The sequence below is a fragment of the Ornithorhynchus anatinus genome, chromosome 17 (genome assembly GCF_004115215.2).
Source record: "Ornithorhynchus anatinus isolate Pmale09 chromosome 17, mOrnAna1.pri.v4, whole genome shotgun sequence".
NCBI lineage: Eukaryota > Metazoa > Chordata > Mammalia > Monotremata > Ornithorhynchidae > Ornithorhynchus > Ornithorhynchus anatinus.
The window spans coordinates 37,812,721-37,955,804 of record NC_041744.1 but is presented as its reverse complement, the minus strand read 5'-3'; the positions used below and the strand labels follow the sequence as shown (position 1 = coordinate 37,955,804).

Sequence of the window (143,084 nt, the reverse complement as noted above, 5' to 3'; positions counted from 1 at the left end):
CTTGGTCCCCTTCTATTCTCCATCTACACTCACTCCCTTGGTGAACTCATTCACTCCCATAGCTTCAACTCTCATCTCTATGCAGATGATATCCAAATCTATATCTCCTCCCCTGTTCTCTGTCCCTCCCTCCAGGCTCGCATCTCCTCCTGCCTTCAGGACATCACTACTTGGATGTTCTCCCGCCACCTAAAATTCAACATGCTCGAGACCGAGTTCCTCATCTTCCCTCCCAAACCCTGTCCTTTCCCTGACTTTCCCATCACTTTGGATGGATTAAAAGTCTCACAAGCCCACAACCTTGGTGTCATCCTTGACTTCGCTTTCTCATTCACCCCTCATATCCAATCCCTCATCAAAGCCTGTCGGTCTCACCTTCATAACACTGCCAGGATACTCCCTTTTCCTCTCCATCCAAACCGCTACCACGTTAGTACAATCACTCATCCTATCCCGACTGGATTACTGCATCAGCATCCTTTCTGACCTCCCAATCTCCTGTTTCTCCCGATTTATCTTGGGTCACTGGATGGGAGCCAGAGCAATTTGAAGAGACAGTTGCAGGAGCCCCCTGCCCATCCCCAGGGTTCTGCCTTTGTAGAAGTTCGGGGGGGAGTTCAGATTCTGAGCTGGGGGTAGTGAAGGCCAGGCTGTGGACGTGGGGGGCTTCAGGAAGAAATCTGGCTAGGGGGTTGGGAGGTCTGTGCCCAGATTATCTTTCTATAGAAACATTCTGGGCATGTCACCCATCTCTTCAAAAATCTCCAGTGGTTGCCTATCAACCTCCATATCAAGCAAAAACTCTTCATTATTGACTTCAAAACTCTCCATCACCTTGCCCCCTCCTACCTCACCTCTCTTCTCTCCTTCTACATCCCAGCCCTCCCACTCTGTTCCTCTGGTGCTAACCTTCTCACTGTGCCTCATTCTTGCCTTTCCCGCCATCTACCCCTGCTCTGGAACGCCCTTCCTCCTCAAATCCGCCAAACAATCACACTTGCTCCTTTCTAAGCCCTATGGAAGACTCACCTCTTCCAGTGAATGAATGAATGAAGGCTTCCATGGTGCACGTGGCCCAGGGAGCAGGACTAGCCTCCAGGCACTGCCACTGTGGGTCCTGGATCCCTGCTGGGTTCCTGAGTCACTAGATGAGAGCCAGAGCAATATGAAGAGACAGTTGCAGCAGCCCTCTTCCCATCCCCAAGGTTCTGCCTTTGTAGAGATTGTGGTGGGGGGTGGTTCGGATTCTGAGCTGGGGGTAGTGAAGGCCAGGCTGTAGACGGGGGGGCCTTCAGGGAGAAATCTTGCTGGGGGTTGAGAGGTCTGTCCGACAAGGGGCCCCTGACACTTCAGAGTGTGGATCCGGGGCACTGGGCCCCTAGGAGGGTAGGATGGGCCAACCTGGGGAGTGTCTGTGCCCGTTTCAGACCCCTCACCACCCCTCTGGGCTCCGGCTCTGCAAAACTCCTTACCCTTGTTTTAAGACATTCAATCAGCTCTCCCTGTCCTACCTAACCCCACTCATTTCCTACTACTTCCCAGCCCACCCACTTTGCTCTTCTTAATGTCAACTGTACCTCAGTTTCATCTGTCTCACCAATCACTTTTTCCCCATGTCCTTCCTCTGCTCTGGAACTTCCTCCTCCTTCATATTCAACTGCCCACTGCTCTCCTCATCTTCAAAACTTTTCCATGACTCCTCCCAGAGGCTTTCTCTGACTAATCCCTCATTAACCCACCATATTCCCCTCCCTTTTGCATCACCTATGCATTTGGGTCTATATCCCATGTACCTTAAGCATTTTGATATTAACTCTGCCCCTAGCACTCATAGCCTTATGCTGAACAATTGCCCCATCTGTAATTTATTCTAATGCCTGTCTCCCCCTCTAGACTGTAAATACCTTTGGCAGGGCTTATGTATACCAACTCTACAGTATTGTAGTCTCCAATGTGCTTAGTACATTTCTCTGCATACCGTAAGTGCTCAATAAATACTACTGATGGATTGATTGCAGGGGGAAGAGAGGAGTGGGGGAAGGGAGCTATGAAAAACGAGGGTGAGGGGACTTGCCTCGTGATGGCAAATCTGCCTTCATACCCCTTGGTGAGGGTGGTCCTGGCCCTCTGATGGCTTCAAAGTCCCAGACATTCCCTCACCATGAGAGGCAGTGAGGGAGAGTGGCTGAAGCCTCTGTCGCTGTCCTACTGGATGGCCACGTTCAGGATTTCACCTTGAGGGCCTCATTGTCCTCCTCTTGAGCCTACCCAAGGAGAAACACTTTCCCAGAGACCTGCAGGAGTGGAGCATGGCTTTTCAGCCACAGAACTCCTGAAGACAGATATAAGAAATATAGTCTGCAAGTCTACCCTGGAAGGGCTACTGGTTTTCAAAAATGGTTCCGGAAAAATGACTAGGACGATGGTCGAAAATGTGACTGTAAGCAGTGAATCAACACAAGCAACAGAGCAGTTGCCAAGTGGCTGTGTGTGCATATATGCATAATCAAGATGCCGTGGGGTGCATAGAAACCTTCAATGCCCAGTTTTTTAGGTTTTTCTGAACCATATTTTATTATGTGAAATTATGCCATTAGATCAATTTGACAGCCAGAAATTCTTTTCCCAGTGTTTGTGAAATTCTTCCTCAGCAGTTGGCAACTCTGGGGAGCAGGAAAGAGCAGAAGGGGACCAAGATGGCAGCCCCATGCTTCAGTGGAGGAGCAGGGGAGTGCCAGCTGCTCTTGCCTCCTTCTCCCCCCTTTTTCCTGTGTGCCACCCACCTGCATCAAGGAGTAGTGGCATCGAGGTGAACCAGTCAGGCCAGGAAGCGAAGGAGGTGATGTGGGCAGGGGACCAGAGCAGCTCCTGTGCCAAGCTCCAGGCACCACTCACGCTGATAGAGGCCGCCGATGGGTGAAGCAGGAAATCCTGAGAGACGAGGAGAGGTCAGTTCTGGGAGCTGTGAACACCAATCAGAGGCCTCGAGGCCCCTGCCTGGCCTTGAGGAAAGATCATAGAGTGGGAGGCTGGGGTCCTGGGTTCTAATCCCAGCTCTACCAATTGTCTGCAGTGTGGGTAGGTTTGACCTAGGGCAAGTCACTTAACTTCTCTGGGACTCTTTTTCTTTATCTGTAAAATGGGGATAAGATTTCTGTTCTCTTTCGCTTTTAGACTGTGAGTCCCATGTGGGCTAGGAACTGTTATCTGATTTACTTATATTGGATTTACCCCAGATATTAATATTATTATTATTATCATTGTTACTGTATTTGTTAAGCTCTTCCTATGTGTCAAACACTGTTCTAAGCACTAGGTTAGATAGTCCCACATTGGGCTCCCAGTCTAAGTAGGAGGAAGAACAGGTATAGAATCCCCATTTTACCTATGAGGAAGCTGAGGCACAGAGAAGTGACTTGTCCAAGGTCACAGCAGACAAGTGAAGGAGCAGGGATTACAAACTAGGTCCTTCTGACTCCCAGGTCCAGGCTCTTTTCACCAGGCTACACTCTTTTTGATATGGGACAAAAACTCCCTCCTGGGTGAATTTGGGTGGGGCATCTCTGGGCAGAGTAGAAGCAGGAACCTGGGTCCATGGGTATTAATGGCGACCCGCCTCGCTCAGTGGAGGTCCCCAACTTCAGGAAGGGCCGGATACATTCAGGGGGTAAAGTACAGGGGGTCAGGGCTAAAAGGGGGCCCCTGAACACCCCACGGTGCAATCCCAGGTGTCCAAGAGGCTACCGCCCTCCAACCCATCTCCTTGCCAAAAGTCATCCTCAGGCACCACAGGACAGAGCACGCTTACCCCCAATTACTCTCCTCCCTTCTCTCCCCGCCCCCCACAACTAGTTCCATGCCAGGGAAACACAACCCCCAGCCATACAGGGAGCCAAAATGCCAATAGTCTCGTTAACAATACCTAAAAGTGCCACCCTGTCAATAAAAAAGTGCTAATTGAAGGGGCTACTAGCAGTTGTTAATTGGAACCTTGTTTGAACTATCAGTCCCTGCCAGCCTGGTAGGGAGAGAGGTTCTGGGGAGATCCCTTTTGGGTCAGGGAGCAGAATTCATAGTCACAGTCTTCTCCGCTAAACCAAGGAGATGTGATGTCCTTATAAGGTATCTTCCCCTGGGGACCATGAATCATCTGGCTCTTTGCAAAGGCCCACTCCAACGTGTCACTTTCTCTGGCTGTTTTGCAAAAAACGTTTGCCAACACTTGGTCTAGGGAGTCTGAGAATTACTGGTATGATCCCTCTGCAGGGATTCCTACAGGCTGCTGCTGCTGGCTCCTTGTCATGGCATGACCCAAGCCCCGTGGAAGCAGTCCTCTCGCCTCTGTCTCCACTTTTCAGATCTCGCAGCTGACAATACAGGCAAGATTTGGTTGTGATGAGGAGGCTGCCTTTGCGCTTTGGCCCCCAAAGGTCCCCTGGAGGTTATGCCCTCCCGGATGACTCGGAGAAGATGAGCCATCATCATCATCATCATCATCATCATCACAGTATTTGTTAAGAGCTTATATGTTTCAAGCACTGGGGTAGATACCAGGTCAGACACAGTCCCTATCCTTTGTAGAATTTTCTCCATTGGGTAACTGCTTCGGGACAAGGTTGCCCAAGTCACCTGCAGATGGGTCCGCTGCTGCTGAAAGCACAGGGACAACCAGGCTTTCATCAGAGCAGCTGCCAACAGGGCGATAATTTATGGACACCCTGGAAAAATCAGCTCAAAGTGAGCTGAAAATGCCCTTGTCTGTAAAGCCCATAAAGATATTTCCATACTATGGCATTCGACTGCCCTGGAAGTAGCTTCTCACTTCAGAGATAAAATTTATAAGTGATTAGCAACCTTGTAAAGTCACTTTGTTCCTGCCACCATGGAGAGGGAGAAAAGTAAGAGAGACTGTCTGTTTGCAGCTACCCTCGATTAAGAAGTAGTTAGGTGGAATAGAAGAGTCTGCTGTTACTGTTCTACCACAGTTTTACAAAAAATAATGCTCTCATTTCGAACATTTATGTCTTTTTAATGGTATTTGTTAACTGCTTACTCTGTGCCAGGCACTGTACTAAGTGTTGGGGTAGGTACAAGATAATCAGGATGGACCCAGTCTTTGTCCCACATGGGGCTCACAGTCTTTAACCCCATTTTGTACAGGAGGTAACTGAGGCATAGAGAAGTTAAGTGACTTTTCCAAGCCAGCACACAGCTGACGAGGATTCTAATCCTCATGCTCCTCAAGCACACATTCATCATCAAAAATGCAATTCATCATCGAGCACTTACTATATTCAGAGCACTGTACACAGCGCTTGGGAGGGTACAAGTCCAGTCCAGTTCATGTCCAGGTATTATACAAGTGCCCATGAGACATCTGCCATCAACCTTCAAGTCAATCCGAGGCCTCTGGGACATTTAATAATGTTGGTATTTGTTAAGCGCTTACTATGTGCCGAGCACTGTTCTAAGCGCTGGGGTAGACACAGGGGAATCAGGTTGTCCCACGTGGGGCTCACAGTCTTCATCCCCATTTTACAGATGAGGTAACTGAGGCACCGAGAAGTGAAGTGACTTGCCCACAGTCACACAGCTGGCAAGTGGCCGAGCCGGTATTCGAACCCATGACCTCTGACTCCAAAGCCCGTGCTCTTTCCACTGAGCCACGCTGCTTCTCTCCTCAGGACCTTTCTTGAAAAAAAAATTATTACTTTGGAAAATCTTTAGCCCAAAGCATATTCTAAGTTGTCAGGTCTGGGGAACTAAATAGTTCTGGAGAGAACCTTAAGTGAGCTCTAGGTCCCCAGGGTCCTGGTTCCAGAAACTATTTTGGCTAAATCTAAAAGAAATGGCAGGACTGGACTGACTGAAGTTTTTAAGGTAGAGTTTGTTGAACTCTTACTTTGTGGCAAGCAGTGTTCTAAGCACTGGGGTAGACATCAAATAATTAGGTCAGGGTAGATGCAGGTTAGCCCAACTCGCAGTTAAAGAAATGACTGAAACTTCGTAAGATGTTTTAAAACACAAACCCTGGACACATTATGGCAGGCACTAGAGGTGCAAAAATAAGGTACTTACAGCCATTTAAACTTTTTTTATATACCTCAGCCCAGATTAAACTCTTAGGATCTTCCTCTCCGCCTCCCCCCCCCCCCCCGCCCCCGCTGAAACAATTGGGTTTTGGAAACTGCAAACCCTATTGGAGGTAAATAGGCTGCTCACACTTCAACAGCTACTGGTTTCGAGGGTACTCAATATCTACTACTAATTGAGACTTTTTGTTTCCACACTAAGGAGGTGGTGCGAATCCCCAGGACTTTGCCATTTAGCGGGGTCTTTATGGTGAGCCAGACCACACTGCAGCCCACGTTTCCCCCAGAGAAAATCCACAGATGGGATTGCAGTTAAAAACTTCCACTTTGAAAGCCCAATTCGAAAAAAGCCACAGCAGAATGGCAGAGTTCTAGCAGTGATACAGCCGTTGTAGCAGTGATACAGCCCTCATCCTGGAGTCCGGCCCCCAGTTTTCAGAGATCAGGAAAAAAAATGGCCATTCATAGCCAATCACTGGATTGGCTTGAGACTTGGGATGATGTGCCTTGGAGATTCAAATTTAGAAAAGGAAATGTAGAAAGGGTGCTCATGAATTTCTTACCCCCAGTTCCTCTCCTTCTATCAATGTTTGCTACCAGGCTTATTCCAGTGAGATTTATAAAGCCAGAAATAAGGAGACCCCCTTTCTCTGCTCCTTTCCTTCCCTAAAGGAGCGGGGTCAACAGCCAAGATAGACTTTGGTGTAGGAGAAATAAGGAATGTGTATTTTGACATTACTAGAAAATTTCTCAGTAGGGTAAAAATCTCTGCTGGTCCTTTTTGAAATAGGTGCTGGCCAATGGAACGATTTCATCCTTCCATGTCTGCTACAGAATGTTACAATGAAAGTGAGCATAGAGAAGAGAGAGTGAAATGGCAGTGGAGATAACATCCTCTCTGCTCCCAGCTGAGTAGTAAATAGCCTGTTTGTTGTTTACTTCTAATGACCATCCCATCCTCTCCAGAAGATCACCTATGCCTAACTACTTCTATTTCTTGTGACATCTTAATTTTCTTTTTAGTTCCTCAAAAACCGAACTATAAGGTTGGGGAAGCAGCATGGCACAGTGGATAGAGCATGGGCCTGGGAGTCAGAAGGTCATGGGTTCTAATGCCAACTCCACCATTTGTCTGCTGTGTGACCTTAAGCAAGTCACTTCACTTGTCTGTTCCTCAGTTACCTCATCTGTAAAATGGGGAATAAGACTGTGAGCCCTATGTGGGACAGAGACTGTGTACAGCCTGATTTGCTTGTCTCCACCCCAGTGCTTAGTACAGTGTCTGGAACATAGTAAGTTCTTAAAAATACCATTGTTAGTATTATTATTATTATTATTATCATTATTTTGGGATACACCAAAAACTGTGGGTGTTTTGGAGGAGAGTGGTCATCAGTAGCAACAACATTCTGGTGATTTTCTGATTCTTCAAGGCTACCAGATCTAATAGGCAGTTTGCCACCATGCTCCCAAGACCTAAGAAGACCTCTAAAAAGATAAGCAGAAATAGGAAGCAGGATAGCCTAGGAGAAAGAGCACAGGCGTGGAAGTCGGGAGACCTGGGTTCTAAACCCCTTTCTGCAACTTGCCTGCTGTGCTTAACTTCTCCTTGCTTCCATTTCCTCATGTGTAAAATGGGGATTCAAAACCTGTTTTCCCTTCTTCTTAGATTGGGAACTCCATGTGGGAAAGAGACCATCTCTCCAACCTGATTGTCTTGTATCTATGCAATGCTTGGTTAATGATGTTTATTGTTAATCAGTTAATGATATTTATTGAGTGCTACATGCAGAGTACTATATTAGTACTGTACGACTGAATGAATGAATCGTCATTTGGGAGAGAACTATACGAGTTGGTCAACGTGTCCCTCGCCCACAAGGAGCTTATAGTCATACTTAACAAATATTATTATTATTATTATTGCTGTCGTTATTATTAAAAAGGAAGGGCTGGGCAACTGCTGGCAGCAGCAAAGGAACAGTGGTGATTGTCTTTGAGGTCACTAAATTGTGGACAGCAAAGGCAGGACGAAGGAGTAAGAATAGCTGAGGACTACCTTAAAGAAGAACGGGACAATATTATCTTCAACAGTGAGGACAGGAGAATGACTATAGAGGAGAACCCAAGCATGGCAAAAAGAAGCAGTTGAATAGACCGTTGAGCTCCTCTAGGGCAGGGAGTGTGTCTACAAACATTACTGTATCCTTCTGAGCCCTTAAAACCATACTCTGTGCTCAGGAAGTACCAAACAACTACCGCTAATTGATAAGGGGAAAATCCCAACCCCAAAGAGGGGACATAAAGAAGATCCTTGATCACCTAGCAAAATTCAACAGGATGGTGGGGGGAGTGAAATCATACCAGCCTCCTCCATGTGTGACCCATGCCCTGAAACCCCCAGGAGACAAGGTCAGAGATGAAGAAGCCCACCCCAAGGGCAGACCAGGAAGGAACATGGAATGCTCCAGTGGGCAAAGGGGGATTGTGATAGTGGGATCTTTGCTCTGTGCAACTATACCAGTGTGGTAGCTTTGCACTTCCTTGTTTGTGTGGGCTCATTTTCGGAGCGGAAATTACACTGAGGCAGGAGGGTTGAGGCTTCCGTGAGGGGAGTTCTCTTACAGCGGCCCAGAGACGTTGTTGGCGGGGCGGTAACCGTCAGCAGCAACACTCTGGTGCTTTTCAGCTTCTCCAGGGCAACCAGATATGACAAGGCAGTTTGCAACCATAGAGACCTAAAAATAAAGGCCTTAAGGAGATCTGTCATCTCCTAAGGGAGGGAAGGCAGATTAGAGTTTAAAGAATTGGTAGTGGGGCATGATGGGGTCCTGCATCCCTACTTCGAATCCAAATCTGATGAATGGACAGCTACCGGGAAAGTCACCTACTATCTGGCTCCCCTTTGCATCATCAGTCCATTATGCTGTCCAGACTGACAGATGAATAAAATAAAATACCCACCCACATGGGTTTGGAGGTGGAAGAGGCAAAGAACATGGGAAAAGGGGGAGTTGCAGCCACTGGCAAAACAAAAGAATAAGCAGTAAAATTATGTGGTGTGAGGTGATTATAATTAATTATAATTTTGGTATTTATTAAGCACTTACTATGTGTCAAGCCCAGTACCAAGCACCGGAGTAGATACAAGGTAACCTGGACCCACATGGGGCTCGATCTGAGTAGAAGGGAGGATTAACTGGAAACATAATGCTAGCACATACATACAAGGGGATGCTACTAGAGCAAACGCAGGAGAGAAATTAGGAGAAAAGTCATCTCTAGCTCCTCCCTCGAGGCCTTGACTGGACATAGATCATGGCCCAGAATATACCATTAAAGGGATGTCCAGAGGAGGGATGGAAGAAGATGAGCTGGCATGATGGCAGAGGACCCTCTGGAAGATGAGGAGGAACAGGCAGGTCCAAGATGGACATCTAGCAGGAGGAATCACATCTCTCACATTGGCTCCTTTGAAATTGAAGACCATGTACTGAATCGTGGACCAAGAACAGGGGCGGTAGGAGACTGGCCAGCTCTGGGGGCAAGAGAGGCCTCCAGTGGTTCAAAAGGAAACAAATTTCTGAGAGCAGGGGATGGCGGGAGGGAGACTGGTCAGCTCCGGGGCTCATTTTTATCATCTTCCCCCTGAAGCTGGACCTGGGGCAGTTTGGGGGCCAATAACATGTACTGGCAGCAGAGAAAGGATGGGGAGACCATTTCAAGCTGGCCCTATCCGAAATGGATTTAGCTTTGGGCCTGGTCCACATACTTTGGTCTTCTTGAATCTTTCAAGAGTTACCAGCCCCAGGGCTCTTGAACAAACTCAGGCACCTTTCTGGGCCAGTAAAATTGAATATTCCCTTTGTACAGCCACAGCTCTTTCTGAGTCCACAGAATGAAAGGGGCCAAGCTGCTTGGCTTGCCTGACCTCAACCTGGCCTGTACTGCAAGGATCCAGCCACTTCTTTATTTTATATTTCCTAAGCGCTTAGTGCAGAACATTGCTCTAAGTGGGTGCTTAATAAATACAGATACTAACACTAGTAGTTCATGCATCTCCAGACACCCTCGAATGTCCTATCTGGCCCCTTTAAACTCTAGGCTAGAATAAATGTTCCCAAGGAGAGAGCGGGGAGGTGTGAGGCACAGGGTTCAGTCAAATATTAGTCCCCACCCACCACACTCTCATTAGAGGTGGTGGAACCCCATCATGGGATTTCTGGTTTGGTATAAGGACTCTTCTTGACCAAGTAGAGCCAAAATCCCCCCAGAAGGTCGCAGGAACTGACTTCCCCACCATTGTCTTGGCATGTATGAGAGTTATCCATATAAAGGTTGTTTTGTTCCAGACTATAATAACATGCCTACTTTTGCTTCATCCATATCATCATCATCAATGGCATTTATGGAGTGCTTACTGTGTGCCAATCCCTGTGCTTGGGAGAATACAAAGAGTTGGTAGACTTGTTCCCTGCCCACAAGGAGCTTACAGCCTAGAAGATCATCCGCCATTGCCTTATTTCACCTCCCCATCCACCTCCAGCCATCTCTTCTTTATACTGCCCAATAGTAATGTTCCCTACATTAAACAACAAATAGAATTTCATTTTTCTTAAAAAGTCTTTTAAATTCTAGTCAGTGTGAAATATTCCAACAAGGAATAGGAAAGATGAAGTCACTTTTTAGGTTCTGGGAGTTAGGGGACACTGCCTAACAAAATATTTTTCCAATTCTTGTGTTACTTCTTTAGCCAAACTAATTTTAAACCTGAAAATTGGCATTGTTGTCCACTGGGTACTCTGGGGACTGACGGAAACAAAACATATGCTTTTTAGGGTGTAAAAATGAAATATGTTACTTTTAATATGTAAAATATTGCTACACAAAATTTCATTATTAGATGGTTTGCTTTTTTAAAAAAACTTATTCATAAAACACCCACTTTCACCACAGTCCATCACACCCTCACATCTTTGAGCACCCACAGGGTCTTGTCCTCCCTCCTCTCCCCTGGACAGGTCTTCCTTTTCCAAAAGTGGGTTTTGGAGCTCTCCATCCAGTGACACTCCACGACTGTGGGCCAGCTGCAGAGATCTCCTTGCTTTCTCTCAGTTGAAGTGACCAAAATGAGGCCAGTAGACAGGGGTGATTGAATTTTGGTCTTTTTCAAGAACCTGCATTTTTACATTAGTGGAGCCCTGTCCTGGTGTGAACTGAAGCAACTCTGAAAAAGGAGATGAGTGGGCTTTTCAGTCAAATGATGTGCTCTATCCCGAAGAGGAGCTTCATCAATAGGGTTAACATTTGGAAAAATGAAGGATTAGACAACTGCCAAATTTCATTTTGTTTGGAAAAGTTCCTTGCTCCTTCATTTTTCAATTTAATGCCCTCACAAATGCACCTAACTCTTTGCAAAAGGTAAAGTTTGATGGTTCTGGGGACCTCTGTTTTCTGCCTACTAGAGGTTGGCACTTCAGCATTTCTGAATAAGGTCCAGCCCTCAGGCTTCCACTTGGATCCCAAGAGGTCACTTTGTGAAACAACAGCTAAAATATCTGCAGGATTTCTATTTCTCTGCCAATGAAGACCTGACAACTAAGTGGTTACATAATCAGGAATTTTGGACTCTGAAGGACAAATCAATGACCTCAAAATATACAGATATATATATATATATATATATATATATATATATATATGTTTGACTGCATATATGTATGTATGTACATGTATATACATATATCAATCAATGGTATTTACTGAGTGCTTACTTTTTTTAATGGTATTTGTAAGCATTTACTGAGTGTCAAGCACTAAGTGCTGGGGTAGATATGAATCAATCAGGTTGGACATACTCCCACATGGGGCTCACAGTTTAACTATGAGGGAGAACAAGTATTGAGTCCCCATTTTACAGGCAAAGAAACTGTGGCACAGAGAAGTGAAGTGATTTGCCCGAGGTCACACAGCAAGTAGGTGGGCCGTGCTGGGATTAGAGCCCAGGACCTCTGACTCTCAGGCTTAGGCTTTTTCTACTGGGCCACACTACTTCCCTGTAAGCAGAGCACTTTAGTAAGCACTTGGGAAAGTACAATGTAACAGAGTTGGTAGATATGATGATCCTTGTCCACAAGGAGCTTGCAGTTGACAAGGAGAGGGAGACATTCAAATCTATTAGGTAGAGAAGAATGAGTAAAGTATTAATTTTTTAATACAGAGGAATTGTGCTGGGTTGCGTACCAAAGTGCTTAAGGGTAATAATAACAGTGGTACTTGTTAAATGCTTACAATGTGCCAGACACTGTATTAAGCACTGGGGTGGATACAAGCAAATCAAGTTGGACACAGTCCCTGTCCCACATGCGGCTCAGAGTCTCAATTCCCAATTTACAGATGAGGTAACTGAGGCACAGAGAAGTGAAATGACTTTTCCCAAGATCACCCAGCAGAAAAGTGGCACAACTGGGACTAATACCCAAGTCCTCCTGACTCCCAGGCCTGTGTTCTATCCACTAGACCATGCTCCTCTTTGTTAGGAAAACACTCAAACTAATTAATCAATCATATTTACTGAGTTCTTATTGAGTGCAAAACACTGCACCAAGCACTTGAGAGAGGCCAGTATAACAAGAGTTGATAGACACGTTTCCTGCCCAGTGAGCTTACAGTCTAGATTTACAGTCTAAACTGTGATTATGGTGATCACCAAGGCTAGACCTGCCTTTTTCTCTTGATATTAGTTAGCAGTGAACTACTCCTGCTGTCTACCAGAACTGCATTACTATCTACCTGCACATCAAGGGTTTGAGGGAAACCTAGGGGGCAGATATTGCTGAGTTTAAGCAGCAGACAGTCCCAGAAGAAGGACCAAGGTGTGATGTCTACCAGCAATGCCAGTGACTGCCAAATGTGAGAGAATTTATTCACTCCCTAACCAGGCTGGAAATCAGCTTTCACCAGGTATGGGAGGTCTGGCAAAATGATTTTGGAGAAGTAGTCTTGCCCCTCCATGTCAAAAGAGAAGGGCGTGAGAAAAAATGCTAAACTCCCTGCTTGAGGTGATTAGCTAGAAAGTACACTGTGGCCACACATTCTGCCACAAGGGATCCCCTATCTGGAGGGACTGATGGGCACTAGGATGGATTTGAGGACAAACTTGATAATTGAGGGTAGCAAATCCCCCAGAGAGTTACACAGAAGCCATGGGAAGTGGTTCAGATTCCCCGGAAAATAGGGTTGAGATGGGGCCAAGGCCTACTTATGATCTAAAGGAGGACAAAGGCTGTTAATGGAAGTCTTCAGAGACCCAGTATAGATATATACCAGGCCACAGAACAAAAGACTGGACTTGGGGCTCTCTACCTATGGCCAGGGAGTCTGGTAAATTTTCCCCCATCATTTTAAAGGCACCAAGGGTGAGGCCGATATGTGGAAGCTTTGTTTCCAGAGCCTCGTGGATTGGGGTTGGGGGAGGAAAGGCAGGCAACCTCTTCAGAAGGAGGCTGTGTGTACTGAGGGGAGAGCGGGTGCCCAAAAGCAGTGTTCCTTTCCCCACCCATCCTTGGAGAAAGAGAGGTGCACGGACAGGGCCACTGATTTGGACTCTGGAAGGCTGAGGGGACCTAAAGCTTCTAGGCATGTTCCTGGACAACTACAGTAGTCATCAACTAATCAGTGATATTTTTGGAGCGCTTAGAATACAATACAACCGAGCTGTTAGACACCATCCCTGCCCACAAGGAGCTTACAGTCTAGGGGATCTGTCTTCAGGACAGACCAGTGTCAGAACCCAAGCCGAACCACCCAAGATGGTCTGGATGATGTGGAAGTAAGACCTGACCCAAGACATCAGAACTGATAGATCCAGGGCAATGACTCAGCTCCTGTGGTCCTTTGGGTCCCTACCAGCTGGGAGAGCCACCAGGGAAAAACACAGCAAAACTAAAGGATCTGGTTCTCCACCCAAGACATCACAAGGAAATAACCTCCAGGAGGTCATGTACTCATCGGTACAAAGCCCCTAAAAAGGACATCCCTCATAGATCAGCATAAATGGGCAGAGCGCGTTTATGGAAAAGATTTCTTTCCAGAAAATTTATACATTTATACATTGGGCAAATGTAGCTTGAAGCACTATGTGAGCAGGAGCTGAACTGCAAAATGTTTTGGATATAAACAATGTGGATGAAACATCTGTCACCAAAGACAGAAGTTAAGCTTCTGATGAAACAGGTATGTCTATATGTCTATAGATATAGAGATATATAGATATATATATAGATATATAGATATAAATATATATATATACGTAGAAAAACTGTGTTAAGATTAAGAACCTTGGTTGTTTGTGAACCACCCCAGATTTCAATTCACAACAATTCCTTTCATCAGGGGCTGCAGGCTGGGGCCTCAAAGGGACTTCTCAAGCCCCCGAGGATGCAACCCCCTGTCTCGTAGGCTGTTTCTCATGCTGCCATCCCCGCCAAGCACAGCTGGATGGGATAAGGTGCCCACTCTCTTGCAATGAAATGTTCTTCCTGACCTACTGCCAGGGACCAGATGCAGGAGGCCTGTGGGAACCACGGCCCCAGGCAACCCAACTCAGAAGATTCTGGGATCGGCAACGCTAAGCTGGGAAGGAGAAGGAGCAGGTGAAGCTGCAAGGAGAGAAGCCAGGGCTGAGGGACTCCCCTCTTCCTCCTTCACTTGTTCTTTCCTCTTCTTCCCCTGCCCCCTGGCTGGGAGAGTCGAGTCCCAGACCAAACCACGCTACCATGAAGAGTCCCATCCAGCACCACTAGCCAGGAGCCAGGAACATTCATTCGGGGTGAGAGGTTGCGATTCACAGGTGTCCCCATAGTGGGAGGCCCTGAGCAATCAGGTCCCTTCTCATCAGGCTGGGTGTGGAGGGGTGCCCAAATGGCGGGGTGAAAGGAGTTCAACCTGATCTCCAAATCAAAGGTTGCTTATGATTTTCAATGAAGGAGGTGGCAGGGAGAACAAAAGACATGAGCAGTGGGAACACTGTGGGAAAATTGCTTCGAGCCAGCTCAGGCTAAAAACTGTGTTCGTTCTGAAGAGGAATAGGGCAATGCCCACAGAAGACACCAACTCGGACCAAACATCTCTTATACCCTGATGTGCTTTCAGAACCAGGAAAAGGAGTGCAGACTGGGGCATCTGAACTGGGGAATGTCAGAGGACAGTGGAGCTAAGGTGTGAAGGAGAGGGGTAAAGCAATAAGAACTGAGCTATTCATTAATCAGATCAGACATACTCTCTGCCCCAAGCAAGGCTCACAGTCTAACGGTGGGGGAGGGAGAAGAGATTCATCCGTTTTACAGATGAAGAATCTGAGGCACAGAGAAGTCAAGCGACTTGCCCGATTCCACATAGCAGGCAAGTGACAGAGTCAGGATTAGAAAACTGGTCTGCTGACTCCCAGACCACTCTTTCTGTTAAGCCAAGCTGCTTCTATAGCTTCCCAGGCTGTTGTGTCTGGGTGTAGAAAAGGGGCTTTTTGCAAATATCACAAGCAGTCTGTGATACGATATAAGTGTAGATCAAAATACCACTTTAGTTTTGAGTGCGACACTGAGTGTGGGGAGACTAGAGGGGCATTAGCACAGACTGCAGTAACCCAATATGAGGCCATCTCTATGGGAAGATGGAGTATGGGGTATGAGGAGGGCCCACACACAATTCACAGAAAACACCAGAGAAGGGGGGCCAACTCCTCTATTACCCACCTTCTCTGGTGCCAGTTCCCACAGGGTAACCGAAAAATGAGTCCCTTCTCTAAAACAGATAAGAGTCATTTCTCTGAAGCAGATAACACACTTTGGTTACTGTGTTACCTCGCATTCGACAGAAACCGAAAAATATTTCACAATATCAGATTGGAAGATTATATATCTTTGGCTGAGGAAGACTGAACTTTCTCTTCTGGTGACAACTCGGGAATTTTAAAATGTATTACTAAAAAAACCATGTTTGTGAACCAAATAATTGATGAAACAGTTCCCACATAAAAACACCAGAGTTGGGCTTCTAGTTGCACCAGAATAGCAGATTATTCTTTTGTATTTACTTTGTTATTCATTAGTGAATCATTAATAAATGCCCTCATTGGTGAACCACTGAAAGTTTCATTATACAAATCTGTTTGCCGGGACAGAGGCCAGGAAAAGCCCATGCCAATTCGTCTTGATGACAAAAGCAAAAATGATCAGGAAAATACAAATGTTTCAAATATGTAAAAATTAATCATCATCTAGACATAACCATGACTGGGAATGAAATATTCGGTAAAAGGAGACTTGAAAAATATGTCTGGGAAGGTTTTGTTTAATTTTGTGGTATTTGTTAAGCACTTACTATGTGCCAGAAACTACTAAAAGGCCGGGGTTGATACGTGAATCTGATAATCAGGTAGGACACAGTTCCTACCCCATATAAGGTCACAGTCTTAATTGGACAGGACAGTTGTAAAACTCCCTCTCTGTAGAAATTTCAGGGCTGTGAGTCCCTGATCAATGAAAATATTCTTTTCATAGGTACAGTAACAGAGTAATTTCACCAAACCAAGAAATGAAAGCACTTCTGGAATTTGTGAATTTCTGAGAAGACGAATGAAGGTGTTCTAAATGCAGGGTCAAGAATGAGACCCTACACATGGTTTTATATTTAACTACGCACCATTGAAGTTCAATAATAGTTCAGGAGAAGTTACATAAAATAACAGCAGAGAAATGAAAAGTAACAGTGTTTCAAAATCAACACTGCAAGGTAGCAATTTAAAATCAAGTGGCTCAACCTTATCTATTGAACGCTGTGTACAGGCCATTGTACTAAGCGCTTGGGAGAATGTAACAGTTGGTGAAACACTGTCATTCCCTACCTATAATGAGCTTACAGTCTAAGGATGCCCCAAGTTTTTGAACGGAGGGCTGGTCTGCCAAAATCCTCACACTTCGGTGTCACTGTTGAAAACCGTTAGCTAGAATCAGTTTAGCATTGTTTTATTTCTTACAAACAAGGCTTTCCTGCCTGAAAGAAGCTGGAATCAGTTTAGCATTGCTTTATTTCTTATGACAAGGCTTTCTTGCCGGAAAGAAACTTACAATCTAAGAAGAAAATTCAATCTATCAAAACCCAACATTAATAGTGAATTTTGCGGACAAACCAAAAGTAGATCTAACATCTAAGAAACCTAGTCAATACACAATTTTTTCTTCTGATACACAAGACTGAAAGACCTTACTTTTTTTTTAATAATGATAAAGCCCTATATATTTGTGAACCTCTGGGGCTTTCATTTGATGATGTTGTGCCAGACAGAGCCCAGTTCAAGCTCTGCTGGTTCCTAGACACCTGAGAGGCCACACCAATTGCCTTCTTGATTCCAAAGGCAAAAATGATGGAGGGGATTTGCAAAAGTTTCCGAGCCTAAGAATTCACTGCCATGTAAACACGTCTGATCCTGGGAAAACAGAGTTGCCTTCAGTTCCAGTACGATACTGCTATTGGTGAGACTGTGCCCAGAAGTGTGAGCACTCAGTGTTGAAAACACTAATTATAAAAAGACCAGGAAGGTAATAAACGAATGGAGAGCCGCAACGCACTGCGGCTGAAGAGGTAGAGTTTCCGTGCTGCTCGCCGTTCAGGTGAGGCTGATCTGAGTCCAACGGTCATAACTGCTTCAGCCAGTCTTCCAATCCCAGCGTTCTAAAGATTGGGAGCACCACCATTGGGGGGGGGGGGGGGGCCCGGACACCAGGGCATGATGTCCTTTCCCTTAGGCCATGCTGATTCCTCCTTTTGATGATAGTTTGCCTGAACCCTTTTATAAAGGAAGCTTCCCCCTTAGGTGATTGTAGGTTTGACAAGATATCATCAAGAGGAGGAATTAACTTTCAGAAAATGATTTCATACACCATCATCACATCCCTCATACAGTGCCCTTTCCAGGAATAACAGCAGTTTCACCAGAGCTGAACAATGTTACTCAGATCTGGTTGTCACCCTGCCCGATAATGAGGGCAATCAGGGTCACCCACCTGAGCTGTGCTGGCTGTGGATGAGGCCCGTGGGGGCTGAGGGAGAAGCGGAGTGTTCCCGCTTGCTTGGGTTGCCGATGAGAGGCGTGAGCCCTCAGTGTCAGGTCAGGAGCCAAGGTGGGTGCATGCACTATGAGAAGCACTCTGAATGCCATGGCAGGAGTCGGGGAGGAACCCTGGTGCTGGGACGCAGGAGGGAGAGAGGGCCTGTGCAGAGATCTGAGGCTGCCACAGGGCTGGCGTCCCCCTCTCCCCCACCTCCTCAGAAATTAGAGCTCTGATCCCAGTTCACCCCCTTCTCCCAAGTTGGTTAATGGTTGGTGGCTAGTAGCTGGCTCGTGGTTGGTCAGTGCTTGGCTAGCTGGTTGGCTGGGGCTCTCTAGTGGTTGGTGGTTTGCTGGCTCTCTGGCTGGCTTGCTGGCCGGAGGTTCACTGCTGACTTGGTGTTGGCTAGCTGGTGTCTGGCTGGCTGTCTGGCAAACTTGCTGGCTGGGAACTCGGTTGACTCTCTGACTGGCTTGCTGTCTGGCTGGTGGCTAGCTAGCTGGTTGGCTGACTGGCTGGCTTGCTGGCTAGTTGGTGGTAGCTAGCAGGTTGGCTGACTCTCTAGCTGGCTTGCTGGCTGACTGACTGACTGACTAAGGCTTCACAGGTTGGCTGATTGATTGCCTGGCTGGTGCCCTCTAGACAGTATTTGCCCTCTAGACAGTAAGGGAACATGTCTTCCTAATCTGTTGTATCATAATCTCCCAATTGCTTAATAAATAATAATAGTAATGGTATTTGTTAAGTGCTTACTATGTGCCAAGCACTGTTCTAAGCCCTGGAGGGAGATACAAGGTAATCAGATTGTCCCACAAGGGGGTCACAGTCTTAATCCCCATTTTACAGATGAGGTAACTGAGGCACAGGGAAGTTAAGTGACTTGCCTCAGCAGACAAGTGGCAGAGCAGGTATTAGAACCCACGACCTCTGACTCCCAAGCCCAAGCTCTTTCCATTGTGCCATGCTGCTTCTCTAATACAGTGCTTTGCACACAGCAAGCTCTCAATAAATATGATTGATTGATTGATTGATTGATTGATTGATTAGCAGGCTGACTGGAAGCTAACCGATGGTTTGCTGGCTGGTGGCTGGCCCTCTGACTGGCTTGCAGGTTGGTGGCTGGCTGGCTCTCTGGCTGCCTTGCTGACTGAGGGTTTGCTGGCCGACTGGTGGCTGGTGTCTGGCAGTCAGTTGACTCTCTGGCTAGCTTACTGGTTGGCTGGCTAGTTGGCTGGCTGACTGACAGTGTTGGCAGGCTGACCGGTTGACTGCCTGGCTGGTGCCCTCTAGACTAAGTTTGTTGTGGGCACGGAATATTCTACCGATTCTATTGTACTTTATAGAGCACGGATCTGGGAGTCAGAAGGTGGTGGGTTCTAATCCCTGCTCTGCACTTGCCTGCTGTGTGACCTTGGGCAAGTCACTTCTTCTAGATTGTGATCCAGTTGTTGGTAGAGATTGTCTCTATTTGTTACTGAATTGTACTTTCCAAACGCTTAGTACAGTGCTCTGCACACAGCGCTCAAAAAATATGATTGAATGAACTTCACTTCCCTGTGTCTCAGCTCCCTCAATTGCAAAATGGGGATTAAAACTGTGAGGCTCCATGTGGGACAGGGACTGTGTCCAACCTAATTTGCTTGTGTCCACTCCAGCGTTTAGTATAGTGCCTGGCACACAGTAAGCACTTAACAACTACCAGAATTATTACTCTTCCAAGTGCTTAACATAGTGCTCTACACATAGTGAGCTCTCAATAAATACCACTGATTGATTTATTGACTGGAAGGCTGACTAGCTGCTAACCGGTGGCTTGCTGGCTGGTGGCTGGCAGGTGGTTAGCTGGCTGGCAACTAGTTGCTGGCAGCTGGCTGGCCGGCTAATGGCTGACTTGTGAGTGGCTGTTGACCGCCTGGTGACTGACTGGCTGGCTGGGTAGTGACCGGTGGTTGGATGACTGCCTGCTGGCTGACTGGTTCCTGGCTGGCTAGCTGGTTGGCTGACTGATGGTTGGCTCTTCGGTTGGCTGGTGGCTGCCATGTGGCTGCCAGGTGGCTGACTGGCTGGCTAGTAGATGGTAGCTGGATGGCTTATCTGTCCCACTCTGGGCTTCCACAACCTCCTCCCCTGCTCTCTTTCCCATACATCCACCCCTCACAAATCTGTCCTTTTCCCACCCAGAGACCGCCATTCTTTTGACCCCCCTCCTGTATTCTGCAGCCAACCCACCAAATGAAGTAGAAGCCATCCTTTCTCATTGGGTCACCATACCCAAACTACCTTCTCCTGACACACAAATCAACACACTCAACATCACCCTCTCCACTTAACTGAACTCCCTCTCCCCTGTCTCTCTACCAGTCTTGTAACACTAACCCGCAACCCTGGATCATCTCCACAGTACTCTTCATCTGCTCCTGTGCCTGAGCTGCGGAGCACTGTTAGAGAAAATCCAGACATCTCTGATTTTGTCCACCTTAAATTTGTTCTTGTCTACTTCAATTCAGCCCTCTCTATTGTCCAACAATAATACTTCTCCTTCCTAATTCACTCCCATACTCACTGCCCTTGCTAACTGTTCCAGATATTTAACTCCCTCCTCAAACCTCCTGTTCCCCCGGCACCATCTCTTCCCCCTAATGACCTGGCCACATACTTCATCAACAAAATTGAAACCCTCAGGTGTGATCTCCCTAAAATCTTCCTGCTCTTCTCCAATTGCCCCCTTTCCTCCTCCACTCTCTTTGACTCTCCCTATATTCCCTACAATAACTCGAGATGAAATGTCTCATCTCCTCTCTCAATCTACCCCCTCCAAAATCAGAAGGGATTTCTGACCCCATCCCTTCATACCTTTCTGAAGCATTTGTCCCATCCCTTCTTTCCTCCTTGATTGCTGTCTTCAACTGTACACTCTCCAACGACTTCTTCCCCAGTGCTTTCAAACATGCTTATGTATCCCCTATCCTTAAAAAGCCCTTCCTTGATTCCACAGCTCCCTCCAGTTTTTGCCCCATCTCCCTCCTGATTTCCCTCCAGACTCCTTAAGAGTTGTTTACACCTGCTATCTCCATTTCCTAACCTCCAGTTCTCTCCTAGATCCCCTCCAAACTGTTTTCTACCCCCTTCACTCCACAGAAACAGACTCTTTAGCAGCCTTTTGGCCACCGACCGCCGACTTCAGCGGCTTATTGGCCGCCGACCGCCGACTCATCCACGCCGAGACCACCCCCCTCTCCCGGGAAGCTGAGCCTTGTCATCGCCCGGACCCTTGGAGCCATTACCACGTGGGCCCGGGATCTCTGCTCCCCTGGGGCTGAATCGACCACCACATGGACTCGGGAGCTCTCCTCCCAAGCGGTGGTTCCTTGGGCTGCCTGCCCCCCGTTTCCAGGCTAGCTCTTTAGCAGCCTTTTGGCCACCGACCGCCGACCACCGACTCATCCACGCCGAGACCACCCCCTTCTCCCGGAAAGCTGAGCCTTGTCATCGCCCGGAGCCCTGGAGCCATTACCACGTGGGCCCGGGATCTCTGCTCCCCTGGGGGTGAGTCTCAGACTGCCGGGCCCCCTCTTCCCAGCCGAATCGACCACCACATGGACTCTGGAGCTCTCCTCCCAGGCGGTGGTTCCTTGGGCTGCCTGCCCCCCATTTCCAGACTAGCTCTTTAGCAGCCTTTTGGCCACCGACCGCCGACTTTAGCGGCTTTTTGGCCGCCGACCGCCGACTCATCCACGCCGAGACCACCCCCCTCTCCCGGGAAGCTGAGCCTTGTCATCGCCCGGAGCCCTGGAGCCATTACCACGTGGGCCCGGGATCTCTGCTCCCCTGGGGGTGAGTCTCAGACTGCCGGGCCCCCTCTTCCCAGCCGAATCGACCACCACATGGACTCTGGAGCTCTCCTCCCAGGCGGTGGTTCCTTGGGCTGCCTGCCCCCCCATTTCCAGACTAGCTCTTTAGCAGCCTTTTGGCCACCGACCGCCGACTTTAGCGGCTTTTTGGCCGCCGACCGCCGACTCATCCACGCCGAGACCACCCCCCTCTCCCGGGAAGCTGAGCCTTGTCATCGCCCGGACCCTTAGAGCCATTACCTCGTGGGCTCGGGATCTCTGCTTCCCTGAGGCGCAGCCTCGGCCCGCCCGGCCCTGATTCCCGACAAGCCCCCGTTTCGCCTGCCGCTCGCCGACTCATCTGCGCTTCCTCCGCCTCCACCGGGGAGCTGAGCCTCCGACTGCCCGGACCCGCGCCCGCCTCAGCCTTTCGCAACCTGGACATCCGCACCCCCGCTCGGGAACTCCGACACTAAGGATCTTCGCCCCCACAGACCCCCAGCCACCAGCTTCCAGTCCACCCCCCCCCCCCTCCCGCTCGGGCCCGGGGACATTGCGCTCCCCTTCTCGATCCTGGGGACATTGTGCTCCCCTTCTCGGTCCCAAGGACATTGTGTCCTCGGGGGACATTGTGTCCCCCTGCTCGGGCCCGGGGACATTGTGCTCCCCAACCACTCCGCCCGAGGCGGCCATTTTGTGAAGCCCCCACTCTGCCTGAGGCGGCTATGTTGGGAAGGCCTCACTCCCTCTTCCCTCTTGAGGTGATTCATCTCTCCCGCCCCCGCCCCAGGCGACGGCGTCCTTGTTCTCACCATGTTATCTTACCTTAGCCGCCTCCTACGGCCGGCCGCCACCCACCCCGGACAACCTCAGGGCCCCCGCGCCGCCACAGGGTTATTTGGTCATGAGCTCTGGGACTCTCTCGGCCGCTGGCCGCTTGACTTTGAGTCTGATCGGGTAGGGTCGGCTCGTCCCCCGACCCTGGTCATCGCCTGCTTATTAACACTATTGTAGTGTGCCTTACTGTAGCACGTTGCTATATTAGCGATCTCGCTTGTTATTGTTTATTGTCGTCAGACTTTGAATCTGATCAGGTCGCCCCTTAATCGAGTCTACCCCCGACCTTGGTCATCGCCCCTTTTATTAACACGACTATATTGTATTATACTGTGTCATGTTGCTATATTAGCACTACCGTATTGTATCATACTGTATCATGTTGCTATATTACCGATTTCGTTTATTACTGTTTATTGTTGTCAGTGCTGCCACCCACCTCTCTGGCCTCGCCATGTCCCTCCTCCCCCCCCCCGCCCCTTCCTATCCTCCCCTTCCCCTTCCCCTCTCTCGCTCAGCTCTTTCCCGCTCTCTCCTCTGTCTCCTCCCCCCCTCCCCTCTCCCGCCCTAGAACCCCACTTTACCAGCGCTACCCCTCTTCCCCCTCGCCCTACTCTTCCCCCCACCAAACCCCCTCTTCACCCCCTCCCCCCTTCTCTCTCCCCCACCCATGCCCCATCCCAGTCCTCTTGTCCCACCGCTACCCCTCATCCCCCTCTCCCCGTCCAGGGCCCCGCCACCTCCTTCCCATCCAAACCCTCCCCTCCCCCCGCCCTTCCCCCCTCCCCCCCTTGCACCCACAGCTACTTTCAAGTGTGGCCTCTGGAACCCCCGCTCTATTACAGGTAAGCTACCTTTCATCCATGACCTTTTCCTCTCTCGCTCTCTCCTCCTCCTCGCCCTTTCGGAAACGTGGCTCTCTCCCGAAGACACGGTCTCCGCCGCCGCTGTCTCCAGCGGAGGCCTCTCCTTCTCCCACTCCCCCAGACTCACCGGTAAGGGAGGAGGCGTCGGCTTCCTCCTCTCGCCCCGTTGCCGCTTCCGCACTATCCCTCCTCCCCCCCCCTCCTTCCCCTCCTTCGAAGCCCATATCATTCGCCTCTACCACCCCCTCCAGTTACTTGTCGCCGTCATCTACCGCCCTCCCGGTCCCACCTCCGACTTCTTCAACCACCTTGACCCCTTTCTCACCTTCCTTCTCTCCTTCTCTCTGCCCACTCTGATCCTCGGAGACTTCAACTTCCATACGGATGTACCCGACGACTCCTCTGCCGCCCGCCTGCTATCCCTCCTCGACTCTGCCGAACTCCTCCTCCACCATACCGCGCCCACTCACCGACTCGGTCACACCCTCGATCTCATCATCCCCTACCGCTGCACTATCTCCTCCCTCACCGACTCTGAAATCCCTCTCTCTGACCATAACCTTCTCACCTGCCTCATCTCTCACACTCCCTCCCCCTGCAAATCTTCACTACTGCCCCACAGAGACCTCCGCTCTCCGATCCCATCCGTCTTTCCAAAAGCATCTCTCCTCACCTTGCCGCCCTGTCCTCTCTTTCCAATCTCGATGATCAGGTCTCTGCTCTCAACTCCACCCTCTCTACTCATCTCGACTCTCTCGCCCCCCTTTCCCTCCGCCGCTCTCACTCCACTCACCCACAGCCCTGGATCACCTCCTCCGTCCACCTCCTACGCCCCTATGCTCGAGCTGCTGAGCGCTGCTGGCGAAAGTCCAAGCACCAAGCCGACCTCACACACTTCAAATTTATCCTTTCCTGCCTTAACTCTGCCCTCTCCTCCGCCAGGCAAAACGTCTTCTCCTCCCTGATCGACACCCATGCCCGTCACCCCCGCCGATTGTTCCAGACCTTTAACTCTCTCCTTAGGCCCCCTGTTCCTCCCCCTCCCCCATCTCTCAGCCCCAATGATCTGGCCACCTATTTCCTCACGAAAATCAACACGATCAGGTCTGAGCTCCTCAAAGTCACCCCTCCGTCTCTCCCCTCCCCCCCACCAACCCCCTCCCCTACTTTCCCATCCTTCCCTGCAGTATCCTCAGAGGAGATCTCCTCCCTCCTCGCAAGTGCCACCCCCTCCACCTGCGCCTCGGACCCCATTCCCTCTCACCTTCTTAAAACCATCGCCCCTGCCCTCCTCCCTTCCTTAACTTCTATTTTAACCACTCAATCTCCAAGGGCTCCTTCCCCTCTGCCTTCAAACATGCCCACGTCTCCCCCATCCTAAAAAAACGCGCTCTTGACCCCACTTCCCCCTCCAGTTATCGCCCTATCTCCCTACTACCCTTCCTTTCCAAAATCCTAGAACGAGTCGTCTACAATCGCTGCTTAGAATTCCTTAACTCCCATTCTCTCCTAGACCCCCTCCAATCTGGCTTCCGTCCCCTCCACTCTACCGAGACTGCTCTCTCTAAGGTCACCCGTGACCTCCTTCTTACCAAATCCAATGGCTCCTACTCCATTCTAATCCTCCTTGACCTCTCTGCTGCCTTTGACACTGTCGACCATCCCCTCCTCCTCCATACTTTATCTCACCTTGGCTTCACGGACTCTGTCCTCTCCTGGCTCTCCTCTCACCTCTCTGGCCGGTCATTCTCGGTCTCCTTCGCTGGAGCCTCCTTCCCCCTCCCATCCTTTAACTGTTGGAGTTCCTCAAGGGTCAGTTCTTGGCCCTCTTCTGTTCTCCATTTACACTCACTCCCTCGGTGAACTCATTCGCTCTCACGGCTTTGACTACCATCTCTACGCAGATGACACGCAGATCTACATCTCCGCCCCTGTCCTCTCCCCCTCCCTTCGGGCTCGCATCTCCTCCTGCCTCCGGGACGTCTCCACCTGGATGTCGGCCCGCCACCTAAAACTCAACATGAGCGAGACTGAGCTCCTCATCTTCCCTCCCAAACCCGGTCCTCTCCCAGACTTCTCTATCACCGTGGATGGCACGACCATCCTTCCCGTCTCTCGGGCCCGCAATCTCGGTGTCATCCTTGACTCGTCTCTCTCGTTCACCCTACACATCCTATCCGTTACCGAGACCTGCCGGCTTCACCTCTACAATATCGCCAAGATCCGCCCTTTCCTCTCCACCCAAACGGCTACCTTACTGTTACGGGCTCTCGTTATATCCCGGCTAGACTACTGTGTCAGCCTTCTCTCTGACCTCCCTTCCTCCTCTCTCGCCCCGCTCCAGTCTATTCTTCACTCCGCTGCCCGGCTCATCTTCCTGCAGAAACAATCTGGGCATGTCACTCCCCTTCTTAAACAACTCCAGTGGTTGCCTATCAACCTCCGCTCCATACAAAAACTCCTCACTCTAGGCTTCAAGGCTCTCCATCACCTTGCCCCTTCCTACCTCTCCTCCCTTCTCTCTTTCTACCACCCGCCCCGCACGCTCCGCTCCTCCGCCGCCCACCTCCTCACCGTCCCTCGGTCTCGCCTATCCCGCCGTCGACCCCTGGGTCACGTCCTCCCGCGGTCCTGGAACGCCCTCCCTCCTCACCTCCACCAAACTGATTCTCTTCCCCTCTTCAAAACCCTACTTAAAACTCACCTCCTCCAAGAGGCGTTCCCAGACTGAGCTCCTCTTCTCCCTCTACTCCCTCTGCCATCCCCCCTTTACCTCTCCGCAGCTTAACCCTCTTTTTCCCCTTTTCCCTCTGCTCCTCCACCTCTCCCTTCCCATCCCCATGGCACTGTACTCGTCCGCTCAACTGTATACATTTTCGTTACCCTATTTATTTTGTTAATGAATTGTACATCGCCTTGATTCTATTTAGTTGCCATTGTTTTTACGAGATGTTCTTCCCCTTGACTCAGTTTATCGCCATTGTTCTTGTCTGTCCGTCTCCCCCGATTAGACTGTAAGCCCGTCAAACGACAGGGACTGTCTCTATCTGTTGCCGACTTGTTCATCCCAAGCGCTTAGTACAGTGCTCTGCACATAGTAAGCGCTCAATAAATACTATTGAATGAATGAATGAAAGGTAACAAACGACCTTTTCACCAAATCTGAGGGCCTTTACTCTACCCTAATCCTCCTAGACCTATCAGCCGCTTTTAATAGTGTAGGCCACGCCCTTCCCCTTGGAACTATATCCAACCTTGGGTTCACTGACACGATCTTCTCTTGGATCTCCTCCTATATCTCTGACCACTCCTTCTCAGTCTCTTTTGCTGGCTCCTTCTCTGCCTACCACCGTCTGCAACAGGCAACAGGGCTCTTTCAAGGCTCAGTTCTAGCTCCCCTTCTATTCTCCCTCTACATCCACTCATTCATTCATTCATTCATTCATTCATTCATGCAATCATATTTATTGAACTCTAATGGTGTGCAAAGCACTGCTTGGGAGAGTACAGTATAACAATAATAAGACACATTATTAGGCCCACAAAAAGCTCACAGTATAGAGGAGGAGACAGACATTAAAATTAACAAATAAATTACAAATATATACATAAGTGTTGTGGGACAGGGAGGGGGGATGAGTAAAGGGAGCAAGCAGGGCGACACAGAAGGGAGTGGAAGAATAGGAAAGGAGAACTTAGTCAGGGAAAGCCTCTTGGAGGAAATATGCTTTCAATAACACTTTGAAGCAGGGAAGGATTATTGTCCATTAGATATGAGGAGAGAGGGCATTCTAGGTCAGAGGCAGAACATGGGTGAGAGGTCAGCAGTGAGATAGATGAGATTGAGATACAGTGATGAGGTTAGCATTAGAGGAGTGAAGTGTGCAGGCTGGGTTGTAGAAGGAGAGTAACGAGGTGAGGTAGGAAGGGACAAGTTGATTGAGTGCTTTAAATCCAGTGGTGAGGAGTTTTTGTTTGATGGGTGGGCAACCACTGGGGTTTCTTGAGGAGTGGAGAAACTTGGTCTGAAGGTTTTTGTAGAACAATGATCTGATCAGCAGAGGGAAATATGGACTGAATTTCAAGGGAAGTTTTAAAGAGATCATGCCTGATAGTGTCAATTTTCTTAATAAAGTGGTTGTCCAGATCATTACGGGCAAGGGACAGTGGAGGCGGGAGGACAGGGATTTGAGGGCTGTACTGAGGAAGAGAGAATATGTGGACACAGTCCCTGTCCCACATGGGGCTCACAGATTGAGATTAGTTAGGCCCTGTTCCTTTTTCAGTAAATGAGTCTTGTGAAGTAAGCATCTCCTCTCTCGTGGTTGCACCTGGAGAGTTTCCAATACTCTACCAGTCTTGACTATGGGAGGGAGAGTCATCATATTCTCTCCATTCCTAGCTTGGGCAGTGGCTAGCGAGTGGCAGGCAACCCGCTAACAGTCAAAACTCCCCTTTATTGGGCAGCAGCAGCATGGGAGAGAGTCGAGGGCGGAGTTTACTGCAAGGAAGGAAGAACCACTTCCATATTTTTACCAAGAAAATTCTCTAGATACACTACCAGAACGATTGCAGATGGAGGTGGGTCTTTCTGGGAGAGATGTGTCCTTGGCATTGCTATTGGTAGGAGACGACTTGACGGCATAAGGCAAGAAGTAAGCGTTGCTTGCAACCTGACAATATAATAGCAGCAATAGTAATAATGGTGATGGTAAGAGTAGTGAGAATACCCCAGTGGGAATTAGGTCTCCTGGCTTTTGGGGGTCTTGCAGTCTCAGAGTGTAAATGGAAAGAAGAAACTGGAAACAGACATATCAGGAATGATAAGACATTAAAATATAATACAGGCAAATTCACAAAATCAAAACAAAAATTAGGAGGGTGCTATGGCTAGAGGAGAACAAGACAGACTCTTAGCCCCAGCATCCTCTACAGTAGCCACCAGTCTTACTGAGGTTTTGCGGAAGCCTTCTGTGGTGGCAGGCAGGACTGGATGTAGACTCCTCGATGGCACAGAGAAGAGCCGGGGCCGGTTCACGGGAATGCCGTGTGGCTGTCTGACTGGCTGGGGTTAGAGAGGGAGGTGCCACGAATGTGCTTTTATCCCCAGCCTGGCGAGCACTGAACATCCTGGGAACAGAGATCCTTGGTGGCAGGAGGGAAGGCAGCAGCTACCATGGATGCCTTTTTTGTTTTATCTTAGTAGTAATATAATTTAGTAAGGGCTTACTGAGTTCAGATCACTATACTAAGAGCTGGGAAAGAATTAGACAAGAATTAGGTGGGAATTAGACATGATCCTGGCCCTGAATCTAAAAATAAAAAGGGGGAGAGGGGACTGGTAACAGAGGCATAGAGAGAGATAAAACATAAAACAACATAAAGACAATAACAAAGCTCTCCCCAGAATGGTGGAAAGCGGGGTAGGATGGAGTGCTGAGGAGGAGAGGTCGTGCAGGATTCTGGTGAGGCAGGGTGGCAGACCAGTAAAGGAGGACACAGAGGATCCTCCCAGAGGAACTGCCATGTGGGGAAGCAGGTACTGGGAGGACACTGGTGGAAGAGAGATTGGAGATTAATCAGGGAAGGCCTTTTACAGACACCAGAAACTGTTCACCTGTGAATTTAAAGAGTGTTTTGTTGAATGGAGATAAATTATGCAGCTCCACATTAAGATTATTTTGCACAAGTAAGGCAAGATAAAATTAAGATACTTCATTCATTCAATCATATTTATTGAGGGCTTACTGGGTGGAGAGCACTGTACTAAACGCTTGGGAGAGTAAAATATAAGAACAAACAGGCCCATTGTCTACCCACAGCGAGCTTGGAAGCAGCATAGCCTAGAGGCGAAAAGCATAGGTCCGGGAGTCAGAGGACCTGGGTTCTAATCCCAGTTCCACCATTTGTCTGCTGGGTGACCTTGGGCAAGTCACTTAACTTCTCTGGGCCTCAGTTATCTCAACTGTAAAATGGGGGTTAACAATGTGAACCCTATGTGGGACATGGACTGCTTCCAACCTGATTAGCTTGTATCCTCCCCAGTGCATGGTACTGTGCCTGGCACATAGTAAGCACTTAAAAAATATCATAAAAAAAAACAATGTGGCATTGTAGACCCAGTGTGACAGCTCAGCTGGGGTTCCATGAGAGGGCAGCAGAGAACTAGGCCTTTTTACTGTTCTTGACCTTTGGCAGTTTTATGTAAGTTTTTCCGGGGGTGGCGGAAAGCCGGGGAGCCCCAGCTTAAATCCTTATGGATGAATTTGAGGCCCAGCAGCGAGGTGCAGGAGATGTGCAGGGGATGGTTTGGGGAGGATCAAAGTCAGGGGTGAAAAGGAAGTTGAACGGTCCAGGACGGGCACTGGAAAAGGAGGAAGTACAAGTGTCCCTGCTCCAGCTTGAATCATCTCAAAGGAGGCATTGTTTGAGAGGGCGTTTCGGGGACATGATTGGGATGAACCACCTTTCTAGGTCACAGCATTGTCATGGGGCCGACCATCGCTCACTGGCCATAGAGTGGACATGGCCTCGAGGTGACCCCAGTCTTGCCCAAGGCCACTGCATGTGGCCTGGCCCACAGTTTGTGCTCTCTGGCCCTATGAGGGGATTTTGGTGGCAACTCCTTTATATCCCTGGGCGCCATCCCCTGTTCCTGTCACCTTGATCAGCACTCATATACACTCACATATGCTCGTACACTTACATGAATGTCTTTATTCTCCACCAGTAGATTTTAGTGTCTGTCCTGTCCACTAGCTTGCAAACGCCTCAAAAATAGGGATTGATTGATTGCACTGCCAGCTCTGCCCTCCAGCATTTGATGATGGAATAATTTTATTAATGATGGCATTTGTTAAGCACATTTTATGTGCCAAGCAATGTACTAAGTGCTGGGGTAGATACAAGATAATCCAGTTTAGACACAATCCCTGACCCACATGGGACTCATATTCTAAGGAGGAAGGAGAACAGGTACTGAACCCCATTTTACAGATGAGGAAACTGAGGCACCACAAAGTGAAATGACTTCCCCAAGGTCACAACAGCAGACAACTGATGAAGCTGGGATTAGAACCCAGGCCCTCTGACTCCCAGGCCTGGGATCTTTCCCCTAGACCACGTTATTTCTCAATTACAATTTATTGAGCATCCACTTGGGGCAGTCACTATACTAGAAGCTTGGGAAACACAGAATAGAGAAGTGACACATTTCCTGCTCATAAAGTGTCTCTCTTGCCCACCTAACCAGAAAGGCAGGGTGGCCTAGTGGAAAGTGCACAGGACTGGGAGTCAAAGGATGGGTTCTAATCCCCACTCTTCCACCTACTTGCTGTGTGACCATGGGCTAATCATTTAACTTCTCTCTGGATCAGTTTCCTCCCCTGTAAAATGGGAATTAAATATCTGCTCTCCCTTCCCCTTAGATTGTAAGACCCCTGTGGGACTTAAAATGTGTGAACTAGATATATTGTATCTACCCTAGTACATGGCCCATAGCAAGCACTTAACAAATATCCCAGTTACTAATTGACTGATCCAGGGTGAAAACACACATTTAATTCATTCTCTTGGAAACTGGGGAGGAAGGCGGAGGAGGAGGGGACACATTTTGGCAACCTCCTCTACTCCAATTCCTTGTTGAGGCAAGGGAACATGTCTACCAACTCTTGTACTGTCTACCATCGTGTATACCAACTCTCCTAGGCATCTAGTACAATGCTCTGAACACAGTGAGTGCTCAATAAATATCACTGATGATGATTTCCCTTTTTCCTTTGGGAGATCTGCCAGTTTTTGACTACCATCAGTCACTCAGTCAACTGTATTTACTGAGCACTTACTCTCAGCAGAGCACTGTACTAAGCGCTTGGGAGAGTATAATTTAACACTATAATAGACACATTCCCTGCCCACAAAGAACTCACAGTCTAGAGGAGAAGACTCCTCCATCAGATTGTAAGCTCCTTGAGGGTAGGGATCTCATCTCCAAGGGCCTAGCCCAGTGCTCTGCACCCAGGGCTCTGCACCCAAGGCTCTGTTCAGCCAGTACTGGCTAGGTTGGTGATGCTAATTTTCACTTTCATTTTTTTTTTTTGTTGGTATTTATTAAGCGCTTACTATGTGCCGAGCACTGTTCTAAGCGCTGGGGTAGACACAGGGGAATCGGGTTGTCCCACGTGGGGCTCACAGTCTTAATCCCCATTTTACAGATGAGGGAACTGAGGTACAGAGAAGTTAAGTGACTTGCCCACAGTCACACAGCCGACAAGTGGCAGAGCTGGGATTCGAACTCATGAGCCCTGACTCCAAAGCCCGTGCTCTTTCCACTGAGCCACGCTGCTTAATTCATATCACAGGATGGGCTGACATTTGCTGAAGAAACACATACAACCTACATTTCTTTAGACATGCCTATGGATGAGTGAAAGGAGCCTGGGAAACAGGGAAGACTTATACCTGGGGAAAGTTTTTCAGATACATGGCAGGGCTGAGGTTGATCTTCCTTGGGGCCCAAAGGAAAGCTCCATTAAAATCAAAATGGTTGCATATTTCAACTTCATTTTAGATTAAAGAAGAAAAGTTTAGTGACTCCAAGTTGGGTTCCAAGCAGAATTCTTATTCAAAGCCTAAGATCATCTTTAAACACAAAACTTTCAACCTTCAACAGATGACTTCCCATTTCAAGTGCTCTGAGTCAAGCTCGTCCAGGCGGCGGGGCCCTTTTTAAATAAAAGCCTTAAAAGGAAATGTTCATTGGGAGCTTTTTAAAAACTATTAGGAAAACACAATGTACAACAGCAGGAAAAGAGCATTTGGCAGTTGCTTGACACTTGGGCCAGTCACCAAACTGGGCGGGCAGAAGCCGGGCCTTGGGAGCAAGCAGAAATTCCCACCCTCGCTTCCCATCCCTGCCCTCCACATCACCAGTCTCCTGACTGACTCTCTGGGAAACCATCCTGGGCCTTACCTGACACATTCCTGGTGCTGCCTAGACTCCTCTGCTTTCTAGAGACATGCTAGAAAGCATTTTGCCCTTTTTATTTTGAGATTGTGAGCCTCCCGAAGGACAGGAACTGGGTTCCCAGTGCGTAGTACAGTAGGTTCCACAATAGATTGGTGCCTTTTGCCCTATGACAGATTGATCAGGTGAACTCCCTCAAGATGATCCGATAAATGAGAAGTTTATATTGTCTCCTGGGCGATCACCTTCATAGGTTATTCATTCAATAGTATTTATTGAGCGCTTACTATGTGCAGAGCACTGTACTAAGCGCTTGGAATGAACAAGTCGGCAACAGATAGAGACAGTCCCTGCCGTTTGACGGGCTTACAGAGTTGCCAGCCTTGTGACAAGGCATAGCTTCAGGGAAAAGGGAGGTGAGACTTTTCATGACCCTGCTCCTCCCCATCCCTCACCAGCCTCCCACTCCCTCTGCTCAGATGCCCGGACTCAGATCAGACAGGGGCCGAGGACCCCAGGAAAGATGGAGTCTGGGGCTTGTGTGAGCCCAGCTGCCACCCTCCTGAAGTTGCCCCTCCATCATTCCTTCATTCAGTCATATTTATTGAGAGCTTACTGGGTGCAGAACACTGTATTCATTCATTCAATAGTATTTATTGAGCGCTTACTATGTGCAGAGCACTGTACTAAGCGCTTGGAATGTACAAATCGGCAACAGATGGAGACAGTCCCTGTCCATTGACGGGCTTACAGTCTAATCAACGCAGGTCTTCGGACTCCTGGGCCTGTGCTCTTTCACTAGGCAGTGCTGCTTCTCTAAACAGGCACATTAGCCTTTATTTCCTCTCCCTGGGGCTTTGGAGAGGACTCACTAAACTTAGAGGGTTTAAACAAAAGTTACCCCAAAACAATGATGGTAAATACTTTTTCTACCCAGGTGCTGTGTAAAATAACCAAAATGTCAGTTTACGCTGAGGGAAAAAAGCCTATCTCAAAAGAGTGACTCTACTGCCCCTAACTTTTCACAAAACACATTTGAGTGGACAGGACTATGTATAACATGGTATTTTTTAATTTCAGTTTCCCCAAAATACCTTTTCACTGCCAAGGAACTATACTAAATGACTGGCACTTTACACACACACACACACACACACACACACATACATATTCGCCCCACCCCACCATAAGAAATTGGCAAGGAATGTGTCTGTTTATTGCTGTATTATATTCATTCATTCATTCATTCAATAGCATTTATTGAGCATTTAGTATGTGCAGAGCACTGTACTAAGCGCTTGGAATGTTGGTATTTGTCAAGCACTTACCATGTGCAGAGCACTAAGCGTTGGGGTAGATACAGGGCAACCAGGTCATCCCACGTGAGGCTCACAGTCTCAATCCCCACTCTACAGATGAGGCAACTGAGGCCCAGAGAAGTCAAATGACTTGCCCTCAGTCACACAGCCAACAACCGGCGGAGCAGGGATTCAAACCCATGACCTTTGACTCCCAAGTCCGGGCTCTTTCCACTGAGTCTCTCCCAAGCAGTGCTCTGCACACAGTAAGTACTCAGTAAATGTGATTGAGTGAATGGTGCACCTATCTGACTTTTGTTTTCAAAGATTATGTTACTGACACAGATTTTTAGCCACTTAAATGTTGATCTGGAAATGACCACGGTATGACTGATAATCTATTCCACACTCTGAGCAGGTAAAGAGTTTGGTCACTGCACTGGTGTCTTTGGCTAGTCTTATTTTTCTATTTGTTTTAGAAGTGCAAATTAAAACTTATCAAGCCCAGACTCTGGTGAACCTCTGAGTGTGGCGTGGCAGGGAATGTTTGGAGCATCACTTCTACTCTCTTCCCCACAGACTGTGAGCCTGTCATTGGGCAGGGATTGTCTCTACCTGTTGCCGAATTGTACATTCCAAGCATGTAGTACAGTGCTCTGCACATAGTAAGCACTCAATAAATACTATTGAATGAATTAGGAGTGAACAATGCAAGCCTAAATACGATTACTAGATAGCTGGAGTGACCTCAAATATCACTAAGGAATCAATCAACAAAGATCTGGACTGCCTTTGTGCAAAGATATAATAGTATCATAATAAGACTAAGTCAGTCAGCAGTCAATCATGCTTATTGAGCACTTACTGAGTGCACAGCACTATACTAAGCACTTGGAAGAGTACAATATAACAATATACCAGACAAATTCCCTGCCTGCTACGAAATTACAGTCTAGAGGAACGAATACACAGGTGGGAATTAGACATGATCCCTATCTCTTGAGGGATAGTTGTTTGAGGTTTACATCCTAATTCCTGATTCTCTAGCGAAAATAAAAATAATTGTGGTATTTTCCAAGTGTACTAAGCACTTGGAAAATACAATTCAGCAACAGAGACAATCCTTACCCAACAACGGGTTTTCAACTGATTCAGCCAAGGAACGGACAGGCAGAATCTCATATCTACCCCAGTGATTAGTAGAGTGCTTGGCACAGACTAAGTGCTTAACAAACAAATTATTATTATTATAACTCTCGAGGATCCACAGTGACTGAGCTTTGTTTTCCTTTTTGTGTATGTATTTGTTAAGCGCTTACCAGGCACAGTACTAAACTCTGGGGTAGATACAAACTAATCAGGTTGGACACAGTCCTTATCCCACATGGGGCTCACAGTCTCAATCCCCACTTTACAGATGAGGCAAATGAGGTCTAGAGAAGTGAAGTGATTTGCTCAAGGTCACAGAGCAGATAAGTGGCAGTCAGGATTAGAACCCTTGGCCCATGCTCTATCCACAAGTTCACACTGCTTGTCTTTTCTTCTTGGTTTCTCCTCTCTATTCCAACCAGAGAATGGCATAGATGTCAAAAATGTCAAAATTGTGGACCTGTGGGGGTGCTTACTGAGCCAGAAGAAAAATTGTCCTGCAATAGGGGGCTGTGAAAATCACCTCGTAGCACTGGAAAAGAATTGATGGTGAGGTGAGTGGAGGAAGGGTAAGGAAGAGGATTTAAGAATACTTAAAATATGCTCTTATTCCATTTTCAGATACGTAGGGAGCCACCCCCCTTTAGACTATGTTTTTCATATCTCTCTGAATCTAGAGTCAGTTAATCCTTAGTTTTTATTGCGGTGCCACTATGTGATGAATAACATCCAGGCACTGGAGAAAACGGCCGTGCATTGTATCACCCCATTTAACCAGTATGAATTAAAGTATTCCTTTTTTTTTTCAGATATGTTCATTATTTTGACCATGCACTCTCACGTCTGAACTTGATTTCTATTTTAAGCCAGCTCCGGCTTTTACAAATAGATCAATTTGTGCTAAAATGGAAAGAAAAAAACCCATCCAAATGCCTTTATTTTAACAGAAAAGTTGTCTTTGATAAACCTTACTTTAATCATCAGTACTGAGGATCAGAACAAAGAGTTGAAAACAAAATTTTAAGAATTCTTTTTGCATTGATGATTTGACCTGATTTTAATCTTTCAATATGTTGAGACAATAAACAACTCCAGGCATCTTCAGTTGTGTTATCAAGCTACAAGCTTGTGGTGAGCAGGGAATGTGTCTACCAGCACTATTTTTGCATTCTCCCAAAGCTTTGAACAGTGGTCTGCACAGAGTAAGTGTTCAGTAAATACGATTGATTGATTGATTGATTGACTGAGGAAACTGAGGCCCAAAGAAGTTAAGTGACTTGTTCCTTGCTCATTATACCCTCATTATACCCCAGCTAGCACCCCCACCCCATCACACTTTCCCAAGCACTTAGTGCAGTGCTCTGCACCTAGTAAATGCTCATTAAATACCATCAATTTATTCACTGAGCTGATTGGCCACTGACTTTAAAAAATAGTGGGAAAGTTATAAAACTTTCAGCAGGCAGCTGGAGGGAACCAGATGACATGGCACAGGTTGCAGGCATGGGGGGAAAGAAAGCAACGTCCCCTCTTCTCCTGCCAACATCCTCTCTCATTCAGGTGTGTTTTTTTCCCCTAGTCACCTCTCCCCGCTCTTCCCATCCCCACTTGAGACCTCCCCTGCCCATCCCAGAACTCTCATTCCAAAATATGTGAGTTTGTGAATGTTGGCAAAAGGCGGTGCTGAATGAAGGTAACAGTGTAGAACTTGTGAAAAGTTTTGGGGGGAGTACTGAATGTACCATCTAGGAAAAATCAATTAATCCATCAATTGTATTTAATGAATACAATGAATGTGGGCAGAGCACTGTACCTAACGCTTGGGAGGGTACATTTTAATAGATGATAGACACATTCCCTGGACACAGTGAGTTTATAGATTAGAGGGAGAGACAGACATTAATATAAATAAATAAATTACAGATCTGTATATAAGAGCTGTGGGGCTAAGGGAGATGTGAATAAAGGGTACAGATCCAAGTGCAGGAAAAATCCCTGAGGAGCAGCCAGCAGTTTGAGAGCTTTTCTCTGAAGCAAAAAATAATAGTTCTCTATCTTCCCACCTCCTCCCTAGAGTCACACCTCAAAAATGACTGGCCATCAAGCACCCACTGGCTTTTTAATCTGTCCCAGACTGATCAGTCACATTCCCAGTAGGAAAGGCTTCTATTGTCCAAATGTATAGGAAATGCCTATGAGCTCATTTCTCTTCCCAACATCCATCCCTCTGAAGGAGGTATGAGCTTTTGTGTGGAGGAGAAAACTGGGGTCCACAGTGGTTAAGTGATTTCCCCAAAGTCTTCCAACATATCAATCATCAATCAATCGTATTTATTGAGCACTTATTGTGTGCAGGCTGCTTGGGAGAGTACAGAGGTGGTAGACCCATTCCCTGCCCACAGTGAGTTTACAGTCTAGATGGGGAGACAGATATTAATATAAATAATTATATTAAATTACAGATATCCTAGTACAAGGATGATGCAGAGGGAGAAGAGGAAATGTGGGCTTAGTCGAGGAAGGCCTCTTTCAGGAGATGTGCTTTTAATGAGACTTTGAAGGTGGGGAGAATGATCGTTTGTCAGATATGAAGAGGGAGGGATTTCCAGGCCAGAGGCAGCATGTGGGCATGGGTCAATGGTGAGATAGATAATAAAATCATACTAATAATAATGGTATTTGTTAAGTGCTTACTATGTGCCAAGCACTGTTCTAAGCTCTGGAGGGGGATACAAGGTAATCAGGTTGTCCCACACAGGGCTCACAGACTTAATCCCCATTTTACAGATGAGGTACTGAGGCACAGGGAGTAAAGTAACTTGCCCAAAGACACACAGCTGATAAGTGGTGGAGCTGGGATTAGAACCCATGACCTCTGACTCCCAATCCCGAGCTCTTTCCACTAAGGCACGCTGCTTCGAGGTACGATGAGTAGATTTAAGAGTGAAGTGTGCAGGCTAAGTTGTAGCAGGAAATCAGGGAGATAAGGTAGGAGGCAAGGTGATTGAGTGCTCTAAAGGCATTGGCAAGGAATTTCTGACTGATGTGGAGGTAGATGGAGACACATGGGAGGTTCTTGAGGAGTGGGGAAACATGGACTGGATAGTTTTGTAGAAAAATGTTCCAAGCAGCAGAGTGAAGTATGGACTAGAGTGGGGAGAGACAGGAGATGGGGAGGTCAGCAAGGAGGCTGATGCAGTAATAATAATAATAATAATAATGATCATTATGATATTTGTTAAGTGCTTAAAATATGTGCCAAACACTGTACTAAGCACTGGAATAGATAAATAACTATACAAATCTCCCCCTCTAGACTGTAAGCTTGTTGTGGGCAGGGAATTTGTTGTTTATTGTTGTATTGTACTCTTCTAAATGCTTACAACAGTGCTCAGCATACAGTAAGTGCTCAATGAATACAAATGAATGAATTAATGAATGAATACAAGCTAATCAGGCTGGATGCAGTCTATATCCCTCATGAGGCTCACCATCTTAATACCCAATTTACAGAGAACTGAGGCACAGAGAAGCTAAGCAACTTCCTCAAGGCCATACAGCAGATAAGTGATGGGGCTGAGTTTAGAAACCTGATCCTCTGACTCCAGGCTAATGCTCTTTCCACTAGGGCACGTAATCAAGGTGGGATAGGACAAGGGCCTGGATTAACATGGAAGCAGTTTGGATGGAGAGGAAAGAGAAGATTTTAGCCATGTTGAAGTTGGAGCCAAATGGATTTGGTGACAGGTTAAATATGTGGGTTCATTCATTCATTCAATCATATTTATTAATAATAATAATGTTGGTATTTGTTAAGAGCTTACTATGTGCCGAGCACTGTTCTAAGCGTGGGGGTAGATACAGGGTAATCAGGTTGTCCCACGTGAGGATCACAGTTAATCCCCATTTTACAGATGAGGTAACTGAAGCACAGAGAAGTGAAGTGACTTGCTGACAAGTGGCAGAGCGGGATTCGAACTCATGACCCCTGACTCCCAAGCCCATGCTCTTTCCACTGAGCCACGCTAAGCACTTATTGCGTGCAGAGCACTGTGCTAAGCACTTAGGAAAGTATAATCCAACAATAAAGAGAGACAATCCCTGCCCACAATGAGCTCACAGTCTAGAGAGGGGGTAATAATAATAATTGTGGTATTCATTAAGCATTATGTGCCAGGTACTGTTCAAAGTGCTGCAGTGTATACAAGCAAATAGAGTTGACTACAGTCCCTCCCTGTCTCATATGGGGCTCACAGTCTCAATCGCCATTTCATTCATGAGGTAACTTGAGCCACAGAGAAGTGAAGTGACTTACCTAAGGGTCACAAAGCAGACAAGTGGCAGAGCCAGGATTAGAACCCATGACTTTCTGACTCCCAGGCTCATGCTCTATCCACTAAGCCACGCTTGAGCTTGTGAGACAGGGAAAATGGTGGTGCTGTCTACAGAGATGGGATAGTCAGAAGAAGAACAGAGTTTGGGTGGGAAGATTAGGAGTTCTGTTTGGGTCTTAAGTTTGAAGTGGGAGTGGGACATCCAAGCAAAGATGCCCTGAAGGGAGGTGGAAATACAAGACTGCAGAGAAGGAGAAAGATCGGATGGAAATGTAGATTTGGGAATCATCCGTATAGAGATAGTAGCTGAAGCCATGGGAGCAAATGAGTTCTTTGAGGGAATGGGTGTAGACGGAGAACAGAAGGGGACCCAGAACTGAACGCTGAGGGACTCCCACAGTTAGGGGTTGGTAGGCAGAGAGGAGACCAAGAGAGAGACTGAAAGTAAGCTGCTAGAGAGATAGGAGGAGAACCAGGAGAAGACAGTGTCAGGGAAGCCATGTTTAGATAATGTTTTCAGGAGAAGGGTGAGGTCTAAATTGTTGAAGGCAGCTGAGAGGTCAAGGAGGATTAGGATGTAGTAGAGGCCATTGGATTTGGCAAGAAGGAGGTAACTGACCTTTGAGAGGGCAGTTTTGGTGGAGTGAAGGGGATGGAAGCCAGATGGGAGGGGATCATGGAAAGATTGGAGGAGCGGTGTGGAAGAGGAATGGTAGGAGGGAGATGAACAAGGCAGAGTTCTAGTCAATTTGCAGTTTCACTCAGACCTGAGTGGAAGGCATTTCTCTTTCTCAGTTACATTTTGGAGCTATTTGTGCAAGCAGGAAGGACGACCTCTTGGTTTTTCGTTCTAGTGGAGTGTTGTGATGGCCAAATGCATTCCAGAGAAGCCCACAGGCATCCTTAATAGATTTATTAAAATCCCATCTCCTCTGAAAAGCCTTTCCCTACTAAGCCCTCTTTTCCCCTACTCCCTCTCCTTTCTGCCTCTCTGGATCTGTACCCTTTAACCATTTGATATTCACCCCACCCTCAACCCCACAGCTCTTATGTATATGTCCTTCATTTATTTTAATGTCTGTCTCCCATTCTAGACTGTAACCTCTTTGTAGGCAGAGAACGTCTATTAATCAATCAATCAGTCATTTATTGAGCTCTTACTGTGTGCAGAGCACTGTACTAAGCACTTGGGAGAGTACAATATAAAAAAGTCTGTAGACATGCTCCCTGCTCACTCGAAGCTTACAGTCTGGAGGGGAAGAAAGACATTTTAAAAAATTACAGATGAGAATTGTGGGGCTGAGAGTGGTGAATAAAGGGTAGAGATCCAAGTGGAAGGGCAATACAGAAGGAAGAGGGAATAAGGGAATGAGGACTTCGTCATGGAAGGCCTCTTGGAGGAGATGTGATTTTAATAAGGCTTTAAAGATGGGGAAAGTGGTGGTCTGTCAGATATGAAGGGGAAGGGAGTTCCAGGCCAGCGGCAGAATGTGCTTACCAACTCTGTTATACTGGACTCGCCCAAGTACTTAATTCAATACTCTGCATGCAGTAACTGTTCAATAAATACCACTGGTTGATTGATGGGCAGATTTTCAGAGGGGTAGGCCTGAATCTGCTGTCCTGTTTCCTTAAATTTACCAGCTCTGCTGGTTTTTATCCTGTTTTGTTAATAATGTTGGTATTTGTTAAGCGCTTACTATGTGCCGAGCACTGTTCTAAGCGCAGGGTAGACACAGGGGAATCAGGTTGTCCCACGTGGGGCTCACAGTCTTAATCCCCATTTTACAGATGAGGTAACTGAGGCACCGAGAAGTTAAGTGATTTGCCCAAAGTCACACAGCTGACAAGTGGCCGAGCCGGGATTCAAACCCATGACCCCTGACTCCAAAGCCCGGGCTCTTTCCACTGAGCCACGCTGCTTGGGGAAGTACCATGGCCTAGTGGTAAGACTACGGGCCTATGAGTCCAGAGACCTGGCTTCTAATTCCAGCCTTGCCTCTTGCCTGCTGTGTGACTTGTGACTTTGGGCAAGGTACTTTTCTCTGAGCCTCAGTTTTTTCATTCATAAAAGGGGATTTAATAACGGTAAGCTCCTCTAGAGCCTCCCTAGACTGTAAGCTCATTACAGACTAAGAATGTGTCTGCTAATTCTGTACTGTACTCGCCCACGCAGTTAGTACAATGCTCTGCACATAGTAAGCACTCGATAAATATCATTGATTGATTGAACTGTTTTCCCTCCTATTTTGTCTGTAATTAGTGTGTGGAACATGGACAGGGTCTGATCTGATTATCTTCGATCTAGCACAGCGCTGGGCCGATGGAGACCTTAACAATACCATAACTATAATCATTGTTTTATTGGGTTGGAAGCAAGGTTGAGATCGCAACCACAACGGGATCCCCGGAGATCTTTTCAATGTTTTTCGAACAGCTGCCCGGTTTGCCGAGGTGGGCAGATTCAGTCACCTTCCCCTCCTAGCCCCCTGATCTTACAACTGGGTTGGCTCAAGCCTACAAGATCAGTGAACTGGATGGATGGAGACAGCCAGGGGCAAAGTAGAGGCCTCCAAAACCCTGCAGTGGGACTGACAGATCAAGCAAGAAAAAGCATGGTATAGTGGACAAATCATGGGCCTGGGAGTCAGAAAGTCATGGGTTCTAGTCCCACTCCTCCACTTGTCTGCTGTGTGACCTTGGGCAAATCATTTAACCTCTCTGGACTTCAGTTATTTCATCTTTAAACTGCCAGTTGAGACTGTGAGCCCCATGTGGGTCAAGGGATTGTGCCCAACCCCATTTGCTTGTGTCCATCCCAGCACTTTGTACAATACCTTTTCATTCATTCACTCATTCAATAGTATTTATTGAGCGCTATGTGCAGAGCACTGTACTAAGCGCTTGGAATGAACAAGTCGGCAACAGATAGAGACAGTCCCTGCCGTTTGACGGGCTTACAGTCTAATCGGGGGAGACAGACAGACGAGAACAATGGCAATAAATAGAGTCAAGGGGAAGAACATCTCGTAAAAACAATGACAACTAAATAGAATCAAGGCAATGTACAAGTCATTAACAAAATAAATAGGGTAATGGAAATATATACAGTTGAGCGGACGAGTACAGGGCTGTGGGGATGGGAAGGGAGAGGTGGAGGAGCAGAGGGAAAGGGGAAAAAAGAGGGTTTAGCTGCGGAGAGGTGAAGGGGGGATGGCAGAGGGAGTAGAGGGAGAAGAGGAGCTCAGTCTTGGAAGGCCTCTTGGAGGAAGTGAGTTTTAAGTAGGGTTTTGAAGAGGGGAAGAGAATCAGTTTGGCGGAGGTGAGGAGGGAGGGCGTTCCAGGACCGCGGGAGGACGTGGCCCAGGGGTCGACGGCGGGATAGGCGAGACCGAGGGACGGTGAGGAGGTGGGCGGCGGAGGAGCGGAGCGTGCGGGGCGGGTGGTAGAAAGAGAGAAGGGAGGAGAGGTAGGAAGGGGCAAGGTGATGGAGAGCCTTGAAGCCTAGAGTGAGGAGTTTTTGTATGGAGCAGAGGTTGATAGGCAACCACTGGAGTTGTTTAAGAAGGGGAGTGACATGCCCAGATCGTTTCTGCAGGAAGATGAGCTGGGCAGCCGAGTGAAGAATAGACTGGAGCGGGGCGAGAGAGGAGGAAAGGAGGTCAGAGAGAAGGCTGACACAGTAGTCTAGCCGGGATATAACGAGAGCCCGTAACAGTAAGGTAGCCGTTTGGGTGGAGAGGAAAGGGCGGATCTTGGCAATATTGTAGAGGTGAAACCGGCAGGTCTCAGTAACGGATAGGATGTGTGGGGTGAACGAGAGAGACAAGTCAAGGATGACACCGAGATTGCGGGCCCGAGAGACGGGAAGGATGGTCGTGCCATCCACGGTGATAGAGAAGTCTGGGAGAGGACCGGGTTCGGGAGGGAAGATGAGGAGCTCAGTCTTGCTCATGTTGAGTTTTAGGTGGCGGGCCGACATCCAGGTGGAGACGTCCCGGAGGCAGGAGGAGATGCGAGCCTGAAGGGAGGGGGAGAGGACAGGGGCGGAGATGTAGATCTGCGTGTCATCTGCGTAGAGATGGTAGTCAAAGCCGTGAGAGTGAATGAGTTCACCGAGGGAGTGAGTGTAAATGGAGAACAGAAGAGGGCCAAGAACTGACCCTTGAGGAACTCCAACAGTTAAAGGATGGGAGGGGGAGGAGGTGCCAGCGAAGGAGACCGAGAATGACCGGCCAGAGAGGTAAGAGGAGAACCAGGAGAGGACAAAGTCCGTAAAGCCAAGGTGAGATAAGGTATGGAGGAGGAAGGGATGGTCGACAGTGTCAAAGGCAGCAGAGAGGTCAAGGAGGATTAGAATGGAGTAGGAGCCATGGGATTTGGCAAGAAGGAGGTCACGGGTGACCTTAGAGAGAGCAGTCTCGGTAGAGTGGAGGGGACGGAAGCCAGATTGGAGGGGGTCTAGGAGAGAATGGGAGTTAAGGAATTCTAAGCAGCGATTGTAGACGACTCGTTCTAGGATTTTGGAAAGGAAGGGTAGTAGGGAGATAGGACGATAAATGGAGGGGGAAGTGGGGTCAAGAGCGGGTTTTTTTAGGATGGGGGAGATGTGGGCATGTTTGAAGGCAGCAGGGAAGGAGCCATTGGAGATTGAGTGGTTAAAAATGTAAGTTAAGGAAGGGAGGAGGGCAGGGGCGATGGTTTTAATAAGGTGAGAGGGAATGGGGTCCGAGGCGCAGGTTGGGGGGGGGGTGGCACTTGCGAGGAGGGAGGAGATCTCCTCTGAGGATACTGCAGGGAAGGATGGGAAAGTAGGGGAGAGGGTTGGTGGGGGGAGGGGAGAGGCGGAGGGGTGACTTTGGGGAGCTCAGACCTGATCGTGTTGATTTTCGTGAGGAAATAGGTGGCCAGATCATTGGGGGTGAGAGATGGGGGAGGGGGAGGAACAGGGGGCCTAAGGAGAGAGTTAAAGGTCCGGAACAATCGGCGGGGGTGACGGGTATGGGTGTCGATGAGGGAGGAGAAGACGTTTTGCCTGGCGGAGGAGAGGGCAGAGTTAAGGCAGGAAAGGATAAATTTGAAGTGTGTGAGGTCGGCTCGGTGCTTGGACTTTCGCCAGCAGCACTCGGCAGCTCGAGCATAGGAGCGTAGGAGGCGGACAGAGGAGGCGATCCAGGGCTGTGGGTTAGTGGAGCGAGAGCGGCGGAGGGAAAGGGGGGCGAGAGAGTCGAGATGAGTAGAGAGGGTGGAGTTGAGAGCGGAGACCTGATCGTCGAGAGTGGGAAGTGAGGACAGGGCGGCAAGGTGAGGAGAGATGTTTTTGGAAAGACAGATGGGATCGAGAGAGCGGAGGTCTCTGTGGGGCAGTAGCAAAGATTTGCAGGGGGAGGGAGTGTGAGAGATGAGGCAGGTGAGAAGGTTATGGTCAGAGAGAGGGATTTCAGAGTCGGTGAGGGAGGAGATAGTGCAGCGGTAGGAGATGACGAGATCGAGGGTGTGACCGAGTCGGTGAGTGGGCGCGGTATGGTGGAGGAGGAGGTCAGCAGAGTCGAGGAGGGATAGCGGGCGGGCGGCAGAGGAGTCGTCGGGTACATCCATATGGATGTTGAAGTCTCCGAGGATCAGAGTGGGCAGAGAGAAGGAGAGAAGGAAGGTGAGAAAGGGGTCAAGGTGGTTGAAGAAGTCGGAGGTGGGACCGGGAGGGCGGTAGATGATGGCGACAAGTAACTGGAGGGGGTGGTAGAGGCGAATGATATGGGCTTCGAAGGAGGGGAAGGAGAGGGAGGGGGGAGGAGGGATAGTGCAGAAGCGGCAACGGGGCGAGAGGAGGAAGCCGACGCCTCCTCCCTTACCGGTGAGTCTGGGGGAGTGGGAGAAGGAGAGGCCTCCGCCGGAGAGAGCGGCGGCGGAGACCGTGTCTTCGGGAGAGAGCCACGTTTCCGAAAGGGCGAGGAGGAGGAGAGAGCGAGAGAGGAAAAGGTCATGGATGAAAGGTAGCTTACCTGTAATAGAGCGGGGGTTCCAGAGGCCACACTTGAAAGTAGCTGTGGGTGCAAGGGGGGGAGGGGGGGAAGGGCGGGGGGAGGGGAGGGTTTGGATGGGAAGGAGGTGGCGGGGCCCTGGACGGGGAGAGGGGGATGAGGGGTAGCGGTGGGACAAGAGGACTGGGATGGGGCATGGGTGGGGGAGAGAGAAGGGGGGAGGGGGTGAAGAGGGGGTTTGGTGGGGGGAAGAGTAGGGTGAGGGGGAAGAGGGGTAGCGCTGGTAAAGTGGGGTTCTAGGGCGGGAGAGGGGAGGGGGGGAGGAGACAGAGGAGAGAGCGGGAAAGAGCTGAGCGAGAGAGGGGAAGGGGAAGGGGAGGATAGGAAGGGGCGGGGGGCGGGGGGAGGAGGGACATGGCGAGGCCAGAGAGGTGGGTGGCAGCACTGACAACAATAAACAGTAATAAACGAAATCGGTAATATAGCAACATGATACAGTATGATACAATACGGTAGTGCTAATATAGCAACATGACACAGTATGATACAATATAGTCGTGTTAATAAAAGGGGCGATGACCAGGGTCGGGGGTAGACTCGATTAAGGGGCGACCTGATCAAACTCAAAGTCTGACGACAATAAACAATAACAAGTGAAATCACTAATATAGCAACATGGTACAGTAAGACACAATACAATAGTGTTAATAAGCAGGCGATGACCAGGGTCGGGGGACGAGCCGACCCTACCCGATCAGACTCAAAGTCAAGCGGCCAGCGGCCCAGAGAGTCCCAAATGTCCCTGTGGCGGCGGGGGGGGGGGGGGGGGGGGGGGCCTGAGGTTGTCCGGGATGGGTTGCGGCCGTAGGCAGCAGCTAAGGTAAGGTAACATGGTGAGAACAAGGACATCGTCGCCCGGGGCGGGGGCGGGGGAGATGAATCACCTCAAGGGGAAGAGGGAGTGAGGCCTTCCCAAAATGGCCACCTCAGGCAGAGTGGGGGCTTCCCAAAATGGCCGCCTCGGGCGGAGTAGGGGAGCGGTTGGGAAGCGCAATGTCCCCGGGCCCGAGCAGGGGACACAATGTCCCCAGAGGACACAATGTCCTTGGGGCCAAACAGGGGAGCACAATGTCCCCAGGATCGAGAAGGGGAGCGCAATGTCCCTGGGCCCGAGCGGGGTGGGGGGGGGTGGAATGGGAGCTGGTGGCTGGGGGTCTGTGGAGGCGAAGATCCTTAGTGTCGGGGTTCCCGAGCGGGGGTGCGGAGGTCCAGGTTGCAAAAGGCTACCTGGAACATGGTGAGTGCTTAACAAATACTTTATTATTATTACTATTATTATTATTAAAAAACAGGTTGGCAGAGGGAAGAGATCCAGGATATCCTGACTGCCACCAAGCTAAGGACTTTTATTCATCATTAAAGCTCTCTGGTGCTGTGCATGTTATTCCTACCACTGCTGAGGAAGGCTGATGCATCCACCCTCGTGGGAGACAGGGAGGGAGAGTCCCGAGCATACGATCCTGCCTTCCCCTTGAGTGTAGAGACCTCCAAACCATATCATCTCCACATCAAACAGAAACTCCTCACCACTGACTCTAAAGTATTCAATCCACCCGTCCCCTCCTACCTCACCTTACTGATCTCCTACTACAGCCCAGCATGCCCGCTCTGCTCCTCTAGTGCCAGCTTAGTCACTGGGCCCCGATCTCATCTAACTCGCTGCCGATCCCTTTCTCAGGTCCCTCCTCTGGCCTGGAACTCCCTCTCCCTCCATATACACCAGATTTCCACTCTCTCCACCTTCAAGACCTTATTAAGTTCACATCTCCTGTAATAGGCCTTCTCCGATAAAGTCCTCTTTTCCGGCTCTCTCTCCATTCTGTGTCATCTATGCACTGAGATCTGTGATCTTTGGGCATTTGATAATCACTCCATCCTCAACCCCACACCACACATATCTATAAATTATGTATTATAAATTATTTATATTAATGTTTCTCTTCCCCTCTAGACTATAAGCTCGCCGTGGACAGGGAACATGTCTATCAACTATGTTGTATTTCCCAAGTGTAGCCTAGTGGAGAGAGCATGGACCTGGGAGTCAGAAGGGCCTGGGGCCTAATCCCAGCTCTGCCATTTGTCTGCTGTGGAACCTTAGGCAAGTCACTTCTCTGTGACTCCGTAACCTCATTTGTGAAAAGGGGATTAAGAGTGTGAGCCCCATGTGGGACATGGACTGTGTCCAACCTGAATAACTTGTATTTATCCATGCACTCAGTACAGGGCCTGGCACATAGTAAGAGCTTAATACCATAAAGAAATGCTTAGTAAAATGCTCTGCAAACAGTAAGTGCTCAATAGATTCCAGTGATTGATAGAAAGTCAGCCACAATGTGGCCCGTGGCCTCAACCCTGACCTCTGCCCAAGTAACCTCTACAAGCCCATGTCTTGAAAAACAGAAGAACATCCAAAGCTCACGGAATTCTTGCAGAAATCTCTAAACAGTTCTCAGCTGTCTGCATGGGCTTTGCTCAACATATGATTATTAACAATAATAATAATTGTTGTATTCGTTAAGTGCTTATTATGTGCTGAGTGCTGGCGTAGGAGACTAATAAACAAATTTAGCTTCCCGAGAAATTCCCCAAGATTCTTGGGCTGATCCACAGTGGGAGGACTGGATGAGTTGGAGTCGAATTAATTCTGATTGCCCCTTCTCCCAGCTCTGCTCTAGGATACTCATTCATTCATTCAATAGTATTTACTGAGTGCTTACTAAGTGCAAAGCACTGTACTAAGCACTTGGAATGTACAGTTTGGCAAGAGATAGAGACACTCCCTACCCAATGACGGCTTACAGTCTAATCGGGGGAGACAGACGGACAAAAACAAGACAACATCATCATGATAAATAGAATCAAGGGGATGTACACCTCATTAACAAAATAAATAGTGTAATAAGCCTGGACCTGTCCAACATAATCCATGCCACCATGCTGGCAGAAGCAATGGGAGATCTGCAGGCTTCTGATCAATTAATCAATCATCAATCAAATTTACTGAACACTTACTCCTTGGAAGAGAACGATATGACAGAGTTGGTAGACCTCTTCTCTGCCCATAAAAAGCTTACAGTCTAGAGAGGGAAAGTATTAGTATTATTATTCCAATATACTAGGAAACTCCTCCAGTTCAACAGGTTAAGGGCTTCATTAAGTCTTTAATCAGGGAAGTTCCCGAGCAGCCATCTGGGGATATGGATTATTCTGAAGCCAATATCAATCAATCAATCAATCAATCAATCAGTAGTATTTATTTAGTGCTTACTCTGTGCAGAGTACATAGAGGAGGTAGACACAATTCCTGCCTGCAGGGAGCTTACAATCCATTGGTATAATCACAGGATTCTCCTTGTAGTTTGGGGTCTGAGGCCTATGCCTGCCTCCCTCCTGAAATTCAGGCAACTGTGCTTAGCTGAACTCAGAGCAGCCTTGACTGCGGTGGGGTTTTCCACCAGGAACGGGGTGGATTTCTGAGCCTGTTTGGAAGCCTTTCTCCCTCTGGCTCCTGGCCCCATGGCTCTATGCCAAGACAGGGGGAGGACTCCTCTGAGTCAGCAGGAAGAGTGTTTCTTTGGCTAGAGCTGCAGCTGAGAGTGGAAGCAGAGGGGCCCTGCCTGCAGGGGAGGGACATTTTGGAAATCTCACATACCTCCTTTCTGGCTACCACTGAGACCCTTCTGACAAGCTCCCAAGCCTTAAAACCCAGAGGAGAGGAACTGGTTGGGTGTATCAGGTTGTCCAAATTCTACTCTAGTTCTGCCTCAAAGCTGTCCCCAGTCTCAACTTCTCTACCTGTAAAATGGGAAGATTTTCTTTAACATCCCTAAGCAGTGCTGGCAGCCTTAGATAGCCAATGGCAGGCAGATTCTTTGAACCGAATGGAGGCTGCTGGTGCAGCTGCCAGGCACACTGGGGATTTTGAATTAATTCAAAAGGGCTGAATCAGTCAATCAATACATGGTCTTTACTGAGTGCCTGATGGGTGCAGAACACTGTATTAAACGCTAGGGAAAGTACAGTACAAAAGAGTTGATAGACAAGATTCCTGCTTTCAAGAACCTAGTCTAGTGATAGTGTTGATCGATCACCTCCTCTGGCAGAGTATTGTCCTGAGCATTTGAATAATATAGTAGGGTCAGTAGACATGATCCCTGCCCTTTAGGAGAGTGATGAGGCTGAATAAACCCTTCTTGGCAATGAAATGTTTCTATCCATTTCTGGGAAAACCAGTTAAGAGACATCCCAATTGTGTCTTTGAAGGATGTCTGGAGCCAACAGCTGGTGGGTGGAATGTCCATCCCCTCTGCCAATGGGGAAGTGTCCAGTTTGGCCCATTGGCTTAGGGGACACTGGAGCTTCCAGACGGAAAGACTTACGAACATATCCTGGAGGGGCCGATCTCGGCCTCTGACTTCTTGTGGGAAGTTGTAGCCAAAAGATCTGATTTCCTTTGTGGCCCTACCTCATTCAGGAGGCACTGCCTCCACAAGCAGCAGCCCCTCTCCAGACAGAGAAAATCCAGGAACAGTTCTGAGGTGGAGACCGAGGGCCTGGCTTCATGGTTCCACAGTTCCCTCAGTCCACCTTGTGGACTCACAGCCTCCGGGGTGCCGGAACCAACAGCCCCAGCACAGACTAAACCTGCCCAGCTCAGTCCCTCCTCCCAGCGGCCCCCTCGTCCCCAGCTTCTGCCTCCCCTTTCAGACTACTAGACCAGAACAACCAGCCCTGTCTTCCTTTTGCAGCCACAGCTCTCCCGCTCTCGGCCCTCGGTTGCCTTCTGGCAGCCCAGGACTCAGTAGAAGAAACAGTTCACCTCCTAGAAAGCTGACTCTTCTTAACTTCCTTTTGAACAGCTTCCCAGTGGCCTGGATTCCAGCCAGGCCGACCCCCCTAATCTCCATGGCTTTAACGATGCCGCGGCTAATAGGATTGGGGCATTATTTTGGAACAATAATGCCAGCTGCGTGTGCAGTAGCAATTGGGCCAGGGGTGACCTTGCCAGGAGGCTCAGGGCCCTGGAGTGCTTGGCCCCCGCCTGTCCTGAATGGGAGACCAGGAGGGCGACAGAGGCTGTTGTGGTGCGCCAACCTGCCTACAGCTGGGAGCGGCCGGGAGTGGCCAGGCCCATGGCTGGAGCCTGCGATGCCATGTGGGCTCGGGCCAGGGACGTTTGCAAAAAGAACGGATTGCTCATTCTCTCTGTATTGTCCGTCATAGTAGGGTGCCTGCTGGGATTCTTCCTGAGGACCAGGAGACTCTCCTCCCAGGTCAGTTGGAGCGACCTCGCAGCCAGGGACAGAGAAGAGGAGGGAGGCAAATGGGATTGCCCAGATCTCAGAGGCAGCGGAGCGGCACCTCAGGGTGGTGGCATGGGGGGTGGGGGCTGCTGCTTCCTTTCCCCCACTGCTTCCTACATAAGGTTCCCCCTGGGGCTTGAACACAGGCTACTGAGCTGAGATGTGAGCTTCACAGGATCTGGCCGCCACCTTGTCTTAGGTGATCTCCGGGTCTGTGGGGAAAAGCTCCCAAGACCCGGGAAGCAAATAGGGATCTATTCAGTCTGGGTTGATGGAAACATAACGTTCAGGGCCAGCCGCAATAGAAGTACAAATAGCAATGGTATTTATTAAGCACTTAGCATATGCAGAGCACTGTATCGAGCAGTGGGAAAGAAAGCACAGGAGTGGAATTAGAGATAGTCTCTGTCTCCCAGTGCAGAGCAGTGATTTCCTTCTTCTTGCACAGAGGGAGAATTCTTGCAGGTACAAAGAGCAGAGACTGTCGGGAGAGAATAATAGTAGTAGTTACTAAGTGCTTTATTAAGGGCTTATTGTGTGTAGAGCTGTGTACTAAGTGTGGAAAAAGAGTATGGAGTGTGAATTGGAAAAGGATACTGTCCCTTGAGGGGCTGACAATCTCTGAGTAGCTCAGATAAAGGGGACAGCCCAAATACAAAGGTTGTATTTGTTAGAATTCTTAGTTATTGAAATGGAATAGAACAAGGTAATGAAATCTGCTGACCATCCCCAAGTTCGGGTTCAGTCAAAAGGTTCATCAGGACACCCTGGGTGCTTGCAGGGAGTTTCAGAAAAATATGATTGATTGATTGATTGATTGATTGATTGATTGGTCCCCTGGAGAGGAGTGGTGAGTTGGGGATGGTCTCAACAGCTCTGAGACTTGGCTTTAACGGTACCAGTCCACACTGAAGGGCAGATGGATTTCATGCTGAGGGATCAGGTTGAAAGAAAAGAAGTGGCGTTTCATGATCAAAGGCAAATTCAGGGTCTCCCTCCTCACACGCACACACAAATAGCCACCTCCATTCATGGCAGCTGGCACACACTGGTCCAGAATAACAAGCAAACAGAGAAGAGGGAGGGCACATAGATTCTACATTCATTACTGACAGAAATAATAATAATAATGTTGGTATTTGTTAAGCGCTTACTATGTGCAGAGCACTGTTCTAACCGCTGGGGTAGATACAGGGTAATCAGGTTGTCCCACATGAGGCTCACATTTTATTCATTCATTCATTCAATAGTATTTATTGAGCGCTTACTATGTGCAGAGCACTGTACTAAGCGCTTGGGATGAACAAGTTGGCAACAGATAGAGACAGTCCCTGCCGTTTGACGGGCTTACAGTCTAATCGGGGGAGACGGACAGACAAGAACAATGGCACTAAACAGCGTCAAGGGGAAGAACATCTTGTAAAAACAATGGCAACTAAATAGAATCAAGGCGATGTACAATTCATTAACAAAATAAATAGGGTAACGAAAATATATACAGTTGAGCGGACGGGTACAGTGCTGTGGGGATGGGAAGGGAGAGGTGGAGGAGCAGAGGGAAAAGGGGAAAATGAGGCTTTAGCTGCGGAGAGGTAAAGGGGGGATGGCAGAGGGAGTAGAGGGGGAAGAGGAGCTCAGTCTGGGAATGCCTCTTGGAGGAGGTGATTTTTAAGTAGGGTTTTGAAGAGGGAAAGAGAATCAGTTTGGCGGAGGTGAGGAGGGAGGGCGTTCCAGGACCGTGGGAGGACGTGACCCAGGGGTCGACGGGATAGGCGAGACCGAGGGACGGTGAGGAGGTGGGCGGCGGAGGAGCGGAGCGTGCGGGGTGGACGGTAGAAAGAGAGAAGGGAGGAGAGGTAGGAAGGGGCAAGGTGATGGAGAGCCTTGAAGCCTAGAGTGAGGAGTTTTTGTTTGGAGCGGAGGTCGATAGGCAACCACTGGAGTTGTTTAAGAAGGGGAGTGACATGCCCAGATCGTTTCTGCAGGAAGATGAGCCGGGCAGCGGAGTGAAGAATAGACCGGAGCGGGGCGAGAGAGGAGGAAGGGAGGTCAGAGAGAAGGCTGACACAGTAGTCTAGCCGGGATATAACGAGAGCCCGTAATAGTAAGGTAGCCGTTTGGGTGGAGAGGAAAGGGCGGATCTTGGCGATATTGTAGAGGTGAAACCGGCAGGTCTTGGTAACGGATAGGATGTGTGGGGTGAACGAGAGGGACGAGTCAAGGATGACACCGAGATTGCGGGCCTGCGGGACGGGAAGGATGGTCGTGCCATCCACGGTGATGGAGAAGTCTGGGAGCGGACCGGGCTTGGGAGGGAAGATGAGGAGCTCAGTCTTGCTCATGTTGAGTTTTAGGTGGCGGGCAGACATCCAGGTGGAGACGTCCCGGAGGTAGGAGGAGATGCGAGCCTGAAGGGAGGGGGAGAGGACAGGGGCGGAGATGTAGATCTGCGTGTCATCTGCGTAGAGATGGTAGTCAAAGCCGTGAGAGCGAATGAGTTCACCGAGGGAGTGAGTGTAAAAGATGAGGGAACTGAGGCACAGAGAAGTTAAGTGACTTGCCCACAGTCACACAGCTGACAGGTGGCAGAACTGGGATTCGAATCCATGACCTCTGACTCCCAAGCCCGTGCTGGTTCCACTGAGCCACGCTGCTTCTCTAAATGCCAGCCTCAGATGGTCAGAATGGGGCCATGAAAAACGAGGTCTCAGTCTAATCTCTCTGCCACTGTCTCGTAATTAAAATGCTCCATATATGACATAAAAGGTTAAATCCAAGGCAACAGGACAGAATCATAAACATGGAATAGCAAGTAGAACGTTCTACTGGTGAAAATATCTTTGAGCCACAAGGGTTCAGCAAATCTCTGAAAACAACCATTAAAACAAACTTTCTTTTAAAGAGACAGATTGCATTTAAAACACAAGAGCCCATAAAGAAAGCCCATTTTGTGGAGTGAGTAGGTTTAAAAAGATTGGCAAAATAGGAGTTATTCATGTGTGATTACAGGAATATTTCCCAAAGTGTACACAGGCATTGGGTGGTCTGTATCAGTCAGTGGTATTTATTGAGGACTTACTTTGTTGAGAGCATTATACTAGACACTTAGGAAAGTACAGTATAACAGAGATGAAAATCATTCCCTGCCCACCAGTAGCTTACAGTCTAGAGTGGAAATCAGACATTAAAATACATTACACATATGTATACAAGTGTTGTGTGACTAGGGTAGGGTGAATATCAATAGCTAAAAGGGTAAAGATCCAAATGCTTAGGTGACATGGGAGGGAGAGGAAATAGGGGAAATATTAATAATAATGGTATTTAAGTACTTACTATGTGCTAGGCATTGTACTAAGTGCTGGAGTGGATACAAGCAGATGGGATTGGACGCAGTCCCTATCTCAATTGGGACTCTCAATTTCAATCCCCATTTTACAGATGAAGTAACTGAGGCACAGAGAAGTTAAGTGACTTGCCCAAGGTCACACAGACAAGTGGCAGAGTCAGGATAAGATCCATGACCTTCTGACTCCCAGACCCGTGCTCAAGCCATTAGGCCATTAGGTCAAGCCTCATGGGGCCTTAGTTGAGGAAGGCCTCTTGGAGATGTGATTTTAATACGTCTGTGAAGATGGGGAAAGTGGTAATCTATCAGATATGAACGGGGAGGGTGTTCCAGGCCACAATAGTATGTGGGTGAGAGGTCAGCAGGGAGACAGATGAGAATGACCTTAGAAGAGCAAAGTGAGTGTGCTAGTTCATAGTAGGAAATCAACGAGAGAAGATAGGAGTGGGAGAGGTGATGGAGTGTTTTAAAACTAATGGTTAGGGGTTTCTGTTGATACAGAGTTGGATGGGCAATGTGGAGATAGATGGGGAAACACGGGCTGAACGTTTTTTGGAAAAATGATAGAATTTGTTCTTTATCTACTTAATGATATTTGTTAAGCACCTACCACCATGTGCCAGGCACTGTACTAAGCGCTGGGTAGATACAAGATAATCAGGTTAGACACAATCCATATCCCTCAGGGGGTTTACAGTCTTAAGCCCCATTTTTCAGATAAGGTAACAGAGGCACAAATAAATAAGTTAAATAATTTGCCCAAGGCCACACAGCAGACAAGCGACACATCTGGGATTCTCTGCTTTAAGTGGAGGTTTTGGAGATGTGACAGCTGCCCTCCCAGTCAATCAGTGGTATATATTGAATGCTTACCATGTGCAGAGCTCTGTACTAAACACTTCAAGCATTCAGATTTATTGAGCGCTTACTGTGTGCAGAGCACTGTACTGAACACTTGGGAGAGTACACTATAACAAAGCTGGTAGACAGGTTCCCACCCACACTTGGGAGAGAACACTACAGTAGAGTTGGCAGACACAAACCAAGCCCAAAAGGAGCTTATTTTTCATTTGTGTAATTGACAGCAATTAGCCTGTGCTTTCCTAGGGTGGTCATCCCCAAGTCACTTAACTTCCCTGTGCCTCAGTTACCTCATCTGTAAAAATGGGGATTAAAAAATGTGAGCCCCACGTGGGACAATCTGATTACCCTGTATCTACCCCAGCACTTAGAGAACAGTGCTCTGCACATAGTAAGTGCTTTAACAAATACCATAATTATTATTATTATAATCCCCCCTCAAGATGGTGCCCTTTTTCTTCTCTATTTTCTTTCTTTTATGGTATTTGTTAAGCACTTACTATGTGTCAAACACTGCATTAAGCAACAGTCCCTCTCTCTGACCCTGGGGATCAGTTTGAGTTCCTACTCCTCTTCAGTCTCTCTCTCCTCCTGCCCCTCCTTTCCCAGCCTCGCCTAAAAATCCACTCCCTCCACCGTGTCTCCATCCTTTTGCATTTTATCAAAGCACATGCACTCTCCCTTCTTCCCTGCCTGATTGCCATCTTCAACTGTTCACTTTCCAAATTCCTTCTTCATCACAGTATCCTTAAAAAAACACCCTCCTTTGGCCCCATGGCTTCCTCCAGTTATCTCCCCCATCTCCCTCCTACCGTTCCTCTCCAACCTCCTTGAGTGAATTGTCTATACCTATCCTGTCCCTCAATTTCCCATCACTGTAGACAGCACCACCATCCTTCCTGTCTCACAAGCCCATAACCTTGGTGTTATCTTTAACTCCTCTCTCTCATTCAACCCACATGTTCAATCCATCACTAAATCCTGTCGGTTCCACCTTCACAACTTGGGCAAAATCCACTCTCTTCTCCATCCAAACTGCTACCATGTTATTCCAATCACTTATCCTGCCTTGATTACTGAATCAGCCTCCTTGCTGACGTCCCAGCCATCTGTCTCTTCCCACTCCAGTCCATACTTCACTCCACTGCCCAGATCATTTTTCTACAAAAACACCCAGGACATAGTTCTCCACTTCTCAGGAAACTCCAAGTGCCCATCTACCTCTGCATCAAATGAAAACTCCTCACTGTTGGCTTCAAAGCACTCAATCACCTTGCCTCTTCCTACCTCACCTTACTACTCTCCTCCTAAAACCCATCCCACACACTTAGCTTCTCTAATGCCAACCTTCTCACTCTTCCTCAATCTCATCTATCTCACCACCCACATCCTGCCTCTGGCCTGGAACACCTTCCCTTCTCAAATCTGACAGTGACTCTACTCCTTTTCAAAGCCTTATTGAAGGCACATCTCCCCCAAGAGGTCTTCCCTGACTAAGTCCTCCTTTCCTCTTCTCCCACTTCCTACTGCTTCACCCTGACTTGCTCCCTTTATTCATCCCCGCTCTCAGCCTCACAGCACTTCCTACTTATCTGTTATTTATTTATTTATATTAATGTCTGTCTCCTTCTCTAGAATGTGAGCTCATTTTGGGCAGGGTATGTGACTGTTTATTGTTACATTATACTCTCCCCAGGATTTAGTACAGTGCTCTGCACCCAGTAAGCACTCAGTCAATACTATTGAATGAATGAATGAATGAATGAATGAATGAATGAATGAATGAATGTAGCCTCTTCTTCCTCACCTTCAAGTTTCTCCTTGACTGTCTCCAATCTAACTTCTGCCCCTTCACTCAACGGAAACTTCCCCCTCTAAGGTTACTAATGATCTCCTTTCCAAATCCAGTGGCCTTTACTCCATCCTCATCTTCCTTGAACTCTCAGTTGCCTTTTACACATTGACCAACCCCTCCTCCTGGTAACATTATCTGACACTGTCATCTCCGGATTCTCCTCCTACCACTCTGGCCACTCCTTCTCAGTCTCTTTTATTTCTTAATGGTATTTGTTAAGCACTTACTATGTGCCAGGCACTGTACTAAGCACTGGGGCAGATACAAGATAATCAGGTTGGACAAAGTCCGTGTCCCACATGAGGCTCACAGCCTTAATTACCATTTAACAGATGAGGTAACAGAGGCACAGTGAAGTCAAGTGACTTGCCCAAGGTCACACAGCAGACAAGTGGTGGAGCTGGGATCAGACCCCAGGTCCTTCTGATTCCCAAGCCCGTGCTCTTTCCATTAGACCATGCTACTTCTTTTTCACAAACTCCTCCTCTGCCTCTCATCCTCTAACTCCAGGAGACATTCATTCAATAGTATTTATCGGGCACTTAGTATGTGCAGAGCACTGTACTAAGCGTTTGGAGTGTACAATTTGGCAACAAATAGAGACAATACCTGCCCAATAATGGGGTCATAGTCTAAACGGGGGAGACAGACAGCAAACAAAACAGAACAAAATGAAACAAACCATCTAGCTCAGACATCCTCAAGATAAATAGAATCATAGAGATATACACATCATGAACAAAATAAATAGGGTAATAAATAATATATACAAATATGCACAGTGCTGAGGGGAGGGGAAGGGGAAAGAGCGGGGGGGGGAGAGGGGAGGGAGGGAGAGGGGCAGAGGGAAAAGGAGAACTCAGTCTGGGAAGGCCTCCTGGAGGAGGTGAGCTCTCACTAGGGCTTTGAAAAGGGGAAGAGAGAGAGTTCTGAGTCCACTTCTATTCTCCATCTATCTACACCCACTTTGTTGGAGAACTCATTAGCTCCCATGGATTCAACTACCACTTTTATGAGGATGATTCCCAAATCTACATCTTCAGCCCTGGTCTTTTTCTTTATCCTCAATCTCATATTTCCTCCTGCTTTTCAGAACATCTCTATTTGGATGTCCCACCAATACCTTGAATTTCACATGTCCAAAACAGATCTCCACATCTTCCCACCCAAATCCTGTCTTCCCCTTGACTTTCCCATCACTGTAGACAGCACCACCATCCTCGCTGTTTCACAAGCCCACAGCCTCGATATTTTTCTTGACTCATCTCTCTCATTCAATCAGTGGTATTTATTGAGAGCTTTCTATGTGTAGAGCACTGTACTAAGTGCTCGATCCACACATACTCAACCCACATATACCCTAACCATATTTTCACTCTGTCACCAAATCCTTTCAGTTTGACCTTCCTAACAGCACTACAGTCTCCATCCACATTGCTAACACAATGATCCAAGCACTTATCTTATCCCTCTTTGACTGCTGCAGCGGCTTCCTTCCTTGTTCCCCACCCCAGTCCATATCCCAGTTCTCCACACCCTAGCTCAGGCCATATTCCGCTCTGCTGTCTGGAACAATTTTCTAAAAAAAATTTACTCCATTTTTTGTCACTCCTCAAGAACCTCTAGTGATTGCCCCTCCACCATGGCATCAAACAGAAATTTCTCACCACTGGCTTTAAGGCAATCACCTTTACCCCTCCTATCTTATCTCACTGATTTCCTAGCATGCTCACTTCACTCCTCTAATTCCAACCTACTCATTGTACCTCAGTCTAATCTCTGCTGACCCCCTACCCACATCTTGCCTCTGGCCATAGACACTGAGTTGCCTGTGGGAGAGAGATTCTGTCCAATCTGATTAACTTGTATCTACTACGGCACTTAGAACAGCACTTAGAACATAGTAAGAGTTTACCAAGTACCATAATTAGTTCATTAATTATAACTGTAAATTAACTGTGAGCCGGGAATGTGTTTATTGTTGTATTGTACTCTCCCAAGGGCTTAGTACGGTGCTCTGCACACAGTAAGTGCTCAATAAATGCAATTGAATGGACAATCCACTCTTCCCACCTTCACAGCCTTATTGAATCACATCACCTCCAAGAGGCCTTCCCCTCATTTCCCCTACTCCCTCTCCATTCTGCATCACCCTTGAAGTTGGGGTTTTTTCACCCACCCTCAGTCCCACAGCACTTACAAACAACTCCGAAATTTATTTCAATGTCTGTCTCCCTTCTAGACTGTAAGCATCTTTTGGTCAGAGGACATGTCTTCCAAATCTGTTATATTCTTCCGAGTCTTTAGTACAGTGCTCTGCCTATAGTAAGCTCTCCATAAATATGATTGATTGATTATGTGTTTGATTGAAGTGCCCTCAAATGCCCCCAGAGATGCTAGTGAATCCCCTGGAGTCTCCAGGGGAGCAAAAGTGCTCTCCCTGCCAACCAGTCTCCCATCTCTTCACTTTCAGCCTGGCACATGTCTGAGGAACTGGGCACATGCAGACCTCTATTTAGTGATGAGGCTGCATTTGGGGCTAAAATCTTTTTAGGTGTCAGATTGGGTCCTGGGGCTGAGCTGGCTCCTTTGGTCACCTGAAGACCTGCTCCGGATGGTTACAGACCCCTTTCCCCAGCATACCATCCCATCCCCAGAGGGGGCTAGGCTTTTCTCCAGGGAAGAGCTCATGCGTGGAGTAGGGAGTGCTATGGCAGGTTGGGGAAAGAGAAATCTTTGACTCTAGGGTGGTACTAGCCGAGGAATATCAGCACTGTGATACTGGCTGGACTAAGAATGGCTATGTCTGAGGGTTTGTGTTTTACACCAACTTGCACCCCTCGCTGTTAGGACAGTGGTGTTGCTGTCCTGGGTATTGTAACAGCAGAAGCTGTGATGACTGTACACTTGTGACCCTTGTACAGTTGTGACCCCCCAACTCCCCACCCCAGGTCAAGTGCTGCTGCCCCATAGAAAGCCCACCCTCATCTTCAGTGTGTGCTAAGACTGTTTTCCTCTATGTTTCTAGGAAATTAGTTATTTCCAGTTTCCCGGAGAGCTGCTGATGAGGATGCTGAAAATGCTAATCCTGCCACTGGTTGTGTCCAGGTGAGTGAGTGGGTGAGTGACAGAGTGACAGAGGGAGAGAGTTGTCCAGAGAGTAATCCTGAGCAGCCTTCAGCAGCCCCAGCTGAACCGTGAGCACCTACTCCTGGGGGAATAAGGGCACCACGTTGAAAAGGCCTGGGTGAGTGGGGAGGCAGCTGGGTCAGCAGACAATCTTTCCCTGATTCCAAATGGAGTTCAGCTGCTTGCTGGGATATTTAATGAGGAAGGGAGCCATTCACTTTGAGGATAGATTAGAGGAATGGTAATGACCTTGGTATTTGTTAAGCCCTTATGCTGTGCTATGGGGTGGAATAGCTTGGATACAATCCCTGTCCCAAGTGGGGCTCACAGTCTGAGGATGAAAGAGGACAGGAAACCTTTCCACAGTTTTACAGAGTAGAAAATTGAGACAAAGAGAGGTTCAGTGCCTTTGCCCAAGGTCACACAGCAGGTAAGTGATAGTCAGGATTAGAACCCAGGCCTCCTGACTCAGACCTGTGCTCTTTCCACACACATTGCTTTTGGGTTTGCACTTGGACAGACATTCATTCAATAGTATTTATTGAGCGCTTACTATATGCAGAGCACTGTACTAAGCGCTTGGAATGTACAAATCGGCAACAGATAGAGACAGTTCCTGCCATATGATGGGTTTACAGTCTAATCGGGGGAGACAGGCAGACAAGAACAATGGCAACAAAACAATGGCAAATAAATAGAATCAGGGTGATGTACATCTCATTAAACAAGGCTGGTTGGGGGTTGTGAGAGTGTGTGTCTTAGGGGGGCAAGGGGTGTGGGGGTTCTTATCGAAGGAGTTATCAGTAATACCTGATGCAGACCTTGCCCAAAACAAAATCATTGTTTGGCTCAATTGTCAATCAATGTCAATAAGAGTTATTTGTTTTCATTCTTTGGAGAATTTTATACTTTTTGTTGTATTTTTTTAATAAGATATGGGACATTGAAGAATAATAATTGCATTTGTTAAGCACTTACTGTGTAACATTATCCTAAGTGCTGAGGTAGATGCAGTGCAATCAGATCAGACAAAATCTCTGTCCCAAATGGGTGTCACAGCCTAAGGAGTGGGAGGAGAATTGTTGTTCTTCATTTTACAGGTGAAGAAACTTTGGCACAGAGAAGTGAAGTGACCTTCTCAAGGTCACATAGGCAAAGTGGTGGAGCTGGAATTAGAACTCAGTTCTTCTGAGTCAGCCCCACACTCCTTCCACTGGACCACACTGCTGCTGAGGTGGATTTTCGATCTGATAGCAGGAGTAGCCTTCCTTACCTGGGGGCTTCCCTCTGCCCTGCTGGGTAGGGGATGAAGAAGGGTGTGGGGAGGAAGGGGAAAGGAGGAAGACTGTGCTTCTGATTTTCAGACAAGACTGGGGCTGTGCTAGGCAGAAAGCAAAGGATGTGCAAACAGAGACTTTCCATAACTCTGCTCTGGGCCACCCCTTACACCCCCTCCCAGTCTCCATGATCACATGAGAGCAGAAGGTTGGGAGAATTATCCAGATCAGGCAAGTACAAGTAGAGTCTTTTTCCCTAATAATAATAATGTCGGTATTTGTTAAGCGCTCACTATGTGCAGAACACTGTTCTAAGCGCTGGGGTAGATACAGAGTCATCAGGTTGTCCCACGTGAGGCTCACAGTTAATCCCCATTTTACAGATGAGGTAACTGAGGCACAGAGAAGTGAAGTGACTTGGCCACAGTCACACAGCTGCCATGGGATTCGAACCCATGATCTCTGACTCCCAAGCCCGGGCTCTTTCCACTGAGCCATGCTGCCAGGGGTTATCAAGTCCAATCTCTAGCCTCCAGATGTGGGTGGATGTTCATTTGAGCATATTTACTGAGCACTTACTTTATGCAGAGCACTGTACTAAGCTCTTGGGAGAGTATTATAACAAAAACCAAACATGATTGATTGTTTTGCTCAGTCATCTCAGGAAGATTCAGTACAAAATAACCTGACTAGGAGTGATGCCCCCTGGGTCAAACCAGTCTCTCCCTCCCATCAGAGTACAGGACTCTTGGAGGATTTATGCATTGATCATCCTCTTGGACACCCACCCTCGTAGTCACCCACCCTCCTGGATGCCCACTCCTTAGTTAGAGATAGAACGCCCAACCACTCCAGCATCCCCCCCTTCATTGCTAACTTCCCCTCCAGCACCCCAAGGGTAGACTGCTTGTTCCTGGATCTATCCCAACCTTCGGGAACCTGCTGACACTGTATTTCTGGCTGCCCAGCCTCCTTGGAAAATGAATTCCTTCTGCTTATCCCCAGTTAAGTAGAGGTGCCCTTCTTTTTGTGTATCTTAAACCCTCCACCTTTCTGTGGAGTCATTTTCTTCCACCTAACCCTGGACCCATCATCCTCACTGCCACCTAGACCACTTGTGTATTTATCGATTTATGTACTCCATTTATTTATTCCCTCATTTATTCTTCTATTCAAGTTTCCAGGCTCTGGCTGTTAATCAAGCAATGGTATTTATTGAGTGCTTACTATGTGCAGAGCACTGTATTTAAGCACTTGGGACAGAGTTAGCAAACTCCTTGCCTACAATGAGCTTACAGTCTAGTGGAGAAGACAGACATTAGTATGAATAATTTTTCATATATAAGAATTTATAATACAGCACTCCTTGGTAACTGCCACTCCCGAGCTGGGTCACTTGTGCTGGATCTATCTTAGATGGGAAACCAAGGCCCGAAAAGAAAGCTCCTCCCTGGAATATAGCCCAAGAATAATAATAATGCTATTATTATTATTACTGTGGTATTTGTTAAGCACTTACTATGTGCCAGGCAATGCACTAAGCATTGGAGGAGATACAAGCAAAAGTGCCAGGCACTGTACTAAGCACTGGGGGAGATACAAGCAAATAAGATTGGACACAGTCCCTGTCCCACATGGGGCTCACAGCCTTAATCCTCATTTTCCAGATGAGGTAACTGAGGCATAGAGACAGGCCCAAGGTCACACAGCAGACAAATGGCAGAGCTGGAATTAGATCCCAGGTCCTTCCGACTTGCATGCCCATGTAGTATCCACTAGGCCATGCTCTTTCTAATCAGGTGGCCATTAGGTGACTCAGCTGGGCTACGGCCTGGAGGATGGAGGCTGTGCGTTTGCCCACTACACCGTGCTGGGCCACACCATGCCAGATTGAGCCCGCTGCCCAAGGGGCCAATGAAAGCAGTCCCCCCGCAGCTTCCTCTCCCCACCCAATGGGACAGGGAATCCCAGGTTCAAGCCACATGATCGTTGAAGATGAGTATGGAACCAATGGGGTTGGCTGTTGGGTCAGTGTGACTTGGGGAGGCAGAAATTAATCCCAGAAGGTTTCCTGGAGAAGGTGGGAAACAGGAGGTTTCTGAAGGTGGGGAGACCTGTGGTCTGATGGATTTAAAGAAGAAGAGTACTTGGAAACTGATGGATTTGGCAAAGCTGCAGGGTGTGTGCTGCCAAGGTGTAATCACCTGCCTAAAGCAATCCTTGAATGACTGACTATCTCTGGAAGATGCTCATGAGCTATTGATCTTGTTTTTAAATGGTATTTGATAATCGCTTACTATGTGCCAAGCATTGGTTTTTTTTCTTTTTTATATGGCATTTGTTAAGATCTTAGTATCTGCCAGGCAGTGTCCTAAGCACTGGGGTAGGTACAGGTAATCAGGTTGGACACAGTCCATGTCCCACAGGAGGCTCATAGTCTTAATACCCATTTTACAGGTGAGGAAACAGAGAAGTGAAGTGATTTGCCCAAGGTTACACAGCAGACAAGTGGCAGAATGGGGATTAGAATCGAGGTCCTTCTGACTCCCAGGCCCATGCTCTATTCACTAGACCTCACTGCTTCTCACTGTTCTAAGCAATGGGGTAGATACAAGAAAATCAGGTTGGACACAGTCCAGCAGGGGCTCACAGTCTTAGTCCCCATTTTACAGATGAGTTCACTGAGGAACAGAGAAGTTTATTGATTTGCCCAAAGTCACACAGCTGACAAGTGGCGGAGCCAGAACTAGAACCCAGGTCCTAGCTGGAAGTGTTTCCCGGAGGAAGCAGAAGCACATTCAAACGTCTCCTGCATGACTGCGTAGAATAAGTTGAATGGGAGGGGACCTAAAATTTGTCTATTGGCAATGGAAGACATTACCCAAGGCACTGGTCTAGCCAGCCATGCACCAGAATGCAGTCACAAGACCTCTATGAACAACTCAAGACAGCCAAATTTTCCCCATAATTTCCAGAATCCAGATCTCCTGATTTTTGTCACATGCCTTTGAAGAATTCTTGAAAACTATCCCTCAAAACAGATTTCTAATGGGAATTAGAGTGATAGTCTGACATGATTCATGCCTACCCAGGCAATTTGGACAGCGTGGTTTGTTTCCTCCAAGGAGGCTGGTTTACCGCTGAAAATAATTTACCTCCCAAATGCATTTGTGCTGCTCCCTGCACATTTCTCCCTACACTTCTGCTGTGCCACAGAGATCATGCCTCTGAGAGCCTCTGGTCAAACAACATTCCCCGGGAGTTGGTTTGGCATGACTCTGGCCAGATTATTGCCAGCAGCACACATCAGTTAACTGCCATGAGGGTTGCCACAGTCTAATCTTTCACTAACTCAGCCCGCATATTTAGCTCCTCTAACGCCAACCTTCTCGCTGTACCTCCCTCTCATCTCTCCCACTGTGCCTCGGTCTCATTCCTCTCACCCTCAACTTCTTCCTCAGGCCCTGCCTGGAGCTCTCTTCCCCTTCACATCCAGCAGACAGCTACTCTCCCCAACTTCAAAGCCCTGCTGAAACCACATCTCCTCCAGGAAGCCTTCCACGATTGTTCTCTCATCTCCCCCCTCTATTTTGCCCCCTCCTGCAACATAAATATGTCCTCGATTCCCCTACCCTTAAGTCCTCACCCCCTGCATTCACCACATACTTCCTCCCTGGTAGAACTTATGGACAGATCTATAAATTCTGTTTCTCCTCCCATTTGTAATTGATTTTGGTATCAGTTTCCCTGGTTGGATTGTAAGCTCCTTGAGGGCAGGGATCATCTCTACTAACTCTGCTGTATTCTACCAAGTGCTTAGTACAGTGCTCTGCACACAGAAGGTGCTCAAGGAAGACTACTTGTTGATTTATTTGGGCAATCTCTGGGATTACAAGCCCCAGAAGTACAAGGGAGAGGAACTAATGGTGACCATGGCTTGGTGCTGGGCACATCTGCCATCATTACCTGTTTGTCTGCTGTGGGCACAGCTGGTTCAGCAGGAGTCTTTCTGCTCTTTTCTCCAAGTACTCCCTAGCTACCCAGCAGGAATTAGAACTCAGATCAACCAGCTCATAGACCATACTCACTATGGGCCATGGACTGTACTAAGTGCTCGGGTAGATACAGACTCATCAGGTTGAAGCATTCATTTATTCAATAGTATTTATGGAACGCTCACTATGTGCAGAGCACTGTACTAAGAGGGACAAAAACAAGACAACATAATCATGATAAATAGAATCAAAGGGATGTACACTTCATTAGCAAAATAAATAGGGTAATAAAATATATACAAATGGGCACAGTGCTGAGGGGAGGGGGAGGAGCAGAGGCAAAGGGGGCTTTGTTGAGGGGAGGTGAAGGGGGGAAGGGGAAGGAGCAGAGGGCAGAGGGGGAGCAGAGAGGGAGCAGAGGGAAAAGGGTTAGCTCAGTCTGGGAAGGCCTCTCAGAGGAGGTGAGCTCTCAGTAGGGCTTTGAAGAGGGGAAGAGAGTTAGTTTGGCGAAGGTGAGGAGGGAGGGCATTCCAGGACAGTGGTAGGACATGGGCCAGAGGTCAGCAGGATAGGCGTGAACGGGGCACAATGAGGAGGTGAGTGTCAGAGGAGCGGAGCGTGCAGGGTGGGCAGTAGAAAAAGAAAAGGGAGGTGAGGTAAGAGGGGACAAGGTGATGGAGAGCCTTGAAGCCAAAAGTGAGGAGTTTTTGTTTTGTGCAGAGGTTGATAGGCAACCACTGGAGGTTTTTAAGGAGAGGAGTGACATGCCCAGAACATTTCTGCAGGAAGATGATCCAGGCAGCGGAATGAAGAATAGACTGGAGTGGGGAGAGTCAGGAGGAAGGGAGATGAGAGAGAAGGCTGACACAATCCAGCCGGGGTCCATGTCCCACATAGGGCTCACAGTCTAAATCTCCATTTTACAAATGAGAAATAAAATGATTTGCCCAGCATCCCAGAGCCATCAAGTGGCAGAGCTGGGATTAAAGCCCAGATCCTTCTAACTCCCAGGCCCATGTTCTATCCACTAGGCCTCAGTTTTGGATTAAAACCTGAGCCCGAGGGAGAAGTTATCCAGACAGGTCCTCGAGGTGCAGGATAGGAGCTGGAGTCCAAGTACTAGCTAAGCAGCGTGGCTCTGTGGTAAGAGCCCAGGCTTGGGAGTCAGAGTTCATGGGTTTGAATCCCGGCTCTGCCACTTGTCAGCTGTGTGACTGTGGGCAAGTCACTTCACTTCTCTGTGCCTCAGTTCCCTCATCTGTAAAATGGGGATTAACTGTGAGCCTCATGTGGGACAACCTGATTACCCTGTATCTACCCCAGCGCTTAGAACAGTGCTCTGCACATAGTAAGCGCTTAACAAACACCAACATTATTATTATTATTACTTTTATTGCTCTCTGCTTTCTGGAGAGTCATTGTCCTTTTTGGTGGTGATGGTGGTAGATTGTGTGTTAGTGGGGCAGGTGAGGTGTGACTTCAGTTTCCCCAGGTGCCAGAAGGTGGAATGACTCCTACTGGGAGGACCAGACCTCCTAGGAGGGACTGCCGAGGTGTCACCTCAGTTTGACACTCTCCATTACAACTGGTCCTTGGCCTCAGGACAGTGGACAGGGGTGGGTTTTTCATGAACACCTGGCAATGAGGGCGACCAAACACCTCCCCAGGGAGAGATCAGGGTGGTACCGGAAGATGACCTGGGCTCCCAGCTGTCACCAGGGCTCCCAGCTGTCACCAATGCCGAGACGGTTTCCACCTCTCCTGTTTGCAGTCCTTCCCATCGAGCCCTTTGCTCTCTCCAACTTCCACCACAGATGCCTTGCAAGGTCACATAGTCATGTGTTTCTGATTCACTTTGCTCAGCTCATAGAGTGTTTTGTAAGAGCAATTTCCGAGCCAAGGCGCGGGGTGAGGGATTGTTCTAAACCTCGGAGACCTCTTTTCCTCGAACCAGGAAGCCTTGTTTGGCTGAACGGACAGGAGGAATTGGAGGCGCCAAGGGCTCCGCCAGACTGCCCGGAAATCATCCTGGCCATGGGACGTAGGTCACACTGTGCCCTCCCTGGGAGTCCGTCACCCTGGATCTAGGCCTTGGGGCAAGGATGGGGGTCTCCAGATGGGAGACATGTGCAAGAGCCTGTGAGTCAGGCTCCCTCTGCCAAGATCCTATGGTGGGCTGTTGGGGAGAGGTGCAGGACTCTCCATGGTTCCGACTCCCCAGTGACCCAGGGGAAACAACCTCTCAGCAGGTGCAGAACCCACAGCTGGCAGCCCAGGAATCTGGGCCGGGCGATGACTCCACTGAAGTCACATGTCGGGGGCCCGTGGCCTGCACAGCTGTGGGGTTAGATGGGGTGAGATGGCAGATTGGACAGTCCATTCAGATTTGGGGTGGGGTCGGTGGGTGTGGATGGATGCTCACTATGGCTTTCTTTTGTCTGCACTTTAGCCTTCCTTAGAGAGTAGGGTGGGATAGAGGGGAGTCTGGAGCATAAAGGGACATGGGCAAGCCAGAATGTAAGGGGGTTGGGGTGGGGAGAAGGGGCAATGGGGCCAGGGAGCAAGTTGGGGGCAGGGGGAAAGGGAATACCGTTTCCTGTGTTCTTAGTAACTAGTCCCAAAGGCTCCTGGCTGTGGTAACTGGCCGCAGGTTCTCTCAAGTTTCCAAGCCCGTCCAGCTGCCCATGACTCCCTGCCAACAACCCCACTGCAGACATAATTTTGACATGGCTTAGAAGACAGACACAGAGAGAGGCTCCCCATTGTTGGACCAAAAAGCTGGACCGGGTCATTGCCAGGCAGAGAAGAGGAAATCATCCTGGCTTATAAAAGTACTCTCCCAAGCACTTAGTACAGTGCTTTGCATACAGTAAGCACTCAATAAATACAATTGAATGAATGAAGAAAGGAACCAGGCCATGTCAGGGAGAGAAGGAGGCTGAAGGAGGAAAAGGAGAGGAGACAAATGGGGAGGGAAGGGGAGAGTAAAGAACAGTGCTCGGCACATAGTAAGCACTTAACAAATGCCATCATTATTATTATTATTATTATTATTAATAAAGAGAATCAAATCTAGTCAGGCCCAGAGGCAGGTAACCTAATGAGAATGGCACCTGCAGTTCTGGAGTTCACGGGCAGGGGCAGGGACTGGCTGAGGGAGGCCGCCTTCTTGGGGACAGCCTGGGAAGGAAGAGTTGGGTGGGGGTGCAGAGAAAGGGCTAAGAGGAGGCCCTGAAGCTCTGCTTCCTCCTCTGCAGGAAGCTCCCTTCTCCAGTCAACTTCCACTACCCCTCTCAGCCCAACTCAGCAATCCTCCCCAGCCAGAGCACACAGCTTTAACCTCCCCGGTTCCCCTCTTGTTCTGATCCAGCTGTCCTGGCCATTATATGGCACCTCTGAGAGACAGGGATGAAGCCACGGTGGCTCGCACAAATGGCTCAGAGTTTGGAAAAATGAGATTCAGCCCTGGAGGATTTCCCTGGCCCGGCCCCTGAGAGCCACGTGTTTATATTAAGGCCTGAAGCCGGCGATTAGTCAGAGATAATCCACTGCACACTTCCTCTTCTAGATCCTTTATGAAAATTTTAAATAAAACCAGATCCAGCCCTGATCCGTGAGGGACTCCATTATATCTATTTCACCATGCTAATACGTGGCCATTTTTCCCTTCTTTTGGCTTCCTATATCTGAGTCAATTTTTCACAGAACATTCCTTTGAATCCCATAATTATGTATTTTTAAAGAAACTTGTCAAAGGCAATTTGTAAATCTAATCCCCTGTATCCTCATGTCAATTGACCCTTTCAAAGAACTATATATTAGTGAGATATGAATTCCTCTTTCACAAACCTGGTGGTCTTTTCTCCAAGTTGTAGCAGCGTGGCGCAGTGGAAAAGAGCATGGGCTTTGGAGTCAGGGCTCATGAGTTCGAATCCCAGCTCTGCCACTTGTCAGCTGTGTGACTGTGGGCAAGTCACTTAACTTCTCTGTGCCTCAGTTCCCTCATCTGTAAAATGGGGATTAAGACTGTGAGCCCCAAGTGGGACAACCTGATTCCTCTGTGTCTACCCCAGCGCTTAGAACAGTGCTCTGCACATAGTAAGCACTTAACAAATACCAACATTATTATTAAGTTGTACTTTTTCAAGTACTCAGTGACCCTAAGCTACCAAATTGCCAAGGATATAGGAATGAGAGTCATTGGTCTCTAATTTGCAAGCTCCCCTCTAGATGGCTTGGCCAGTTCTCCAGTACAATGACTCCTTATAACAATATATTTCACATTTTTGCCAGGATTCCAAAAATTCCTTTCTGAAATTCCAGGTTGATATACTACAACCCAGCTCACTCACTTCCCTCCTTTAATACCAACCTATCACTGTACCTTGCTCTCATTTTTCTCACTGCCAACCCCTCATCCATGTCCTGCCTTCAGCCTGGAACTTGTTTCCTCTCCCTTCATATCTGATAGAACATTCCCCACCTCTCCCCACCTTCAAGCCTATTGAGATCACATCTCCTCTAAGAGGCCTTCCTTGACTGAACCCTTTTTTCCCATACTCCCTCTCCCTTCTTCATCTCCCTTGCACTTGAATTTATACCCGTTAGAGAGCTTGGTATTCATTCTACCCTCAGCCCCACAACACTTATGTACGTAATTTATTCATTTTAGTAGATCGCAGTCCGTCCATCCCCCCCCCCCAAGACTGTAAGCTCACTGTGGGCAGTCTACCAACTCTGTTATACTGTTCTCTTCTAAATAATAATAATAATGATAATAATAGTAATTACAGTACTTGTTAAGTGTTTACTATGTGCCAAGCAATGTTCTAAGTTCTGGGATAGATACAAGATAATCAGGTTAGACGCTGTGCCTGTCCCACATGGAACTCACACTTTTAATCCCCATTTTACAGATGAGGGAACTAAGGCCCAGAGAAGTTAAGTGACTTGCCAGAGGTCACACAGCAGACAAGTGGCAGAGTCAGGATTAGAACCCTTCTGACTCCTAGGTCCACGCTCTATCCACTAAGCCAGGTTCTAAGCACAGTGCTCTGCATACAGTAAGTGCTCAAACACCATTAATTGACTGAATGACTGATATTTGATTTGTGCCTGCAAACAGTACTAAATGTGCTAAGCACTTGGGAGAGTAAAATATAAAGACATTGGTAGGTAAAGACATTGGTAGGCATGTTCCCTAGGGGCTTGAAAGTCAGGGGACCTGGGTTCTGATCCCGGCTCTGCCACTCGTCTGCTGTGTAACCTTGGGCAATTTACTTAACTTCTCTGTGCCTGAGTTATTTCATCCACAAAATGGGTCCTCAATACCTAGTTTCCCTCCTACTTAGGCTGTGAACCCCTAGTAGGACCTGATGATCTAGTACCTACCCCAGCGTACAGTGCTTGCCACATAATAAATGCTCAATAAATGCCACTATTACTATTACCTATAAGAAGCTTACAGTCTAGGGGGGAGAAAGAAATGACAATAAATTATGCATATGTCCATAAAGTGCTATGGGGCTGAGGGTGAGGTGAATATCAAGCACTTAAAGGGTAGAAATTAAAGTGCAAGGATGACACAGAAGGGAGAGGGGTTAAGGGAAATGAGGGCAGAGTCAGAAAAGACCTGAGATGAGGTGTCTTTTATTAAGGCTATGAAGATAAGGAGCTTGGTGGTCTATCAGGATATGAAAGGGTAGGGAGTTTTAGGCCAGAGGCAGGACATGAACAAGGAGTCAGAGATGGGATAGTTGAGATCGAGTGAGAAGATCACTGTAGTAGAAAATCTGTGAGGTAAGAAACGGGGGACAAGGTGATTGAGCTAAGGGTAGGGAGTTTCTGTTTATTGCAGGGTAGGGTGTACAACCACTGGAGATTTTTGAAGAGTGAGAGTTGACGAGTGAACTTTTTTTAAGAAAAATGATCTGGGCAGCAGAGTGAAGTTTGGGCCCGAGTGGGGAGAAACAGCAGGCAGGGAGGTCAGCAAGAGGCTGTTGGAAAAGACAAGGCAGAAAAAGATAAGTGCTTGAATCAGCATAGTAGTAGTTTGAATGGAGAGAAAAGGGCAAGTTGTAGCGATGTGGTGAAGGTAGAAGAACTGACAGAATTTGGTGGCAGATTGAATATGTGGGTGGAATGAGAGAGATGAGTTGAGGACAATGCTAAAATAATGGGCTTGAGAGATGGGAGAATAATGTTATGTATGGTGATGAAAAGTCAAGGGGAGGACAAGGTTTGGGTGGGAAGATAGGGAATTCCGTTTTGGGCATGTTAAGTTTGAGGTGTCGGGAGAACATCCAAGTAGAGAAGTAGACATGATCTCTGTCCTTGAGGAGCTTAAGTATCTAGTGATTATAATAAAAATAATAATTGTGGTATTTCTTAAGTGCTTACTCTGTGCCAAGCATTAGGGTAGATATAAGAGGACTCTGAATCTCATTTTACAGATGAAGAAACTGAAGCGCAGATATATTAAGTGATTTGGCCCAGGGTCACACAGTAGGCAAGTGGCGGTGCTGAACTTAGAATGCAGATCTACTGACTCCCAGACCTGTACTCTTTTGAGTGATTTATCATGTTATTTTTATCTCATTTGATTTCTTAGAATGACATTCTCAAGCTTCTGGGTAATTTTTTTCTGTTTGAAATGGTTGGTAGAGATGGAACATTCCTTCTTATTTTTCTTATTCCTTCTTATTTTTCTCTCCAACTAGACCATAAGCTCCTTGAGGGCAGGAATCATGTAGACTGTTAGCTTGTTCTGGGCAGGGAACATGTCCATCAGCTCTGTTATATTGTTATATCCCCCAGGGCTGAGTACAGTGCTCTGCACACAGTAAGCACTCAATAAATACAACTGACTGACTAATAACCCACTCTCTTGTATTCTCCCAAGAACTTAATACAGTCCCCTGTACATTGTAAGCATTCAGTAAATACCACTGATTGATTGATTTTCAACTAGATGTTGCTGGGGACCCTAAAATTGATTACAGGTAGGGAGAGGTAACAGTGTTTAAAGATACGTACTTAAGTGCTACTGGGAACTTGAAGTCAGGGAAGAGTCATTTATTCATTCAGTCATATTTGTTAAGCACTTACTGTGTGCAGAGCACTGTACTATGTGTTTGGGAAAGTATGATATAACAATAAAGAGTGACAATCGCTGCCCACAACGAGATCACACTCTACAGTGGGGGAGGCAAACATCTATACAAAGAAATAGAGAATAGAGTAGCCAGATTTTTAAGGGATACAGAAATGGTGGACTTACAGTAGTTGGGGAAAAGTAGAGTGGGAAGATGAGAGATTAGGGAATGCCTCCTGAAGGAGACGAGATTTTAGAAGGGCTTTCAAGTTGGGGGGAGTGGTGGTCTGTCAGATGCAAAAGACGAGGGAGTTCCAGGCAGGAAGGAGAACAAGAGAGTCAAGAACAAGCCACAAGGAGTTGGCTGGCTTGAGAGGAGCGTAACATGCAAGTCGGGCTGTAGTGGGAGAGGAGCAGAGCAAGTAGAATGGAGAGAGCTGATTGAGTGCCCTAAATCAATCGTCACGTGTCGGGCTTTCCAATCAGGCTGCTCGAATTAATCATCCTTCATAGCAGCCTGATTGGAAAACTGCTTAGGAAGAGCTTTTTCTGGAGCAGAGCAATTACCAAATGAAAACAGGGCTGTGGGAGGGAGACCCTGGAAGCAAGCATGATACTGCAATTATGATGCCAGGTGCCACGGTGGAAGACTAATACTTGGCCATTACTTCTCAGTGGGATTACTGCTGTCTAATCCTAGTAATCCCCTTTGATAACTTTATCCATAATCATCCATTTCAGGGCAATATCCAGATGGCTTTTACGGGTGAGCAGGGAGATTTTCAGTACTTCCTGCCTAGGTTGCTAGAATACTAACCCTGGAAGGGACAGCACAATCCATCAACCCCAACCCCATATCCCTCCAGCAGGACTGTGGGGCCTCTGCCTTTTCCCAAATGAAAAATAGTGGTAATAATAGAAGGAATAGAATTTATTTAGTGTGTACTTTGTATTGAGCACTGTAGTCAGTGCTAAGAGGAAGAAAAATTTAGGAGAAAATTAGACATGATCTCTGGTCATCAAGGGGCTCACAAACTGAGAATAAGTGAGGGAAGAGGGGACATATCAGAGAGGTTGAAACAATAAAAACACAGAAACAATATAAAAGACCAGGACCACGGTCCGTCCAGCCAGGGTCCTAAGCTGCAGGAGCAGAATTTGGGGCTCCTCATGGCTTAGAGTGCATCAGCCCTGGTCCCAGTCTTCCCAAGGTCCTGAGAGCAGTAGCATCCTCACCGTCACCGGTTCTCACCTTCCTGGCTGGAGAAGGGGGGGTCCACAGGAGTCCCAGGGAGGCCATTGAGGAGGTGAGGAGTGGGAAGGGAATCTCCCATATGGCAGCCTCCAGCAGCCTGGTGTAAGGGGATGGCTGTGGGTTGCTGCCGCTGCTCCTCACCCTCCCAGCCACAGAAGGAAGGGATCAATGGAAAGGGTATAGAGGGGGCAGAGGCCCTGGGTGTCACAATGGGATGGCAGCAGAGGTTATCGACTAGCCATCTCTGAAATATAGACATATATATGTGTATCTGTAATTTATTTATATTTATGTTTCTTGCCCCCCATAGACTGTGAGCTCATTGTGGGCAGGAATGTGTTTGCTTATTGTATTCTCCCAAGGACTTAGTACAGTGCTTTACACACCATAAGCACTCAATAAATTTGATTGAATGAATGAATGCTTGAATGGAAGAACATCTGTTCCCTTCCCAGGAACCTCCTAGACCGATCCCTGCTTCAACCCAACAAGCTAGAGAATTCCCAGGATGCTGAGCCCCTAGTCTATGAGTATCTGAGTGTCTACCTGGATGGGTGACTTAAGCCAGCTCGGGGTTTGGGACTTGGAGCATGGCAGAGGCAGAGCCTCTCTATCTAACAGTCCTGCAGTGCTCATGATTTTTGAGACCTTTCTCCACCCAACTTGAACTTCCTACCCTTAGTCTGATCCCAGGAATGGATCAGAGATGGACTCTGACTCCTGCAACTGAGACTCGGGGCCAGTGCAGCTTATTCTAGATCCTCCAGGACAGTAGCTCTGCCTTGAATCAATCGATCAGCAGTATTTGAGTGCTTTTTGTGTGGCAAACTCTGTCATAAGTGCTGGCGAAAGTACAAACCAACAGAGTTTGTCAACAGATTCCCTGCCCACAAGGAGCTTACAGTCCAGAGGGGGAAATAATAGGCAAGTAGGTCACCATTCAGGATCACTTCCAGGGTCAAAGAGTCATCTTTCAGGGTCACAGGGTCTCAGGCCGATTGGGAATTTGTGAGTGAAGGAAGGGAAGAAACGGGGGGCAGTGACAGGAACTTCCCAGGCTTGAGTACTTCAGCTTCTCAGTGATATCACAAAGAACTTCCCCAATTCCTACAAGCCCCACCCATGAAACTCTGCCCAGTGACCTAGCATAATGGGTATTTAGCTCTCTGGGGAAGGGAGATAGTCCCAAACTCAAATCTAGGTGAAACTTATGTTCGGGATTGTTCAGTTGTAATTCATCAATCAATAATGATGAGTAGACCCCATGTGAGAAAGGTACTATGTCTGAACTGAGTATTTTGTAACTTCCTCAGCACTTACAGTGTTTGACCTATAGTAGATGCTTAAAAAATGGTACACTTATTATTTATTGAGGACCTACTGTCCATAGAACACTGGACTAAGTGCTTGGGAGAGTAAAATTGAGTAAGGAGCATGGTCATTGCCCACAAGAAATTTACAATCAAACAGGGAGATTGATGGACACAAAACTAACCGACAGTAGTGAGCAGGGATTGTGTCTACCAATTCTAGCGTATTGGCAGCGTGGCTCAGTGGGAAAAGCCCGGGCTTGGGAGTCAGAGGTCATGGGTTCGAATTCCAGATCTGCCACTTGTCCGCTGTGTGACTGTGGGCAAGTCACTTAATTTCACTGTGCCTCAGTTACCTCATCTATAAAATGGGGGTTAACTGTGAGCCTCACATGGGACAACCTGATTACCCTGTATCTACCCCAGTGCTTAGAACAGTGCTCTGCACATAGTAAGCACTTAACAAATACCAACATTATTATTACTACTCTCCCAAATGCTTACTAAAATGCCCTACAGACAGAAAACACTCAATAAACAACTTTGATTTGCTGTGCCTCAGTTTTCTCATCTGTAAAATGGGTATTCAGTGCCTTTTCTCCTTCCATCTTAGACCATGAGACCCATGTGAGACAAGGACTGTGTCTGACCTGATTATCAGGTTTATTACCCCAGCATGCTTAACAAGTACCACAATTATCAATATTATTATTATTATTACTGGGGAACTCCATTGAGATCTAATTAACTAGCCTCACCAATCACCCAAAACTTTGCACCACCCTCCCACATCATCGCAGCCCAGCATGAATGGCTTATGGTTCAGAGCACTAACCTGCCTCACTCTCTACCTCCCGCATGGGCGTCACCCGGAACAACAGGGTCAGCAAGTGGGGCGGGAGCTTAAGGAGGACCAATGTGAGAGATTAAAGGGTTGGGTGGTGGGTGCCTCCTGGGATGTTGGTGAGGGGTCTGGATGTTGTACTGCTAGAAGGGCAAGAGGAAGCTCTGCTCTGATACAAAACAAGGAAATCAGGTCTGGAGAAAGAAACTGACCCCTCCACCCGGAGTTCCCAGAAACAGCATCAACACTCCCAGAATCACCCCAAGGTGCTGCCCTTGGCCAGACTCTCCCCAGGACAGGGCAAGGAAGCAGAGACAAAGCTTGGAATTGTGACCTTGGCTGGAGACAACCCTTCTCAGAGACTGCTGAGTTGACCCTCTCTGGCCCGGAGTATGTTCTATGCCCATGTACTGAGCTATCAGCTGAAGAAGAGCAGGAAAGCTGGCACTGTGATGGGAAAAGCACCACCATGGCAAATGTACAAAGGAGTGGGGGAGGGGAGGGAGTGTTGACCCCAACTGAGCACTACCCATGTAGCAGCACCAGCTACTGCAGACTGGAGGGGACAGAACCAGGTGGCAACTGTGCCCACTCAGCACACTGGGGGCAGAACCTACTCTGTCCTAGCTCATTCTGCCCATCCTGGGTTGAGCATTCGAGGCTGCCAGAGCTGCTCTTGGAACCTAGTTGGGCTGGAGTCGCCCTCTGCCACCGACCCACAGAGGGAAAGGCCTTAGCAGGCTGGTCCTGGGCAGGCCAACTGTTGCAGTCACCTCCTGGTTAGAGGTCCAGCTGCTGTGCCAGTGAAAGGGATTCCTGCCATTACTGGAAACCAAAATCCCAATGAGTATGGCCCACAGGTAACCCACAGAGGCCCCGGTGGCTGTGAAAGCTGCTGAAAAGTAGGAAACGGTGGGATCTATTCCTCTCCCTCTAACTCCCTCCTGTCTCCATCACCATCTCAGCTGAGGACCCCTTCCACTCCCTCAGATGAAGAAAGGACTTTAGGTTTTTCAGGTGGAAGGAAGAAACCCCAGATTCCATGACTATCCCCCTCATTTGAGGATGTTTGGTCCCACTGTGCTGCCTCTGATCCAAGAACCCAGTCTAACAAGTTAATGGGCCCAGAGCCCAAAAGAAATTAGACTGGTTGTAAAATAAATTAGTTTCTGGTCAAGTACATATTTTACTTAGACTATCTCTGGGCCCCAGAGCATCATCCTGCATTCTGCAGGCTAATGCTACTGCCAACACCAGACCCAGTATCAGTCAATGGTGAAGGTTGGGAGAATGTTTTGAAGATTCATAAAAATGTCTGTGATGAGAGTGTGTCTCGGGACCTCAGGGACAATAAGATCCAAGCATCAGGCTGGAACTCCCCACCCCAATTATCCCAGTGTTGTCCCAATGTTGTCTGCCAGTTCTGGTTTCAAACTAGGCACAAGGGGTAGGTCCTCCCAATCTACTCCACAAGCTCCAGTTCCCAGGGAGAATTGGACTTGCAGTATCTCTCAAACCCTCTCTCATTTTGCTGGCCAACTCTGCGGCAGTGGGGAGGAGGAGCCCGGAAGGGAAGTCTCAGCAGGCATTGAAGTGGGAATCGGGTGTGACCTGGTAGAAAGAGCATGGGTCTGAGAATTAAGAAGCCTGGGTTTGAGTCCTAGGTCTGCCACTCATCTGCTGTGTGGCCTGGGGCAAGTCACTTAACTTCTCTGTGCCTCAGTTACCTCATCTTTAAAATGGGAATTAAGACTGTGAGCCCCATGCAGGACAGGGACTGTGTCCAACCCAATTTGCTTGTATCCACCCCAGCACTTAGTACAGTGCCTGGCACATAGTAAGCACTTAGTAAATACCATAGTCATTTTCTATTATTAATATTCTCTGTGCCTCAGTTTCCTCCTTTGTAAGGTGGAGATAAAATACCTGTTCTCCCTTCCATCTTACACAGTGAAACAAGGAGTGTTTCCAGCCTGATTATATTGTGTCTCGCCCGGCGGTTAGCACACTGCCTGCCTGGCACATACTAGGGACTTAACGAATACCACAATTATCATTATTTGGCCACTGCAGCACATAGAGAATGGAAAATTTGATAATGAAAGGCTTACCAGTTGGAAAAGCAAACTGAAGGTGAGTGGTGTTTTGGGAAAGGAATAAACGCTTGGGCCCCTGGGCCAGGCAGTATGGCCTGTAGGGCTGGGTGGAGAGGAGAAATAGTGCCAAGGAATCTGCTCCAAAGCTCTTTGCCTGCTGTGCTGCTGGTTTGAACAGTTAAAGCCCCAGTTTGGGACAGAAGGTGATCAACATGAGGGTGTCAGTGGGGTTCTTGGAGCCAGAAAACACCACCAGGTAATAACATCACTGACCAACAACTCAGTGTCTGCTCTGGGGAAGCAGCCAAAACCAGTGCACCTTGGAAAAAAAGTGGGCTGCCATCATGGCCCCATCTCCCTCTACAGGCTTGGTCAATGTTTTCTTCTTCCTGTTGCTCCTCTCCCGAGTCGTGGAGAGGAAGCTGGCTGAGGGTAAAGGGATGGGACTCCCCACTCTGGACCTCGCATCTGGGTCTCAGTTCTCCCAGGGCAAAACTGAGCCCTCAGCCGTCATCCTGCCCTCACAACCAGGGCCCTGATGTGCCGCTGCCTCTTCTCTCTCCAGCCTAATGTCCGGGTTGGCAGCACTGGATGCCAAAACGTCGAGTCGCCTGGGCATCATCACTGTAGCGTACTACCTGTGGACCACCTTCATGGCGGTCATTGTGGGCATCGTTATGGTCTGTGCCATCCACCCTGGCGGGGCGGCCCAGAAGGAGAACACGGAGCAGAGCGGGAAGCCAATCATGAGCTCGGCGGATGCTTTGCTGGACCTCATCAGGTAAAGACTGTGCTTCTTCTCCCTGCTCCCTTGCCTCCAAGTAAAGCGTCTTTGCAGCTCAGCCTGCCACGACTCATTCACCCCAGCCACCACAGTCAGTCACCCCAGTTACCCAGTTTCCCCAGTCTCCCAAGTTACTCCTGGAAGGGTACTGCAGCCTGGGCTCCCAGCTCCTGACCCCAGTGTCTTGGACAAAGTCACTGACGTCCTGGGATCCCCACTTCTCCACATCCCAGTGCCCAACACTGGTCCAGCACATAGGGCCTTCCCGGTCTCTGCTCTTTCCACTAAGCCACAATGCTTCTCTAATAATAATGCCAAAGTTGTGGATTTCAGGTACAGTGAAGATCGTGGTGTTCTTAGCCGTGATGGGAAAGTTGGGAAGAGTTAGGTGATTAACTCAGTGATTGACATATTAATGTTAATAAGATTTAAGGAGAAACAGTCAGGAATTCCTGCTTCCTGTGAGTGTGGTGTATGGGTCACAGGATAGGGGGTAGGAAGGGCAGTGTTAGCTTTAGATGGGTCATTACAAGCTCCAAGGATCTTACTGCTAGGTTCCCTGTGGCTATGACAGACCGCCTACTATATTGTACTCTACTGACCTTTTTGTCATCTCCCAAGTGCTTAGTACAGTGCTCCGCACACAGTAAATGCTCAATAAATACCAATGATTGATTGGTTGACTGTGATTGGTTGACTGATAGAGCAGGTCAGGTGGGGGAAAGGGTGGGCATCAGATGGGTGGGAGCATCAGTGGTTTGCCCAGGCCCCAGCCCAGCCCAGAAGAGCCAAAGTCACTTCCAAAAACCTAATCACTCCGCAGAGGAATTCAGGCTGGCACTACCACAGCAGACCAGTTCCTCAGGGATTAAAAAAAAAAAGAGTGAAGGACACAAAATATTTTAAACCCACTCAGATTTGGAGAAAGTTCAATCTTGCCCTTGGTCAGATGACACAGTGTTTCCTTGGCTAGCCCTGCTGTTTTAGTGGGGCCGATTCAGCCCTGACCTAATGGCAAGAGAGACAGCTCATGGCACAGACAAGGCTAGGAGTTCATGACCCCAAGGGGGATCACCTCCTTGTCTTTTCTTCCTCCTCAGCCTCTTTCTCTTCCTCCTTCTCCAGAATCAAGGGGCATCACAATTCTCCACCAATCGCTGTCTCCTCCTGAGGTCATGGGCACAAAAGTGGCCAGATACATAGGCATGCGGGTGATCATGGGTGAGGTCGTTGCGAGACCAGACACTGGCATGGATGTGAGTGTGGGGTGAAGTGGAGCTTTGGCCCCAAATTTTTGGCCCTAAATCTGGTAAATGTGAAAAAGTTAAAAGCAAGCCACTTGTCCAGCTTTATACCAATCTCATTATTAGTTGACCTGTCCCCTGCCTGGTGCAGCTACATCTCTACCTCTGGGTAGAGATGTAAGTTCTCAGTAAAGACCTCTGAAGAATGATTGATTGATTGACTGATTGACCAGGAACCAGGCAACAACTCTTGAGCAGGTTGGGTGGGTCAGGGCTCCCACCCCCCACAAGAGAAACACTTGAGGATTGGACAAAATCAGTATAATTCCACAAAATGGCATGTAATAATAATAATTATGGTATTTTTTAGGTGCTTACTGGGTACCAAGAATAGATGCAAGATAATTAGGTTGGACACAGATCCTGTCCCACATGATGCTCACAGTCCTTAAATAGAAGGGAGTAGGACTTAATCTCCATTTTACAGATGACAAAACCAAGACACAAAAAAGTGAAGTGACTTACCCAAGGTCACATAACAGGAAAATGGCAGGGCTGAGATTAAAACCCAGGTCCTCTGACTCCTAGGCCCATGTTCTTTCTACTAGACCATGCTGCTTCCCACATGTTCTGATATCATGTTTCTCCTGGCATATTGCACACAATATCACAGGTATCTCATGTCCGTGTCTTCCTGAGGGCTGTCAATCAATCAATCAAAGGTATTTATTGAGCACTTACCACATGCAAAATACTGCTCTAAGATTTTGAGAGAGTACAATATAGCAGAATTAGCAGACATGTCCCCTGTCTCTAGTGAGCTTACAAAGTAGAGGTGGTCCAGCAACCACCTAGAAGAGCTAGAGGGCTGGGAAATTAAATATCAACTTCTTGATGCCCCCAAAACATGTACCTCCAAAAATCCCAGGTCTGGTCTGCTTGGAAGCAGTAATAGTAGGGAAAATAATGGTGCAATTTCTTAAGCACTTACTATGTGCCAAGCCCTGTGCTAAACCCTGGTAAAGATACATTTTATGCAGCTGGGACTAAGTTCCTGACCCATGTGGAGTTCACAATCTAAGGAGGAGGGAGAGCAGCTATAACTCCCTTTCCTGGTCCCAGTGAATTGTCCCCGGAGGGTACTGGTCCCGGAAGCAGAGTGAAGTATCGCCTGGAATGGGGACAGACAGAAGGCAGGGAGGTCACTAAGGCGGCTGATACAGTAATCAAGGTGGGAGAGAAGAAGTGCTTGGATTAAATTGATAGCAGTTTGGATGGAGAGGAAATAGAGGATTTTGGCAATGTTGTGAAGGTGGAACCAACAGGATTTAGTGATACTAATAGGGTACCGAACACTGTACTTGGGAGAGTAAAATACAACTGGTAGACCTGATCCCTGACCTTAAGAGGCTAACATTATTCATTAAATTATTATTATTATTATTCAATAAATTATTATTCAGAGAAGCAGCTTGGCTCAGTGGAAAGAGCAGGGGCTTGGGAGTCAGAGGTCATGAGTTTGAATCCCAGCTCTGCCACTTGTCAACTGTGTGACTGTGGGCAAGTCACTTAACTTCTCTGTGCCTCAGTTACCTCATCTGTCAAATGGGGATTAACTGTGAGCCTCAAGTGGGACATCCTGATTATCCTGTATCTACCCCAGCGCTTAGAACAGTGCTCTACACATAGTAAGTGCTTAACAAATACCAAAATTATTATTATTATTATTAAATGAGTCACTGGTACTTAATGAAAGCTTATTGGTGTAGAGTGATCTACTCACTGTCTTCCTTCCTTTTTCATCATCATTATCACCATCAGTAGTATTTATTGAGTGCGTTTTCCCTCTCCAGAAATATGTTTCCAGCAAACCTTGTGGAGGCCACATTCAAACAGGTGAGTGCACCTTTGGACTGAGGGTACCAGGGAAACATTTCCACTTATCCAGAGACAGGAGAAGGCAACTGTCTGCACTTGGGTTAGACAGAAGGAGTTGTTTCCCTTTACGCTCTCTGGGCCTTTCCATTTCCTCCTTTGGTATGTCTCTTTATCTCTCTTCTCTCTCCCAAGTCTCTCAACTTGTCAATTGTTCTGCCTATGTCTTCCTCCCTCTGTTTGCCCATACCAGTCCCCTCTCCAAGTCCCTCTCTGCTGCTCCTGGATTCTGCCCTGCAGTTTCTCCCCCATTTCAGCTTTTTCCACTACTTGATCATCTCCTCCTCCTCCCCAACTCACCACCATTCTACCATCTTCCCTTTCCAAGCTGGAACCGGCCTGGGCCAAGGGGAAGAAAGAGCACTAATCAGTAAAGGCAGGGAGGGATGTTGGGGGTGTTGGAATGGTCCGTCTGTAACCATAATGATGGGTACCCAAGAGCTGACCTCACACAGTTCCTCCCGAAGTCCCGGTGGCCCATTGGAGCTGAGCCCTGGATAGATTAGGCTGCAAGGATGAGGCTGTGGGAGCCGATCCATTTTCATTCTTTCTTGGGGGACTAAGGACCAAGAGGCAGCAGACCACTTCCCTGCCCAGTGACCTGGCCTCAGGGCCAGAACAGTAGTGAATCGGCCCATCCCAAGGGAGTGGTGAAGCCGGGTGGTCTCCGAGCTTGGTCCAAGGTCCTGCAGCAGCCAATGAATCACCATCATCAGTGGTATTCATTGAATGCTTACTGCGTGCCAAACGCTATACTGAGCACTGGGGAGAGTACAGTACCACAGAGTTGGCAGACATGTTCCCACCCCTCAACAACCTTTCAGTCTAGACTATCCATGGTCCTCCTCAAAACCAGTCCCCAACCCTCAAACAGCTCTCAGCCGGTATCCATGGGACGATGCTACTTTTTTAGCCAGTCAGCTTGCCTACTCTACCCAATGTGAATCCCAGACAGTGGGACAGATTTGCATCTGGATTCTCCCCATGGAAGTGTCTATCTCTAAAAAATGGGGAGGAAGGGGTTCAACGCCTGGAGAGATTCACTGGGGAAGGAAGATGTCTGACTCCTCCCCTGTAGGGCTGGAGAAGGAGAGAGAAATGTGGAGACCCTTCCAGAGAACTCAATAATAATAATTAATAATAGGCATTTGTTAGCTGTAAACACCGGGGAAGATACAAAAGAATCAAGTCAGTCACAGTGCCTGTCCCTCATCAGGTTTATAGTCTTAAGTTGGAAGAAAAACAGATATCAGATCCCCATTTTAAAGATGAGGAAAGGGAAGAACAGAGAAGTGAAGTGCTCTCCCATGTGCTTAATACAGTCCTCAGAAAGTGCTCAACAAATACCATTTCATTCATTCATTCAATTGTATTTATTGAGCACTAACTGTGTGCAGAGCACTGTACTAAGTGCTTAAGAGAGTACAATACAACAATGAAAGACACATTCCCTTCCCACCAAGAGCTTACAGTCTACAGATGGGGAGACAGACAGTAATATAAGCAAATGAATTACAGTTATATTCATAAGTTCTGAGGGGCTGGGAGGGGGAAAGAACAAAGGGGGCAAGTCTGGGCAACTCAGAAGGGAGTGGGAGAAGAAGAATGAGGCGGGGGCTTAGTCTCTGGGAAGGTCTGTTGAAGGAGATGTGTCTGAAGACTGTGAAGGAGGGGAAAGTAATTGCCTGTCAGACTTGAGGAGGGAAGGTGCTCCAGGCCAGAAGCAGAATGTGGGCAAGGGGTTGTCGACGAGATAGATGAGATCAAGGCACAGTGAGATTAGTGTTAGAGCAGTGAAGTGTGCGGGCTGAATTGTAGTAGGAAAACAGCAGGGTGATGTAGGAGGGGGCAAGGTGATTGAGTGCTTTGAAGCCAATCATGAGGAGTTTTTGTTTGATACAGAGGTGGATGAGCAACCACTGGACCTTTTTGAAGACCAGGGAAACATGTTCTGAACATTTTTATAAAAAAATTATTTAGGCAGTAGAGTGAAGTATGGACTGAAGTGGGGAGAGACAGGAGGCTGGGAGGTTAGCAAGGAGTCTGATGCAGTAGTCCAAATGGGATGGGATGATTGTATTAACGTGGTAGCAGGTTGGATGGAGAGTAAGGGGTGCATTTTAGCAATGTTGTAAAGGTGGGACCCACAGGATTTAGTGATGGATTGAAAATGTGGGTTGAATGACAGAGAGGAGTCAAGGATAACGCCAAGGTTTACTGATTTGTGAGACAGGAAGGATGGAGCTGCCATCTACAGTGATAGGAAAGTCAAGGGGAGGACAGGGTTTGGGCAGGAAGATAAGGAGTTCTGTTTTGAACATATTAAACTTGAGATGTCAGGAAACTGCAGAGATGGAGAGAGTTGAGGAGTGGAGATTGAGATTTCACATCAGGCAAGTGGCAGAGCTGGGGTTAGAACCCCAGTCCTCTGAGTCCCAGGCTCTGGTTTGAGATGTCCACAATCCCCAGGGGACATTTCTCTCTCTTGCAGTCAAGCCCCTCTCCTTTCCATTATGCTGCAAGCTGCAAGGCTGGGGGGCAGGCCAAGCCACTGGGGAGCTGGGCTGGGGTTGGTGGCCCATCCGTCACTTACGGCCTCTCGGTGCGGGCTTCCTGGCAGTACCGCACCAAGACAGTCCCCGTGGTCAAGGCCAGCCCGGTGGGCCCCCATAGCACCACCCACAGAGTCATCGTCTACGGGGTCCAGGAGGAGAACGGGTCCAACGTGCAGAACTTTGTCCTGGACATCACCCCGCCTCCAGAAGTCGTGTACAGGTCGGAGCCCGGCACCAGCGACGGCATGAACGTGCTGGGTATAGTCATCTTCTCGGCCACCATGGGTACGTGCCTGGGCACCAGATCTAGGCACATGTTCTCACTCCTCTGGACTCTGCTACCCCTGACCCCAAACGCCTGTCCTTGGAGGGTGGACACTGAACAGCCAGGGTGTTCCCCTGGGTGGGTGGGTGGAAGCAGTTTGGCTTCCCCAGAGGATGGGGGGATATTTGTCTTTCTGCTTTCCCTCCCTCCCCCCGAACCTGTGTCCAAGCTGTCTCTGACCCACCCACCTATTCCAAGTTCTGGGCTCCTCCAAAGGACCAGGGCCTGGGCAGGGTCCAGGGTCGAGGGCCCATCTCATCCCTGGTGACTTATCCTACTCCTGTCCCTGTCCCTGCCCTTGCCCCTCCACCCTGGATCCCATCCTAAAAAGTTCAAGTGGGGTCTCTGGACTGCCAAGTTCAGGGAAGCTCTGCTTCCTGTCTCCCCGAGGTCCATCTCTGGATAGCCCCGTCTCCCTGCTCCCCACCGGCCCACTCCCTGGATGTCCATGTGATCATACTAGGTTTTCAGCCAGTGGAATCCCGGGGACATGTAGCCACCACTTTTGTGGCTAGGGCCGTAATCAATTTAACCACTGCCAGCATGGTCTTCACCGTGGTCACCACCACTGCTATCACGGCCATGGCCGCTTTGCCATCTGCCCAGCAAAGACAGAGGATACAGGGAGACAGCTCTTCCTCCCACTGCCATTCCCACCCTGGCCCCTTCTGAGCCTCAGTTCTCCCCCAAGGGAGAGGGTCTCCATCCCCCTAGGAGCTGCTGGACCCTACCCCACCCTGGAGAAGTCTGCCCCTTCCTGTCCCCCACCCCTACTCCAGCTCCCTGTAGTGGGAGGGGCTGCCAGGTCTGACCTTCCCCGCCTGGGCCCCTTCCCTAATTTGGGCTGGATGCTTTTCAACTTCTGCCCAAGTTGCCCAGTTTTTTTCATCCCCAGGGGTGACCTCCCCACTTTCGCCTTAGCCAGCCCCACTCTGGCCTCTTGGGCTTCATTGGTTGACATCTGTGCTGTCCACGCAATGGCAGACCAAGGGAGCCCCAGCTCCAGGCCAAAGACTCCGGAGAGGAATGAGAGGGGGAGGGGGAGGAGTCAGGCTTGCCAGCTGCCGAGAGAGACTGTGGCAAACACCAGTTCTTGTGAGTCTGGCTGGCAGTGCCCAGGTGATCAGCAGCCACTCCCAGACCCCCTCGCCACTCCTGTACCCCCCACCAAGCCTTCTCTCTCCTACTTTTAGCCAATCAGTAAAAATCCTTATAGGTCATACTGCTAGTAAAAATCACTGTCAGCTGTTGGCAACCCAACTGAATGTGTATGTGAGGATATCACTGTGTGTGTTTGTGACTGTGTGTTGTTGTATATGGCACTCTGGAGGTGAGCGGGTATGATGCTCTGTGTGTGTGTGTGTGTGTGTGTGTGTGTGGCTGGGAGTATGTGTGCATGAACTGTGGGTGTGACTGTGTGCGGATGCTGGGGTCAGGGTGTGGGCGTGTCTCTGCAGGAATCATGCTTGGCAGGATGGGAGAGAGCGGGGTCCCTCTGGTCAGCTTCTGCCAGTGTCTGAATGAGTCAGTCATGAAGATTGTGGCCGTGGCTGTGTGGTAAGTGACTTGGGCTTCCATCTTCCAGAAACATCACCGCAAGTCCCTTCCAGAGCCCCTGAGCTGGACTCTTCCATCGGGCAGGGGAGCAGGCACCAAGGGATGGCTGGGGGACCCCACGTATTGTACTCTCCCAAGTGCTTGGTACAGTGTTCTAAGGCACACAGTTTGGACATGTTCAATTTCAGGTGTCAATGGGACATCCAAGTAGACATGACCTGAAGGCAGGAGGAAATGTGAGACCGAGAGGAGGAGAGAGGTCAGGGCTGAGAGGTAGATTTAGGATTCATCTGCATAGAGATAGTAGTCAAAGCCATGGTAGCAAATGAGTTCTTCAAGGAAATGGGTGTGGATGGAGAAAATAGGGGAGATCTAGAACTGAGCCTTGAGGGACTCCCATAGTTAGAGGGTGGGAAGACAGAGGAGGATCCCGCAGAAGAGACTGACAGTGAAAAGTCAGAGAGATAGGAGGAGAACCAGTAGACGACAGTGTCAGGGAAGCCAAGGTCAGTGAAGCCGTCAATCAACCTTGACTGACTGAGGAGGGAGAGAGCTGATGATGTGCCTTAAAATCATCGGTCAGGAGATTCTGCTCGATGCAGAGAGGAATGGGCAAGGTTGGAAGATCGGATATCAGGTCGGTAGATTTGATAGGGTGCCCAGGCACATTCATAAACCAATAGAGCACGTCTATGGCAAACTGTTCTCCCTTTGCATACCCAGACAACCACTGAAGGCTTCTGAGGAGTAGGGAAATGTTTGCAGAACAAGCACAGTTTGTAGTTGGGGGGAAAGGCGTCTCTTGGATTTGGCTCAATCTTTGGGCCCAGAGGCTGAAGGAAGCAAAGTCTCTGAGCTCAGGGGGAACGGCTAGCAGAGCCGTGAAATACCAGAGCCAGAGGATAGGGGACCCGGCCTCGACCCTGCCTTAACCCAGCCCTGCAGCCCACGCTCGAGGGCTCCAGCTCGGACCAGGGAGCCCCTGTGAGATCCCGGGGCCCACTTCTGCTGCCCTGGCCCTCGAACTAGGTTCCTGCCCATTTCTCCTGCCTTCTCAGGTACTTCCCCTTTGGGATTGTGTTCCTCATCGCGGGCAAGATCCTGGAGATGGATGACCCCTCGGCCATCGGGAGGAAGCTGGGTTTCTATGCCGTCACGGTGGTGTGCGGGCTGATGGTGCACGGCCTGCTCCTTCTGCCCACCGTCTACTTCCTCATCACCAAGAAAAATCCCATCGTCTTCATCCGGGGGATCCTGCAGGCCCTGCTCATTGCCCTGGCCACCTCATCCAGGTGCAGCAGGACCAGCCAGACCCCACCCCCACCCCCTCACCTCCCCAGGATCCTTGCTTCCGTGCCACTGGGAATGGGGATGTCGGGGGGCTCCCCAGTCAACTGTTCCCTTCCCTGCAACCCTTGCATTACAGAGACTCTAGAAGAGGACACATGTAAGGACACATGCACACTCACTGGCCCATGTGCAAACACATTTACACAATCTGCCCAGACACATGCATAAGAGCACCGAGGCACACCCATGCTTATATATGTATGCACACCCACCAGCTCTGTCCATTCTATGTACCTGCTCTCTTCACCCACTACTCCCCTGCTCACGCTCAGCTTCTCCTATAATAATTATGGTATTTGTTAAGCGCTTACTACGTGCCAAGCACTGTTCTAAGCACTGCAGCAGTTTCTTGTTCCCGATTTACCGGTCACATCTTTTCTCCTAACAGGAATTGTCTCCTCCATAAACAATCCACCAGGCCACAGCCCTTCTCATCCTCAAAGCTTCCTGAAATTCCACCTTCATTGGTGACCTTCCCTGATTAAACTCCACCTACCCTGGTCCATGTATCCCATCAGCTGCCAAGATGAAAAAGACCACTTTCCTCTATTGCATTCCCAGCTCTCCCCTTTCCATTCCATTTTCCTCCTCCTACCCTAGGCCTCAGGTTGGCACCATTCATTCATTCATTCAGTTCATTCAATCGTATTTATTGAGCACTTACTATGTGCAGAGCACTGTACTAAGCACTTGGAATGTATAATTCGGCAACAGATAGAGACAATCCCTGCCCAACAACAGGCTCATAGTCTAAGCAGGAACACAGCAGTCACCACAGCAATGCATGCTGGGACATGTGGCCATCCATATAATTTCTAGAGCAAGATAAATCAGCAGAGAGGCCTTTAGGTCACCTTAGTCAAAGGTGCCTGCTGCCACAGATTTCCTTAAAAAAAGGCATTTTGGGGGATTCCCCAACAGTGGGGGTCTTGGGTTGACAGCAGAGCTGATTCCTCCAATAATGGAACCATTTTCCCTCCAGTGGGGCTGTCCCTATGTCATTAGAGCCATTCTCCTGATGGTGGGACTCCAGTTCCTCTGGCGCCAAGAGACAGGGCTCAGCTTCCCATTTTGTACCCATCCCCAAGGGGGAGGGAGCAGGACCTGCAGAGGGGCCAGTGTCCAAACAGAGGCTATGTTGCTGCTTTCCAGCTCAGCGACGTTGCCCATCACATTCAAGTGTTTGCTGGAGAACAACCACATTGACCGTCGAATTGCCCGCTTTGTGCTGCCCGTGGGGGCCACCATTAACATGGACGGCACTGCCCTCTACGAAGCTGTGGCTGCCATCTTCATCGCGCAAGTCAACAACTACGAGCTCGACTTTGGCCAGATCATTACCATCAGGTAATGGGGTTGGGGGGTTGCGTCACCATACTACCCTCCTGCCCCTGGGAGGCCCGCAGGCCCAAACCACCCCTACCTTCAGGTAAGCTTCACCTCCAGGTAAGGTCCACCCAGGGCCCCAGTGGGCCTCATCTCTGAGTTGGGTGCATCGCTTCCCATGGATGGTGGGGTGAGGGGAGCCACCTGAGGTGGGTGGCTTCACTTTCACTTACTCCATTCAGAGGGTGGGGCTAGGATCCGGACACTACGTAACTAGAGGAAACATCCAGAACCCAGAGAACTACCCATTACCCTTCCTGGATTCCACCCTTCCATCAGCCTTGTTCAGCTCCTGTGCGCAGGGATTATCATTCATTCAACTGTATTTATTGAGTGCTTACTGCTTGCAAAGCACTGTACTAAATGTTTTGGAGAGCAGGGTATAACAATAAACTGACACATTTTCTGCCCACAACAAGCTCCATCCAAACTGTTACTATAGTGATCCAAGCATTTTTTTTCACTGATATTTGTTAAGCACTTACTATGTGCTAGGCATTGTTCTAAGTACTGGGATCATTACTAGATAAGCAGGTTGGACACAGTCTCTGTCCCACATGGGGTTCACAGTGTTAATCCCCATTTTACTGATGAGATAACTGAGGCCCAGAGAAGTTAAGTGACTTGCCCAAGGTCACGCAGCAGACAAATGGTAGAACTGAGATTAGAACCCAGGTCCTCTTACTCCCAGGCTGGTGCTGTTTCCACTAGACCATAGTGCTTTTATCCTAGCACTTATCCTAGCCCACGTAGATTACTGCATCAGTCTTCTCAATGACCTTCTCACTGAGACCTCCTGTCTCTCCCCACTCTAGTCCATACTTCACTTTGCTGCCTGGATCATTTTTCTACTCACATCTTCCCACTCAAGAATCACCAATGATTTCCCATCCACCTCCACATCCCATAGAAACTCTTCAGTATGCCTTTAAAGTACTCAACCAGCTCACCGCCTACCTTACCTTGTTGCTTTCCATTTGTAGCCCGGGTTCACTTTCTCCACCTTCAAAGTCTTATTAAAATCATACCACCTTCCCTCTTTGCCCCAACTTCCTCTCCATTCTGTGTCGCCTATGCACTTAAATCTGTAGACTTTGGACACTTGATATTCACCCCACCCTCATCCTCACAGCACTTATTTATACATCTGTAATTTATGTATATTAATATCCGTCTCCCACTCTAGACTGAAAGCTCCTTAAGGGCAGAGAACCTGTCTACCAACTCTCTTGTACTGTACTCTCCCAAATGTTTAGTACAGTGCTCTGCATACCACTGTTTGAATGACATGGAGAGGAATGGGCAGTCAGTAGAGGTTTCTTGAAGGGTGGGAAGATGTGTGCAGAATGATGTTTGGAAAAAATGATCTGGGGAGTGGAGCATAGTTTGAACTGAAGAGGGGAGAGACTGGAGGCAGATCAGAGTCCATGAGCTCGCCCTCTTCTAGAGAAGCAGAGTGGCCTAGTGAATAGGGCCTGGACCTGGGAGTCCTCTGATCCGTACTTGATGCAATAGTCAAGTACGGATACAAGTACCCAGACCAACCTGTTGACAGTTTGGATGGAAAAAAAGAGGTCCTTCACGAAGCAGCCCTGGTGTTCACATCTCCCAAGCATTTAGAATAGTGCTGTGCATTCAGCAGAGATTCAAAAAATGCCCTTGATTCACTGATTGGCCCAGTGGTTGAGCCTACTTTACCCACACTTTCTGAGGTTCTGGTCTCAGTTTCCCTTAGGATGATGGAGACCAAGATTTGTGAGAAAGGGTGGGAAGGAGAGGTCCAGCGGGTCTACAGGTGGACATCACCTGTAGCTTTAAGGGGTCAGCCAAGAACAGGATGTGTAGTCACAGCCTCGATTCCATGGCAAAGGTTTTAAACCAACCAAGCAACCTAAGCACTGGGGTAGATTCAAGCTAATCAGGTTGGATAGAGTTCCTGTCCCATGGGACTCACAATTTTAATCCCCATTTTACAGATGAAGCAACTGAGGCCCAGAGAAGTTAAGTGACTTTCCCAAGGTCACACAGCAGGCATGGGGTGGGGCCAGGATTAGATCTCAGGTGCTTCTGACTCCTAGGCCTGTGCTCTATAAATACAACTGATTGCTTGCTTGATTGATAGCTGGAGAAGGGAAAATAATAATAATGGCATTTGTTAAGCGCAAATGTGCAAAGCACTGTTCTAAGCACTGGGGTAGATATGAGGTAATCAGTCAGGATGTTTCACGTAGGGCTTACAGACTTCATCCCCCATTTTTCAGATGAGTGAACTGTGGCCCAGAGAAGTTGTGACTTATCCAAAGTCACACAGCTGACAAGTGGCAGAAGTGAGATTAGAACCCACAACTTCTGACTCCCACGCCCAGGCTCTTTCCACTAAACCACGCTGCCGCTTTGATGATGATCAAAGAAATGTAGTCTTCTCAATGAGGGGGCAAACCCTGAGGCTTAGAGGTGATAGGTTCAAACTGGACAAGTAAACACTTTTCTATTTTTTATGGTATTTGTTAAGCATTTACTATGTTCCAGGCACTGTACTAAGCACTGGAGTAGATACAAGCTAATCAGGGGCACACAGCATTAATCCCCATTTCACAGATGAGGAAGTTACTTTCCCAAGACCACACAGCAGACAAGTGGCAGAGCAGGGATTAGAACCCAGGTCCTTTTGACTCCCAGGTGCAGGCTCTTTCCACTAGGCCACTCTGCTTCTCTAGAAGAGGGCGAGCCCATGGACTCTGATCCCACAAGAAGGTGTCTGGCCCAAAACCTGGGCTAGGCCCAGAGAGGGGTATGGAAAGATCCATGCTGGGTCATAGAGGGAAAAAGAGGGACCTTGCACTGTCCATCCCTAACCATGACGGAGGGAGTCTGAGGGGGGCTGTCAGCAATGGTACCCCCCACTACCCAATGCCCCTGGTCAGAGAGTTCTGGACTGGATGGGCCAGCAGGGCATTGCTCAAGACTGCCCTGGGTCACTTTCTGCAAAAATAATAATAATAATAATTATGGTGTGTGATAAGCCCTTCCTATGTACCCTGCACTCTGCTAAGTGCTGACGTAAATACAAGGTCACCAGGCTGGACACTGTCCCTGGCCCCCTAGGGACTCACAGTGTAAGTAGGAGGGAGAACAGGTATCTCATCCCCAATCAATCAATGGTATTTACTGAGCATTTATTGTATGCAAAACACTGTTCTAAACACTTGGGACACTACAACACAGCAGTTGTGTTCCCTGCCCACAAGAAGCTGGCAGTCTACAGCCATTCAGTCCCCATTTTATACATGAGGAAACTGAGATGCAGAGAATAATAATAATAATGATGAAGTTGGTATTTGTTAAGCACTTACTACATGCAGAGCACTGTTCTAAGTGCTGGGGTAGTTACAGGGGAATGAGGTTGTCCCATGTGAGGCTCACAGTTTTCATCCCCATTTTACAGATGAGGGAACTGAGGCACAGAGAAGTGAAGTGATTTGCCCACAGTCACACAGCTGACAAGTGGCAGAGCCGGGAGAAGTTAATGACCAAAGTCACACAGCTGGAAGGTGGCAAACCTGGGATTAAAACCCAGGTCTCCTAACTCCCAGTCCTGTACTTTTTCCACTACACTGTGCTATTTCCAAGGAGACTGTGGATGTCTGAGGGATTTGTTGGTATTTTTTTTTGATATTTGTTTAGTGCTTACTAAGTGCCAGGCACTGTAATAATAATAATAACAATAGTGTTGATGGTTTTTGTTAAGCATGTCAAGCCCTGTTCTAAGAGCTGAGGTAGATACTAACTAATCACGTTGGACAAAGTCCATGTCCCATATGGGGATCACAATGTTAATCCCTATTTTACAGATGAAAAAACTGAGGCCCAGAGAAGTCAAGTGACTTGCCCAAGGCCATACAGCAGACAGTGGAGAAGTTGGGACTAGAACCCAGGTCCTCTGACTCCCAGGCCTGTGCTCTATCCACTTAGGCCATGCTGCTTCGATGTTAGAAACCCTTGGGATTTTGAGGGGGAATCAAAATCCCACATCCAGGCACATGGAGGCCAATGAGGAGTGGTCAGGAGGGAGAAATGGCTGATGCCAGTCAACAGGTCCCAGAAATGGGAAGCAGCGTGGCTCAGTGGAAAGAGCCTGGGCTTCGGAGTTAGAGGTCATGGGTTCGACTCCCGGCTCTGCCACTTGTCAACTGTGTGACTGTGGGCAAGTCACTTAACTTCTCAGTTACCTCATCTGTAAAATGAGTCACTTACCTCAGTTACCTCATCTGTAAAATGGGGATTAACTGTGAGCCTCATGTGGGACATCCTGATTACCCTGTATCTACCCCAACGCTTAGAACAGTGCTCTGCACATAGTAAGCACTTAACAAATACCAGCATTATTATTATTATTAGAAATGCCCTCCCTGGAAGCTTCTCAGGGAAGGAACTGGCCCAAGGTAAGGAAAAGTGCAGTGGTCAACTCTCCTAGCCCAGCCCATATAGGACAGGCAACACTGTCTCTGTTCATGGGGACCTGGCCACGTAGCAGGGGTGTGGGTGTCCGTAAAGTAGACAAATGGGTGGCCATGTAGGCATGGTGGCCACCTGCCAGAGAGAGCAATGTTGGCATTAGTCCAGCCAAGGAGGTGTCTTTCCCACAGCTCAGGGCCCAGGTAGCACCGACCCTGTTTATTGGAGTTCTTCTTGCCTGCAGGCAGAGTTCTTTTAGACCCAGCCTGCGTCCCTTTGGCCTCAGAGCAGTGAGCCCATGGCTTGGGGGAAAGCAGAATGACTGAGCAGCCCATCCTGGGCTCCAGCCGCATCTCAGCCCTGCTCAGGGTCTGTTCTCCTTCTCCCCGTCCAAAGCATCACAGCGACGGCGGCGAGCATTGGAGCCGCAGGGATCCCCCAGGCCGGACTGGTCACCATGGTCATCGTGCTGACCTCCGTCGGTCTGCCCACAGACGACATCACTCTCATCATCGCCGTCGACTGGGCGCTGTGAGTACCTGAGCGGGGGGCCCAGCCCTAACCCCTTAGCCCTCCCACCCCACCCCCACCCCCGGGCTCTCGCCCCATTCCCTGCTGAATGGGGCAGACCTGTACCCAGCAGGACACCCTGAGCGGGACCCTTCCCATCTCCTCATTCCCCCTTAAACCTCTACCCAGCCCAGGCCCGACCACAACCCCCGCGTTCTCTCCTGGGGTGTGCCACAGAGAGTTTCCCCGGGCTGGATACGTGGATCTGTGGGGCTGGGCCCACTGGGAGCTATACCAGGACCGGAAGCTTCCAGGCAGGCTTGCCACCCTGCTCTGTCGTGCGTCCTGACCCTCCTGTAAGGCGAGGCACTAAGCCCGACCCAGAGAGTAAGTAGATGCCCACCAGGCCCACCAGAGACCAAGGGAGGTGGCTGGAGCCCATTAGCCTTGCTCAAACTCAGCCTGCTGGTGAGGGGTTTTGGTTTTCACTGGTCAGGGAGAGGTCCAGCCCTGTCCTCTGCTGACCTTGAGCCAAGTAACCTGCAGTCTGTGGGACGGGGCTGCCCCACTACTTCGGTCAATAAAGCTGCTGTAATCTCCCTCAGTCAGCCTAAGGCTAGTGGATTTTGGCGGGACCTCCTGTTATACGGGATTTCATGATGTCACTCTGAATCTGATTACACTGGGGCCATCTCCGGGGCTTCTGTTTGATTCGGGCCCAGTGAGGGGCCACCCCCATCCCTGACATTCACTCACACAGACACACAAAAAAAAAATCACACTGATAGAAGGAAAGGAAGGAAGCTGTCAGTACAGCAGGAAACTGAAAGGAAGCTCCAGAGAAGCAGAGTGACCCAGTGGAAAAAACACAGGCCTAGGAGGCAGAAGGACCTGGGTTCTAATCCCACCTCTGCCACTTGTCTGCTATGTCTGCTGTACTTTTCTGTTCCTTGGTTACCTCATCTGTAAAATGGGGATTAAGCCCCATGTGAGCCCCATGTGGAACATGGACGGTGTTCAATCTGATTAGCTTGTATCTAGGCGGTGCTCAAGGAGTGCGATACTGAGTTATTATGCTATTTGTTAAGCACATACTATGTGCCAAACACTGTTCTCATCTCTGGGGTAGATATGAGGTGATCAGATTGTCCCACGTGGGGCTCAAGTCTTGATCCCCATTTTGCAGGTGGTCAACTCTCCTAGCCCAGCCCATATAGGACAGGCAACACTGTCTCTGTTCATGGGGACCTGGCCACGTAGCAGGGGTGTGGGTGTCCGTAAAGTAGACAAATGGGTGGCCATGTAGGCATGGTGGCCACCTGCCAGAGAGAGCAATGTTGGCACTAGTCCAGCCAAGGAGGTGTCTTTCCCACAGCTCAGGGCCCAGGTAGCACCGACCCTGTTTATTGGAGTTCTTCTTGCCTGCAGGCAGAGTTCTTTTAGACCCAGCCTGCGTCCCTTTGGCCTCAGAGCAGTGAGCCCATGGCTTGGGGGAAAGCAGAATGACTGAGCATTCTCAAGGTCTTGCTCAAGGTCACACAGCAGGCTAAGTGGCTGGGTACATATTAGAATCCACGTCCTCAGATTCCCAAGCCTGTGCTCTTGCCACTAGTCCATGGGGGGGGGGGGGGAGGGGGGGAGCAGAGGGAAAAGGGAAAGCGCAGTCTGGGAAGGCCTCTTGGAGGTGGTGAGCTCTCAGTGGATCACTTAGGGGAGGAGCAGAGGAAAGGGGCTTTGTTACTAAAGGGAGTCAGAGGCAAAGAATGAGGGCCAGTGGTAAGTATATAGGGGGAAAAAAAATGATGCCAGAGAAACAGAAAATACTAGCTCGATCACTGAATAGCCCTCTCCTTGAGGACTCTGACGGGATTTGCCTCTCCCACCCCCCGAGCTAGAAAATAGTAGAGAAGCAGCGTGGCTCAGTGGAAAGAGCACGGGCTTTAGAGTCAGAGGTCATGAGTTCGAATCCCGGCTCGGCCACTTGTCAGCTGTGTGACTGTGGGCAAGTCACTTAACTTCTCTGGGCCTCAGTTACCTCATCTGTAAAATGGGGATTAAGACTGTGAGCCCCATGTGGGACAACCTGATTCCCCTATCTCTACCCCAGCGCTTAGAACAGTGCTCGGCACATAGTAAGCACTTAACAAATACCAACATTATTATTATTACCCCAGCGATTATGTGCCTGGCCCATAGTAAGGCTTAACAAATATAAAAGAAAAAGAGAGAGAAAGATGAGGAATTCCTGTAACCCAGCTTCCCTATGATTGTCAACAAATACTTTTGGGAGCGCTCTGATTTCACCAGCCAACTCCACACCCTTCCAAAACCATAGTGAAAAGAGCCCAGCCTTGGGAGTCAGAGGTCATGGGTTCTAATCCCAGCTCCACCACTTGTCAGCTGGGTGACTTTGGGCAAGTCACTTAACTTCTCTGTGCCTCACTTACTTCAACTGTAAAATGGGGATTAAGACTGTGAGCCCCACCTGGGACAACCTGATCACCTTGTATCCCCCCAGCACTTAGAACAGTGCTTTGTACATAGTAAGTGCTTAACAAGTACCACCATTATTATTATTATTATTGTTATAGTGAAAGGACTTTATTCCGAGCAAACACTGCAGAGGTCAAATACACTTTGTTTCTTAAAATACCAGCACCAAGAATCACTTGTGAATGAATGACTCACCTCTCCTCCCTTCCCCAGCCTCAACTGGGTAGCTCCCACACTTAACATTTGTTAATCCCTCATTAGCACGTGATAATCCTTGAGCTATTAGCATTAACTAATTAGTGCTAATGGATGAAGCTGTTAATATCTGAGGCCGGGAATTGGACTTCCTAGCCTCACTTCCAGTGCTAACATCCTTGGCTCTACTCCCTCACAACCAAGGGTTTTGGAGTTAGGGGAAGGGGAGGAGAGGCTCCGTCAGAGGGTGATCCTGCCTCCTCTTGTCTCCCTGTACGTCTGGAGGTGCTCTCCCCTTCCTAGTAAGAGAAGCTGAGCCCTGGGTTTGCTGAGCCCAGGGCTGCAGCTTCCATGCATTTCCAACACAATGGTCCCGGCAACAGGCCAGAGATGCATTGGAGTGGGAAAGGACCTCCAGAGATGGAGTGGCTGAGCAGATAGGAGGGTGGAAAGTCATGTTTGGGAGCGGTTGGTGGCAGGATGGGGGTCCCAATGAGAGCAGAGGCAGCATTGTGGGGTGCCTGGGGGTCCCTTAACCTGGGACCGTCTGGTGGTTCTTAATCCAGGACTTCCCCTTCCACCTATGGTAGTGTTGAGGCGTGTTTGGGGGCTCTTTAACCCGAGACCCCTTGGGATGGCTTTGTGGTGCATCTGGAGACCCTTTTGGGCCTCGACCTCATGAGCCCCTCCCTCAGTTGGGCCCAGCACTCCGGCTCCTCCTTTCAGCAGCCTGTGATTTGCACAGCCGCAGCATCCAAACTGGCAGGGCCTCCCATTCCCCCGGGGTTACCCTGCCACTCCCACCTCCTACCTCCCCCCAAGGCCTCATTCAAACGGCTCTGGTTCGGCAGGGACCGTTTCCGGACAATGATCAACGTACTAGGGGATGCTCTGGCAGCGGGGATCATGGCTCACGTCTGTCGGAAGGACTTCACCAGGGGCGAGGTAAGGGGGAAAATGGCCATTAACCGTAGATTCCCAGTGGTCCGGGCAGGAGGGGCTGGGGGGGGGGGGCAGAGGAAGGGAGAAAGAGCCCTGCTTTTTCCTTTGACTTTAAGGTCCATTCTCCTTGGGACCACACACCTTGGCAGTGTCCTTCTGCACTGTGTGGACCCCAAATCCACTTCCCTCTGGCCAAGGTTGAGTTGGCTGTGCTCCAGTACCTCAATCTCCAGTGGGGCCTGCACCCAAGATGTTGATTCTCCCTCCAAAATCCCCACAGGCCCCCACAGTCTTTCCATGTCCCCTAGGGCGGCCAGCAGCACTGAGTTAGGGGTCTGGGCTCTGACCAGGGTACACCCCAGCTAACGGTGGGATTCCCCAGAACCCCAGGGGTGGGGGCAGAGGGCAGCCCCTGCTGTTTGTCCCTAGTGGAGTGCCGCCTGAAACAGTCTTGCAGATTCCCTGGAGCCCGGCTCCAGGCCCGCTTTGGTTAATGAACATCCGGGGATTTCCATCACAGCCTGGAAGGGCTCAAGTCCTCTTTGTGGCTGTGGCCCCTGGGTCTGCCCAGAGACCCCTGGGCCCCCAGGACCAGAGAAACATCCACCTCCCAACCCTAGCCTCGGCCCAGCCTTACTTGATTGGGTGCCAGGGCCTGGCTCCTCCCTTCCAAATGTCTGGGTGAAATCCTTCCACTCACGCCATCCCCCTTCCCCTGCTGTTGGTCTTTAGAAGCCCCCTAGCACCCAGGTCATCCCCGATAGCACCCCTCAGAGGAATGGCTGCCTGAGGAGGGGGGTCGAAACCGCCGGATTGCAGCTGGGAAGGGCATTCCAGCCCCACATCTGCGTGCGAGTGGAGCAGGAGAACGCGCTGGACGGCCCCACCCAGACCCCTGCCGACGGACACCACTGCACCATCGAGATCAGCGAGCTGGAGACCAACGTCTAGGGGCCCAGTGGGACCTGTCACCAAGGGAGCAGGGCCAGAACGGGCAGCTGGGTCTTCTGCCAAGAGTAGACGGCAGCCACACCAGTCGATTGCCCTAGTGGAAGTCGTGCCCGGCTCCGGGGGCTGATCCGCGGGCACTAAACGCCACGAAGCCCCCAGCCAGCTCCACGGGACCTGCTCTTGCAGAGATGGCGGCCTGGAATAAGGGATTTTGCATTTGACGTGACACCCTCAACTGGGGATTGCGGGGTCGGGGGGAGCCGTGTCCCTTCCCAGTTCCAGTTGTGGACTCTGCTGGGGTCTGTACCTGTATCCCAACCTTTGCCCACCATGTCTGTGCCTTTGCCCCAGCTGTGGCCTATATTTGTGTCCCACCCACGGGCACAGCCCATGGCCCTGGGTGGGGCAAGGGCCAGCAGAAGGCATGGCTCCTTTGCCCAGCCTGGACAGCTGTCCACTCATTCATCTCTGTGAGAGCCCCTCAGGGGGTTGGAGGGGCAGGGGGCAGTGGAATACAACTCCACGAGCCCCCTCCCCCTCCCCATGGAAACCTGCATCTTTACAGCAGAGCCCAGGCACCCCCAGCTCCAGCCTCCCAGCCCTGCCCCTCTCAGACCCTCCGTCCACAGGGTGGACTGGAGTGGGCACAGGAGGGCACAGTGCTGGGAGTGGTCAACCTGCATATCCCAACTGGAGAATCACAGGAGTATGAGCTGGGGGCAGGGGGCAGCATGGGAGGTGGGGAGGGCACTGGATCCAGGTTGGAGGGGAAGAGTTTTTGAAATAAACCTTCCAGAAGGCCTCGGATACTCCTCTTGTGGTGGAAGAGAAGACCCAGCTGGGGCTCTTCGGTGACAGGGGCAGGATCTGGATTGTGTCCTCAGTTGGACGCACCTGAGTAAGGACCCCGAGGAGAGAGTGGGAGCGGACCTACCCTGAGCTGGCTACTGCTGGGACTGAAATCTGGGTGCCAGATGTGGGTGTGAACTTCCCCAGGAAGTGCCCCCCCGGGTCTGGCTCCTCTGAACCAAGGGAGAGGTGTGACAGACAAGGAGGGCTTGGTTGGTTGGAGCCCAGAGAGCCCCACGTTTCTCAGATCTCCACGCAATGGCCCAGGCTTTGAGAGAAGACAGGCGGTGGGATGAGGGTTAGTGGAAAAAGTGGAACTGCCGGGCTTCCCCAGTGCCTCCCACCAAAAACCCGGAACAGAGTGATGAATCCCCAAGGGAAGCCAGGGAGGTTGGGGGGGGGGGGAGGTCCAGCGAGGGGGCAGTGGGCTCAGAGCTGAAGGGGATCCCAGTTTCTGACCACGGGAAGGGGCAGAGAAATGAGATGACTCAGAAGACCTGCAGCCTGGAGTTTTGCAGATGTCTGTGGCACTGCTTAGACCTCCCACCCATGCCCCCCCTTCCCCCAGCTTTGAACATTCAGCAGGGACCTGGTCTCAGTCCATCCCAACTCAGCTAAGGCTGCAGGGTGGAATCCGATGTCAGCCTGGGAAGGGACCCAGGCTTCCCCACTCTGGGCTCTAGAAGTTTTTTTTTATGGTATGTGTTAAGTGCTTACTATGGGCCAGGCACTGAACTAAACATCGGGTAGATACAGGCTCATCAGGTTGGACACATGGAGCTCACAGTCTTAATCCCTGTTTTACAGAAGAGGTAACCGAGGCACAGAGAAGTTATGACTTTCTCAAAGTCACACAGCAGGCAAGTGGCAGGAATCTGAACCCAGGTCTTTCTGATTCCCAGGACTGTGCTCAGTCCACTAGGTCTCAGTTTCAGATAAGACCTAGAGCTCGAGTGATTAATTGTGCTAGTATTTGTTAAGCACTTACTCTGTGCCAGACACTCTGCTAAGCACTGAGGTGGATACAAGCTAATCAGGTTGAACACAGTCCATGTCCAACATGGGGGCTCACAGTCTTAATTCCCATTTTACAGATGAGGGAACTGAGGCAGAGGGAAGTTAAGTGACTTGCTCAAGATGACAAAGCAGATGAGTGGCAAATCAGGATTAGAACCCAAGTCCTTCTGAAGCCCAGGTCCGTGCTCTATCCACTAGGCCCTGCTATTTCCCTCCATCCCTGCCCCTGCCAGGCCTGCCCCACTCTGCCCCGTCCCACTGGAGCCCCTGCAAAGTCGGTCAGGCCCGCAGCCAGAGCAAGAGCCAGAACCAGGTTCAGAGTCAGGGCCGGAGTGAGAGCCAGGGCCAAGTAGATATGAGAAGCCCTAGAGGAAGGTCTCCTGGCTGCCGCCTGGTAGCTTCTGAACCTGCTTCTGAGCTCCAGTAGCTCCAGTGTTCATCGCTGGGGCTCCATCGTACGGTTACTTCCTTCACCGGGGCTCTGGCTTCCCTTGTGTGGAACTCCCCAGTGACACACCCTTGGCGCTCCAGCTTCCTGCATGGGTGCCTCCCGTGGCCCACCCCTCTGGGGCTCTGGCTTCCCGTGTGGGCACCCTCACCAGTACTCCAGTTTCCCATATGGGCACCCTCCAATCACACACTTCTCGGGCTCGGGCTTCCCATGTGGGCCCCCTGTCGCCCAATAGCACAACTCCCAGGGATCTGATTTCTTGGGTGGGCACACCCTCCCCCAGCCCTTATATCCCATTCCTCCTCTCGCTGACTGGCCTGCATGGGCACAATAGTATTCCACCAAGGCACTCCACCTGGCTGCCAAAGGTCCCCATGTTTGGGAGGCCAGAAGGGAGCAAGGTGCCAGGCTGTCAGGATCAAAAGTTGAGGGAGGTCATCTTGCCCCATTCCCATGAGGGAGAAGGATGCACTGGGCTGGTCCTAGGGATGGGAGTGGGTTTTGAAGGGAGTGTGAGGATTCAAATGTCCAGGAGCCAAGTCTGGCCCTTTCTGGACAACTGCACCATCCTCAGCCCCTAGACCTCCCCCTAGCCCACTGGAAACATGGAGACCCACAGGGGCCCAACAGGTGAGACTGGACCATCAGCTTCCAACTGGGTGGGCCTGAGCCAGTGAGAAAGCCAGCCGGCTCTGGGCACTGGTTCCTGGGCTCAAGCTGAGGACTGATCAGCAACAACCAGGGTGGCCAGGTGTCTGATCTTATATCAGAAGGTCTGATTTTCAGCTGGCCTGTCCCACCTGTTTGTCATCTTTGTTTTTTTTCATCCTTGAGCCTCCCTCAACTGTGGCTTGGGGACTGAGCCAAACTCCACTCTGGTCTGGGAGAGGAGAACTGAGGCTCTGGAGCAGGTCAGGGGCTTGGGATTTCCCCCGGGGAAACTCAAGGATCGTGGGAAATCCATGTTCTTTCCCAAAACGGTGCCTGGAACATTGTGTTACCCTAAATGTAATATATGATGTCACATCATCTGTCCAGTATGAGAGAGAGCCATCAGTGGCCACTCTAGCTAAGTGCCTGTGCTACTTGGCTCCTGGGGTCCGGCCCAGACCTCCATCTGTGGCTGTATGGAGGAGAAGTGAGGCTCTACAACCTGAAGGAGACCAGTCCATCCCTGCCTGGGAGGCCATATGACAGGCCAGGTTAGGGCCAAGTCCAGGGCTACAGAGCCCCTCTGGGGTTGAAGACACAGGAATCCAGCTGCACTGAAGCTGTGAAAAAAATAGAGTGGGGGTGGGGGCTACAGAGGGCCAGGGAGATAGAGGAACAAGTTTGGGGTGTGGGGATGGGGGATGGGAAAGGCTGGGGAGAGGGGGCGAGGCTAGGTTTGTGTGCCTTGGACGGTGGATACCTTGGGAGGTTTCAATGAGGTTTCAACCCACTGTCCCAGAGGCAATTGAGTAGATGAGAAACCTTAGAGCTTCTCCAACACACCCACTTCTACCAAACACAAGTAGAGTGAGAGAGCCCACCCTCTGACAGAGACCCAGGTCCCCCCCTAGCTCTGCTCACCCCTCCAACAGGCTGGGGGATGGGAGAGTACCCCACTGGATTGGGGGTCCAGTCGGTGCCAAACCCTGGTCCTGTGTTCTTCCTGGCCTCTCCTCCCCTCCCTGCTATTTTATGGTTTTTGTTAAGTGCTTACTATCTGCCAGGCACTGGGATAGGTACAAACTAATCAGGTTGAAAACAGTCCCTGTCCCCCATGAGGCTCACAGTCTTCCTCCTCATTTTACAGATGAGGCCCACAGAAGTGAAGTGGCTTGCCAAGGTCACACAGCAGACAAGTAGCAGAGCCGGGATTAGAATCCAGGTCGTCTGACTCCCAGGCCCGTGCTTTCTCCACTAGGCCATGCTGCTTCTCCCCCCATGCTCCAATCCCCCAGTGAGCCTTGGGATGGGGAAGCAACTCCCGGTCTCAGCGAGGGAGTGGAGGGGAGGTCCCCATGGGTGCACATGACTCAGCCACACCCCAAGACCAGACCAGACCGTTAGGCCTGCCAGTCCTCAGGGCTCCAGATCCGGCTCAGTGGCCCTTGGGACCTGGAGAGAGTTGGCGGCTCACCACTGCCCCGAGGGCCGGCTAGCATGTGGTCACCAAAGGCCAGGGCCTGATGCCACTGCAGAACTGACCTCCGCAGTACAAAGCAGCCCTTCCCTCCTCACATTCCTCTGGATAGAAGCTGCTCGGGCAAATGGAGGGGAAGGCTGGGTATTGGCGGGACCCTGAGGGGCCACACACGCCCATCCATCAAAAGACTGAGCCTCAGCCCGGACCAGTGACCTTGGACCCCAGGGGAGGCTCCACCTCCACCTGGGCATATCTGGGGAAAGTGAGCCATTCGGTGGCTGATATTCAAATTCTCTGCAAATTAGCACAGGATTCAGTGGACTTTTAGAATTAAGGTTACAGTGCTCTCAAGCCCCAGGATCCTGGTTTGATGGGGCCCAACCAGCAGTGAGCCGAGAAGATCCTGCGGGGAGGTGGGTCCGGCCAGCTCCCCAGCCAGGCACAGTGGACAGGGCATCCGGCAAGGGCATTGAGGGTGGACACAGTAGGTGAGGCATCTAGGCAGATGGAGGTAAACGCTTTTATATTCGCCAGGACAAGAGGGGAGGGTTCTTTTCTCTACAGCCCCACACGCCCCACGCCCAGCCGAATGCCAGCCCAGAGTTCCTGGGAAACCGCAGGAATTTCAGACATTCCCACACTGCACCTGAACACAGAAGGGGCTGCCGCTGGGGATCTCACTGGTTTCTCTTCTTCATCCCAACGTCCGTGTCGCATTCTATCCCAGGTCGGCCCCCAGCCAACTCCCCGGGGGGATCCTGTCTCCCAGAGGGTGCGCTGCCCCAGGGCAGGGCGTCCGTCCAGGCGGCCGGAGGGTCTCCCCTCGCGATGGGCGCAGCAGGCTCCGCTCTGCAGTCCAGGAAGCTCTGCAGCCGCCGGGTGTGGGGAGGAGGTGAGCTCTTCTAGGCCACAGCGTGGTGCGGGGGAGAAGAGTCGGGGTCCCGCCAAAGGCTCTGCCCAGGTCACTTGGGTGGGGTGGGGGCGAGGGGCAGAGGGCACAGGCCCCGGCCTCCCCCAGGAGAGATGCAAGCGTCTGCCTGGAGCCCAGCCCTGCTGCGCTGGCACTGCCACACTGGGCGCTGGTGGGCTGGCGGCCATGTTTGCACACGCACACACACGCGCGCACACATGACGCGCACTGTATATACATACATGGTTAGAGAGAGAGAGCGAGAGGTCAACGTTTCCATCTGTTTCCTGCAGGACAGACAATCACAGAGGCAGGATCAGGACGAGGTCAACTTCTGGATAGGGCTCACATACACACCCACCCACCCCACAGCCACCCATCGATCAGCTCCCTGGGATATGAGCCTATGTGGGATTTTGGTGGGATACAGAAGGGAAATGGCAGTAGGGAGGTCTGGAGTTAGAGGGCGAACAAGGTTGTGGAATCTCCCTTTCTGGAATCCCCTCCCAAATCCTTGGTACAGTGCCCTGCTCACAGTAAGCACTCAACAAACATCACTGATTGATTGATTGAGTGATTGATTGGATTTCCATTTTACTAGATGGTTTGGGGCAGTGCTGCTGGGATGCAGGGGGCTGGACCCGATGACCTCTTGAGGTCCCTTTCAGTGGTGAGGCAAACCTGCTCTCCATTTTTTTCACCCAGGATCCGACCAGGGACAGATCACACCTATCTGCTACCCTCTCTTTGCTCATCTGAGAAATTGTGTGGGTGGGGGGCGGTCGGGGAGAGCTCCCTCTGTGCTGCCTTTCCTGCCCCCCACCCTCAATCCACCCTACCAGCTCCATGTAAGCAGTCCGGGGAAGCTTAGCTCCTTTCTTCCTCTTCCTCCTCCTCCTCTTCCTCTTCTTCCTCGGAGTGATCCCGGTCCTTGGATACATCACTAAACTCAAAGTTTCCTTCGATGTCCAAAACTTGCAAGTGCTTCAGCTTCTGGAATGCACTTTCCTTCACCGTGCCCACTGCCAGCTTGTTAAACCTGTGGAGACATGATGGGAAAGCCAGCCAGCCCTGAACTCCAGGACCCACACATGGCCAGGAAGCCTCAGGCTGCACTGCCCCAATCAAAAATAACTGTGGCACTTATTAAATACCTACTATGTACCCAGTACTGTTCCAAATGCTCTTTGCGTTCCAAACAGAGTGAGATTGGACAAAGTCCCTGTCCCCCATGGACCTCACAGTCTAAAGGGGGAAGGAATACAGGGATTTAATCCCCATTTCACAAATGACAGAACTGAGACACAGAGGATAGACGTAACTTGCCTAAAGTGACACAGAGCAGGCGAATGGCAGATCTGCAATTAGGTGCCCTGACTCCCAGGCCCGAGTTATTTCTTCCAGGCCACACTGTTTCTCATGCCACAAGAATCTGACTTGGCTGTCACACGGTAGGGATGAATACCAGCAGTGCAGCTGGGGCTAAATTGGACCCCAGGCAGCCATTGGGTCCATCCCCCAGCCCGACTGCTTCTGGGAAGTCCGTCCTGGGAAATACAATCCACTTCCTGGTCAGACAGCCTGGAACCCCCCTTCCCCCCGAGCCCCAAACTGCCCAGAGCCCCTCCCAGCTCCTAGATACAGCTATGAGGCCAGTTGTCCTGCAAAGTCCCTTCCATTCTCGCTTTCCCTATCTCCCCACCTGTCCAGTGGGGTACAGAAGTCAATCAGAGGCAGGAGTCCAGACAGCAGAGCCCCCTGCTCCTACCCCTCCCACAGAGTCCTCTCCATCCCCCTCTGTGGCTCCACTCCCGAGAAGTGAGAACAGAAGCCACTTCAGTTTTTCTCCTGCCATCGAGGGATCGGGCCCCAGGTCAGTGTCAGATTGGGTCATATGACTGGTGCCATGTTGGGTTGTAGAGAAGCAGGATAGCTTAGTGGACAGACCAAGGGCCTGGAAGTTAGAGGGACCTGGGCTGGGAGTCAGAAGGACCTGAGTTCTATTCCCGGCTCTGCCACTTGTCTGCTGAGTGAGCTTGGGCAGGTCACTTCACTTCTCTGTGCCCCAGTTACCTCATCTGTAAAATGGAGATTAAGACTATGAGCCCCATGTGGGATATGGACTGTGTCCAACCTGATTACCTTATATCTACTTCACTGCCTGGTGTATAGTAAATGCTTTACAAATACCATAAAACACTTTACAAATACCATAAAAAAAGCTCACCTCAGCATTGGTAGAACCGATAGGACCTTCAGACAATTTCATAAGCCTCTTATGTAAATCACACCCCCGTCACAGACCCTGGCAAATTAATGTAGCATCTCGCTATCCTGATTACTATCAATCACTTAGTAGTATTTATGGAGCACTTTGTGAAGAACACTGTACTAAACACTTGGGAGAGTACAGTAGGGTTGGTAGACACAATCCCTGCTCTCAAGGAGTTAATAGTTTAACAAGGGAGACGGACATTAAAATAAATTATAGGTAAGAGAAGCAACTAAGTACATGGATATGTCCATGAGTGCTTTGGGGGTCGGGGGTGGAATCTCTACATGTTTGGGAGTGGGACTAAGTGCGTGGAAGAGGCATTAAGGAGGGAAAATAGGGTGGGGGGGGATGAGAGCTTAGTTCAGAAAGGCTTCCTGGAGAAGATATGATTTCAAATAAGGCTTTGAAGATGGGGAGAGTGCTGATCTGCTACATATGAAGGGGGAGGGAGCTCCAGCCCTGAGATAAGCAAGGGGTTGACGGTAGGTGAAGTAAGAGTGAGGGTCACTGAGTAGGGTGGTGTTAGAGGTGTTAGGGTTGTTGGTGGGGGAGAAGCAAGGATGGGTAGAAGGGAGAGAGGCAATGGAACGGTGAGGAGTTTCTGCTCTTCATGGACACTAGGCAAGATCCTAGTCAAAGTCATCTTAGATTTGCAGGTGAAGAAATACCTCGGTCTGCACATTTTTAAATGACAATGTAACTTCAGGCCTGTCCCACATGGGGCTCACTGTTTGGGGGTAAGGGAGGGAACAGGTATTGAATTTACTCATGAATTCTGAGTAAACTGAGGCACAGAGAAGTTAAGTGACTTTCCCAAGGTCACACAGCCAGCACGTGGAGGAGCTTAGAACCCAGGTCCATGCTCTTTCCACTGGGCCATACTGTTTCCCTGCTACAATATCGCCAAGATCCGCCCTTTCCTCTCCACCCAAACGGCTACCTTACTATTACGGGCTCTCGTTATATCCCGGCTAGACTACTGTGTCAGCCTTCTCTCTGACCTCCCTTCCTCCTCTCTCGCCCCGCTCCGGTCTATTCTTCACTCCGCTGCCCAGCTCATCTTCCCGCAGAAACGATCTGGGCATGTCACTCCCCTTCTTAAACAACTCCAGTGGTTGCCTATCGACCTCCGCTCCAAACAAAAACTCCTCACTCTAGGCTTCAAGGCTCTCCATCACCTCGCCCCTTCCTACCTCTCCTCCCTTCTCTCTTTCTACCGCCCACCCCGCACGCTCCGTTCCTCTGCCGCCCACCTCCTCACCGTCCCTCGGTCTCGCCTATCCCGTCGACCCCTGGGTCACGTCCTCCCACGGTCCTGGAACGCCCTCCCTCCTCACCTCCGCCAAACTGATTCTCTTTCCCTCTTCAAAACCCTACTTAAAAATCACCTCCTCCAAGAGGCATTCCCAGACTGAGCTCCTCTTCCCCCTCTACTCCCTCTGCCATCCCCCCTTTACCTCTCCGCAGCTAAAGCCTCATTTTCCCCTTTTCCCTCTGCTCCTCCACCTCTCCCTTCCCATCCCCACAGCACTGTACTCGTCCGCTCAACTGTATATATTTTCGTTACCCTATTTATTTTGTTAATGAATTGTACATCGCCTTGATTCTATTTAGTTGCCATTGTTTTTACAAGATGTTCTTCCCCTTGACGCTGTTTAGTGCCATTGTTCTTGTCTGTCCGTCTCCCCCGATTAGACTGTAAGCCCGTCAAACGGCAGGGACTGTCTCTATCTGTTGCCAACTTGTTCATCCCAAGCGCTTAGTACAGTGCTCTGCACATAGTAAGCGCTCAATAAATACTATTGAATGAATGAATGAATGAAATTCAACAAGATTCTAAGCCTGCTTCACAAGAGCATGGCTGCACAAGTCAAAGTTAGGGGGACTCTGTCTGATCTATTTCCCCCTCTCCAATGAGGGGAAGTGGGGATGCATAATGGTCCCGGCCCTGTCCAATTCATTCCTGGAAGCGAGCACTAGACGTTTCTTCCACTCCCGGTGGAAAACCTTACCACTCAGCAGACTTTGAACATAATCCAGGGTTTTAGAGACAGTCTTTCCAGAACTGCTCCACGCAGATGACTGGGCCCTTGGTATTCCGGGCCCAATACGGGCCTACAAATAATCGAAAACCACTTGCCAAATCAGCCAGGCAATGGAAGATGACAGAAGCGATATATCAGCCCACCCCATGGATGCTGTACACAGGACCAGAGACCTCACTGAGAGCTAAGTAGCATCGCAGAATTCTGTTACCTAGGCAGCACATCGGCCAAGGATGCAGTTATAATCCAGGAAAAGAAAAATCAACTCAAGGAGGCCAGCACATCCTTTGGAAGACTGGCAAACAGGATGTGGCTGCAGTTTAGCATGAGACCCCAGACCCAACCAAAAGCCTAGCTGACCGACCTTTGCAAAGATGCCACATACAACTTTGGAGCAGTTCCACCCTGTTGCTTACAGGCTACGCCTAGCATATGATGGTCCAACAGGATCCTCAGCTATACTAAACACTTAGTACAGTGCTCTGCACACAGTAAGTGCTCAATAAATACGATTGAGTAATAATCATGGTATTTGTTAAGCGCTTACTATGTGCCAAGCACTGTTCTAAGCGCTAAATGAATGAATGATCCCAAGCATGAGGTCCTAGAATGATGTCCAGCTCCTAACTTTGAAATTGTGCTCACCTCACCACTGCCTCACTGGGTGGAGCTTGTAAAGAGAGGAAGCAGGATGGCCTAGTGGATAGAGCATAGGCCCAGAAGTCAGAAGGACCTGGGTTCTATTCCCACCTCCGCTACTCATCTGCTCTGTGATCTCGGACAAGTCGCTTCACTTCTCTGGACCTCAGTTACCTCATGAGTAAAATGGGGATTAAGATGGTGAGTCCCACGTGGGACGAGGACCATGTCCAACCTGATTGGATTGTATCTACCGCAGCATTTAGTACAGTGTCTGGAATGTAGAAAGTGTTAAGAAATACAGTTTTTTTCAAAAAAGAGGCGATAATGCTAACTGCTGTAAGTTGAGCTGAAACTGGGAAACCGAAAAGAGAGGGGAACAGAGGAACAGAAGGAACAAATGCTCACATGATGGTGCATCTTCACTGAAAGCTGGGAGGCAACCGTGGCAGACAGACTAGCATGGCACACTGCATTCCAAAAGCAGTAATCCGAGCAGAAGTTTGAGAGGATCAAGAAATGATGCAGCAAAAGTGAAACCCTCACAACACAACAGTATAACAAAGGAGTGTGTGTTTGTGTGTATGCAGAGGGTGGTCACGATAGAGGGTCCAAAATGTCCTGTCCAGTCACATACATAACCCTAGTAAACTTCACCATTGGTGACATCTTTCAAGCACGAAGGATGACTGTACAAAATGGAGGCGAGGATGGGGTGGTGTGGGTTAAAGGTAAGGGGTGGAGAAGACCAGGAGTTTCTCTCTGGGACAGGGAGATGAGAGCGAGAGGGAAAGGCCCTACCTGAGAAAGATCCCTTTGATGTTGGGCGTGGAATCAAAGGAGCCCTCCGGCACTGCCGTGATCCTGTTGTTCTGGAGGTACAGATATTCCAGGGAGGCGGGGAGGCCGGCAGGAACCTCAGTCAGCTGGTTCCCAGCCATGTCGAGAAGCTGAGGGAGGAGAGGCTGGGGAGTTAGCTGGGGAGGGGTCGCAGCAGGGGCCAAACAATCAAACCTTAGGGGCTAAGTGGGTCGCACACAATCCGGTCCTGGAGACAAGAGGGAGGCTGGGGGAACGGATACCCAAGGATGGGGGGTGAGGGGGTGGGAACCCAACAAGAGGGGAGTTGCGGGGAGGGGAATTCAAGAGCGGAGGCTGGGAACCCAACGAGAGGGGGGATGGGAGGTCAACAGAGGGTGGAGTAAAGGGGGATGGGCGCTCAATGAGGAGATGTTGAGGGATGGAAACCCAAAAAGAGGGAGGGTTGAGAACCCAATGTGGGGGGCTGGGGCTTGGGGGATGGGAACCAAACAAGAGGGAGTGCTGAGGGAATCAGATAGGGGAAGCAGCAGGGCATAGTGGATAGAGCAGGGATTTGGGAGTCAGAAGGTCATGAGTTCTAATCCCAGCTCCATGCAGCGTGGCTTAGTGGAAAGAGCCCGGGCTTGGGAGTCAGAGGTCATGGGTTCTAATCCCGCCTCCACCACTTGTCAGCTGCGTGACTTTGGACAAGTCTCTTCATTTCTCTGTTACCTCCTCAGTTACCTCATCTGTAAAATGGGGATCAAGACTGAGCCCCAAGTGGGACAACCTGATAACCCTGTATCTACCCCAGAGCTTAGAACAGTGCTTGGCACATAGTAAGTGCTTAACAAATACCATAACCTTGTATCGATCCCAGTGCTTGGAGCAGTGCTTGGCACATAGTAAGCGCTTAACAAATACCATCATTATTATCAGCACTTAGAACATTGCTTGGCAAAAAGTAAGTGCTTAAATGCCATCATTATTATTATTGTCTGCTGTGTGGCCTTGGGCAAGTCACTTCACTTCTCTGCATCTCAGTTACCCCATCTGTAAAATGGGGATTAAGACTGTGAGCCTCAAAAGGGACAGGGACTGTATCCAACCCGATTTGCTTGTATCCACCCCAGCACTTAGTACACTGCTTAGCACATAGTAAGCACTTAACAGATATCACAATTATTATTATTAACTCAATGAGGGGGGCTGGGAGGGATGAGAATAATGTTGGTATTTGTTAAGCGCTTACTATGTGCCGAGCACTGTTCTAAGTGCTGGAGTAGATACAGGGTAATCAGGTTGTCCCTTGTGAGGCTCACAGTTAATCCCCATTTTACAGATGAGGTCACTGAGGCACAGAGAAGTTAAGTGACTTGCCCACAGTCACACAGCTGACAAGTGGCAGATCCAGATTCGAACTCATGACCTCTGACTCCCAAGCCCGTGCTCTTTCCACTGAGCCACGTTGCTTCTCTGAGAACCCAGTGAGGGAGAGTGTTGGGAGTATGGGAACCCAATGAGAGTGGGGGATGAGGGGAGGGGAGCTCAATGAGTGTGTGCTGGGGCAATGGGAACCCACTGCAGGGTGTTGGGAGGATGGGGAGCCCATGGTGGGGGGCTGGGAGGACAGGAAGCCAGAGAGATACTCTGCAAGTCTTCCCAAATTCCAAAGAACTGAGCATGAGTAGAAGGAGTGCGGAAAGTATACGAGGGACTCACAATCCCTTTCCACTTCCCTGAGCCTGCCCCTTCAGAACTCCAGAGTCCCCTCATCCTCTGCCAGCTGCCTCCCCTCACCCCCTGCTGCTACCTCCCAGCCTGTCATTCATCCATTCATTCATTCATTTAATTGTATTTATTGAGCGTTTACTGTGTGCAGAGCACTGTTCTAGGCACTTGGAAAGTATAATTCAGCAATAAAGACAATCCTTGCCCACACTGGGCTTACAGCCAGTCCCCTGCTGTTAAGTCTAAGGGGGACACCCTCTGCGGATTGGGGCCAGGCCTCACCCTCTCCCAGATGGTCAAGCTCCCCTGGGCTGCACAGGGCCCTGGGCTGGATTCCAGCTTGACCCACTGGGAAGGGTGAGGGCTGAAGAGCGCTCATTTCGGGCAGGGAACGGGTCAGTCGTGTACTCTCCTAAGCATTTAGTACAGTGCTCTGCACGTAGAAAGTGCTCAATAAATACTATTGATGATCAGAGCAGGGCTTTCTGGAAGCCTGCTGGTTTTCTTCCACCTTGCCCCCTGGCACCACTGGGCAGTCTCAGGCTCCTAGGCCATCAGGGTCGGCTCAGGACCCAGCACGGGAGAGCCCGTCTACCTCATCCTATGTGACAGCCTGGCTTCTGATCCTGGTTCTGCCCGTTGCCCATTGTGTGCCACCCGCCCTCCCTCACACTCCGCCCTCGAGCCCTGTACGGGATGGGAACCGCAGCCGACTGGATCATCTCATCTCCACCTCAGCACTTGGCCCAGTGCTTGGCCCATAGCAGGGGCCGAGAAGGGACCGACCGGGCGCTTGTCCCCATCGGCGGCCGTACCTGCAGGCTGGTGAGGTCCGCCCAGGCCCTCCGGGAGACCGCCTTGCTCTTGAGTCGGTTGTTGGTGAGGTAGAGCTCCCGCAGGTTGGCCATGCCGGCCAGGGCAGCTGGGGGCATGGCCCGGATCTCGTTGTCCTTGAGCTTGAGCACCTGCACGTTGCGGGGCAGCCCAGCGGCCAGGCTGGTCAGCCGGTTCCCGGACAGGTCCAGGGAGCGGAGGCGCCGCAGCTTGCGGAAGGCATCACGGTGAACCTGGGGGCTGCTGATCTTGTTGTAGCTGAGGTTCAGCTCCTCCAGAAAGTAGGTGGAGGCAAAGTCGTCGCGGCCGATGCCCGTGATCTGGTTGTGCAGGATCATGAGGGTGCGGGCGCGGCGGGGAAGGCCGCTGGGCACCCGCTCCAGCAGGTTGTTGTACAGGTGGACGGTGTGCAGCTTCTTCAGGCCGCGGAAGGCCAGCGGATGGATGCCGCGGGCCCGCAGCCTGTTGTTGTGCAGCAGCAGGTACTCCAGGCTGCGGATCTGCGTCAGGCGGTCCGGTCCCACGCTGCGGATCGCGTTCTTCTCCAGATGCAGCAGCACGATGCCCCGTGGCAGCCCGGCGGGCACCTGCGACAGGTTGTTGCTGGACAGGTCCAGGTACTCCAGACTGGACAGCTTCCTACAGAACCCCAGAACCCCCAGCATCGTGAATCAAGGACAGAGACGGGGCAAGGGGCTGGGGGAGGCAGGCGGAACCCAGAGGCCAGGAGCACAAAGATGGAAGAGGCCCGGGGCCAGGGGCATCGAGGAGACAGAGGCTGGAAGCCAGGGGCACACAGGAAGGTACTGCCTCCTCCAGGAGGGGCTCCAGAAAGTCCAGAAAGACTTCCAGGGATAAGGCACAGTCACCCATTTAGGGAATATGATTAAGTCGAGGGTGTGTGTGTGTGCGCGTGCGTGCGTGTGGGTGTGGGTGTGTATGTGTGGAGGGGACATGTACGAGTATTTGTGTGTATGTATTCATGTTTGTATATTTATGCGTGTGCATGCTTGTGTATGTCTGTTTTTTGTTTGTGTGGGGACATGTGCATATTTTTATGCATGTATGTTAGTGTGTATGTATGTGGTGGGCATATTCTTCTGTGCGTATATGTTGTGTGCATTTGTATGTATGGGGGGGGCATGTGTGTTTGTGTGTGTTGCTGTGTGTATTTGTTGGGGGACAAGCAGGCAGCAGGTGGGCTGGCACCGATGGCTGCTCCCGGTTCTGCCATGAGAACCCCGAGATCTGACAGAAGGGGCCAGCTGCGGGGGGAGGGAGCTGTGGGGGCCACGGGTAGGCGGGCCTGGGGGAGCATGAAGAAGCAGCGGGGCTGCCTCTCACACCACCCGCCCCAGAGGCTGTGTCCCCGCCAGGGCCAGGGCCCCCTGCACTGCCCAGGCCCAGGAGCTGGGAGCCAGCGGGCTGGGGCTGAGCAGGGCCCAGAGGCCATTTGCTCTGCAGGGAGCCATCTGCAGGACTCAAGGGCACCAGCTGGGACGAGGAGTAGGAAAAGGAGAGGGGTGCAGGACTGGCTGGGACATGGAACAGGGTGCAGCATTGGCTGGATCATGGAGCAAGGGAGCAGGATCGGCTGCAACACGGAGTGGGGCGCAGGGCTGGCTGGGACAAGGAGATGGGTGCACGGTCAGCTAAGACAAGGAGCAGGGTGCAGAGCGAGTTGGAACACAGAGCGAATGCTGGGCTGGCTGGGGTTAAGGCCCTGGGGATGGGAAGGGGTGGAGCGAGGCAGGGTGTGGCCATGGACCCTATTGGGTGAAGGGGGTTGGCCCCAGGCACTGCTGGTCAGTGTTGTGGCCACAGGCCCTGAGGCTCATCATGCTCTTGGGGATTCCAGTCATTCATTCATTCAATAGGATTTACTGAGCGCTTACTATGTGCAGAGCACTGTACTAAGCGCTTGGAATGTACAATTGGGCAACAGATAGAGACAATCCCTGCCCAATGACGGGCTCACATTCAGTCCCAGAGGAACAGCCTTGGAGGCCTGCTCTCCTACTATCCGGATCATTTTAAAAAAAAGTCTTCAGTGATTCACCATCCACTCTCGCACCAAACAGAAACTCCTCCCCATCGGCTCCTATCTTACCTCACTGCTCTCCCTACTATAGTTCAGCCCACACACTTCACTCCTCTAACGCCAACCTACTCAATGTAGCTCAATAGCGTCTATCTCGCTGCCAACCCCTGGCCCTCTACCTTGGAACTCCCACCCCCTTCGTATCCAGCAGATGATCACTCTCCCTATCTTCAAAGCCTTTTTAAAGATCACATCTTCTCCGAGAGGACTTCCCCAACTAGGCCTTCATTTCCTCCCTGCCACTCCCTTCTGCATCGTCCTAGTCCTTGGATTTGTACACTTAATTCACCCCATCCTCAGCTCCACAGCACTAATGTACATTTCCATAATTTACTTTAATGTCTGTCTCCCCCTCTAAACTTCCCCTCTAAAGTTCTTTAATAATAACGATGATGATATCTGTTAAGTGCTTACTATAAGCCAGGAACTGTACTAAGTGCTGGGGTGGATGTGAGCAAATCAAGTTGGACGTAGTGCCTGTCCCATATGGGGCTCACAGTCTCAACCCCCGTTTTACAGATAACTGAGGCACAGAGAGGTGAATTGACTTGCCCAAGGTCACACAGCAGACAAGTCACAGAGCTGGGATTAGAACCATGACTCTTAGACCTGAGCTCTATCCATTGGGCCATGCTGCTTCTCTGGGTAGGAAACGTGCACCCAGTAAGCACTCAATAAATTCCACTGATCGATCGATTGACTGATTAAGCTCCTTGTGGGCAGATAATATGTCTCTTACAACTATCACCTCTGCTGTATTGTACTTTCCCCCGGCACAGTGCTGTGCACGCTATAAGCACTCAGTAAATATCATGAAGTATATTGGCACCTCCCAGTGGGCAGCACAGACTCAAGTCATAGGACCCCCTCAGGGACAGCCTCTCCAGGACCAAATTTCCCAACTCCCCATGGGATGGGGGCAAACAGCCCCCAAGGACAAGGAACCACCAGGTAAAGGCCTTCAAACCAATAGCACTCAGAGGACCAAAGGAGGAAGAGTGGACATGGGACAGTGGGTCAGTGCCTGCCATCAGAGCCCGAGGTGGCTGCCACTCTGTTGACTGGAATAGACTAGAACCTGAGCCCGGGGAGTGGTCACTTCGGGGAGGGTCTGAGGGTCCATCCAGCCACCTGGGGCTCTGCCTCTGGTGGGACTCCTCAGCTCAGATGGGACTCAGAGATTGAGGGGGTGAGGAGCCTGGGCCAGGCCCTAAGCAAGTGTGAAGGAACGGGAGTCTCTTTGGCTCACTAGAAAGCCGGTGGCCGACCTCAGCGGACCCAGAACCGTGTGAGAAAACTGGGCAGTTCAGCCGCTTCCTGCTGCCCTCTGACATTGCAGGTAGCCAGATGTCTGTCCATCCTCCCGGCCAACCATAGGGAGCCTCTGACCTCTGGCTTGTTGAAACCCACCAGGCTCTCCCCACGCCAAAACAGGGCGAGGAGAGGACTTGGAAGAGGCAGAGATTATGATGTTCCCACCCCAAAACTGGCATCTCCTGGGGTTGGGCCAGTCTGGCTCTTGGGGGGTCCTCGGGCTCTGCCCCTTCACAGCCTCCCTTCACAGTGGATTGTGAGCCAGGCAATTGTCACCGAGCTTACATGTTCTCCAGAGGAGGGGTTGCATTCCTCACATCACTTCCCCCACCCCGGGGTCGGGATTGGGTCTAGGGCCAGGGCTTCGGGGCTCTTGGGCTCTTCCCTGACATCAACCTGACAAGGAAGGGAAGAGCTGGTTTAGTAATCGGCAACTCTCCTCTAGCCAGGCAAGTCCCCAGCCCGCTGGCGCTACTCTCGGTGGCCTGGGCTGCCCGGGACGGTGCCCAGAGGGCATAGCATTATGGGAGGACACTCTGGGAGTCCCACTGGCAGAGGGCAAAGGGCAGAGGGCCTCACCAGAAGGTCTCATTGTCCATGCCCTCGTTGGTCAGGTAGTTGTTCTGCAGATACAGCTCCCGCAGGCTGGTCAGTTCACTGAAGGCTCCTTTTGGGATCTTCTCCAGCCTGTTGTTCTGGCCAAGGGGTGGCGAGGGCGGCAGCAGCAGAAGGAAGGAGCGAGAGGAAAATGTTAGGGGCTGGAGGCCGCCAGAGCCTGGAGGCCGCCAGAGCCCAGAGCTGGGGTGCCGGGTGGGGACACCCTGGGCTGGGGAGGCTGGGTCATTGGAGCCCCCTCCACCCTGTGTCTCGGCCCAGACCTCAGGGCACGTGCCCCTCCCAGAGGGCTTGACCATTTGCCCCTTCTTCCTCATCAGGGAGAGGCCAGAGCTCTAACCAACAGGTACAGCTCCCTGCCTGCAGGAAGGGGGACCGGCAGCACCCCACCCGGTCCCCCATGCCAGGCTGGGAGGGACCTCACCCACCAGGCCCAAAATGAGGACCCGATTGGTCTGGAAGGACAAACCTTAAACACCTGGACCTTCTATTAATGCTGCATGGGTGGCCACATTCTTCTGGCCACACCACACACTCGCACTCTCTCTCCCCCTCCCTCCCCAAACACTGGGACGGGCAGCTCAGAGGGAGGCGGTAGGCCCTTCCACAAGCAGACTGGGCTACCACTGGGCAGATTTTTTTCTTCCCAGGTGTCCACCCCTCAGCATGGACAACCCAGGTTGGCAGGCCCAGCTGGCCTCTTGCCAGTCAAAGCAAATCACCAATGGACAGGAATTCTGGGAGAGCTGCTAACTGGCTCCTGGCACCACCCAGCTCCAGAATGGCGAGAAATCTGCCCCCTCGCCCCATCCTCCCCTGCCCCTCCTCCACTGCTCCCATGCCTCCCCTGCTTCTTCTTTCCCGTCTCTCTCGAGGGCCGGGCCGGGTTGGGCTGAGCCGGGTTGGGCCAGATGGGTCCAAGCCAGGACACCCTCAGCGTTACAGGGTGTTCTGGTTGCTGGGCCCCCCGAGGATCCCGTTGATTCCCCGACGGCTGACTGACTCCAGATGGGCCGACTGCGGACCGACTGACCAGCAGGCTGACGGCGGAGTGGCTGCCCAGCTGATGGAGGACAGGTGGGCTGACCACGGCCTCGGACAGACGGGTTGGTGGACCGGCCCTACCTTGAGGTGCAGTTTGTAGAGTGCCGGGGGCAGGTTGGTGGGCAGGTACTTGAGGAAGTTGCTGGACATGATGAGGATCTCCACGTTTCCGGAGCCATTGAACATGTTGTCGGGGAGCCCGGCGTCGGCCAGCTTGTTATTATGCAGATACACCGATCTGTAGAGAGCACAAGAAACGCCGGCTGGACGGACGGCCCCCTCTCACTGCCGCCACGTGACTTTCTTGGACCGTTCTTCCTCTTCTCTAGAATGCACACACACACAAACACCCACGCACAGACACGCAGACGGCCACACACACACACAGACAGACACAAGCACACAGACACACACACAGCACACACACACACAGACACAGGCACACAGACGGACATGTGCACATAGACACACACACACAGCCTGTAGCTGAGGTCAGCGTTCCTGTCTACTAGGAGCAGACAGCGTATAGGCCCTCTAAAATGGCAAGGACAGAGCCTCCCCTTGGGCCAGGCATCCCCTTTCGGATAAGGAGTAGATGTCCCGTAGCACCTCTAATATTTCCCGAATCCTCCTCCTCCCTGATACCCTATCCCTATCCCGGGGCAGCCTCCACACACTGCATGACTTCCATGCCTCCAACCAGGGCAATCTCTACACCCTAGATGTCCCCCACCCCCACCCGGGGCAGTTTCCACACAGTTACATGCCCCACCCCGCCTCTATCCGGGTCAGTCTCCGCACACTGCGTGCCTCCCCATATCCACCCGGGGCAGTCTCTTGCCCACTCGACGCCCGCTCCCTCCCCTGCCATCTCCACCCGGGTCAGTGTCTGCACACGAGATGCCCACCCCCCGAGCTCCCATCTCCACTCGGGGCAGCCTTCGCACACTGTTGCCCTGCAGTCTCCCCCTCCTGCTGCAGCAGTTTATATTATTACCTCAATTCTGGCTTCTGGCCGAAAGTGAGTCCATAGATTTTGGTGAGATAATTGGCTGCAAAATCCGCACTGATCAACGTATTCGGGAGCGACCTGGGCGCTAGGGTCAGCTGGGGTGTTCATGCCAGGAGGGAAGAAAACAGAGGCAGGTGGGAAATCCATCGATCCATGAATCAAAAGTATTTATTGAGCACTTACTGTGGATTGAGCACAGTACTGAGAGCTTGGGAGAGTACACTACAATAGGTAGACATGATTCCCTGCTCTCAAGGAAATTTCAGTCTAGCAGGGGAGATAGAATGGTGGAGGAGCATGGCCTAGTAGAAAGAGCACGAGAATGGGAGTCAGAGAACCTGGGTTCTAATCCCGGCTCTGGGCAAGTCACTTTTCTGCCTCAGTTACCTCATCTGTAAAATGGCAATGAAGACTGTGAGCCCCACGTGGGACAACCTGATTACCTTGTATCTACCCCAGTGCTTAGAACAGTGCTTGGCACATAGTAAGCGCTTAACAAATACCAACATTATTATTATTATTATTGTTATTGTTATTAAATGCCAGTCCTCACTCCCCCTTAGATTGTGAGCCCCATGTGGGGCAGGGACTATGTCCAACCTGATTGTATTGTGTCTACCCCAGCGCTTTGCACAGTGCTTGGCATACAGTAAGCACTTAACTAATATCCCAATCATTACTGCAGGCTGTTGGGCTACGGCCATTCACAGTCTGAAACAGCTAAGCCCCGGGGACTCCCCGCTCCCACATCAGACGGCTCGTGCCGGGAGAGGGAGTTAGCCAATCTCTTCCTCCCCAAGATGATGGACTAGTGGTTTCAAATTGGAGGGATTGGGCTGTGCCCTCTGACCCGGTCCCTCTGATGGAGCCAGGCTGGGCCCACCAGGTGTCAGAGAAAGAGAGAGACCTCTCCCCATCTCCCTCCGGGCCCTGGCCCTGCTGAGTGAGATGAGACTCAGGGCTGCACATCTGATGGAGGGTGGGAACGGGCTCACGGCCCAGGCAGTTGCCCATCAGAAGGCTCAGAGGGTCACCGCCTCACCTCAGCCTCCCCAGGGAGCAGCTTCGGCCTCAGGAGCGGTGGTGCTTCTGAGGCCTCTATTCTGCCCCAGGCCCTGGAGCTGTGGGGGTCTTTCTACCTCCACCTCCACCCTTGGGGTTGCTGCAGAAGGTCTGGGGCCAGAGACCAGATGTCTGGGAATGGGGGGACGACATCACAGTCTGGGGATCCATCCTGCCCCCCCTAATGGTTCGGTGTGGCGGTCAGGTGGGGAGATGTTGAAGGGAGCGGGAGAGGCCAGGCAGCCTCCTCCTCCTCCTCCTATTCTGCATCACCACTAAGCTGCCATTGGGAAGCGGCGTAGCCTGGTGAGAAGTGGCGTGGCCTGATGAAAAGCAACGTAACCTGGAGAGAAGCAGCGTGGCCTACTGAGAAACAACGTGGTCTAGTGAGAAGCAGCGCAGCCTGGTGAGAAGCAGTGTGGCCTGGTGAGAAGCAGTGAGGGCTGGTGAGAAGTAGCATGGTCTGGCGAGAAGCAACGTGGGCTGGCAAAAAGCAAGGTGGACGGGCGAGAGGCAGCGGGGGCTGTTGAGGAGCAGTGTGGACTGTGGAGAAGCGATGTGGCCTGATGAGAAGCAGCTTGGTCTGGTGAGAAGCGGCATGGCCTGTTGAGAAGCAGCATGGGCTGTCAAGAAGCAGCGTGGTCTGGTGAGAAGCAGCGTGGTTTGGTGAGAAGCAGAGTAGCCTGTTGAGAAGCAATGTGGACTGGTGAGAAGCAATGTGGCCTGGCAATAAGCAATGTGGCCTGGCAAGAAGCAGCATGGCCTAGTGAGAAGAAGTATTGGCCTGGTGGTGCACCTCAAGAAGCCGCAGCCTAGGCCTTCTCAGGGGCCAAGCCTCTTAATTCTTTCTGTGTCCAAGTCTGGAACCTTTCAAGAAATTTCGAGGAAGGTGAGGGCTGCCCTCAGGCATGTGACCTCTCCGAGGCGGAACATCAATCGCAGCCGTCGCCCTGCGACGTGGTGGCCCTCCAGTCCACCATTATCTGCAGGACCCTTCCAGGCTAGGCAAGGAGGCACAGCAACCATCATACACGACCACCTCACAGAGGACTGACTTTGTGCTCACAGTGTGGCCGAGGCTGTGGGGCCCACATTGGCTTTTTCAATCATTCATTCAGTCAGTCAATCGTATTTATTGAGTGTTGACTGTGTGAAGAGCACTGTACTAAGCACTTGGGAGAGTACAATACAACAACAAACAGTCAAATTCCCTGCCCACGGTGAGCTTACAGTCGAGAGGCGGGGAGACAGACAAATAAATATACAAGAAATAAAATTACAGATATGTACATGAGTGCTGTGGGGCTGGGAGGGGGGAAGAGCAAAAGGAGCAAGTCAGGGCGATGCAGAAGGGATGAGAGAAAGAGGGGTTTAATCTGGGAAGGCCTCTTGGAGGAGATGTGCCTTCAATAAGGCTTTGAAGTGGGGGGAGAGTAACTGTCTGTTAGATTTGAGGAGAGAGAGCGTCCCAGGCCAGAGGCAGGGCTAGAGGTACATGGCAAGACAGACAAGATGGAGGCCCAGCGAGGTTAGCACTAGTGGAGCCAAGTATGTGGGCTGGGTTGTAGAAGGAGAGAAGCGAGGTGAGGTAGGAAGGGGCAAGGTGGTGGAGTGCTTTAAAGCCAATAGCGAGGAGCTTTTGTTCGATTCGGAGGGTGGGTAGGCAACCACTGGGGTTTTTTGAGAGGTGAGGTGACACGTCCTGAACGTTTTTGAAGCAAAACGATCCGGGCAGTAGAGTAGTTACATGGACTGAAATGGGGAGAAACAGGAGACTGGGAGGTCAGCAAGGAGGCTGATGCAGTAGTCCAGGTGGGATAGGATGAGTGATTGTATTACACATGGTAGTGGTTTGAATAGAGAGGAAGGGGCGGATTTTAGCAATGTTGTGAAGATGGGACCGACTGGATTTAGTGATGGATTGAATATGTGGGGTGAATGAGAGAGAGGAATCAAAGATAACATGCGCACACACACACACACACTCACACTAACACACATGGAATATGTCTGCTATTGATGTACTGCTCTCTCCCAAGTGCTTAGTACAGTGCTCTGCACATGCTGAGAGCTCAATAAATACAATCGACTGACTGACCAATTTCACCATCAGTGATGTCTTCTTTGGGAAGGGAGGGGAGGAACATATAGGGAGATTGGGGTGGCCTAGGTGGCAGGTTTAGGCCTGAGGAGAAAGCGCAGGCCAGGCAGGAACTGGCCTCTGGGAATGAGCCCTGACCGAGACCGGCTGTGTTGAGGAGTTTCGCCATGGGCACATGGGAGAAGCAGCGCCACTCTCCATCCACTCCCGCTAGGCCTTGACCTCCCTCTCTCCCTCCCTCGACCTCCCTCAGCCTCCATCGCTTCCCCCGGGGCAGGCCAGCTGGAAGAGAGGCTGCATCTCCTGCTCAGAACAGTCTGAGGCCCAGAACAAGCCTCCCTCCATCCATCCCCCCCAACCTCACATACCTTATTATTGGCCAGGTACAGGTAATTCAGGTTCACCAGCTGCTCAAAGGCTGCATCCGGGAGCCCTTGAAGAAGAGGAGCCAGAGGTCAGGATGCGGAGAGCTGGAGGGAGGGGACGCTCTCTGCTCTCCAGGCGGGGCGGAAGAGACCCTGAAAGCCGGCCCCGAGCTGGGCCCGGAGGGATGCTCCCAGGGGAAGTAGGTCATTTGAGCTGCTCCTTGTGCTCAGGGCTGAGTGAGGTAGGCTAGAGCAGGATGGGATAGGGCAGACAGGTAGAGGGAGCAGAGTGAGGCAAGCAGGGGGACCAGGGTGGGGTGCGACATCAATCAACCAATCAACAGTATTTATTGAGTATTGAGTAAGTATTGAGTGCTTACAGGGTGCAGGGCACTGTGCTACGTTCTTCGGAGAGTACACTATAACAGAGTTCGGTAGACACATTCCCTGCCCGTACCTGATAACAATAATAATAATAATAATGTTGGTGTTTGTTAAGCGCTTACTATGTGCCAAACACTATGTGATGCAAGGCCATCAGTTTGTCCCACGTAGAGTTCACAGCCTTCATCCCCATTTTACAGATGAGGGAACTGAGGCACAGAGAAGTTAAGTGACTTGCCCAAGGTCACACAGCTGACTAGCGGCAGAGCCGGATTAGAACCCATGACCTCTGACTCCCAAGCCCGGGCTCTTTCCACTGAGCCACGCTGATGAGAAGCAGCAGAGAAGCAGTGGCCCAGTGGATAGAGCATGAGCTGGGGGGGTAAAAAGGACCTGGGTTCCAATCCCGTCTCTGCCATTTGTCTGTTGTGGGATCTTGGACAAGTCACTTCATGTCTCTGGATCTCAATTACCTCATCTGTAAAATGGGGATTAAGACTGTGAGCCCCACGTGGGGCAGGGACTGTGTCCAACCTGATTAGCTTGTATCTTCCCCAGTGCTTAGTACAGTGTCTGGCACATATTAAGCACTTAACAAATACTATAAAAAAACCAATAAAAAATTTAAAAATGCAGGAGTTGGGTGGGACAAGCAGGGCAGCAAGGGACATTGAGAGGGTGAGGCATTCATTCGATCGTTTTTATTGAGCGCTTACTATGTGCAGAGCACTGTACTAAGCACTTGGAATGTACAATTTGGCAATAGAGACAATCCCATGAAAGGCTGAACAGAGGTTGGAAGGCAGGGAGAGTAGGGTGGGCTAGAAAGGGGCTGGCAGGTGGAGGAGAGTGGAGCCGGCAGACTGGGGAAGCAGAGCAGGACCGGCAGGATGGGGAAGTCAAGCGGGATTGGCAGGCTGGGGAAGCAGAGCAGGGCCAGCCTGAGGAGCAGGGTAGGACATAGTGCAGGGGCTGGGCCCAGGTCTGCTCATCTCTTGCTCAGTAAATACACTCTGGGGCTAAGTCAAGGGACCTAGGTTCTAATCCCAGCTCAAACACCTGCCTGTTGTGTGACCTTGGGCAAATCATTTCACTTCTCTGGGCCTCAGTTTCCCAAGCTGTAAAATGGGGTTCAATACCTACTCTCCCTCCCAGCTAGACTATGTCCCACTGTGGGACAGGGACTGTGTCCGACCAGTATTGTATCTACTAGTGCTTGCGCATAGTGGGTGCTTAACAAATAACACAACCATTATAATTATCAACCAAGCAATCGATCAGTGGTAATTATTGAGTGCTTACTATGTGCAGAACACTGTACTAAGCAGCTGGGAGAGTATATAGAGCAGAATTAGCAGACATGTTCCAGCCCACAACAAGCTTATTATTGTTGCCCCAGGCTATGGGGTGAGGCAAGCTGATCAGAAAACCCTGGGTGGGCAGGGATGATGGCACATTTGTCCTTCGACCCCACTTGGTCCAGCCAGAAAGGAAACCAGCCAGTGGGAATTCAGCCCAGCCCTAAGGCTTCTGGTCGTTGCGGACCTCCAGGACACAATTAGCCCAACTTCCTGGGGCGTGCCCCATTCCCCCTGCCAACCAGGCCAAGGCTAACTCAAAGCCTGAGACCCAAAGCTCCCCCAAGTCCCCGGGGGCCAGCCCTCCTCCAGCCTCACTGACCGGAAACCACCCAGGCCTTGGCTTTCCCCCGACTGGCCAGGCTCCCCTCCGTGCGTCCTCTCCGTGCCTCCCCGCTGCACCTCCCAACACATTTCCTGACCTTTGGATGTCAGCCGGTTGTTCTGCAGGTTGAGCGTCTCCAACCTGTGCAGCCGGGACAGCTGCTCTGGGTAGATTTTCTCTAGCTGGTTATTCTGCATGGGAGAGGAGAGGGGTTGGTATAGGTTTGTTGGCTCAAGGTGCCCATTCGGTCTGCCCCAGGAGCTCAGGCCCGAGAGGGTAGGGTAGGCTAGGCTAGGGTAGAGAAGGGGACAGTTGGACTCTGGCCGCCAACCAAAAGCTGACGTGAGAGAAGAGTAGGGCCTAGGGAGGGGAGGCACGGGGCAGCCCTGCTCCCTCCCTGTGCCCCCCAGGCAGACAGGGCAGCTCCTTGCTATGCATGACTCCTGTAAACATCATATTAGCGTTCACTGACTGCCCACATTATATTAAGCACTGTACTGAACATTTGGTAAATGCAAAACAAGCAGGTGACGTGCTCCCTGCCACTCTTGAGGCTGGGCCCAGTGGGGAGGGGCCGGGCCAGCGTCAGCTCAGTCTCCAAATGAGGGGGGGAGCTTGGGGTCCCGCCAGCAGTCTCCCTGCCTCCTCACACTGGCCTCCCCAGGGCTGAGTACAGTTTATCCCTCAGAGGGTCCTTTTTTCTCCACTGCAGTCAAGGCACGGGGAAGCTCCTCACTCAGTTCCAGAGAGGCTGCCGGGAGGTCTTGGGGGCCTCTCCCAGTCAGGCAGATTCATTCATTCAATAGTATTTATTGAGTGCTTACTATGTGCAGAGCACTGTACACTTGGAATGTACAATTTGGCAACAGATAAAAACAATCCCTGCCCATTGACGGGTTTACAGTCTAATCACGGGCTTACAGTCTAATCAGATCAAAGGCCAGAGGGAGTGGGAGCAGAGATCAGGCCTCCAAATGGCCCTTCTGGTCATCCTCTGCAGCAGCAGGGCCTAGTGGACAGACAACAGGCCTCGAGTCAGAGGGTCATGGGTTCTAATTCCCGTTCTGCTACTTGTCTGCTCTGTGACCTTAGGCCAGTCACTTAAATTCTCAGTGCCTCAGTTCCCTCATCTGTAAAATGGGGATTAAGACTATGAGCCCTATGTGGGGCAGGGACTGTGACCAACCTGATAACCTTGTATCTACCCCAGTGCTTAGAACAGTGCCTGGCACACAGTAAGCACTTTACAAATACCATCATAATTATTATAATTATTATTACTGCTGCCAAATTACATGCTGCCCCCTCCCTCATCCCCACCAAGGCAAGCAAGAGCCCAGTGGCCCATACTGCCCGCATGAAACCCATTGCCTTCCTTATTGCCTCAGCCTTCCATCTGTCCAATGGGTTGGCAGTGCATGAGGACAAGCGCCACAGTGGCCTTACCTGCAAGGACAGGTGATTGGTGTGTGTCGGGAGGTCCCCGGGGAACTCCCTGAGGTCGATGCCCCCGCAGTCCACCACCCCTTCCTGGGAGCAGGCGCAGTCTCTGGGGCAGTCCCGGGCCGGAAGGCCAGAGTCCGGACCCAGGAACAGGGTAGGGGGCTCCAGGAACTCGTTGTCCTCTCTCTGGTCGTCAGCCCCATTGCTGCCCGGGTTCCAGGCCCCCGCCCACAGCACGAGCAGGAACGCTTTGCTCCAGGCCATCACCGCTGCAGTCAAAAGAGGGCTCAGTGAGTGATGGCAGTGTGGAGAGCAGGGAGGCCCAACAGGACCCCGCTCTACTGATGGGTTGGATGGCCTCTGGGGTTTATGGGTCAAGTCTCCAATCCCCCTTCTCCCACTCTAGCTTTCTCCACCCTGAGGCCATCTTTCCCAGAAGTCCCCAGGCCACTTCATATGGACCGGTTGGAGAAAACCTACATTGGTCTGAAAGTCGGGAGATGTCGCCTGACTCTCCCTCCCCATTTACCTGCAGCTCACCGCCTTGTCTTCCCCTCCTCTCCGTCTCCTTCCCTCGTTCAGGCTGAGTCTGGCCCAACTGAGCCAGCACTGGGGGGATGGGGAGGGACTGGGACCCCCAAGGGATTGTGAAGGCTCGACACGGATAGCAGCTGGAGGGAGTTTGGGGTAGGGCCAACCTTGGGGGAGCAGAGGAGAAGGAAAGGCAGATGGGGACAGAAAACTGATTCCTGCAGAATAAATTATCACTGTGGTATCTGTTAAGCACTTACTACATGCCAAGCACTGTGCTAAGAACTGGGGTACATACAATACAATCAGTCAGACACAGATCCTGTCCCACATGGGGCTCCCAGTCTATTGGGGAGGGAAATCAGTTATTTAATTTCCATTTTCCTGATTAGGAAACTGAGGTACCGAGAAGCTAAGTGATTTGCCCAAGGTCACCCAGCCGAGATTAGAACCCAGGTCTCCTGACTCCCAGTCCTGTGCTTTTTCCACTAGGCCACACTGCTTCTCGTGAGTCGCAGCATGTGCATAGTTTGGCAGCCAGATAGTGTGGAGCTGCATTCTTGAGGAATCTCTCATTAAGGAAAACTCACGATGTAGAACTCCCTGCCAGGTCCAAAACTGCACACAGGCACATGGCTGGCCCTCCCTCCATACCATCACACTCAGTCCAGGCCCACGGGAAGGTGAAAACTTCGGCCCAGTCAGGGCGGTGGGAAGGGAGGAGGCGGCACTGTCAGGGAATAGACCCTGCAGATTGACTGTTCTCATCCAAACCGAGGGGCCAGGGGACCAAGTGGAACCACCTGGAACCTCTCCAGATTGCAGAGTTTACCCACAGTGGCAACCTCCCTGCAGTAGCTGTCACAAGGAGCAACTCTGTGTTCCTAACTTGGGGTAAAAGCAAACAAGAGCAAGGTGGGAAACAAACTGTTTCCTCCTTCCCCCCATCAGGAATTTGGAGACACTGCTCTGGCTGAGTTACTGGTCTTAGTGGTCCGCTATCTACCCCCAGCAGATGAACCAGCTGGTGCCGTTCTCCCCTCAGGCTCCCCACCCTCCTGGACGGAGTTAGCCGCACTCAGACATCTCTGGACATCCTTTCACTCGGACCTGTCTCCCAGTCATACCTCAAGTGACGTATGACGTTTCCCTGTGTCTATCCCAGCGCTTAGAACAGTGCTCTGCACATAGTAAGCGCTTAACAAATACCAACATTATTATTATTATTAAGTGACGTGGTGACATCACACATCACATGGGGTCTTATAAAACTGATTAGTTAGTTCCGAGGGTGGATCCGATCCTGGCCTCCTCAATCCTTAAAAAAACCTTCTCTGGAACCTACGGCACTTGCAACTATTGCTCCACTTCCTGTCTCCTATTCCTGCCCAAATTCTTCAAAGAGTCAGAGGCACGCCCCCTCCCCCCCAAACGCCTCCACTTCCTCTCCAACTTTCTTCTTGACCTTCTACAATCCGGTTTCCACCCCCTCCACTCCACTGGGGCCACTCTCTCCAAGATCCCTAATGATCTCCTTCTTGCCAAATCCAACAGGTGGGGATTGCTTCAGCCCTTTGAATTTATGATTCTCCTCCATTCTCTTGGCTGCCTTTGACACTGCGGACCAGTTCCCTTCTCCTGTAAACACACTCTGCCTTTGGTTGTACTGAGGCAGTCCTCTCCTGGTTCCCCGCTTACCTCTCTGGCTGGGTCCTCTCGGCCTCTTCAGTCAGCTCTTCCTCTGCTCCCCGACCACCTATCTGTGGGTGTCTCAGGGCTCCAATCTGTCTCCCTTTCTCTTCTCACTTATCGTTCATTACGTGTGATGCCTATCCACTCCCATAGCTCCGGTGTTAGAGCAGCCTCCTTGATGATCTCTCTGCCTCCAATAATAATAATAATTGGGGTATTCGCTAAGCAGTTACTGTGTACAAAGCACTGCACTAAGTGCTGGGACAGACAGAAGATCAACAGGTCGGACTCAGTCCCTGTTGCATGTGGGGCTCAAAATCCCCATTTTGTAGGTGCCGAAATTGAAGAGAGAAGCGAAGTGGTTTGCCCAGAGTCACACAGCAGGCAAGTGAAGGAGCCAGGATTTAGAACCCAGGTCTCCTGGCACCCAGGCTGGTGCCTCTGCCCCACTGCTTCTCTACAGGACAGAGAACTTGTCTACCAGCTCTGTTGTACTGTGCTCTCCAAAGCACTTAGTACAGTTCTCTGTGCACAGTAAATGTTGATTAAATACTACTGTTGATGACTGTGATGATGATGTTGATGTGAGCCCGTCATTGGGCAGGGATTGTCTCTATCTGTTGCCAAACTGTACATTCCAAGCACTTAGTATGGTGCTCTGCACATAGTAAGCACTCAATAAATACTATTGAATGAATATAAAGTGCTTGCTGCCCAGTGAGTCCACAAACCACTTAAACCCACGTCTCACTGCCGCCGTCACCAAAAGCCACCACAAAGCACACACTGAAAATCAGAGCACCGCCCCAGAAAGCCACACATGGGACCCCCAGTCCAAGGAGCCTCCGCCGCTGGCATAAGCAACCTTACACCGACCCCAAAATCTGTCTCAAAGCACGTATTGCCACCCCCACAAACCACAAGCCACACTTTTCGGGATTCCTCAGTGGTCCTTCCTGGGCTCTTCCTGCGTGCAGAGCCCCAGGACAAAGAACTTGTTACTGAGAGTACAGTAGAGTATGTACACATGATCCCTGTCATGGAGGAGCTTACAATCCAGTGGGAAAGCAATAAGCATTATGGGATATCTCTCCCGGCCACTGCTGGGAAGGTTCTAGGCCGGGTAACGCTGAACTAACTCACCAAGCGGATGGAAAAAAAAAATTTCTGAAATCCAGGGCACCTTTCTAACTGGATGGAGATCTACAGATGTGGTTTTCACCTCTGGACAGCTGCAGAAGAAATGTGGAGGGCAGAACCACCCCAGAAGCAGTATGACAGTCTACACTGACCTCACAAAGACTTCTGGCTCAGAAAATCACGACAGTCCACGTGCCACTCTTAAGGAGTGTGGGCACTAAAATAAACTACAAGTAGGGGCAGGCAACAGCGTTAAAAAGTGATACAGGGGATAGGGGACAGAGACGAGGGAGATGTCTGTTACATTTGTACTCTCCCAAGCACTACAGTGTTGAGCTCATAGTAAGTGTTCAATAAATACCATCGACTGACTGATGATTAGGTGACTGAAGTGCTAAAGCAGAAGAAGGTGGGGAACTAGCAAGGGGAGATGAGAAGCTAGTCAAGGAAGGCTTCCTGAAGGAGATATCTCAGAAGGGCTTTGAAGATGGGCTTCACCTACTATCTCTTGGTGGATGATTCCCAAATCACCCTCTCTCTTTCTCTGCAGCCTCACATTTCCTTCAGGACATCTCCACTTGTTCATTCAATCATATTACTGAGTGCTTGATGTGTTCAGAGCATCGTAGTGTTTGGGAGAGCTTATAGGCTATGGGGAAGCAGGGGGAGAGAGACATAATTAATAGAAAAATAAATTACAGATATGTTCGTAAGTGCCATAGGGCTGGGACGGGGGAAGAACAGCGCAAGCAAGTCAGGGCAACGCAGAAGGGAATGGGAAAAGAGGAAAGAGGGTGGGGACTTAGGCAGGGAAGGCCTCCTGACAGAGATGTGCCTTCAATAAGGCTTTGAAGAGGGGGAGAGTAAGTCTGTGGGATTTGAGGAGAGAGGGAGGGCGTTCCGGGCCAGAGGCAGGATGTGAGGAAGGGGTCGGCGATGAGCTAGGCAAGATCAAAGCGTAGTGAGAAAGTCAGCATTAGAAGAGCGAAGTGTGTGGGCTCCACTTGGAATTAAACACATCCAACACAGAACTCCTCATCTTCTTACCAAACCCTGTCCTTGCCCTGTCCTTCCCACCAACTTCCCTGTCTCAAAAGCCCCACAGTCATGTTCCTTTTAGGCAGGAAACCTGTTTACCGACTCTACTGTATTGCACTTTCGCAAATGCTAAGTACAGTGCTTTGCACACAGTAAGTGTTCAATAAATACCACTGATTGATTTATTAACCTCGACTGGTCTCTCTCATTCAAAAATCCTGTCAGTTCAACCTCCACCACAGCTCCGGAATCTTTAGTTCCTCCTCATCCCAACTGCCACCATATTCCACTTTTTAAATTGCTTTAATGGTATTTAAGTGCTTACTATGTGCCAGGCACTGTACTAAATGCTGGGTTAAGTACAAGCTAATCAGGTTGGACACAGTCCCTGACTCACACTGGGCTCACAGTCTTAATTCCCATTTTACAGATGAGGTAACTGAGGCACAGAGGAAGCGAAGTGACTTGTCCAAGGTCACACAGCAGACAAGCGGCAGACCTGGAATTAGAACCCAGGTCCTTTGACTCAAAGGTCAGTGCTCTTTCCATTAGCCACACTGCTTCTCTTTTGAATACTTTATCAGCCTTCTTACTGACCTCCCTGCCTCCTGTCTCTCCCCTTGCCAGTCCATACCTCACTCTGCTGCCTGGATCATTTTTCAGACAAAAACCCCCCAAAAAACCAACTTAATTCCACATCTCCCCAATCCTCAAAAACCTCCAATGGTTGTCAATCCATCTCCACATCAAACAGAAACTCCTTTCCATTGGCTTTAAGAGACTCAATCAACTTGCCCCCCTCCTACCTTACCTGGCTGATTTCCTACTAAAACCCAATCAGCAAACTTTACTCCTCTCACACCACCCTACTCACTGAATCTTGACCCTATCTTGCCTCCAAACTTTTATCCTCATCCTCCCTCTGGTCTGGAGCTCTCTCCCCCTTCTGACAGACTGACAGCGCACTTCTCTCCCCATCTTCAAAAGCTGACTGAATCCACACTTTCTCCAGGAAGCCTTCCCTGACTAATCTCCCATTTCCCAACCCTATACATCTTCCCTTCTGCATCACCTATGCACTTGGGTCTGAACCCCTTAAATTCTTGGAAACTCACCCCGCTTCCAGCCGCACGGAACTGATGTATACCTCCTTTTTCTCTGACATTTTCCCCATCTGTAATTTGTTTTAATGCCTGTCTCTCACTGCAGACTGCTCCTTAAGGGCAGGAATGGTGTCCTCTACCAACTTTATTGAATTGTGCTCTCCCAACTGCTTAGTAAGTGCTCTGGACTTAAAATCCTCTAGACCTTAAGTTCTTTGTGGGCAGGGAATGTGTCTGTTTATTGTTATATTGTACTCTTCACTCACTGTGGGCTTACTGTGCCCACAGTAAGCACTTAATATATGGGGTTGACTGACTGCTCTACACACAGTATGCATTCAATAAATACCAGAGAAGGTGTGAATGAACAGGAGTTTGGGGACAAGAGAGGTGAGAACAGATGCAGTTGGTTGGTATTAACAAGAGAAGGAGCAGCTGAAGTGTGGAAGTGGGGGGCCTGGGATAAGTGGGAGAGGAAGAAGGATAAGAGGTGGGAGAGAGAGCTGACTGAGTGCCTTAAAGTTGATGGTTAGAAATTTCTACTTCCTGCAGAGATGGATGGGCAACCATCGGAGGTTTTTGAGGAGCGGGGAGACGTGCACGGAATGATGCTTTAGAAAAATGATCCAGGCGGCAGAGTGAAGAATGGACTGGAGAGTGTTAGTATGGTGTCTGAATGACTCCCTCGTTCTTAAGCTCCTTGCAGGGAGGAATTATGCCTAACTCTATTGTACTCTCCCAAATGCTTAGTACAGCGCTCTGCACAGAGTAAGTGCGCAGTGAGCACTACTGATGGATTGATACATGCTACTTCCCAGACCATCCTTCTGTTTGGTTGACATCCCTCCACTCCTCAAAGATCTCTCCAGTCTACCCTTTTCCCTCTGCATCAAGCAGGGATTTACATATTGGGCCTTTCTGTCCACGGCTCCCCATCCTGTAGTCTTCACTCTACCTATCTCACTTCCTCCAGTGTCTCATCCTTCCCTCTCCAGTCTCCAACCCATCGCTAACATCCTTCCCTCTGCCAGAAATTCACCCTCCCCACACCACCAGGCCCCATCTTGTCCCAGCTTCAACGTCCTCTTGAAAGCCCACTGCCTCCAAGACGCCTTCCCAGTCTTCCACTCAGTCCTGGCATCCCAACATCCAACTTAGCACTTCTTTATCTGCAGCTACTCCCCTCCCCTTAGGTTGATTATCGTCATCGTCACTGATCGCATTTATTGAGTGCTTAGTACATGCAGAGCACTTTACTAAGTGCTTGGGTGAGTGCAATGTAATAGAGTTGGTAGAAATGCTCCCTGCCCTCAAGAAGCTTACAGTCTAAGGTCTCTTCCTATGCATTCACTAATTCCCTACTCTTCCTACCCTAGAGTTATGTCCATTCTCTCCCTCCTAGTGGTAAATAACCTGTGTCTGCCAGTCTCTTCCCTTAGACTGTAGTTATAATACTGATAGTTTAGTAGAAATAGTATTTCCTGAGTACTTGAGTGTAGAATATTTAGTACAGTGCTCTGCACATAGTAAGCACTCAATAAATACCGTTGTTTGATGATGATGATTAATCAGCGGTATTTGTTGAACACTTACTGAGTACAGAGCATAGGACTAAGTGGTTTGATTTGTACATTCCAAGTGCTTAGTACAGTGCTCTGCACATAGCAAGCGCTCAATAAATACTATTGAATGAATGATTGAATGGTTGGGGATGTACCAAACTATAGAGTTGGTGGATATGATCTCGGTCCTCAAGCAGCTTACAGTTCATTCACTCATTCTATTGTACTTATTGAGCACTTACTGTGTGCAGAGCACTGTACTAAGCGCTTGGGAGAGTACAATATAACAATAAACAGATACATTCCCTGCCCACATAGAGTCTACAGTCTAGAGGGGGAGACAGTCTAGAGGGTCTACGAAGGGAGACAGACATTAAAATCAATTACAGATAGGGGAAATAGAGTGTAAAGATAGTGACATGAGGGCTGTGAAGTTGGGGTGAGTATTATAGTGTTTATGGGGAGCTCAGCCAAGGGCCTAGGCGATGCAAATAAGGTAGGGAAATGAAGGCTAAGTCAGGAAAGGCCTTTTGGTGGAGATGTGATTTTAGGAGGGTTTTGAAGGAGGGGAGAGAGGTGGGTTACCTCATTGCACTAGGGGCTTAGCCCGCAACTTATAAAATATTAGTGATTGATTTGGTCTCTGTCCTGGGAGATGAGGAGGGTAGGCCAGGAAGGAGGGATGGGAGGTGGGGGGCGGGGGGAACGCTCTCTCAGGCTCCACCAAGAATTCCCACCCAGTGGTTGGGACTGAACAGAAGTGTGGTCTAATGGATAGAGCACAGGGCTGGGAGTCTGGAGGCCTGGGTTCGAGTCCCAGATCTGCCGCTTGCCTGCTGGGTGGCCTTGGTCAGGGTCACTTAGCTTCTCAGTGCCTCAATTCCCTCATCATTAAAATGGGGATCAAATGCCTGTTCTTCTTCCCTCTTAAACTGTGAGCCCCATGTGAGACGGGGATTGTGTCCAATCCGATTATCACAGTGCATGGCACATAGTAAGCACTTAACAAATGCCACTATTATTATTATTGTAAGTTTGGTGGGGAAAGCCAAGCTGAGAGGGCCAGGGGCAGCAAGCTCCCAGGGCACAAGCCACTTGGATTTGACATGGAGGTAGGATGAGGCCACTCCCTGAGGAGAAACAAAGACCCCTGAATCCCCCGGGAAAGTACAAAGGGTTGGGAGTTCCTCTTGCCACTCCTCGGGGCTCTGTGGGGCGAACCAGAGGCTTCCCCAGATGCCGTCAGGCTTGGGACATCCTGGCGGTCAGCTTGGACTTGGCTGAGCGTCAGCGCCGACCCTAGCCCTGAAACTCATCCACTTGCCAGCTGTGTGACTGTGGGCAAGTCACTTAACTTCTCTGTGCCTCAGTTACCTCATCTGTAAAATGGGGATTAAGACTGTGAGCCTCATGAGGGACAACCCGATTACCCTGTATCTACCCCAGCGCTTAGAACAGTGCTCTGCACATAGTAAGCGCTTAACAAATACCAACATTATTAACTTATCGGCTTCACTCTCCCACCGGCTCTGTCATCTGCCCTCTGGCATCCTGGCACCGGACCCCGGCTGCGGCTCAGCCACGGGCCCGTTGGGTTTGCTGGGACCAGAATGAGAGCCCTGAGGTCGGCTCTGCTCTCTGCACCCTGCAGGCTCTCATTCATTCATTCATTCATTCATTCATTCAATTGTATTTATTGAGCACTTACTGTGTGCAAGGCACTGTACTAAGCACTTGGGAGAGTACAGTATAACAACAGATACATTCCCTGCCCACAACGAGCTCCACCCCCTCCGCCGACACCCACACGCAACACCCCATCTGCACAACACACAAGCAGAGAAACTGCACAACCTAGTGGATAGAGCACAGGCCTGGGAAGGACCTGGATTTTAATCTCGGCTCTGTCTCTTACCCACTGGGTGACCCTGTGCAAGTCACTAAGCTTGTCTGGGCCTTGGTTTCACTCTCTGTAAAATAGGAATTCAATACCCATTCTCCCTTCCTCTCAGATTGCGAGTCCCATGTGGGACAGAGACAGTGTCTGGTCTGATTGTATTGTAACAATCTATCTACTCCTGCACGTAGTACAGTGCTTGAGACATAGGAAGTGCTTAAACAGTAGCTCGATTATTAAATACCTCCAAAACAAACTCATCCCTGGAGTCTGGGGGATGATGCCTTGAGGTGGGTGTACAGGTGCTTGGGTGTCCTTAAGGCTCCCGGATGATGTCAGCAAGTCACTTCCCCTGCCTCTTCTTGTCCTTCCCCCACCCCCTTGACCAGATGTTGGCTCAGTGCTCCTCAATCTTGGGCCAGGAGGTAAGCGTCTCAATAAATACGATTGACTGACTGACTGACTGACCACTTCCCCGACCCCCCAACGCCTCCCCACCACACAGACACATGCATTTACCAATGAATCACCCCGACAACTGGAATCACTTGGGTTTCCCTTGGGCAGGGAAAGCTCAGGAAGAACCAAAGTTTTCTGTTTATCCACTGGCAGTCAGGAGCTCCTCTCCTCTCCCCACACGCACAGTGAGAAGTGCCTGGCCTCTGGCTGTTGCCCTCCCAAATACGTGAGGTGAGTGACCATTCTGCACTCCCAGGGGCTTCTGGATTGGGAACTACGTCTCTACATGCCAGGGAAGAATTCATCTGCTTCCAGTCCAGATCTTCTCCCTCCCCAGACGGCAAGGGGCCGTAGGCAGCGGAAGAAGGTGGAAGCCAGAGTTGAACCAGCATGCTGCTAGAGGGCCTTGGCTTTCCAGAGCATTTGGGCCCAGCTGCCCCGGGACCTCCAGGGCCCTCGGCCCCGGCTCCCACAGCCCCAGCCGTGCCAGGCGCCTCAGTGCCCTCGGCCCCAGTTTCCACAGCCCAGTCATGCCAGTCCCCTCGGTGCCCTCGGCCCCGGCCCCCACAGCCTCAGTCGTACCGGTCCCCTCAGCCCCAGCCATACCAGTCTTCTCGGTGCCCTCGGCCCAGCCCCCACAGTCACAGCTGTGCCAGTCCCCTCAGTGCCCTCGGCCCCAGTTCTCAAGGCCCCAGTCATGCCAGTCCCCTTGGTGCCCAGTCCCCTTGGTGCCCACGGCCCCACCCGCACAGCCCCAGAGAGACCCCAACCCGCCCAGCTTGAGCCACACCAGTGCCCCCCACCCCCAGGTCCTGGCCCACACCAATCCAATGTGCAACCACCAGCCAGCCCCCTAAGACCTGTCAGCGACGACCCCGGCCTCTGGCTTCCCAGGGGCGGCTGGGGTGGCCGACCTTCCCCAGCTGGAAGGATGGGGCCAGCTGGTTCCCGGGTCCTGGCCGGGCAGGGTGATGATGCGGAAGCTGCCATCCGTGAGCCCGGGCAACCCGGACACCCCGAGCACCACCAGCCTGCAGAGCCAGGCTCTCTCCCACCCCTCGAAACCCCACTTGGAGCTGGTCGGGGCAGAGGTAGTAGGTAATGCCTAGGAACTGCCCAAGGACCAGGACCACTCCTGTCCTGGAGAACCCCTTCCCTAGAAGCTCCAGCTCAGCTGACCCACTCCGGTTCCTCCCCGGACCAGAGTCTCTGGGGACTGGGAAGTTCCTGCTGCCTGCGACCACTCTGCCCACTCTGCCCACTCTGCACGTAGAGGCAGAGGGGCTCGGGGAGGGGGGCAGGGGGGCCCAGAAGGCCGCAGAGGTGTCCCCGGTGGGCCGGCCAGCTCCTCCCCACTCCCACCTAGGGTAGGGAGGCTGCTGGCTCAACAGCATGGCTCCAGGAAAACTGTGAGCTTCCTGGGTGGCCTGGAGCCCGGGAGGGGCCTCTGCTGAGCCGTGCCCAGTGTGGAGGGATGAGGAAAGCAGAGCTTGGAGCCACAGGCAGCTGGGGCAGCACCACCCCACCCCACTCCGCCCTGGCATTAGCTGACGGCCAAAGCTCCCGGGCTGCCGACAAGCAGGATGGTGGAGGGAGTGGGAAGGGTAGGGGAGAGTTAGGGGCCAGGGCCCTTCCTGGCAGGGCCGCTAGCACAAAGGAAGCAGAGCCAGGAGACCTGGGTTCTAATCCTGGCTCTGCCATTCACTGCTGTGTGACTTTGGAAAAATCACTTCACTTCTTTAGGCCTCAATTTCCTCATTTGTAAAATGGGGCTAAGGTACCTGTTCTCTCTCTCCCCCTAGAGACTGTGAGACCCCTGTGGCTCTGGAACTGTGTATCTATCCAAGGGCTTAGTACAGTGCTTGGCACATAGTAAGTGCTTAACAAATACCACAATTATTATCACTGTTATTATTAACTATCTGTTCTCCCTCCCTCTTAGATTCATGAGAGGCAGGAACTGTGCCCGGCTGTATAATATTAGCACAGTGCTCTGGCACGGAGTAAGAGCTTGATATTATCATTATTATTATTTACTGTGAAAACAGGAGGGCTCCTACTGCTCAGAGCTCAGCTCTGCAGGAAGGCCAGGGTCAGGGGTCATTTCCATGCCTTGCCAATTGCTCCCAGGCCAGGGTTTACACTGGCAAAGGGGAGGTGGATGCCAGGAAGAACCCCACATTCAGGGTCTAAAGAGGAGCCAGCTACAGACTACAGATCCAGGCTGTCTCCTGGGTGGCAGCCAAAACCTGAAGTCCCCTGGTTTTGGCTTCCGTGGGCCCGCGGGGTAGAGAGGGTAGCTGATTTGGTGCCCCAAACCCTGGGGCTGAGTTCCTCTAAACCCATCCTATCTGTCTGCCTCTTCCGCGCAGAGCCAGGGCCCAGGGTGAGGGATGGGAGAGACCAGGGTGAAGGGGTGGGGGAGACCAGGGTGAAGGAGTGGGGGAGCCCGAGCTGAAGGGGTAGGGGAATCAAGGGTGAGGGAGTAGGGGAGATGAGGGGGAGGGGGAGCCTGGGATGAGGTGGCAGGGGTGACTGGGGTGAGAGGGTGGGGGAGCTCAGGGTGAAGGAGTAGGGGAGCCCAGGAAGAGGGAGTGGGGGAGGCAAGGGGGGGTGGGAGCCTGGGATGAGGTGGCAGGGGTGACTGGGGTGAGGGGGTGGAGGAGTCCAGGGTGAAAGGGTAGGGGAAGCCCAAAGTGAGGGAGTAGGGGAGATAAGGGTGAGGGGGAGCCTGGGATGAGGTGATGAGGGTGAAGGGGGTGAGAGGGTGGGGGAGGTCAGGGTGAAGGAGTAGGGGAAGCCCAGGAAGTGGGGGGGGGGCTCAGGGTGGGGGAGTAGGGGGAGCCCAGGAAGAGGGAGTGGGGGAGCCCAGGGTGAGGGAGTGGGGGAGAAAAGGGGGAGGGGGAGCCTAGGATGAGGTGGTGGGGGTGACCAGGGTGAGGGGGTCGGGGGGGTGGGGCTCAGGATGAAGGGATGGGGGGATCTCAGGGTGAGGGAGTAGGGGAGACATGGAGGAGGGAGTGGAGGAGACAAGGGGGAGAAGGAGCCTAGGATGAGGTGGTGGGGGTGACCGGGGTGAGGGGATGGGGGTGACCAGGGTGAAGGGTGGGGGATCGCAGAAAAAGGAAGTGGGGGAGCTAGGAGTGAGGGGCTGGGGGAGGCCGGGGGGTTGGGGGCGAGCCCAGGGTGGGCAGTGGAGGAGCCCAGGGTGGGGGGTGGAGGAGCCCAGAGTTAGGGGGGCGTGTTGCGGGGCCCCCCAAGGCCCCCGGTCCGGCAGCTGGGGGCGGGGGGATGTGCGGGGGAGCCGGCCGGGGGGCGGGAGGGGATGGGAGGGGGCCCGCAGAGCCCGGCCCCGAGGAGTCGGGGGGCGGCCGGGCCGGCGCGGAGAGTCGGGGGATGGACCCAAGGCGGGGGGCCGGAGCGCGGCGGACATCCAGGGGCAGCCATCCATCCATCCCTCCATCCATCCCCCCGGCCCCGGCCCCGGCCCCGGCCCCCGGTACCTGCCCCCTGGCCGCTTGCCCCGGCGGACGGGGCTCCGGACTGGCTGGGCCCGCGGCGCCTCCCGCTCGACGCTGCTGCCGACAGACAAGTTTCCCCGGGGCCCCCGCGGCCCTCCCCCTCCACGCCCTGCCCCCCGGGCCCACCCCCCGGGCCCACCCCCGGCCCGCCCCGACCCTCCTCCGCGATGATTCAGACCCGCCGGCGCGGCCGGGAACAGGTCCGACAGAGAGCGGACAGAGACAGGAGAGACACCCCCGCAGAGACGCGCCACAGATGAGCCCCCGACCCTCCCCCCACTGACCCACCATGAGACGGGATCGAATGATTTCCCCCTGAAACGAAAATGAAAAGGCAACGGGGGAACCCCTGTCGGACCCCCGAATCAAGCAACCGATCGACTCTGGGCAGGGCACTTAATAATAATATGTGGGTATTTGTTAAGCGCTTACTATGTGCAGAGCACTGTTCTAAGCGCTGGGGGAGATACAGGGTAATCAGGTCGTCCCACGTAGGGCTCACGGTCTTCATCCCCATTTTATAGATGAGGTCACTGAGGCCCAGAGAAGTGAAGTGACTTGCCCACAGTCACAACGATCAGAGGGCGCAAGAGAGGTAGCGCCATCGATTCCCCACCCTCATTCATTCATCCAAGGGTATTTACTGAGAGCTTCCTATGTGCAGAGCACTGGACGGAGCGCTTGGAATGGACGATTCGGCCACAGAGACCATCCCTGCCCAATGACGGGCTCACGGTCTGTTTACAGTCCGGTGGGGGAGACGGGCTTAAAATCAAGACCAGTAGTGAGAGCAACAGGGTCTAAAGACGTGTACGTAAGTGCCCGAGAGGGGTGAGGGGTGGTCGGGGTCACCCAAGGACTCGGGACTCAACTGCGTAGGTGACTGGACGAGCGGACGCGTTGAAGCGGCAGGTGGCCCAGCCACCGGTGCTCTCCGGGCTGGGTGCCCGGCGGGGAGCAGCGGCCGTTGCCTTGATCTCTGCCTCAGTGGGCCTCTCCCCGCCAGGCTCTGACCTCCGCCGGGGCCCCTGGTCCTGCCGGATCACCACCGAGGTGGAGTACGGTGGTCGAGCCGCGGGGCCGACCGTTCCGGCGTTGGCTGGGCCCTCCCCGGCCTGCCTGCCCTCGCCCAGCCGGATGTTCGGCTGTTTATGGAGATGAATTCTAGACGTACCGATGCAGGAGGGGGGCTGGAGGGCGAGGGGAGGCCGGGCAGAGAGTTTACTTTCTTTATCTTTGAATTCCATATCGATATGGGATGAGTCATTTCTCAGGGAAGGCCTTGCATTGTGGGTTGGTCAGAGGACCGAAACAATACAGTGTCACCCGTTTACGGACCAACTACTCCACTCGCCTACCGGAGGCCGGGCCAGCACTGACCCCTGTGGGGCCTGGGGTTCGATGGGACCCGAGGTGTGACTGCTCACGAGTAGTTTTACCCGTGGGAGGAAGGGCTGGGGCAGGGGGAGAATGTGTGGTGGGGTCAGGGGAGTGATGTGGGAAGAGGGTGGTCGTTGGGGGAAAGCAGTTGGCTTGCGAAGCAGTGCGTCCTGGGGAAAGACCACAGGACTGAGAGTCAGAGGACCTGGGTACTAATCCCAGCTTCACCACTTGTCTGTCGTATGACCTTGGATGAGTCACTTAACTTCTCTGTGATTCAGTTCCCTCATGTGTAAAATGGGGCTTGACCGTGAGCCCGGCGTGGGACGGACCGATTATTCTGTATCTACCCCAGTGCTTAGTACAGTCCCTGGCATATAGTAAGTGCTTAATAAATACCATTAAAACAAAACAAAATACCATTAAAAAAAAGCAGTAGGCGCAAGTCAGCTTAGACAGTGGACAGTAAAGTTACTGGACCACTAAAAACAAGGCCCAACATCGTCAGACTTCACCACATTAAAAAGAGGAGAAACATTTCCTGTTCCTAATAACCTAGGGTTCGGACTGAAAATTTTTCCCCTTCACCTTCCGCAGCGTCATGAGCGAGGGTTGGTTTCATCACTCAACCAATCATTGGTATTTATTGAGAACTTACTCTATGCAGAGTGCTTATACCGAGCACTTGGGAGAGTACCATACAGTGTATACTATCCCTGCCCTCAGGGAGCTTATGGTCTAATACTGAATAGATAACACTAAAATAAATTGCAGGTTGGGGAAGCAACCGAGTTTAAGGATATGGACGTATACCGTAACTTATTTTAATGCCTGGCTCCCTCAGTCGACCGTAAGCTCCTCGTGGGCAGGAATCATGCCAACCGGCTCTGTTGTATGGCATTTTCATTCAGTAGTATTTACTGAGCGCTTACTATGTTCAGAGCACTGTACTAAGCGCTTGGAATGTACAATTCAGCAACAGATAGAGACAATCTGCCCAATGATGGGCTCAGCACTTAGAACAGGGAGGAGAGGTGCAATGAGTACTCAAGTTCTTAGAGGGTAAGTTGGCAAAGGACTCCAGTTCTTTCAGATGATGAGCTCCACAAGGGCAGAGATTGCATCTTCTCCGCAGTTCCGCGTTTCCTCCGGCCTTCGGGACATCTCTTCCTGAATGTTCCATCTATGCCTCCATACTCTCCTGGTTCTCCTCCTATCTCCCTGGTCACTCCTACTCAATCTCTTTCGCAGGGTTCTCCTCTGCCTCCCACCGTACGACTGGGTGAGCCCCTCAAGTCTCAGTTCTAAGCCTCCTTCTATTCTCCATCTACACCCACTCCCTTGGAGAACTCATTTGCTCCTATGGCTCAACTACCATCTCTAAGCAGATGATTCCCAAATCTACATCCTGAGCACCCTCTCCTTCTTGGCAACCTCATATTACCTCCTGCCTTCAGGACATTCGTATATATTTTTATTTTGTATATATTTTTATTACCCTATTTATTTTGTTAATGAGGTGTACATCCCCTTGATTCTATTTATCGTCATTATGTTGTCTTGTTTTTGTCCATCTGTCTCCGCTGATTAGACTGTAAGCCCGTCATTGGGCAGGGATTGTCTCTATCTGTTGCCGAATTGTACATTCCAAGCGCCTAGTACAGTGGTCTGCACATAGTAAGCACTCAATAAAGAATGAATGAATGAAAGACATCTCTACTTGGTTATCCCACCTACACCTCAAAATTAACCTGTTCAAAATAGAACCCCTCATCTTCCCACCCACATCTTCTCCCCATCACCATGGACACCACCATCCCCAACTCATCTCTCTCAGTCAACCCACACATTTAATCTGTCACCAAAACCTGTGGGTTTTACCTTTGCGACAGCTCTAAAATCCACATTTTCTTCTCCATCCAAAAGGCTACCATGCTAATCCAAACACTCATATCCCACCTTGACTAGTGCACCAGCTTCTTCGCCGACCTTCCTGCTTCTTATCTCACCCCTCTCTAGTTCATATTTCATTCTGCTGCCCAGAACAATTTCCTAAAAAAAGGTTAGCCCACATCTCCCCAGCTCCACAAAAGCCACTGATTGCCCGGCCACCTCCACATCGAACAGAAACTCCTTACCGTTGGTTTTAAAGTATTCAGTCAGCCCTCCTCCTATCTTACCTTGCTGATCTCCTACTACAAGCAAGTCCATACATGTCAGTCCTTTAACCCCAACCTACTCAGTTGATCAGGATCTCGTCCTCCCTCTGGCCTGGAACTCCCTCTCCCTTCGTATCCTATGGATCACCACTCTCCCCATCTTCAAAGTCCTCCTAAAACCCTCTTAGAAGCCTTCCCTAACCCCTCATTTCCCCATCCTATTCACCCTCCTTTCTCTACTTGGGACTGTACCACTTTAACACTTCGATCCCCTGGCCACACAGCACTTAAAAACATATCCCTACACTCTGCTGACTCCCCATCTGTAAATTTATTTTAACATCCATCTCCCCCTCTAAACCGCAAGTTCTCTGTGGGTAGGGATCATGTCTACTCTCTCTAATGAATTCTACTCTCCCAAGCACTTGGCACAGTGGCCTCGACACGGTGAGGGTCCCATAGAGATCACTGTACCTACCTCTACTGTAACTTTCCCAAGTATTTAGTACTCTATTCAGAGTAAAGGCCCAAGAAATATTAATCATAGTGCCTTAGGGACGCAGAATGACAATACAGAGAGTGGGGCCAGGTGGTGGGGAGATGAGCAATTAATCACCTTCTGGAGGTGATATGATTTCAGAAGGACTTTGAAAATGAGAAGAGTGTTGGTCTACCCAAAGAAAAAGGAAAAAGTCCTACTCAGGAGGGTTGAACTTGATGCAAAAAGGAATGAATCTCAGGCTCTTTTGAATTTTATCCTCTCATCCTCAGCACTCATGTGCGTATCTTTAATTTTATTTATATATAGGTACATATATGATATGTAAAAGATAAATTTATTAGTTACTTGTTCGGCTGTTTGGTCCTGATGTGTCGGTAACAGCAGCTTTATTTTATTCTTCCTCCTGCCTTCGTTACCTGGAAACAAATTCTGCCGGTCTTCCCTGCTAAATTAAAAAGCTCCTTGAGGGCAGAGAACACATAACTTGTTATTGCTGAACTTGCCCAAGTGCTTAATTCAGTGCCTAGGATTCAGTAGATGTTCACTAAAATTCCCATTTGAAGGAGAATGGAATATGCATTACTGAACAAGGAGTGTATGATTCACAATGGTGTTAAACCCCAAAATGGTGCGTTCATACACACACAGAGAGGGAAAAGTTAGAGAACAGGAGAAGCAGAGTAAGTATCTAAGTATTGGGAGTCAAGATTGGATTAAAATTTTTA

General features: G+C 50.3%; 2 protein-coding genes and 1 long non-coding RNA gene across 3 annotated transcripts; 1 reads left to right on the top strand and 2 right to left on the bottom strand.

The window, feature by feature from the left end:
• Nucleotides 1–2,546: 2,546 nt before the first annotated feature.
• On the bottom strand, nucleotides 2,547–18,573 carry LOC120638941. Its single transcript, XR_005660997.1, has 2 exons — nucleotides 18,155–18,573; nucleotides 2,547–2,931 (listed from the first exon to the last, which is right to left on the bottom strand). It is a non-coding gene; the product is annotated as an uncharacterized LOC120638941 (long non-coding RNA).
• Nucleotides 18,574–50,651: 32,078 nt separating this feature from the next.
• SLC1A7 (solute carrier family 1 member 7) lies at nucleotides 50,652–99,369 on the top strand. Its single transcript, XM_029081663.2, has 11 exons — nucleotides 50,652–50,792; nucleotides 59,916–59,995; nucleotides 78,452–78,667; nucleotides 81,768–81,810; nucleotides 84,470–84,689; nucleotides 86,187–86,286; nucleotides 87,345–87,578; nucleotides 88,789–88,983; nucleotides 93,874–94,008; nucleotides 97,527–97,620; nucleotides 98,350–99,369. The coding sequence occupies exons 1-11, from the start codon at nucleotides 50,652–50,654 to the stop codon at nucleotides 98,566–98,568; spliced, it is 1,677 nt and encodes a 558-aa protein (XP_028937496.1). The 3' UTR covers nucleotides 98,569–99,369.
• Nucleotides 99,370–103,522: 4,153 nt separating this feature from the next.
• On the bottom strand, nucleotides 103,523–138,389 carry PODN (podocan). Its single transcript, XM_029082600.1, has 11 exons — nucleotides 138,301–138,389; nucleotides 125,379–125,644; nucleotides 124,030–124,123; nucleotides 121,869–121,933; nucleotides 118,323–118,432; nucleotides 117,407–117,563; nucleotides 116,246–116,361; nucleotides 112,233–112,890; nucleotides 109,687–109,835; nucleotides 104,766–104,965; nucleotides 103,523–104,213 (listed from the first exon to the last, which is right to left on the bottom strand). The coding sequence occupies exons 2-10, from the start codon at nucleotides 125,637–125,639 to the stop codon at nucleotides 104,794–104,796; spliced, it is 1,782 nt and encodes a 593-aa protein (XP_028938433.1). The 5' UTR covers nucleotides 125,640–125,644; nucleotides 138,301–138,389; the 3' UTR covers nucleotides 103,523–104,213; nucleotides 104,766–104,793.
• Between the last annotated feature and the right edge of the window lie 4,695 nt (nucleotides 138,390–143,084).

Excerpts from the sequence above, each read along its gene's own strand:
- SLC1A7 (XM_029081663.2), top strand. The coding sequence starts at position 50,652 with ATGGCTGGAGCCTGCGATGCCATGTGGGCTCGGGCCAGGGACGTTTGC. Across the intron at positions 84,690-86,186 it reads CATCTTCTCGGCCACCATGG|GAATCATGCTTGGCAGGATG; the intron begins GTACGTGCCTGG and ends GTGTCTCTGCAG. Across the intron at positions 87,579-88,788 it reads GCCCTGGCCACCTCATCCAG|CTCAGCGACGTTGCCCATCA; the intron begins GTGCAGCAGGAC and ends GCTGCTTTCCAG.
- PODN (XM_029082600.1), bottom strand. The coding sequence starts at position 125,639 with ATGGCCTGGAGCAAAGCGTTCCTGCTCGTGCTGTGGGCGGGGGCCTGG. Across the intron at positions 124,124-125,378 it reads CCAATCACCTGTCCTTGCAG|AATAACCAGCTAGAGAAAAT; the intron begins GTAAGGCCACTG and ends TCTCCCATGCAG. Across the intron at positions 104,966-109,686 it reads ATCAAAGGGATCTTTCTCAG|GTTTAACAAGCTGGCAGTGG; the intron begins GTAGGGCCTTTC and ends ATGTCTCCACAG.